A 144179-nucleotide genomic window follows, 5' to 3' on the forward strand; every position below is an offset into this window, starting at 1 on the left:
ATTTTGATGTTTGCTATATCCCGTAGATTTTTCTTATTTTATTTCGGAAAAATTACTTAATTGAATGTGTTTTAAAAAATATTTATCATTTTTAAACATACTTCTATTTTATTACCATTTTTAATAATTACTAACAATATTTTAATTAAATAAGACATTATATACACTTTTTTATCTCTCTCTTTCTCTTGGGCTTTTTCTTCATTTTTCTAGCTCTCTCTCTTTCTCTTCACTTATGGCTTCTTCATTATTTCCTTATTCCTTCATCTTTTTGTTTGTTTCAGACGAAATTCGTAGGTTTTAGGTGCACAATTGTAATGGAAGGTCAGAAATCTCCTAGAAGAAGCCTATGAATTCGAATTGTTGATTCAATCGGTGGTGGTGAAGTGAATGCCGGTCCTACTTTTAGTTTGCGAATTTCTGCAAATCAATCTCCAGAAGAAGCTGGTGATGAGGTTAATCAAAATTTTCAAGCAATGCATGTGAAGAAAAAGGGCGGTAGAAGTAAGAAAAAAATCACTGAGTTGAGTTCTAAATCTAAATCGAAAAGAAAACGAGTTGATGTTGCATCGACATCTAAGAAAGTAAGACCTACTGTTGCTCAGGAGAAGAATCCGAAAACTCAAAATCGATTCTGCAAAAATATGATTCTGCCGGAGAGTCTATATCCGGTATGTCATTCTACCAACATATTATTTAACTGATAGTATTTTCAATTTGTTTATGTGTATTTTCTTAGTTTGTTGTTGTTTCGAACTTGTGTGCTAGATGTTAAAGATTTTTTTTTTTGTATTTGATACTTTTATCATAGTCTAAATTTATTTGATCAAGTTTATTATATCAGTGATTGTTGAGAGTTTTGCCAGGAATTGTTAGATCTTTTGTATTGCAATTTGTTTATTTTTTTAAATAAATAAATATAAATGAATTAAACTTTGAACTAAAATGTATTACACATACATTAAAGTTGAATTAGAAGAGAAAATGAAATCTGTAGTTAATTGAATTTTTTTTTTCAGTGATCTGTACACCATAAAAATGAATTAAACTTTAAACTAAAAAGTTGAATTAGAAGAGAATTAGAGACGAATGAAACCTATAGCTAATGAAAAAAGTCTTCAGTGATCTGTACACCACAAAAATGAATTAAACTTTGAACTAAAATGTGTATTACACACACATTAAAGTTGAATTAGAAGAGAATTAGAGACATTGATCTGTAAAGAACAAAAGTAAATTTTTTTGTGTATTTTATACTTTTCATTATAGTCTATTTTATTTTAATTTGTGTATTATACTTATGTAGTCTTGATTGTGTAGGCATTTATTCCGCATTAAACAAATTCTAACTATCTTACATTTTTTAAATCAAGTTACTGTATCTTCCTACATTTTTCTGTGTACCAATTGCTATGTTTTCTATGTTATGATACAATCACTAAATTCTAACAAATATAAAGATGATTTCTGAATAAGCTCTGTCTTATCCTTGATTGATGAATGCTAATATTATCATTTGGTTGTTTGCTTGGTGAGATTTGTATGAAGCTGGATAGTAATTACCTGTTTCTCTGGCTGAATGTGCTTATTTTCTTGGTTAAAGGCAAATTTGTTCCTTATTATCATTTTTTTTTCATAAAAATGATTGGGTTGGATATTTTCGTTTTGGTAGATATATTAGTAGGTTAGATTAGAACCAGATTAGAGGCATGTCCGACAGAACTTTATAACATGTCTATACTTTTATTGAACTAATCAAGAAACAATATTCTAAACTTCAGTTAAGAGTGTAAAGAAGAAACCAAGGAAGAGTAAGAAAGATTTAGGGCCGATAGGCCAGTCTAGAATAGATTTCTAGCGATCTTCAAGTCAACAACCGAGGCGAAAATCTGCTCTTTTTCATAGTCATAGTTGGGTAGGGGGGGTGAATTGTTGAAAGATCTTTAAAGATGTATGATTCATTTTCGGCTAGAGGGGGCAAATTTTCTGACTCAAAACGTTGCTGGCATGATTTCATCAATTTTACCACACTACTTGAGTGTGATCAAGTTCTATGATAAGCGTCCTGAATTGAAGGAATCACCTAAATACAATGGAAAAAATGAGTTTGAACTCATTGAATCTAAGTTCATAACTGAAGGGATTCCTAGACAATTCATTGTAAGTTTAATTGTTGATCAAATAAATACTATCTTTTGTATTGGTCTTATTAAATTCAATAGTATTTTTGTAATGATTTTATATTTTAAATTTTGTATGAACTGTGGAATTTTTGTGGCTGTATTTGCGGAGTTAGTGAGCAATGACCAGGATATTGCAAATCAACAACTAAGTGCAGACAGTCTCCGAAAGAGGTTTGGAGCTCTACTATGGGAATATGCAGTGAAGAAGCAAAAGAGTAACCTTCAAAGTGAAGATGAAAGACCACATAAGTAAATAAATGTAGTTATATTAGTTAAAATGTCTATGAAAATTATGTTGTCTAAAAATAGTTTATAGCTGATGTATTAGTTATGCTTTGAAGATTGTTTTCAGTAGTATTTTTTTAAGATAATTTTTATTCATGTAAAATACACTTTTAATATAGTTTTTTGTTCATGTAAAATATATCTTTTTTTTATAATGCAATATATAGCTACGTTAATGTTAAGTGTTTCAGTAGTGTTATCAAACTGAAACCTGCATTATAAATTAAACTTGAATGAAAAATGAATTACATACATATTAAAGTTGAATTAGAAGAGAATTCGACGCGAATGAAAAGTGTAGCTAATGAAAAAGCCTTCAGTGATCTATAGAAACACAAAATTGAATTAAACTTGAATTAAAATTAATTACATACACACTAAAATTGAATTAGAAGAGAATTAGATATGAATGAAAAATATAGCTATTGAAAAAGCCTCCAGTAATCCATAGAACACAAAAATGAGTTAGACTTGAACTAAAAATAAATTACATACACACTAAAATTGAATTAGAAGAGAATTAGCTATTGAAAAAGCCTCAAGTATTCCAGGTGCTTTCATCTGGGAGGGGATTCAAGTGAAACTGGTATGCAATCTAATTCAAACCTTCAAATAATTAAACATTCAACCATTCAAATCTTTAAGTAATCACAGATCTCTACTCAGAAATCACAATATTCTTCAATTGATTCAAATCTGCATTCACCTAAATTTTTTTATTTTTCTGCAATAACCACAAAATACACATCACTTAATTCCAAAATTGGTGTATTAATATTGTAGAAAGTCGTGGTTGAGAAACTATGAAGGTAAGAATTGCCCTAATTTTGGAGAAAATTATGGGTGAGAAGATTGGAGAGAATATTGGTGTAAAAAATTTGGAGAGAAATAGAGAAAGAGAAAATAGCGGGTGAGAGTTTTAGAAGAGTAAGGACCGTACTTAATTTAATTAAAATAATTTGCTATATATGGTTAAAATAATTATGTTGCTCTATATGGTAAATATTTTTTGAATATTGTACATTTAGGTGATTTCCTCTTTTATTTCATAGGTTTAAATTTGTTCAGCCCAAACCGGCCCATCATATAATCTGTCATACCTGGCCCATTTAATTCTATGCAAATTGCGCTAGTTGAATGAGTTTGGATTAAAGGAAACTTACATAAATATATTATATTAAGAAAATATTTATCATTTATAGTAATAATATTTTTTTAATAGATACTTATAATACATTTATAATAGAACAATTTACATAAATAATATATTGTATAACTTTATTTACGAATTATAACATATCTTTTACTCTTACACAAATTAACATTACTTTTCTTACCACAAATAAATCAATCTCTTTATTTCTCTCTCTTTCCTTCTCTTTACTTCGTCAATTTTTCCTTCTCTCTCCTTTCTTCTTTCATCATTTTCTCTTTTCTTCACTCATTTTTTCTCTCTTTCCTTTTTAAATTTCATTTATTTTAATGTTTAAAGGTGTTTGGTGAAGATTAATGTTTTTTTTTGAAAATATTAGATTTTTTTTTGACATTATTAATAAAATTTTAAAAAAATATAAACTATATTTGTAATACATTTTAAATTTAATACATTATACATATTATAGGTATTTTTCAATGCAAACTGTAAATATATAACTCATATATTTTTAATACAATAATATATTTTAACTTTGTTAATAAGAGGGGGGAAAATAACAACTATAACACATGTGATTCAATAAATTATACATATAATAGTCGTGGTTCAACACATATGGTGAAACATATAACTAAAACATTTTTATATAATGAATTTCTAACACAATAAAAGAAATAAATATAAACGATAAATGTAATACATTTTGAATTCAATATATTAAATATATTATAGGCATATTTCAATGCACGTGGTGAATATATATCTAAAATATTTTTAATACAAATGTATTATAAGTATTATGAGTGAATTTCAAACATTCTAGTACTATTCAAATTAATTTACGTTGTTAAAAATGTATTATATTTGTTGAAATAACAACAATTGAATTCATAGCAATGTATAATATTGAATTGAATATATTATACATATTATAGGCATGTTTCAATGCACGTGGTTAATATATAACTAAAATATTTTTAATACAATAATATATTCCGTTAAAAAGAGAAAAAAATAAAAATAATTATAATAGATTTTGAATGTAATATATTATAGGCATGTTTTAATGCACGTGGTGAATATATAACTAAAATATTTTCAATACAATAATATATTCCATTAATAAGAGAAAAAAATAAAAAATAATTATAATAGATTTTGAATGCAATATATTATAGGCATGTTTCAATGCACGTGGTGAATATATAGTTAAAATATTTTTAATATAATAATATATTTTAGCACCATTAATAAGAGAAAAAATAAATAATAATTATAATACATTTTGGAATCAATATATAACACATGTTATAGGCATCTTTCAACGAATGTGGTGAATATATAATTAAAATATTTTTAATACAAATATATTACAAGTATTATATGTGAATTTCAAATGTTTTGGTATTATTTAAATTAGTTTTAAATTAGGATAATTAATTATTATTTTTTAAAAAGGAGAGAAAGAGAGAGAAAGAGAAAAGAAATTGAAAAAATAGATAGAAATAAAAAAGAGAAGAAGCACGCAGAAAAGAAAGAAAGAGTAGAAGCACGCAGAGAAAAAAAGAGAAGAAGCACGCAGGAGGGAGAGAGAGAGAGGGGTAATGGAGTGATTTTAGTTATTAATTAAGATAAATATGTTATAGACCGTAATAAAAAAAAGTACCCTAAAAAGGGTAATTATTGATCTAAAAAGTGTATTTATGTAAAAATTCTTTTATAATACAATTTTAATACATATTAGTGAGAATATTATAAAATTATACTAGCTTCAACAAAATAAGATACAAGAAATAACAGAGAAAGGAATAACAAAGGAAGAACAGAGAAGAAAAGGAGAGGAATTGCAGTATGTCTTCTCTACTTCATAATGGCAAATAATGGCCATATTTATAGTGATACAAAGGAAGGCAAGTTGAGCATCGTGCTGAAAAAAGTGGTGGGTCCACACAAAGAAATGGACGTCCACTACTTAATACTTCCCCTTGGATGTCCATGTGTAAAGAAAAATGTTAAAAAAATAAATATACATAGTTATCCTGAACATCCATAGATGTTGTGCCTCATTAAAACCTTAATAGGAAAAATCCAGTAGGAAAAAGCCTAGTGAGGGAAAAAGAGTACACACATTTGATAATACGTCTTGATTGCTGCCTCGTTAAAAACCTCACCAGGAAAACCTAGTGAGACAAAATCTTGGTTAAGAAAAAAAAGTGCAGCGCGTATTTTACTCCCCCTGATAAAAACTTCATTTGATATTTTGGAGACGACGCATTCCAACCTTATATCTTAATTTCTCAAAAGTTGATGTTGGTAATGCCTTTGTGAATAAATCTGCAAGATTATCACTCGAACGAACTTGTTGTACAATAATATCACTATTCTTCTGTAGATCATGTGTGAAGAATAATTTTGGTGAAATATGTTTCGTTCTGTCTCCTTTTATGAAGTCACCCTTCAATTGAGTTATGCACGCGGCATTGTCTTCGAATATAATTGTGGGTACTTTAATATCATTTTCCAGACCACATCTTTCTTTGATGAACTGTATCATCGATCTCAACCACACACATTCTCTACTTGCTTCATGAATTGCTATTATTTCAGCATGATTTGAAGAAGTAGCAACAATGGACTGCTTTGTAGATCGCCATGATATAGCAGTTCCTCCGTGTGTAAATAGATAGCCTGTCTGAGATCGAGCTTTATGTGGGTCTGCTAAATAACCTGCATCTGCATAACCAATAAGGTCTACGCAACCTTTGTTAGTATAAAACAAACTCATATCAATAGTACCCTTCAGGTATCGCAAAATATGTTTGATACCGTTCCAATGCCTTCGCGTTGGGGATGAACTATATCTTGCTAGCAAATTAACAGAAAATGTTATATCAGGCCTAATGGCGTTAGCAAGATACATAAGTGCACCAATAGCACTGAGATATGGTACTTCACGACCAAGAATTTCTTCATCCTCTTCTGGAGGTCGAAATTGATTTTTTTCCACTTCAAGTGATCGACCAACCATTAAAGTACTTAATGGATGTGCTTTGTCCATGTAAAATCTTTTTAAGATTTTCTCAGTGTAGGCAGATTGATGGACAAAGACCCCGTCTGCTAAATGTTCAATTTGCAGACCTACACAAAGTTTTGTCTTTCCAAGGTCTTTCATCTCAAATTCTTTATTTAGATATTCAATCGCCTTTTAAACCTCTTCAGGGGTTCCAATGAGATTTATGTCATCAACATAAACGGCGAGTATAATAAACTCTGATTCTATTTTTTTAATAAAAATACATGGACAAATGACATCATTTATGTAGCCTTCATTTATTAAGTACTCACTGAGGCGATTATACCACATACACCCTGATTGTTTTAGACCATATAATGATCTTTGTAATTTCACTGAGTACATCTCCCGAGATTTATTACATGCTTCAGGCAATTTTAATCCTTCTGAAATTTTCATGTAAATTTCATTATCAAGTGAACCATAAAGGTAAGCTATAACTACATCCATTAGGTGTATTTCAAGATTTCTATGTACAGCTAAACTGATGAGATATCAAAAAGTTATTCCATCCATAACCGGTGAATATGTTTCTTCATAGTTGACCCCGGATCTTTGAGAGAATCATTGTGCAACAAGGCGTGTCTTGTATCTTATAATTTCATTTCTCTCATTTCGTTTTCACACAAAAATCCATTTATAGCCAACTGGTTTTACACCTTCAGGGGTTCGGACTACTGGTCCAAAAACCTCACGTTTAGCAAATGAGTCTAATTCTGATTGAATTGCCTTTTGTCATTCTGGCCAATCACTTCTACGTCGACATTCTTCGACGGATTTAGGCTCAAGACTTTCACTATCTTGCATGAGGTTAAGTGCAACATTATATGCAAAAACATTATCAATCGTGATTTTTGATCGACCTAAATTTATCTCATCACCGGTAGAACTTATTGAAAGTTCTTCATTCACTTGAGTCGCGGGCTCACTGATTTCTTCAGGGATATCAGAAGTACTCAAATCTTGACCTTCTTCAGGAGGTTCTTGTGTAATATCATTTTTATTATTTCTCACACTTCTTTTTCTAGAATTTTTATCCTTTGATCCCAATGGTCTACCACGCTTCAAGCATGTTTGGGATTCAGAAGCTATGATACTAGTAGATGGTCCTTTTGGACATCAATTCGAATAGGCACATTCACTGCAGGGATATGTGACTTAGTTATCTTTTTTAAATCCGTAAATGCATTTGCATTTGATTTGCTAAATTTTGTATGTGGATGATCTTCTGGACCTCCTGCTTACATGTGCGGATACGTGGATCAAAATGAGATAGTGATAAAAATTTTCATGCAATTTTTTTGTCTTTTTTGGATTCCTTTTTCTCTCCCACTAATGGCGGGAAAAGTATTTCATCAAACTGATAAACTGCAAATCGAGCATTGAATAAGTCTCCAGTCAACTGTTCAAGGTATCGAATTATGGAGGGTGAGTCAAACCCAATATATATGCCCAACCTTCGTTGAGGGCCTATTTTTGTACGTTGTGGTGGTGCTACAGGCATGTATACCGCACAATCAAAAATTCATAAATGGGCTATATTTGGCTCATGACCAAATACTAATTATGACGGAGAGTATTTATTATAATGTGTCGGTCTGAGACGTACAAGTGCTGCTGCATGTAAGATAGCATGACCCCAAACAGTAATTGGCAGTTTGTTTTCATTAGTAGAGGTCTTGCTATCAATTGTAGGCGCTTTATAAATGACTCTGCAAGGCCATTTTGAGTATGAACATGAGCAACATGATGTTCAATTTTTATCCCAATTGATAAGCAATAATCATTAAAAGCTTGGAATGTAAATTCTCTAGCATTATCAAGGCGAATGGTCTTAATTAGATAATCTGGGAATTGCGCTCTCAATCTTATTATTTGTGCTAACAACTTCGCAAACGCTAGGTTACGGGATGATAATAAGCACACATGAGACCATCTAGATGATGCATCTATTAGGACCATAAAATATCTAAACAATCCACTAGGTGGATGAATAGGTCCACATATATCTCCATGTATACGCTTTAAAAAGCTAGGAGATTCGATGCCAACCTTCAGGATCGATGGTCTGGCAATTAATTTGCCTTGATAACAAGCAGCACATGAAAATTCATCATTTGTAAGAATCTTCTGGTTCTTTAACGGATGTCCAGTTGAATTTTCAAGAATTCGTCTCATCATTATTGATCCAGGATGACCCATTCGATCATGCCATATCACAAATTTATTTAGATCAGTAAACTTCTGGTTTACGATCATATGTGCTTCAATTGCACTGATTTTTGCATAATATAGGCCAGAGAATAAAGTTGGTAATTTTTCAAAATATATTTCTGGCCTGAGACACTCTTGATTATACCAAGATATTCAATATTCATTTCATTTAGTGTCTCAACATGATATCCATTTCTGCGGATATCTTTAAAATTTAACAAGTTTCTTGGGAATTTAGAAGAAAATAGTGCATCTTCTATAACAATTTTTGTCCCCTTAGGCAGAATTATAATAGCTCTTCCGGAGCCTTCAATCATTTTTGAATTACCAGATATTATAGTAACATTAGCTTTTCTTCTAAGCAAATTGGAAAAATATTTCTCGTCTTTAAAAATAGCATGAGTTGTTCCACTATCAATTACACAAATATCCTCTTGATTTATCATTGATCCAAACAAGATTTGAGGCATTTCCATATTTTTACTTTTTGTTACCTTCTAAAAATAGCTGGAGCCTCGTGTTGATAACGTGTTATAAAATTATACTAGCTTCAACAAAATAAGATACAAGAAATAACAGAGAAAGGAATAACAAAGGAAGAACAGAGGAGAAAAGGAGAGGAATTGAAGTATGTCTTCTCTACTTCATAATGGCAAATAATGGTCATATTTATAGTGATACAAAGGAAGGCAAGTTGAGCATCGTGCTGATAAAAGTGGTGGGTCCACACAAAGAAATGGACGTCCACTACTTAACAAAGAATAATTTGTAAAACTCATATGATACAAGTTTTATTCATTAATATATATTTATCACACACTTTAATACACATATAGTACATTGTGTCAATTTCTTACCAAACAAGTGTAATATATTTTAAAACACTTATAATACATTTATATTGCATGCATAATTCATTTTTAATACATGACAAATATAGCATAATATTGCTATGTATTGTTACAAATGATAATAAATAAAAAATATCATTAAAATTGATCATTATTTATTAAAAAGTGTTACCCTGAATTAAATTTGTCACTTTTATCTGCATCATATGACCTCGTAAATAGGGTCATTCGCACAAAAGTCGGTATAAATTTATATATCTTCAAATTACAATATAGCACTAAGTTTTGTTGCTTAATTTGTTGCTTAATTCCTATAAAACTTATACTGAGGCAAATAAACTGTTTAAGACATAACTTAGTTTCTATATTACTTTAATATAGTGAATTAAGAATTGAATGTGTTGTAAGTTGTGATCAACAATTTATCCGATGTAACTACTACTAATTAATTAAGCAAATATTTTCCCACAAGGTGACTTTTTTTTTTAATTAAGAACTAACATAAAGAAATGGTAAACTATCAAATTAAAGTTAACAAGTGATCAAGGACAAATATAGTAAGATCAATGAGATGAGAAATTTCAGGATTATGGTAATTTACAGATTAATAAGGTTTATATTACGAATAAGAATCTTTCAAGTTCTTGTTTTGCCTACTCAAATTATTTCCACACGTATATGTAAGACTATAAGATTTAATTATTTTTCTTCTTAAATTTCGTATCAAATCAAAATCAGATAAACAAAGGTCATAATGGTACTCATAAATTACCATTAGCTCCCCTAGCAAACACAGCTGCCGACCTACAGTACTGTTGACCTTGTTTTCCTCCAATGTCCATCCAAAATACTTTCTATGTATATCATCCTTTTTTTCCCATAACAAAAATCATTTTTTTCCTAGTATAAGTTAAATAGGCATAAAATATAAATATGATCGTTAACTTGAATTCAGCCGGTAACTATGACCTCTAACTTAATTAGTGTTTAAGAGGGCACTTTAATTATTCAAAACTTAAACATATAGACATATTCGTTGTACATGACAATTTTGTGTCCTACGTGGCTTGTTACGTGCGTTATAACACATGTGTCTACTTGTTCAACTTTATATAAGTTTAAGTGTCTATTTGTGCACACCCAAAATTGGAGGGCATAGACGTCGTCAAGTTAAATGGCATATTTATGTATTATGCCAATTAAATATCATCTTAAAATTTCGTCATCAAATTGTCTTCTTGTTTTTTTATTTTCATATTAATTTTCTGTGCCACATTGCCTTCTTCTCACTTTTTTTTTCTTTCTCAAAACACAATTTAGAGAAAACACACAGAGAATGGTGAATGCTCAAGTTTTTCTTTCCCTCTTTTCCTTATATTTCATCTTTCTAATATCAGGTGACTTTTATATTTTTGTCAGTATTTGTTTTACCTCTTATGTTTTTTGGTGTTATTTTGAATTTTTAGAATCCTTCATTTCAGAGAGTTACAAGTACTAAAAACCTTAAAAGTTTGGCATAATACATAAATATGACCCTTAACTTGGCTTTAACTGACAACTATGACCTTTAACTTTACTAGTGCACAAGTAGATACTTTAACTATCCAAAACTTGAACAAATAGATACGTTCGTCCTACATGGCATGGTACATGACAATTTTATGTCCTACGTGGCATCTTACGTGTATTGTGCCACGCAAGACATGTGTGTCTACTTATTCAATTTTATACAGGTTTAAGTGTCTACTTGTGCACACCCAAAGTTGAAGGATATAAACGTGAAATGAGGTCAAGTTAAATGACATATTTATATATTATACCTAAAAGTTTAAATCGATCAAGTTTAAATTTGAGCCGAGTATCTATTAGAAACAACCTCTCTATCCCAGAAAAAGGTAGGGTAAGGTTTGCGTACTTCTTACCCTCCCCAGACTCCACTTGTGGGATTACATAGGGTATACTATTGTACCTGCACCTGATAAACATTTTACTGTGATCTCAGTTATTATAACTTGAGATTATTATAGGAACCTAGAAACTTCAAATCACAGATTCACTCATGAAACATGATCATTTGTTTCTATTTACTCTGTTCTATGTAATTTCAGGATACAACAACAATAGTATAAATAGAAACAAATGATCATGATTCATGAGTGAATCTATGATTTGAAGTTTCTAGGTTCCTATAATAATCTCAAGTTATAATAACTGAGATCACAGTAAAATGTTTATCAGGTGCAAGCACATCCCAACTTGCTCTATCAGGATTCATGTTAAATCCCGGCCAGTCCGTTCCCGTTTCCGTTCCAACGGGCTAGTCGGGTTGTCTATGGGGTCGAACTTTTTGTTCCCAAGATTACTGTGGCTCCGGAACACTCGGTGGAGCTGCTCCACCAGCTACTCTGGCGGAGTTCTCTCTGAACGGTGCAGGACCAGTTGTGTTGTTGATATCAACGGGGCATGCCCAAATGAGCTGAAGAAAATGATGAATAACTATAGTAGTTCTAGTAATAGCGAATGTGTGGGATGTAAGAGCGCTTGTGAAGCGTTTAGGGATCCAAGATATTGTTGTAGTAGATCATACGCGACGCCTGATACATGTAAGCCAACGGATTACTCGTCATTCTTCAAGAGTGTGTGTCCGCGATCTTATAGCTATGCTTATGATGATGGCACCAGTACCTTCACTTGTGGTTCTGCAGATTATGTTATCGCCTTTTGCCCTGTTCCTTCTGCTAGGTATGTGGCAAACTTGCTTCCTCTGTTTTGCTTAACTTCTTATGCCTGGAGGCGGATACACAATTTTAAGTTTATAAGTTTTGAATTCACATCTCTTTTTACGTCTTATGTTTGCCATAGGTTATTTACATATTAAGTGAATTTCTTAACACAAATACAATATTTGAGTCAAAATCTATGTTTTTGCCAAATTCATAACATAGAGAATAAAGGGTCAAAAACATATCTAAAGTATCTCGGATTTTCGAGTTTCATACATGAACTGTCAGTTATTCACTTTTCCTATCTTGACGTTTAAGTGTGTTTTTGACACTTTTAACTCTAATGCATATTGAACTCAATAAAAGGTAACTTAGTTATACCCATGAGACAATTTAGGCCAAGTAGGTGTAGGAATGCAAAGGACATTATCTTGTGGCATCAGTTGATCAGCACAACAACAACAACAATAACCCAGTTAAATCTCACATCGTGGGGTCTGGGGAGGGTAAAGTGTACGCAGACCTGACTCCTATCAATGTAGGACGGCTGTTTCCGAAAGACCCTCTGCTCAATAGAAGCATAGGAAAAAGGTCAGACAAGAATATTAATAGTAGGAAAGTAGATAACAGAAGAGTTGCAAACAATAGTATAGTCAAAGCATCAAAAAACAGTAGATATCGTCAAATAATAGCATAAATACCATAAATAACATAAGATAACATAACATACATAACATAAATAACATAAATCAGAGTACAAGAAATCATAGTGCGTTAATACGCCTACGGATAAGGGGGGATAATGCCACTATGTACTAGCCTTCTACCCTGATATGTGTCCTCCACACCCTCCTATCTAAGGTCATGTCCTCGGTTAGTCGTAAATGCGCCATGTCCTGTCTGATCACCTCTCCCCAATATTTCTTCAGCCTACCCCTACCTCTTCTGAAACCATCCATGGCCAACCTCTCACATCTCCGCACTGGTGCCTCTGGGACTCTCCTCTTCACATGCCCAAACCATCTCAGTCGCGTTTCACGCATCTTGTCTTCCACCGGGGCCACTCCTACCTTGTCTCGAATAGCCTCATTTCTAATTCTGTCGCTCCTGGTATGCCCACACATCCATCTCAACATTCTCATCTCGGCAACTTTCATCTTTTGCACGTGTGAGACCTTAACTGGCCAACACTCCGCCCCATATAACATAGCTGGTCTAACCACCACTTTGTAGAACTTTCACTTAAGTCTTGGTGGCACCTTCTTGTCACATAACACACCGGAGGCGAGCCTCCACATTTGACTGATATTACACTTAGCTATAATGAATTTCGATGAAGTGTTTACATAATCTTCTGCTCAAATAAACTAGAAAATTCATGAACCGACCCCATCATCTCCATCTCGTGGAAACTGCTAAATCACCAGGCATCCAGGAGTCACAAGACCAACCTTTAAACTCCTATTCAATAAGTGAGTCTAGGGGTGTACATTGACCGAGTTGGTTCAGATTTTTTACAAACCAAACCAAACCATTTGTATCGGGTTATTAAATATATAAACCAAACCAAACCAATAAAAGTCGGGTTTTTCGATATTATTTTTTTTCGGATTGTTCGGGTTTTTTCGGGTTTTTTGGGTTTTTTCGAATTTTTCGGGTTTTTCATAGTATCTAATAAAAAGCACAGAGCGATGCTTCTTAAAAAGAGTTCTAGTACAAAATATCAACATATAAGCTGGAGGCACAACACTGTTTGAAGTTTTAACTTTATAATATAACTTTATAAGATGAGCTTTTTTTGTATATTATTTAGATGTACTTCTCAAGTCCAAATCTAAATGTAAGAAAGAAAACAAAAATTATGAAATTTTTTAAAAAAATATTTATAAATTACATTTTAATAAATATTTTTATGTATAATATAATTTAAAAGTATTATATCTATAATCGGGTCGGTTTGGGTTCGGTTTGACATTTTTTAGTTAAAACCAAACCAACCCTATAATGGTCGGGTTTTTTTTTCAAACACCAAACCAAGTCAAACCAAACCACTAGTCGGGTTTTTTTTCCGATTTGGTTTGATTTATCGGTTTGGTGCGGTTTATCGGTTTACCCTGTACAGCCCTAAGTGAGACGCATTAACTGTCCGCTCTCAACATTAAATTACTTTGATCATTCCTTGATAACTATCATTTGTCTTATAATTTTGGTTTAATGTTGTAGCCAGAAATCATTTGGAGTATCATATGCTGGTGCTGGCCACGGCTCGTTGGCTACGAGCCGCAGCTGTTTAACCAATAGGCCATTACCATTCTTGACAAGCTTGATAATCACTATTTTAGCAGCAGTTGCATTGATCTTGTACAAATGATTTCTGGGCTTTGGGTTTTCCTATCCCAGGACCTAACGGAGGATTTCTTACGTAAATGTACAGCCTAAATAAACAGTTTACTATATTCGGTATGATATTTGGGAGTAAATTTTTAGAATTACGGTATTCGGGTTTAGATTTGGTAGGAGACATTAGTATCATTTGATATTCGGTATGTACCAAATACCGAATTACATTAGTATCATTTGGTAATATCAGTAGGTCTACTACTCATTAGTACAAGTCCAAAGAAAAAGTTAAAGAATAAACATAAACAACCCAAATATACATATCTTTTAGCTGTGTCAATTGGCTTTTCTTAGTATTCTTACTTGTTGATCTTCTATTATATCATGTCTCCACATAGAAAAATAGAAATAATTGGAGCAATAGTATTAACTTTGTAATACAATTGGCTACAAGTTTAACATGGTATTACTGAATACCGTACCTAACCAAAGTTTGATTTACCAATTACCCCGAATTATCGAATCCAAAATTTGAAAATTCCGAATCCACCATTATCAGAACCCTCTAAACTTTTCCATTGTCCGTTTTTTAAATCGATATAGCATGTATAAAAGTGTAACCCCTCCCTCATTGAATAAAGGGGATTCGTAGGGCGAGCTCACTCACATACTCGATGGCAATGGCAAAGCCATGATTTTCCTTAAAGGGGGTTTAAGTAATGAATAAATAAATACATAAAGAAATCGAAAATGGTTTAACATCTACAATATATACATAAAAAATAATAATTATAATCATGTATAAACAATGTAATTTTTCATAAAAGGGGTTAAAATAAACCACTCGGCCCTACCTGGCTCCGCCCCTACTAGATAGGTGACTCGAAATTATAATGCTAGTTTCGTTCCCAGAGAGAGCATGAAACTATTACCATCTTAGTAAAGAACAGAGAAGTAATAAAAAAAAGTTAGTTCTTTGTTTCTTCCTTGGCCTATAATATATGATCAATGGCTTAATCAATCTACATGAATTCTTAATTAAAACCTTTTTATCTGAAAAAGAACATGCACTACAATTGAATCAGAAACTTTTCACTCAACGCGACCTCCTTATATAGTGAAAGTTATACGCTCAATTGATGTTGATGTGTATAATTAAAGGAGGATGCATAGTTTATGGGATTAACTTATCTACATAACGGGCACTTAAGAACACGAACAAAATAGAAACCCAAGTTCCACGAAATCATATCTCCTAACAAGACATTTATCAAGGATGCAGAAGCACTTTTGAATGAAGCTATTCAGGAACAAATGTTGATCACTTCTGCATATCAAAGGATAGCTATAATGTCTCTGAAGAGGGTTTGTCTTCCTGTCATGTAAAGGGGTATGCGGGATTTTTGGACAGTGCTTCACACTACTAAATATACGATGAAAAGGAATAGAAAAACAAAGACAAAAAAGCTACATCTGCAATGGCACTTGCCCAATTTTTTGCCTCCATTGGGATCTTAATGATTTTAAAAACCACTTCATTGACCACTAGGTCACACTCTTGGGTGCCTGCATACCTGATTTGACACTCTATCAAACAATTATTGACAGAAACATGTAGATATGCAAGTTTATATCTCACGTTTCTGTAGTAATAAGAGCAAAGATATAACTGCAGTAAAAAATGAAGCACGAAAAAGCAGATTATCTGGTAATGGAGTCAAATAGAATTGAAATGGCTTCCAGGATGAAAGAAAAGCAAAAAAAACAATGACTAATTGTATTAAGGTTTGACGGACAGACCCCATCTATCTCCATTTCCCAGTGAAATCATGAAACACTTGACAGAAAAACGAGCAAAGAGCAGTGAAAAACATATTTGGGAAGATAAGTTAACACGACCGTCAAAAGGTAAGTAAAAGAATGATTTAAGAACAGAAAAAAAAATCATGAAAAAAGTAAGCTCAAAGCAAAGAGAGCTCTTTGACAAGCTTGATCATTAGAAGTGGCATACTCTGCATAGATTGCCTGACCACAAATCTAGAAGCTTTTATTGCCTCAAGCCAACATGCAGATTTCTGGTTACTTGCTTGCATACTATGAAAGTAATGTTCATATAATTCTTTGAATGCTTGATGTTTGTAGCTGCTCATATAAAAAAACTGAAAAAAATGCCAAATTGCACATAAGATGGCATCTTTTTCCTTTTTTTTTTCTTTTTCGACGAGTCACTTAAGATAACATCTTCATTCAAATATCTGTAGATATGGGCAAAGAAATCACTTATAAAAGCTGAACAAATCATTACCCTAGAAGGAGCTTGAGGAACAACAAATATGCTTTGGAGAAAAAGGACACAGTCCAATATTTCCAAAGTGAGCCCGATTAGTCAGAGTACCTGAATATGTACATAAGCTGTATAAACATGAAACTAGCAAATGCTACAGAACAGGAGAAAAAAGCTTCGGCAAATCCATCCAATTAATTTAGGTTGCAACTCTCACCAATCAAGCAACAAATTTCAAGCACCGAGTATCATTGTGAATGGTCCGGCATTTGATTGAGCAGAAGCGCATCCCACACTGCACACATGTATAGGTAGAGGAGAAACCACAAACAGTGCAGAAATGACGGCGAGAACTTGAACTTGGAGGTCCCACTGCTGCTCTTAAATAGTTAGGCACATGTGGTGGCAAGGACTCTAGGTTTGCCTTCACAAGTAGAACGGTGAGAGATTAAGAGATTAATTTATGTCATTGAAGTAGAGGAAAAGAAAAAATCTATTAGCGTTGGAAATCTATACCTCATTCAAGAGCTCAAGGAATGATTTGGGGGCTCTCTTATTCTCAAGTGCCTTAGCTTGGCGAGTTTTCCGCTTTGTTCCTTTTGGGTACTTCTTATGAAATACTGGAATTAAAATAAATTGAAGTGAAGTGACAAGTCAGAAAAGTTAATAGTTATAATTGGAAGAGAAGGAAGGAGTAGGACCATAAAAATCTTCCTCCAAGGACTGGAAGAATAGGTTCAACAAAAGATGTTTGCTGAAGAGATGAAAAAGATACAAGGAGACAAGAATGATAAGATAAAGATGGCCAATAGAAAACTTTAATACCCTTCATTCTGGGCTATTATTTTCTGAATTAAACCTAAGAAATAGATCCTGAAAATGAAAATAATACAAGACGATTATATTCTTTTCATTTCTTCCTCCATCTCTTATTTTTGCGCATGGTCAGGTGGTCGTTAGCTTTTGTAAAGTGCTTAACAGTAATGGGTCTTTAGGTAGACAATTAAGCCCTTGGGCACAAGAAACAAACAAAGTCCCACAAATCGTTTGCTATTGTTCCACAGAAAAGGTTTGCTGGATAGACCACTACGCTTATGGACAAAAAGAGCATCAAGTCCCTCAAACATTAACTTTACTCCGTAGTCACTCTATAGGGAGTGATGCAGGCTCAACTTCAATGAACATGCAAATAGAGGTAAATTACAGCTAAGGGAAGCACTCCTTATTCTTCATACCATCCTTTATTGAGCAAACTAATCACCAAAGCATGTAAACGTATGATTTCCTGCAGAGTGTTGGTAAAAGATCTATTTTCCTATCTATTATTAAATGACAAAAGCTGCTATTCTCTCAGTCATATATTGCTTAAGTGGGAGGAATAGGAAGAACCCAAGGAACCAATCAAAACTATGCCTCACTTTTAGACTAATTGGGGTAGTTATACCAATATTTCATACCTATTCCACCCTATGCAGGCCCATTTTAATGGATGTAGCGCGTCACAGCTAATGAATTCAGTATTAAGAGGAGTCATCATACTTAGACTATTTTTACTCCAACCGTTAACTTATCATAGCCCTCCTCCTTTGTCGAAACTTCTGACCAACTATATTACAGGAAACTCACAACCGAAGAACAAATTCAACTCCAGACAAACTAAAACTTGTGGAAGCAGTAACACTATAAAATCCAGAATGCACAAGTCCATAATTCTTCATAACATTCTTTATTAAGCAAACTAATCACCAAATCCTGTAAATGTATGACATCCTGCAGAGTGTTGACGTCCCAACTAATGAATCCAGTATTAAGAGGAATTCGTCATACTTTGACTATTTTTACTCCAACCGTTAATCTATCACAACCCTCCTCCTTAATCGAAACTTCTGACCAACTATATCATGGGAAACTCACAACCGAAGAACAAATTCAACTCCGGACAAGCTAAAATTTATTGAAGCAGTAACATTTTCACATATTTAACACATTTCTGAACATACAAGGAGCAAAAAAAAAAAGAAAGAACCTTGATCTTCATCGTCAAGAGAAGCTTCATCATCATCATCAAGTAGTTGAGGTTCCACTACTGCATTATCACTTTCCAAAGCATCAAGCCGCGCCAGCATAGCCTACTCCGACAACGAAATTCCATGAATTAATTAAACTAGCAGGATATCCAAAATGCTAAACGCGAAAAATTAAAAAAAAAAATTGGAAGAAAATACCTGTGTTCTGTTATCAGAACTGGCAAGAGCAGCAGCCATTTTTGGAGCAATTTTACGAGTTCGCATAGACATTCGCCGCGCTGAATTCGACATTTCTTCATCCATTGCTTCAAAAGTGAGATTCAAAACTACGAAATTAGTAATTTTTTTCCTCTTATTATTACTTCTGATATTTTCTTCACTTTCCTGATTCGAATTCAAAAGTGAACAAGGAAGAAAAGAATGCGGCGACGAAGGCGAAAACGGTAGCAGGTGGACGGCCGGCGGGAGAATTAGGGATTACAAACACTTCGAATATTTCGAACTGAGTAGAACATTGAATTCTGTTAGAACCCCTAGAGTTTTCAGGAACTCGCTAAAGAACCTAAACTATGCAAAATTGTATTATTATCCCCTTAACTTTGTTTCATTGTCTTTTGAGGGAACAAGGGGGATGGGGCCTGAACCGGGCCGGGACAAACGGGAAGGAATAGGATCTGTCCCATCCCACTAAATTAATCGACCGTTTGGTTGGAAACAAGTTATCTCATGATTTATTATTCAGAGATTAGTTATCTTGGGATAAGTTATTTCATTATGTATATGAAATAACTTATTCCATCATAATGGTATAAATGAGGGATAAGTTATCCCAAACGTGACAACCAAATAAGACATCATAATTTTATCCCTAAACTATTTTTTTATTTCATGACTATTTTTTTTATTTCTCATACCAAACGATCCCTAAGAGGACGAGATGGGACGAGTCATGTCGGGTTGGGGGAAGGAGTAGGTAATGTCAAAACTTGAAGCTTGATACGTGCTTAAAATAATTAATCAGGTTTGATAGCAAATTAATTAGCAAATAGAGTATGAGAGAATTAGATGGATGAATTGTGAGAAAAGTGGAGGGGTATTTATGGTTTTAAAATAAGATTAAAATGTAATTTAATAAAGTTAGGGGTTAGTATAAAAGTTGAGGATAGGGGGGTGTTTTGGGGGAGGGAATTCTGAAAATAGCCTTAACAAAATTTCAAACATTTACATTGAGTTAATCTACATACATCTTACCCTCTTCAGCTCCACTAATGAGATTACACTGAATTTGTTATTGTTGTTGTAATTTCCAAAATTTTTCTTGTCTATAAATGTAATGAAAATTGCAATTCTTTGTTTAAAAGAACTATTAAAGTTAAAGATAAATTGATAACAATATCTCATGTTTTTCTTAATTAGATGGAAATAACATCTCTATCTTTCAAGGTAAGAGCAAGATCTACGTACACTTTATCCTCTCTAAACTACCTCAGAGGTAGAGGGGCTGTTTCAAATAAACCCTCAGTTCAAGAAAAGCAGTCCAAAGCAATATGTCCAAATATGAAAATCTTGATAAACTGTAATAATCAGTTACTTGTCCATAGTGGAATCAGTTCATATTTCATAGTATATAGGATCTGAGCTAGCCTAGACAAATTTATATTACAAAATAAGTATACTGGATACAGTAAACCTGCACTCTAAATCTTCATCGCGTAATTCTGACCAGTAAAGGATAGCAATGATCCATCTCATAATTGGGCCAAGAGTCACCACCCTCGACAAATCCCTGATGACGCCTCCAAACTTCTGTGTCATACATTTCATCCGTGCTGAAATGCAACCCGCTATCTTTAACTTCTCTGAGAAACTTGTCCAATGAGTCGCCTCTTCTGGGGCTGAAAAGTATGGCTTCGGAAGGACCTTCCTCTTTTAACAGTGATTTGATAGTTCGGACAAGTGCTCCATGGAACTCTTTGAAGAAAGTGCTGCAAAATAACAATTGAAATCAAAATACTGAGTATCTTTCATACAAAGAAAGGTAAGATCCGTATTGTGTTCTTGCATGTGTACATGAAAGGCTTATTTGATAAAGGTAAGAAATGAACTCCAACTAAACTCATCATAGGCAGATGCCAACGAGGGGTTTTCTTTGACCAAATAGCATATTACACTACCAAATTTGAGTACATTGTATCGTGGAAAAGGTTAGCGTTGCCAGCATAATCGTAATACAATTTTGTATAAATCATAGGGCTTATGTTCTCCAGGTTAATATTCATTAGCGATTGACGTGAAAACATTGCAGATATATGATGCACTCAAGTTATAACTTACAGCATTGCTCAATGTGATGGTAAGAAAAGTTGTAAGAAAAGAGACAACTACCAGTCACTTGCGATGATGACATCAAATATGTTGGAGATATCAGAGTTTTTTTCCTGACCCCAGTGCAGCATCAATGGCTTCACCTTTGTACCACCAAATGAACCAGAGTTGGCATTCACATTACGCTGTATATCTGAATGTTAAGTACATCTGAAGTACAGAGATATGTGAAGCAATCGAGTTATTGAACCACTAATTAAGTTTGGACACCTTGTTTGATAGGCACAAGTCATATTTTAAACTGATTGGGACAACAACAAAGCTTGGAGATTAATCACTGTTAGTGTAACTGGAAGCAAATAGAAGACTGACAACTCCTTCAGAAGTTACCACTAAATTTGATTCACTGCATGATCACCAATCTATGTCTTAGACTAGACAAAAGTACGTAGTACGAATTCAGGGTACTGCACAATTAATGGACAGATGAAAAAGACAAGGTCTTAGCAAATAGAATATTACGTTCTTCAACACACTACTGATGAATGACAAATGGCTTAATTACTAGGTTACCATTGGAGTTGACAAGCAAAAACAAGTGGCATGATCAGTAAAATGAAAAATGAACAAATACACAATTTTTCCACTTAGATCAAACACAAGTTTATTGCCTGAAATCTTGGACAAGCACACAGTAAAATTGCCAAACGATCCCTCCAGGCTCCAGCACAACTATGATTAGGCGGCATGGTTCAGCAATCACCAACCGTAGTGCTTATCCATCCTAACTGATACTGGTTGGTCCCAAGGACATAAAAAGAAAGGCCTCAACACAATGGATATCAATGAATCCAAAAAGTAATGAAAGAAAGAAGCGTAGAAGCAGAGTGCTTTTGTCCTTTTACCTTTTTGTACCAGTAGTTGACCAAAACCAGTGCAACAAATTACGGTTCTCATCTCCCGACTAAATCAAAAGGATACAATCAACAACTTGGGGATTTCCATCAGATATGAAAACTTCCCGTGCTTCCGTGGTCATTGCAACGATCAATCCAGCTAAGCCATAGCCAGATCCAAGCTCAATGACTCTTTTTTGCCTGGAAGAGTCAAAAATCAACTGAAATCAGTTGAAGGTACAACCACAAATATTATAATACAATGTGAAATATAACATTTGTTAACACCTGAAAATGCTTGCATGTGACAAGCAGTAGTGGGCAAGGACATCCTCTGACGGCCATTGACCTGCTCAACAAGAAAGTCTATAAATTAGAAGGACAAACTAGTAGCAATGAAACAAAACATGACATGGACCATTAAGGCTGACTAAACAATATGCACATTCTAGTATATAAATATTCCGTGAAGACCCATTTATTTACTCCAGAACTTTACTCCAGAACAGAAGAAACTAGTCTTTTAGACCGGAGTTAAAGAATCTTAATCTGTAAATGCTATTAGGTAGAGGCAATTCTTATCATCAAAAGGGACATTTAATATTCATGACTAAAGCTCACAGCATCAAAGTGCAGTCGAGAAAATACTTCATCGCTATGTAGAAGTATGTAAGTGATGAGCTTCTTAGTTTTCAGAAGTTCCATTCATGCAGTGCATCCACAAGATTTGCTTATTATCACAATGTTTGCTTTTGTCTTTTATCTTCTATAGTTGCAAATAACATCTATTTTTTGAGAAAAGGTTTATAATTTCAGTCTCATCATATTCAATTCAAAAACTAGCCAACCCCTATTTCCTTTTTCATCAATTCACTGGGGGATTCAAATGGATAAGCAATAAGAAATAGCATTTGCTACAATATGTAAGATCTTCAATCCGAACTTCTGGAAAGAATGTTATATTCAGAATGGCACCTAAAACAGCAGCCAACAGTTTGGGTTATATTACATAAGTTAACTCAACACTTAGTGAACTCAAACAACTAACTACAATAACAATTTTAGTCTATATTGTTTCTTCATTTCACATTTATATTCAGACTTCATCTGTTAAGGGAGAAAAGGTTTCTACATTGACAAAAACATGTTCACCTACAAAAAAAAGTTCCTCCTTACATTGTAATCCCTCAGTAAGTGCCTTTTTTATTCTCAACGTCTAAGATACCAGTCAGCATTTGGACTATGGATTACTTTACCTAAGCAGTGAGATTGACATTGCGAAGATTCACACAGGAAATAAATACCCATTAAACACTTGCTAAGAAAATAAGATGCAACAATTTCCATATTCACTTAGAAATTATTTTTCTGAAAATGGCGGTGTACAGGGCAACTTGTGCGCTCCTCGACTAATTCACGGGGTACCTACTAGCTCCCACCAACACAAGTACCTCGTAACTCTGCCCCCGAAGGTTTAGGCAGATGGGAAGAAATCACCAACTGTTTTTTCTCCTATTAGGGGTTTCAACGACCTACTGCCCATGAAGGCTTAGGCAGAACTCCAAAGTTTGCACCTACTTTATTGACCACTAGGCCACACCCTCAATGCAGCTCAGAAATTAACAACATTAAACTCAGCTGGTCTGTGAGTCTGATAGACAGACATCACCTTTTGAGGAATCAAGAAATAATCAGGTGAAGGGGGGTCAGGGGTAAGGATAAAGCAGCTTATTTTAGAGCAAAATCAGGACAAATTAGAGACTTTTTTTGGTAAGGACAAATTTACATACTTGTCCACGGAAGTAAAAAAGTGGAAGAATGCGAAAAATACTTACAAACAAGTCCAGTGTTGTCAATATCATATCTATTGCAGACCTCAAAGTCATTAAGATGTGTCATATCATTCACTCTCTGACTGCATTAAAGTTTAAACATTAGAGATCATCAGAGAACACCATCAACCAGTTCATTCTAACGAAAGAATTATTCCCCATATTCAATTGATTTCTACTATTAGGGCCAAAAGATGAAAAAACAAGCAATGCAGGGGAGAATTCACTACAAAAAAAAAAATAAGCATACTCCCTTCTTCCCAATTTGAATATACCAAGCAATGTAGAGACTTCATTGTTCTCAACCCACTTCATTAACCACTAGGCCACACCCTTGGGTGCACACAGACTTCTATAGTGTGACAACATGTGTGCGCATCTGTGTGATTCAAGTCAAGGTGATGGATGCCCACCCCCACCCACTACCCTCATAATACATCCACCCATAAGTGAAGTGAAGAAAGAGGAAAATGAACTTTACCTTACCATACTCAAAAAAGAAGAGGAAAATCAACTTAGCAATAATAGAAACTCACTGTAGAATAAGTTGGGTTGCATTAATAACTGGCAATGTATAGCTTAACGTAGCATTCCGTGAGCTATCCATCAGATTCACATTTTCTTCAACACAGTCTTTCATCACATGAAATGGTATCAAATTGAACCCGTGAGTTGCCTTTCTAGATATTCGCTGAATACCCATTTCAGATTTATCTTCTGAAACACAACAATTCAATCCAAATTATCAAACCCAGAAAACAAAGTTTCTTATGACCCATAAATTGAGCAAAAAGTTAAGTCTTTTTTTGTAACAGAAACACTTAACAATGCCTATATCTGCAAAAGATCTCAACCCCAAAAGGTAAAGTTTCTTATTTCTCAAAAATGGGGAAAAACAAAACAAAAAAGAGAAAAAAACAGTAGCTAAATTGGGAAGCTATATGCTATCAAAAATCTTTAATTCAGATGAAATTGTAACAAATTGAACTCATGGGTTGGTTTCCTTGATATTCGCTGAATACCCATTTCATATTTATCTTCTTAGACACAATAATTCAATCCATGTGATCAAAAATTTCAAAAAATTGATTATGTGGGCATGTGTGTGTTTACATATATGTTTGAATGTGGATGAAAAAAAAAAGATTCCTGTACCTGAATTGGATGAAGAGCGACGAATAAGGGCATGACGAAGGATTTTCCATCGAAGAGACGATGCATTTGTTGTTGATTTTGCTCTACTTGCCTCCATTTTTGCCTTTCTTGAGCTCGCTTTTCACATTTGTGTTAACAGGGAGAGTGTCTGAATCATGTATTTTGAGTACCAATACGACGTAGTTTAAGGTGTACCTACCACTCAACTGATTTAAACTTTAGTTTCGTTTAGAGAAAACTTAGACAATTTATTTTACCATATTATTTAAAATTTTCTATCATTTGAAAAAATTACAGAATTCACTATTCTTTTCTATTCTCTGATACATCAGTGTACGCGATGTATCGATCATATACATCATTTTACATGATGTATTGGGACATCAGATACATCATTTTACGCTATATATCCATCAGATACATTATTTACGTGATGTATCAAGAAGTCGGATACATCATTTACGTGATGTATCAGGACGTTGGATACATCACTTTACGTAATGATATATCACTTTACGTGATGCATGAGGATGTACGTGATGTATTTGGATTTCCACCAAAAAGAGGAATTTCAGGTAATTTTTAAAAGAGTAGGCATAGAGTGTAATTGAAAAGAATCACTATAAATTTAGGTAAAATTTACTTAATTTTGATGAAATGGTCTGGTGGACCCTTGTATTTGTATGAGTTTGTATTGTGTACCCTTCTACTTAGCTCTTTGTCATATATCACTCAACATTTTAAACACATTTTTTGACTTGGTATTATGCGTGTTGCACAAACACTTGCACGTTGACTAAATAAAAAAACTTTTAATTCACGTAGGAATGTTTTAGTCCACGTAGGGAATGACTAGTATGAACAAAGAAAAGTCATTTTTCATTGTTCATCTAGATACTTCTGTGATTTTCCCCCTTCTCCCTTTCTCCCCTTCTTCCACAAGCTCAGTTCCTCCGCCATTTTCCCCTACTCCCGCAAGCTCTGTTTAAGGGCATTTTATGTTTGATTTTCATTGTAAGTTTCTGAGTTTTTCAAGTTATTTGTTAGTTCGTATTTCTTTCTTTTTCTCCGTATGTATTTGTTTGATTTTAGTATCGATTGTCATTGGATTTTCTGAAAAATTTTGGGGATTTTACTTGGTTTGTGCCTAATGTTAGTGTATGCTTTCGTAATGGGTGTTATGACTTTGAGTGACTTCAATGGCATATTTCGTGAATTCAAGTAGATTCTAAGGTTTATTTGTAAAATCTCAATTTCAAATGAAATTAATATTTTTTTTCGTCAATTGTCTTGGGTATTGATTCTTTCACGATTAATTGGTGTCCTTGACGTCTTAAGTTCTGCATAGATTCCATAATAGCAACATCGAACTGTCATGGTAAAGACCAACAAAATACAATAAAATCAACAAACTGAAATCGCACAAAAAAAAGATGAGTACATCAAAGGAAAAAAATAAAGGAGAAGATCGAGAAGAAGCAAGAAAAAAAAGCTCAAATTTGTCCAAGAATGATGTTGAGTGCAAAGAAGGAACAAGATGGTCTTAAAGCTCAAAAAAGGAATGTTAATGCCATTTTTGAATGTCTCACGCTCTTGTTTTGTGTCTTTCACATGCTTCATGTGGACTTTTGCCACATAGGATGCGAAGTCAAAAAAATGTATTTAAAATGTTGAGTTTAGATGGATTAAGGGATCCAGATAACAAAAAGATAAGTAGAAGGGCTAACAATACAAATTCATACAAATACAAGGGTCCACCAGATTATTTTGCCTTTAATTTTTACTATATATATAGAAATTTTAGTAACTATTATAGCCAATATAGATTGTGATGGAATGACAAGTTTATCTTCATCTCGAACCAAAGGTTTGGGGTTCCGAATTCTAGGAATGGGGTCAATTTTAATAGGAAGGGTTTTACTTTTAAAGTCGAATCTACTGGATCCATATTGAATTAGTCGAGCCTCAAAACGAGTATAAAACAAGAAATGAAAAAGAAAATAGAAACAATATCACGTGTATGGAGATTCTTGAAGATGAGAGGTCGGGCAAACTCTCGAGTCTTGACAAATAAGAAGTTTGTCCGGCTCGAATGCATCTCACAACATTACAGGTAGTGAACCATCTATCTCACTGCGATCTGAACATTTCACCAAACCATCTAGGGATGTAGTCAATGTGAGTTGATGACTCGCGACTGATGAGAAGTTTGTCTAGTTTGACTGCATCTCACGACGTCGCGGACAGCGAGTCGCCCATGTCGCTGCTATATGAACACTTCACCGAACTATTCAATTAGTAGGAGCTATGGACGATGTGAACAAAGGGGAATATAGTCAACGTGAGCTGATGACTTGAGCTTAATAGGAATTCCTCATTAAAAATAACAATGGCAGTGATCTTACCCTCACCACTTACTAGTTACTAGTTACTACCATAATAAATGGAGTTTAAGTAGCATTCTATAAAAAGTTAGATTGCACTCATAAGTGTTAAAATTCAATATTTGATATATAATGCCAGCGAATACAAGTTAAATTGTTTGAAATTTGAGAGTGACAACAAGAATCCATGTCTCATTGGCAGTTTTCACAATGTTATATGTTAGAATATGTTAAAATATATTATACCTTTAATAATATATTTTGAATATATTTTAATTAATATTGTACTTTTGTATTTATAGCAAGCATATGTTAGAATATGTTAAAATATATTATGCCTTTAATAATATATTTTGAATATATTCTAATTAATATTGTACTTTTGTATTTATAGCAAGCATATATTTAGGTTCCTTAGTTTTAACTATTAGTATCAATCTTTATATTTAGCATATCTTGTAATTTGTATATATTGACCAAGTTTAATGAAATTAAGCAAGAAATTCACTTCCTTCATGGTATCAGACTAGTACGATCTCCAAATCCTAGCCTCATCTCTTCTTCTTCCTATCTCCTTTCATCTCGTCTTATGGCAGATTTGCCCAAATTTCATCCCTCTCTCACCGTCACTAATATTAAGTCTCTCATACCCGTAATATTAGACAATGAGCAAGGCTTGTATCATTCTTGGGATACTATGTTCATCAATCTTGCTAGGGTTTATGATCTTTACGATCATTTGGTTCCACCCACGGAAGTGTCGGCTCTGGCTGCCAACACTACGACCAAGTCGGCTGATCCGGCTCTTTGGAAGCGTTTGGACGCTGTTATATTGCAATGGATTTACACTACCATTGCTTCTGATCTTCTTCTAGCTATCCTCAAACGCAATGACACGGCAGAGGGCGCGTGGAACCGTCTTGAATCTCTTTTTCAAGACAACAAAGCCTCTCGAGCCACCCATCTCGAGGAGGACTTTACGAATGCTGTTTTCGACAGTTTTACCTCAATTGATAGTTATTGTAATTATTTACAATCTCTGGCGGACAAGTTGGCTGATGTTGATGCTCCGATAACTAATAGTCGCTTGGTTTTACGTCTTACCGATAGCGTATAGTGGTACGGTGAATTTTATACAAAATCAAGAGTCATTGCCCCCTTTAAAAGTTGTCATTCCAGGTTGAAAATGACTGAGCGTACCATAAAGGCTCGCCAAGCTCGTGAAAATGGTGTGTTCGAAAGTCGGGTCGACAGCGCTGCTATGGTTGCCGCACCTTCTTCCTCTTCTAATGACTCATCTGCTAGCAACAAAAAACAATAATAATAAAAACAGAAATAATTCGAAATCAAATGGCAAGAAAAAAGCAGCTCAACAAAGCCCAAGTGGACTTAGTCTAAGTCAGTCGCCACATCAGCAGCACTAGTGGAAGCCACGTCATCAAGGCCCACCACCACAGTAGCAGTCGAGGTGGCAGCCTAGTTGGGAAGGTTGGACAGTGCCTCCTTGCCCGTTTTCTTCATCCCAGTGGCAGCCAAGGCCCAATCCAAAGGCCCAACGCCCTTCAACCTCTGGGTCAGGCGTACTTGGGCCCAGACCTCAATCTTTTAATGCTCTTGCACCTACTGCTCCTAGCTACACACCCACCTATATTGAAACCGCTATGCATGCTCTTTCCTTTTCTCAACCCGATGAGAACTACTACATGGATACCGGTGCTACATCTCACATGACGGTGGATGCAGGTATTCTCTCTTTTTATTTTAATTCAAGCAATAAGCATCATAACATTGTTGTCGGTAGTGGTCATTTAATTCCAATTATTGGTCACGGTCGCACTATTTTCCCCCCACCATATCCATCATTTACCTTAAATAATGTGTTACATGCTCCAAAACTCATCAAAAATCTAGTCTCAGTTCGTAAGTTTACCACAGATAATATGATTTCTATATCATTTGACCCTTTTGGTTTCTCTGTTAATGACTTACAAATGGGGAACAGACTAATGAGATATGATAGCATCGGAGACTTATATCCATTTTTCTCCAACTCTCAAACCATTTCTTCTACCAATCAATCTGCTTTTACTGCTTTGCCTTCGAATATTTGGCATAATCGTTTAGGTCACCCTGGAGATAATATACTTAAGTCTCTTTATAGTAAAAAGTTTATTGATTGTAATAAGGCTTGTAAAATTTTTTGTTCTTCTTGTCCTCTTGGAAAACATTCTAAGCTACCTTTTTATGATTCGGTTTCATATACTTTTTTTTCGTTCGATATTATTCATAGTGATCTTTGGACTTCTCCCATTGTTAGTACTTTCGGCCATTGTTATTATGTTCTTTTTCTTGATGACTATAGTAAGTTTCTGTTAACATTTTCTATTGCCAAAAAATCTCAAGTCAAACACCTTTTCTTAGTTTTTCATGCTTTAGTCAAAACTCAATTTGACCGTAATATTAAGACGTTTCAGTGTGACAATGATACGGAATACATAAATGGAACTTTTACGAATTTTTTTGAGAAACAGGGCATGCTTTTCTGTCTTTCATGTCCTCATACATCTTCTCAAAATGGCAAGGCCGAAAGACACATAAAATCCATCAATAACATCATTCGAACTCTTCTTGCTCATGCATCCATGTCACTATCCTTTTGACATCATGCACTCTCTATAGCCACATATCTTCTCAACATCCTTCCTTCCAAGGTATTAAATAACCAATCACTCGCTCAAATCTTATATCAAAGTGATCCAGATTATTTGGGTTTGCGTGTTTTTGGTTGCTTATGTTTCCCATTATTTTCCTCATCTACTATTCATAAATTACAAGAAAGGTCCACTCCTTGTGCTTATTTAGGTTCGGCTCCTAATCATCATGGTTCAAAATGCTATGACATGTTGAGTGGTAAAATCATAATTTGTCGTCATGTTCGTTTTGTTGAAACTGAATTTCCATTCTCCAAACTTCACAAAATAAAACATTCGGATTATGATATTTTAGTGACACTATTAATTCTCATTTAATATATCATTTGTCACAAAATTCCAATCAACCTACATTGCAAACTAACCCACCTAATCAACCGGACCAACCTGTGCAACCCAAAATAAATTCTGCCTCTCTTCCTCAATTTGGGTCGCAATCTCACATGGGCCCAGATCACACCTCACCTCATGCTGCTTCTCCTACACCCAGCTATCTTGACCCCTCCTCACATCACTTCTAGGCCTACTAACCTCATTTCACACCGCATGACCACTCGTGCATCTATCGGCATTTTTAAATTCAACCCCAAATACTCTTTCAATTATCACACTACGATCACTACTGATATTTCTCATATCCCAAAAAATTCTATTAGTGTACTTCGTGATCATAATTGAAAAAGTGCAATGTTAGATGAATTTAATGCTTTAATTAAAAATAAGACTTGGGAATTAGTGTCTAGGCCACCTAATGTGAATGTTATTCGGTCTATGTGAATTTTTCGTCATAAACATAATTCTGACGGTTCTTTTGAGAGTTACAAAGCTCGTCTTGTTGGTAACGGAGATACACAACAGCAGGGCATTGATTGTGATGAAACGTTTAGCCGCGTGGTTAAACCGGCTACCATTAGAGCAGTTCTCAGCATTGCTCTCTCTAAATCTTGGCCCATTCATCAAATGGATGTCAAGAATGCTTTCTTACATGATCGTCTCAATGAAACAATTTATATGCATCAACCCATGGGTTTCCGTAGCAAACAATTTTCAGACTATGTTTGCCTTCTGAAAAAGTCTTTGTACCGGTTAAAAAAAACTCCTCGGGCTTGGTACCAAAGATTTGCTGATTTTGTGGCTATCATTGGGTTCTCTCATAGTAAGTCAGATCACTCTTTATTCGATTACAAGAATGGTTCTGCTATTGCTTATATTCTGTTATATATGGATGACATTATTCTTACAGCTTTTTCTGACCATCTTCGTAAGCATATTATGGCTCTCTTGTCTTCTGAATTTGCTATGAAAGATCTTGGTCATCTGAGTTTCTTCTTGGGTATTGCTGTCACCGGTAACACCCATGGTGTCTTCTTATCTCAGACACAATATGCTACAAAAATTATTGAATGTGTCGGAATGTCTAACTACAGTCCCTGTCCTACTCCTGTTGACACTAAGTCCAAACTTAGTGAAACCGCAGTTACTCCGTATGATGATCTGACTATGTATCGTAGTCTTGCAGGTGCTCTTTAGTATCTCACATTCACTCGGCCAGACATTTCATATGTCGTGCAGCAAGTCTGTCTTCATATGCACGCTCCGACTAATGAGCACATGCGTTCCCTCAAGCGTATTATACGCTATCTTCAGGGTACTTTAACCCACGATTTGCATATGTATAAATCCCTGGTTAATCGACTTATCTCTTATACAAATGCTGATTGGGGTGGGTGTCCTAACACCCGTCGTTCCACTTCTGGGTATTGTATTTTTCTTGGGGATAATCTGGTCTCTTGGTCTTCCAAATGCTGGATTCAAAACCTACTATTAGAGTTGCATTGTCCCATTCAAAAGGCTACCCTAGTTTATTGTGACAATGTGAGTGCGATATACTTATCCGGCAACCCAGTTCAACATCAACGCACTAAACACATTGAGATGGATATTCACTTCGTTCGTGAGAAAGTGGCTCGTGGTGAAGTACGTGTGCTTCATGTGCCGTCCTGTTATCAAATTGCTGATATTTTCACAAAAGGGCTTCCGCGCATTTTATTTAATGATTTTCGGGACAGTCTAAGCATATGAGAACCTCCCGCTTCGACTGAGGGGGTGTGTTAGAATATGTTAAAATATATTATGCCTTTAATAATATATTTTGAATATATTCTAATTAATATTGTACTTTTGTATTTATAGCAAGCATATGTTAGAATATGTTAAAATATATTATGCCTTTAATAATATATTTTGAATATATTCTAATTAATATTGTACTTTTGTATTTATAGCAAGCATATATTTAGGTTCCTTAGTTTTAACTATTAGTATCAATCTTTGTATTTAGCATATCTTGTAATTTGTATACATTGACCAAATTCAATGAAATTAAACAAGAAATTCACTTCCTTCGTTATACCAATCAAAGGGACAGTAAACTGGAAAAATCCATCAATCAGACAGTACAAATCCCCACAATAATGGATTTCAAAAAAATGCAAGGACTACTAATCTACATCCATTACAAAAAATATACACCAAAAGAATAATCAAACACCTCATATAAGTCCAGACACATCATTTCAATGATCACTTAAAAAACTGGGCATCCTTTAACCACAACCCCCTCAGCAGTCGGACATTTAGCCAATGGGCATCGATCTGCATCACTTCCCCACCAGTCAAGCCTAACATGCTCCATTCCCAAGCATAAATACAACAACACCCCCATGAATGCTAATCCAGCATCTAATGCCCCAGATAAAACATAATTGTGACGACTCCACAATTTCTGATAGTATCTATAAACAACAAATCCAGAAAGAAAAGCTATGATGATCCAGCTGTTGTAGTTGACAGAAGTAGCTGGTGGCATATTGATTATCCCAGCTAATAGCACAGGCACTGTAATTAACCTGATCCACTGCTGGCTAGGGAAAGTCTTGTGCGCCATCCAAACAATGACAGGAGCTAAAGCTCCAAATAAGAAGGACCAGTTAAGGGCAGAGTAATGGCCAAGATTTCCAAAAATCCTTTGTGGCCCAATCAAACCCCAGATGACTGAGGCATCATAAAATACGTGATCACCTGGGCAGGTCCACGGGCTTCCAGGAGGAAGCAAAGCCCTGTCACAAATATCTGGGACAGTGTCCATGAGCCACCATGCTGTTCCAAGATGCACTAAAGCTGATATCAACGTTCCAAGAACCTGATTAAAGAGTTCAAAGCACAAAGATTACATCTTGTAGGACTGTTCATTCAATCAGTCACCCAAGATAGTTTCACGTGCCAACATGTACGGATTTACAGATGAAGAAGGAAAAGAAAAGCCAACCTGAGCCATAAACATTGCTCTAGGAGGAATCTTCATGTAATGTCCAAGCTTCAAGTCTTGTAAAAAGGTTAATCCCTGCTTCATGCTGATATAGCCGTACACCTTGAAGCACATGTTAGCTACTGGATAACCGGGGTACAAGTACCCTATTATGTACTCAGTTATCACATTCAAACCAGGAGTCTGTGCAAAAAGACAATGGAAGGTTAGAACAACAAAGAATTTCATGTGGTGTTTGAATAGAAGATAGCTTGTATATCTTCATCTAAGATTGCATTATGCAAAATCTTGATGCTCTCATCTAGAGTATGCAAAATCCAAAACCAACTAGAATGCACAAGGTAGATACCAAGGTAATACTATGCAAGCTTTATTCCTTACGCAAGTACTAGTCTCAGCTTATGTATGGCAATATATCAGTATTCCTAATGGAATAAATCATTGGATAGGATTCGATCAACAAAAGCAATGGATGATTGCAAACAGTTATGAAACAGAATATAGCACATTACTTGGTTTGTGGTAGCAGTGATGACTCCAACCGGAAGGGTGAAAAAGAATGCAAGACCACATGCCAGCAAGACACCCCACCATGGTAATTGGAGCTGCATTTTGTAATATTCACATATAAACATGGTTGCAGCAATATTTACAAGAAGAATGCTTAAGAACCACCATTCAGGAACTTGCTTGTATTTTCTCATGAGCTTTGTGTGAATATCCATTTTCTTCTCTTGGAAAGCAGTCTTGCTCAGCTGCCAGAGATCTCTACATTTCAATATTCAATGAGTTGATATTTGCTGTCGTGTACACTAAAGCTAAAACTAGCTCAATACTCACATTAAGAACACAGAGAATATAACAATGCAAAGTTCCACTATCTTTTTTTTCCCCATTAGGAACACGGAAAAGCTTTTTCCTTCTTACTTCCCTCAACAAGATGAGAAGAGAAAGAAATTCATTTAGTAAAGAATTCAGGGAAATCCCTTTTTCTAATCACATAAAAAGCCCTACTACAAATTTCTGAGCATTGATGTGTTGAAAGCTATTTTTAGCAAGTTTTGTATTACTAGTGTATCCTAATAGCACTTAACTTTTTTTCCCCACCCATTACTTTTTCACTTCTTTCTGGTGACCACTTCACTTTTAATGTAACACCATACTGCAGCTAAGCTATCAGATCTACAGAAATGGGGAAACTTTTCATACTTAAACAATTTAGTCCATCAGCAGCAGCCTTTGAAAATCACGTGGTCTAACATCTATAGCTATCAACTCAACTTTTGCGTAGGACAAGATCTTTTGCCAGTAGAGGAAAGAGGCCCTGGTGAACCATTATAATTAGCTTGCAAATCACTTTTTGATTGGTATGTCGCTTACAAATTATTTTTAATCACAAACTGAAAAAGTGACCCTCTCTGATTCTTTCTGATTTTAATGTTTCAGCATAGAGATCACTATATCGACAAATACAATCTTTGGTAAAACCTGTAACTATTTCAGTTGTGAAGTTTATAATAACCTAGATACTAAGCTCTTCCTGAAAATTACAAAAAAAGGATCATTTTAATCTTTAGTGACAGTTTAGATGTGAAGCGAGTTGCACCAAAAGCACATTATAGCAGTGTAGGAATACAGAATTAGACACTCAGATATATAGAATAGAATATAGACAGAGATACAGACAAAGATGCACATAAATACGCATCCAACTTGCAAATATTTATCAATTGTCCAAGATTGCAACTTACCTTCCATGGAAGAGGAAGACATGAACAACTGTGGCACTGAGACAAGCAAAGCTGAATGCATAAGTCATTGAAAAGAAAGTGCTGAGATAGAGAGGGCCCTCATGATCATATGCATTGAAATCAATATGGAAATTTTGATCGATAATGGCTGAAATGTTGTATTTTTGACCATCTGATGTGAAGAGGCCATCTGAGAATATTGGAAAGGTTTTGGCTTTGTACACATTTGACCAGTACATAAAAGGTGTAACAACATACATTATGAGAAAATATCCAGCAGCAATGTTTGCAGTGGCAAACCATGGGCTAGCTAGTGGGCTTCCGAGATAGGAAGATATACTAGACCAATCGAGTCCAATGGCACCGATTCCAAGACCATGAAGCCCAGAACCCAACTGTTGGGCAAGGACAGAAGTTGGGAATATCCAACATAGCCATGAAAGGGAACTTAGCATCGGGAAAAGGTAACCTGGAAAGACATAGTAAGCAAAGCTACATAAAAAGGCAATGAGGAAGAACTGGTTTCGTGTCAATTCGTTCTTGGCTCTTTCTTCTTTTTCATGAAGGGCCCTGCCATTTAGAAATGAAAACCACAATAAGCATACTAATCATAACAACCACTAAACAGCATTTATGTGTTTACAGTTCTCTCCTAAATACGACATATTTCAACTATTGAACCTTAAAGATTTATTCAACTTCCTCCACCACCAGTAGATTGGAAGTTAGAATTGCATAGAGAGTAAATGGGAATATTGTTGATCCTCCTATAGTTGGAGGGGAAAAAACTCTCCGATGACCCTAATTCATACCAAAAAATACAACTCCTTGTCATCATCACAAATTATGAGGCAGGTTCGACCACTTGGATATAGTATCCTCCTAACTCCTAAGTGTAAAGGAGGTCATCAACCTAGGTCATGGGAATTCTTGATCGCTCACTGAGCCTGCTCAAGTAATTTAAGATGAAAGACTTGCAGATTACATAGTGACTCAATGCCTTTGCGATTACTTCCAACTCTGGTTTGATGGAAGTTATTCTTCATGAAAAATATTTTCTTTGGTTCGTGAATGAAACATATTTTTTATAAAAGAAAATGGAGTATATATTAAGATCAATAATAATATCAGCAAATCAGAAGCATGAACTTTCTTGAGTACTACATATTGATGCCTTTGGTTGGAGCAAGTAATTTTCACAACTGAAGGAAGTGCTTTTTTACCCTTTTGACCAGAAAAAGGATACATTTTTTAGTCGTCAAACACACTAAAATGTTCCCATGAAAAACATTTCTTTTACAAAAGCTTCCTCAGTATCAAATACACAAATGAAAGACACTATAAGGGGTCCATGGGTAGGATGCATAAGAATAGTGTGGTGGAATAGGATATATTCGAAATACTGAGATTAGTAATGCATGAATAAGTTATGCTGGTATTATTTTTATCCACTATTTGGGTAGTTCTTAAAAGATATCATCTGCATTCTTTAGTTTTGTTCCTTTCGGGGCCAATTGTGTCTTTATCCATGTTAATGTATGCATTAATAACCTTGGCATTCTTAATATCATGATTTGCTATGTATTAGTTATACATAGGATAATACCAAATATTGTGGGTAATCGGAAATTTCACTTAAGGGGTCGAAAAATAAAAATGTAAAAATAATGCAGTCTCTGGGAGTCAAACCTTGGACGTTGGGGTTCATTGTGAATGCCTCTAGACCACTAAGTTAACCTTTTTGCATAAAGTTCAATAAATTCGAAATCAATATATATGTATATAAACACAAAAAACCTACTTATTTTTTTCTTACTGAGGGAGTTGGCATGAACACCCTTCCAGACCCATAAATTAAAAAAAAAGAGAAGTATTGAAAACACACTAAAAATCGATGCAAATTATTAGTTTTATCATTGAGCTATTGACAGCTTTAAAAGCATATTTTACCTGACTAACTGAACTTAAATACACACGCAATCTTACAACATGAGTAAAATACACCCTTAAATTCCCACCAAGTTTATGGGTGTTTTCAACACTTCGCTCAGCTTTTTATTAAGAGTCTCATGCTACTACAAGAGTTTGAGACCACTTGCAATGTTATGTGTCAGAGCAGGTGTATATCTATTGTACGCAAACTTTATCAGTTACTCTAACGCTCCCCTTCAATATCAAACTAATAAATACATTATTTTCTCTTTCCCACAAAAGATGTGCGAAGGATAACACTACCTAGTTGTTCTGCCACGTGGCAGAAGCCCAGTTAATATCACAAAATATAGTGTGGTCCATTCGATAAGCTTTGAGTGGATCTTTACGTACCTGAAAAGAGAAACCTGCACAAGATTATGGGGCCACCACATAGCAGCGGGCTCCACCAAATACTTCCGAAAAAGCCCGGCCCATCCAAAGCCCAATACCTGTGTCGTCAGAACCACAATCAACGAAACCCAGAAAGTCAACCTCCTCTTATAGAAAACCTTGACCGCACTGACGATATGAATCGCGTACGGATTTCCGGCGCCGGAGTTCGCAAAAATCGTTATCAAGACATGCTCTTTTACATTGAACGGTCCCGGATTTAACGTGAATTCGAATTTTCTCCCTTTGAAGAACGCTCGATTTGGGATCGCCATAGCCATGAGGTGACCTAATGGAACCACCGCGATTTGAGCGGAGATTGAGCTGATCGAGAGAGGTTCACGGCGGAACCAGAAGAATTGGTTGAGAAATGAGAGGAGAATACAAGCTAGGGTTCCGAGTATCCACATTCGGAATGTAACGACCGGAAGGGATGAGTCGTCGGTGATCGGAACTGTAAGAGCCACTTGCTCGATCGGTGAATTTTCAGATTGCGAACTGCTTGAAACATCATCGCTATAGTTTGAAGATATCTCCTGCTGCTTTTGCTTATCAACTGCAACATTTCCATAGCCATAGCTTCAAAATTGTAGGTAAGTCTTGATATACTAAGCTCTCGCTATGTATCGGAAAAAAGTCAAACCACATGAATGCAACATTCATTAATGGATTCAACTGAACCATTCTCAAAAAAATATTGAAATCCACAATTTTAGGAGTGTAATAGATTCTTAACCATCAAACTTGAATCCTTTGAATCAATTCGGCAGAACTCACTAACTTTGATCAAAATTACATATTTGTGTTGAAGAAATTCACACAAAAACCAATAAATTACCTTTTCTATGATCCAAAAACTCATAAACTCAAAATTCTGGATCTATAAAGTGAAAGAGCAATGAGGAAACAGGAGAAATTGTGAATACTTACTAAAATTCTAGTTACAGGTTCGACAGAACTCTATAACTTTCTACAAAATCGCATATTTATTCAAAAAACCCAATAAGTTACCATTCTGGAATTCATAAACTCAAAATTCTGGATCTATGAAGTGTAAGAGCAATAAGGAAACAGGAGAAATTGTGAATACTTACTAAAATTCTAGTTACAAAATCGCATAATTATTCAAAAACCCAATAAGTTACCATTCTGGAATCCATAAACTCAAGATTCTGAATCTATTTCTATCTATACGAAGAAGTAATAGAATTTGTGAAAATGCTTACTAAGTGGAGTTGAGATTTCTCCATGTGTTTCTTCAGGGTCAATCATGTTTCTCCTTTTTTTCACACCGTATATTCTTCGTATTAGATTGAGCCGCTGAACGTTCCCAAACTATCAAATACGAGTTCAGTCTGTCGAATTCATGTTCTTAGTTCGTACAGAATCTGAGAATGGAATATATCTATACTGTAGAGTTGTTTGACGAGTCAGCAATGGCAGAATTTATTATGGATAATATATTTTTTATTTGTCAAATTGCAAATAAAGAATTAATAACCAAAGAAAATGAACGTAGGCTAAATGCTGGGGCATATACATTTTGGTGTTATTTAACATATATCTAACATGTTTAACACCCCCTTTCCCTTTTCTATTAATGACCATGGAATACGAGCCATACAATTGAGAAGAAATTATCTAGTGTTGTTGTATTTATTGAAATTTGAACGTAACACGAACACATACACACACCCTTCTCACCTCATTTCTGCGAACAATAGGGGGCAAAAAGAAGGGGGAAGGGTTAAATTGGTCCGAGTACATAGTTAAAATCGAGCCATTTTGATGACCACCATTAGTGAAATCAAACAAAAAATTATAGATGTATTAGCTTTTCTATGATAATTTGATTTGTGTGCATCTTAATTAATTTTATAAGATACTTATATTTTTTATCATTAATAAATAATAGGATGAGGTGGCTTTGTCTATCCGGGCTCAGATACAAGGGTATTCGAATGAGACCGAAAAATCGATCCGAACCGATTTAATAAATCGAAAACCAGCTCAGTTTGGTTTGGTTTGATTTTAAATTTTTAAAAACCAATAACATTTGGTTTGGTTTGGTGTTACCCATAAAGAAAACCGAACTAAACCGAACCGATAAATATGTACATATTTAAAATATTATATATATTTATATATGTTTATTAAACCTTATCTATTTTTTAACTTCTTCATAAATTAGGACCATTCCAAGAAAAAAGTCTAGTCCATGTTCCCCAAGCCCATTTATGTTTAAAGTAATAAAAACCCCTTACTGAATAATTAGCATAAATAATTTTTTCCCTCGTTAGATTTTTAGTTCCCTCTTATTTCCTCTCAAACCCTGTAGACCTCTATTCTGCTCTCAATCACTCACGATAACAATTGAGTGCAAGAATCTTTAATCCCTGTAAATCTGTAAATTTTTCTTTCTTTTACTTTTTTTGGTTACTTTTTGCATGTTCTCTATTCTTTGTTTGTGTGATTATTTTTGTGTCTTTGAAGTTTTACTTGAATGAATTGCTTCTCTAGTCTTTCATTTTGTGTGTGTTTTTTATTTTATTTCTCTGTTATTTTAGATTTTATCTAATGATTTTGAATTTCTCTATTTATTTAGATTTTCAGATACTTTTTTTCAGATGGAAACTACAACTATTCAAAAAGAGGTGGAGCCAGTGGAGGTAACCAACAAAGTATCTCCAACTACTTTGTTGGAACCTGAGCTTGACGGTGATAAAACTCGTGATATTACTCTCAATCATGCTAAAAAGCGGAAACAAACAACTATTTGCGACCCTGATCATAGCCTTGTGAGTAGTGACAGGAGAACATCCGGCGTTTGGAAACACTATACTGAATATCTTGATAAATGGGATAAGAAAAGGGCGAAATGTAACTACTGTACTAGTAACTTTGCTTCTGAAAGTACGAATGGGACCTCAACGCTATGGAGACATTTAAATGAGGTTTGTCCTAATTCCCCTCTTAGAATTATTGATAGAAATCAATCAAGAATCAAGATAGTTAAAAAAGGGAAACAAGCATATAGTACATGTACTGTAGAAAAGATTGTGATTAACGTCAATGAGATTAGGAGAGCCATTGTTGAGTTTGTCATTATTGACGAACAACCTTTTAAAGTTGTTGAAGGGGAAGGTTTTAGGAGATTAATGGCAGTTGTTTTGCCTAATTTTCAATTACCTTCTCGCTTGACTGTTGCTAGACAATGTTTGAAAATATATCAAGAAGAGAAAGAAAAGCTTAAAAAGCTTATTTATAATCAACGTGTATGTGTTACTAGTGATACGTGGACATCACTTCAAAATCTAACTTATATGATTGTCACTGCTCATTGGATCGATGATGAGTGAAATCTGAAAAAGAAAATTCTCAACTTTTTTCAAACATCAGATCATAAGGGTGCAACAATTGCTAAGGGGATTGAGGCGTGCTTATTTGATTGGGAAATTGATAACATATTCACGGTGATCTTAGATAATGCAACTGCTAATGATTCTGCAATTAAACACTTGAAGAGAAGAATTGAGAATTTGAAAGGATACATCTTAGGAAATGAGTTCTTACATGTTAGATGTAATGCTCATATTCTAAATTTGATCGTGAAAGAAGAACTCGGTGAACAAAATGAGTTTATTTCTCGGGTAAGAAATGCTATCAAATATGTTAAGTCCTCAGCTGGAAGGTTTGATTCCTTTAAGTCATTTGTCGAGAAGGTTAAGATTGACATTCATGGTCTTTTGACTTTAGATATTAAGACTGGGTGGAACTCCACATATATGATGTTAGATACAGCTGTAAAATTTGAAAGGGCATTTTCAAGAATGTATGATGATGATCACATGTACCTCAAGTATTGTTTAGAAACAAATAATGTGGGAGGGCATCCATCGATAGATGATTGGAAAAATATTAAAGTTTTCATTAAGTTCCTTGAGATTTTCTACCAAGTAACTTTAAAATTCTCAGGAACTTCATATGTTACTTCCAATTCTTTCTTTCATGAGATCTTTAATCTTCAAAAGATAATTTGCAAATATGTTCATAGTGAAGATTCTATTTTGAGTGGCATGGCTAAAAAAATGGAGCTTAAATTTAACAAATACTGGGTACTTTTGAAAGTATGAACAAGTTATTATTCATTGCTGTTGTTTTGGATCCTCGATACAAGTTGAAATATGTGGAATATCTGTTTAAAAACTCTTATGGTTGATTAGTGGGAGCCGAAAAATTGAAAAAGGTGATGGATACTTTGAGTCGCTTATATGATTACTACACGAGTTCTTTTTGTGGGATTCATATCGATAAAATTGGTGGTCGAACAAGCTTGAATGATGAAATTGATATCATGCATAGTGACGAGATGTGACAATCACAATGGGAGAAATATTTGGCAGATGAAGACAATACTGAAAGTAAATCAGAATTTGAGAAGTACTTGGTAGTTAATTTGGAAAAGACCAAAGAGTTAGATATTTTGGCTTGGTGGAAAGTTTCTTCGACTAGATATCCAATTATTTCTAGGATGGCAAGAGATGTTCTTTCTATTCCTATTTCTACTGTTGCTTCTGAATCAGCTTTTACCACCGGTGGTCGGATTCTTGACTCTTATCGAAGTTCTTTATCTCCAAAGACAGTAGAAGCTCATATTTGCACTCAACAATGGTTAAGATCAACTTCCAAAGAATGCAAGCTTGAAGATCTTTTAGAAAAAAATCAAAAACTTGAGATAGTTGAAAAAGGTAAATTTACACATTTAACTCTTTTGAATGTCTTTTATGTTTTGAAAAGTTTTAACGCCTACTTTGTTAAACTTTCTTCTTCTTTTTTTCAGAATATGCTGGCACAACCTTGAGCATTGATTAATTTGGATGTTGCAATTAAAATTCGTAGTGCAACTGTTTTGCTCTTTGGTAGTTAATTTTCAGGTTTTTGTTGCTGCTTCACCTGAAGTACTTTTGGATTATTCTATTGACTTATTTTTTGTATTTAATCACACTTTTATGCAAGCAATTAAGTGATTTTTCTCTGGTAACAGCTAGGTATATGGTTCTTTTGTGTTGAATGTTGATCATTTGGAGAACTATTTAAAGACTTTGTTATTTTTTTCAACTTGATTAATGAAAAAGTAATGTATATAATTAACCTTTTATGGGCTAGCCTTCGTAATTTTGTTGTTGTGGAGGTTGTACTACTATGCAGTAGTTGCTATTTTCCTCGTGGTGGAAATTTTATAATTTTTTTCGAAGCTATTTATGCATATGTTGCTGTGCTGATCCGTGCTTTCAGTTTTCTTTCAAATAGTTTCATCTTGGAGAAAGGTAAAGTAGCAAGTTTTCTATTGGCCATGGCTGGAATGCTTCAATTATTCATGCAATAGTGAAAAAAATGATGCTTCTTGAAGGATTTCTTTTTGTTCTAGTGGTTCCTCTTCTCTGATTCGGTATTGAACTTGGACAGTCAAAACAGGCTGTCAATTTTTTATTTTTGAAGTCATTTCCTTCGTGGATCGTAAGAGTTGAACAATCCACCAACTTATGAATTTATGTTACTGATATTTTGTCATTTTTAGAGCTTATCATTTTAGCTTATATACTTTAGAAGAACATCAAACATGTTCCATTCAGGACATATTCAAGTTTGTTATTATTCGAACCATATTTGCTTCTCTCTTATAGCTCTAGCTTAGACTTTAGATGATAACTTATTTAGCTTATATATTTTTCTTCTGTCCTCACTATCTCTGAACGAGTTCAAGTATTTTTGAAGATTAATGACAATTATTTTAAAATTTTATTGATTTGCAGTATGAAGGTAGTAAATAAGTTTGTCAATTTTTTTATTATAAAATATATTATTTAAACCCGTAAAAAATGAACCAAACCGATTAAATCGACAAAATCGATAAAATCGAAACTGATAGAATTTATACTATAATGATTTGGTTTGATTTAGTTTAAATATTAAAAAAAAATGTCTTAATTGATTTATTTTAGTTTTAGCCAAAAATCGAGTTAAATCGGACCATGAACACCCCTACTCAGATATATAAAAGAAATCATCTAGACTTTTTTTATTTTTGTTCAAAATTCAATCGAGACAAAAAAATATTAAATGATTCTTTTCATTTGTTCTATCTTGATAGACAGAGTTATCTGGTACATGTTGCTGGTTCAATGTGGGTCCGCCCCAATATATATATATATATATATATATATATATATATATTAATTAATTAATCCTTATAATATATTTTAGCAATCATGAATGTGATCTATTAATCAATAAATGACTTGAGAATTATGAGATTTTTTTTTGATAATCGTATTTTTTGGGCCAGTTTTTACGCACCTCAATTAATTATACAGAATATCTTCCGGGTACTTAAGCACCTATTGATCTTGTATCGTACTATGTATGTTTAGGGTTGTTCACAGTTTTGGTTAAAATCAAAACCAAATCAGAAATTTAATCAAATCGAATAAAAAACCGACATTTGGTTTGATTTGGTTTTAAATTTGAAAAATCAATAATATTTTATTTGGTTATGATTATAGTAAAAAATAACCGAATAAATAACCGAACCAAACCGATAATTATATACATAAAATTTATAATTATTTATATGTATAATATTAGCTTTTCATAAATAATTAAAGATATTTTATACCTTTTAATTATTAATTTAATTTTGATCTACTTATCTTTAAGGCTCATGTCTTAAAAGAATATGTCCAAGTTCAACAATCCAAGCCCAACTTTAAATTCTAATAAGTCGTAAGCACTGAGCAGCATATGTCCAAGTCCAACAATCCAAGCCCAACTTTTGATTATATTATGGATTCTCTAGTTAGTTTAGTTTAAATATGTAATTTCTTTATTTTAATTGACAAAGTTGTTTGTATTTTGAAACTTCTGTTTGACTTGTTCTTTTAAATCTAAACTGTGTTGCAAGTTTGGTCCACCTGATTTGCCATCAGCATGTCTTTCCCTCAATATGCAGCAACGTTCGCCCTTGTGGTTGTGAGAAAAAAAGAGATTAATAAGAAATTTGAAGAATGTAGGGAGAGAATATTTGAATTGTCCCGGCTAGTCATAAACCGAATAACCGAACCAAATCGAATCAAACCGACAATAACCAAACTGGTGGTTATTATTTTACTTGGTTTGGTTATGGTTTTAGACATTTAAAAACCGATTAAATTAATTTGGTTATGATTTTAATCAATAACCGACTCAAACCAAACTATGAACACCCCTATGTTTATATAGAAATTTGAAAGAATTCTATAAAATTAAACAAATAGCACCCAAATAATAAATAGTTGATTGGTAGTGATTGTTTGTAGTTGCTCAAAACTCATTATTGGATCTATTGTGTCTTGAGATCGATTCCCACTATGGCTATTTTTAAAATCTTAAAGACCAAAACTCTTCTCTTTACTTATTTATATCATTTAGACTTTCTTTTATTTTTCTCTCCCTATGCCGGTTGTTATTTTTTCTCTTTCTCAGTTGCTTTCGCTGTCCTTTTGCTAAAAAAAATTCTAAAAAAACTCTTAAATAAAATTAAAAAGTCCATTATCCAAAATAATATTTATTGTAGTTTTTTTTTTTTTGCTATTGTGTTTAAATATGATTGTCTTTTTAGACAAGTAATAAGATTGCTTACTTGTATTTTGTGATTGGAATATGAGGAAGCATTCACGATCTTAAAATTTTAAATCCACCACTATATATATATATATATATATATATATATATATATATATAAAATTATCATAAATTGATTTAAGATTATTATAAAAATTCATAAATTTCAAATCGTATGAATCTAACTCCAATAATAGGGTTAACACACAAGTATCCTCCTCAATTATAACCAAAATTGTTAGGACACACCTTAACTATACATGAGTTATATTACCCCCACTAAATTATTTTAAAGTGTAATAAACACACCCTTCAGTACTAAGGTGACACAAAGAGTGTGTTCACTCTCTTTGAGGCAAGTAAGAGACGAAAAAAGATATAAAATCTGACTAATTTGGACACATGTCCATTTTCAATTGAACATTTTCATTATTAATTAATACACATAAGTAGTTAACATTATAACTTAAGTTGATATCTTTTTAATTAAAATTTCTTTTTTTTCATTATGAAATAGAGCCCAATTTTATCCTTTTTAGAAATATAAATATTTTTTCACAACATACTTAAATTGTCGGTGATCTTTTTGCAGATATTTCATCAATTTGTATAATATTGAAAGAATTTGTTTTTCTTTTTTATTCAAACCCTTAACATGAAATTCGGAAAAAAAAAATTGCATATTAGAGATCTAGTTTAGGCAATATATGGTGAGCAGTTGAGCACAATTTAAATTAAATTCCCTTTTTAAAAAAAATAAATTTTAATTTTTTTTATTTTTTTTTTAGATCTGACGATTTTTTAATTTTTTTAGATCTGACGATTGTTTTTTTAGATCTGACAATGCGCTAACGTGGAGGCGAGTGTAAAGCACCTCCCTTCATGTGAGTGATTATATAGGTTTTAGGGTGTGTTTATTACATTTTAAAATAATTTATAAGGTAATAGGACTCATATATAATTAAGATGTGTCCTATCGATTTCAATTATAGTTGATGAGGGTTGGAAGTTTGAACTGTGCTAAATATGATTGAAAATAGATTTTGTGATTAACTTTTATATTGTGAGGGTCAAAATATATACAATAACATATCCAGTAAAATCTCACAAGGATAGAGGGTACGAAAGCCAAAAGTATTTACTCAAGTATAAATTTAAGCTATAAATCATATATATGGAATAATAAAAAATTCAAATTCTGCATGTCCATATTAATCAATGATTTTAAAAAAAAATGATAACTAACATATTATAATATGCATTCACACTGTAAAATACACCATTACGTCACTTATAAGTTATAAATAACTAAGGTAAAAGTTACCAATTTTATCAGATTACCAGTTATTAATCTTTATATATTTATAAAGATTAATTACTTTTACCTTAGTTATTTTATGTGGAATAAAATATTTATATATATATTTTTATCGAAACGTTATAATTTAATTCTTACCAATTTTATCAAGTAAGCATTAAATAACATTGATCCAGTAATATATATATATATATATATTTTACTCCACATAGATATTTAATTTACGAAAAAAGGTAAAAAAAATTGCTACTAATGTGAAATTCTATGGAAAGTAAATGTAACTAATTAAACTTCAAGATCTATCGAAGATACAAAGTATATCACTCGTATTATTTTGAGTAAAAATAAAATTTATCTGTAATTTATTTTAATTTATATCAATCTAATAAATACATAACACATATTTTCACATGCATTCTTATCGTTAAATCATAGTTAATTAATATATATTCTAACTTAATTATTTTGCTTACTCGTAATAAAATATATGCATTGGTGTAAATACCAAATGTACAAAGAAAAGTCAGGATCTGAACTTTATGGATTCTAGATTTTATTCTTTTTAGATTGTTGGGTTCTAAATTAATAAGAAAAAGTCACGGATATTTTTTCAATTCGACCAACTAGTTTATCAACATGATCGAAATATATACTTTATAAGTTGTGTATATCTATGTATAAAATATGTATAGTATATATATAATTAGTGTAAAGTATAAATAACTTATATATTTTGTAAATTAGTTCGCCGATATTTTTTATTGTACTTTTTTGTGTGTGGTTGTACCTCGTCGAAAAACTTTAAACTTCACAAAGACATTTATATATATGGAAAATGAATTTAACTAAGAAACTTGAAGATACAAAGTTATATCACTTCCCTTATTAATTAAAAACCCTAATTAAATGTTCCTTATTTAAATGCATATGCATTAATATTTATTCACAATTTTATTAAAGAATATTGCATGCGTTTCAAAGTTTTTTTTTCTCTACACAATATGTCTTCCACTTCAAGAAATAATTCCCTCAATTTGTTCAAAATCATCAAGAAAATCTCTAGTATTTTCTTGATTTCCTCATCAAATAATCCCTCCAAAAACAAAAAAAGTAGAAAAAAAATCCCTCCTACTAATTGTTACTCATCAACATTGAGTCTTTATGAATGTAATTGTCAATATCATGAAAAAGAAAGAAAAAAAGTTCAAAAAAGAAAAAATAATTTTTGCCAAGAAAAATTGCAATATGGTCAAGAATTTTGGAGAAATTATGATGAAGAAGAAGACGAAGCTACGTTTGAGGAAAGGCAAAGTTTGAAGCAAAGAACTGAGGAATTTATTAAGAGATTCTATGAGGACCAAACTTTACAAAGGCAATATTTAGAGTAGTGTTCGATCGATTAAGTATTAATCAATATTCTATTGATTGGTTTGAGGTTATCGATAAAAAAAATTGTTACTCAAGTGTTCCGAATCAAGTGTTTTTAAAGTAATTTAAGAAAAGATAGTTTGAGGAGTATAGAACTTTTGGCATTTTTTTCGTATGAAGACGGATTCAGAATTTTAAGTTTATTATTATTTTGTGGCTTGTTGAGTTCTAGATAGATTATTTATACATATTTAGTGGACTTGTTAACACAAATACAAAGTCCTAAGACAAAATTATTGAATTCTGTCGAACTCATAACTTCAATGGTAAATCCGTCCCTATTTAAGCATGATTGTTGATTATAAAATAGTAAAACTTGCATCAACATTCGATAAATTAATTATAGAATAAACATATTTCTGTTGGATTTGTATAATATTATTTTTCAACGAAGAATATTCAATTAAACTCCCTTCCCTCAACTTAGTTTTGCCCCTGTTTACGTTAAATACTTTGTTTAGATAATTAATGTAGTTTAGTTAATGGGTGACTTGCATCATTTTTAGCATTCATTTACCATTATTTTATACTTTTTTCGTTCCATATTAGTTGTCATATTTTGCTTTTCAAGAATTTAACTATGAAAATTTTGATCAATATTTTAAAATATATATTTTTATCAAATTAACATGAGAAAAGTAGCTACTTATAACGCACAGATTAGACCTAGAATCAATCGTTTGACCCTTTACTTATTGGCTTGACGTGCCAACTACCTTGATTTATCTCCGACTTTGATTTGTTACACTCTGAAGCTTTAACAAACCCTAAAGCCTCTTGCCGCTAAAAGAGCATTGCTTTACGTTTGATCTTAAGCTCGAAAGTATATTACCGCCTAAAACTCAACCAAAAGGGTGTTGCTTTACGTATGATCCTACGTACCCATCAAATACTATGCATTCTCCACTTCCGAATCTCGCGAGGAGAGAACATATTTTTTCTTCTAACTTCATCTATTCCTTTAGGGATTGTTTGGTTTAAATACAAGTTATGATGGAATTATTTTTTATTGATTGTTTGATTTGTTATATTCAAAATAATATACATTGCATCAATTTTAAGAACAAGTTATTTGTTTACAAAAATACCCTTAACTTTATTTAGTTTTTTATATTTTTTTTGCAAGTTTTAGTTATTCATTCTTGAAAATAAAATTTTCATCATATTTAGCTTAAATATTTTTGTGTGTGCATTCCCATGATGGTACCATGTGTATTTAAAAATAAAATCATCTTATTTAGCTTAAAAATAGAATTTTCATCTTAAATTTGTTAAAGTAAAAGATAATTTATTATTTATATCACTTCATTTAAGCACATATCACTCTTAAATTGTAAAATACTAAAAAATTTATTTTAGTTGATATATAAAATACAAGCTTTCAAGTGATTAAAAAAATATATAATTAAACATATGTAATTTAGTAGTAAACATAAATAAACATAATAATTAGTCAAATAAATCAATAAATAAAAATTATATTTGTATACTCTAATTTTTTAATCAAAAAATATAAAGAATTATCATAAAAATAAGGAGTAGTGAAGATTGTAAATGTTATTATACATGGTATTAAAAATAATGTGAATATACATGAATGTGAAAGTGATGAATAAAAAGGGTATAAAGGGATATTTTTGTCATTTTCTTTATTTTATCCCGGAATAAGTTATCCCGAAATTTCTATACCACTCAAGAGGAGGGATAACTTATCCGGTACTAATTATTAATCCTGAAATAAGTTATCCCAAACTTGTCATCAAACGACAAATTAAGTGACACTATAATTTAATCCCGAAATATTTGATGTTATCCTTCACACCAAACGACCCCTTATATATATATAGACACTAATTTCTATATGGTAAAATACAACTAATAATATACCCAGTATAATCGACAATTAAATCTAAAAAGTGTATACGCAAACCTTATCATACTTCGTAAGATATAACTGTTAATTTATTCTAGGCTATGACTTGGTTCAAACTGCTCGAACTACATTTACTTTCAAAACAAACAAAATCACTGCTAATTAGTTTCTTACCGATGGTTATTCTTCAAAATATAGTACACAATCAGTGGTTGATCCATCGAGTTCATTTGAAGCCAAGATTTTCGACGCAGAGCATAAATTTACATATAAAAATTCAATAAATTACTACAAATAGTAGATATGAATTCATCACTTTAAAAATATAATAGAATTAAATGCTAAAAAATGAGCCCTTCAAAATCTTGATGCAAATAAACAAATTTTTGTTCTACATCTCCGAGCTCAAATTCACAATGTTCCTATGAGGAAACGCCTATGATACTCGACTAGAACTCATGCCCTATAGAACATTAGCAACACAAAGAAAATATCAAAAAAATTGTGTAGATCCAATCCGAAGAAAAAGAAACAAAGAGAAACATTTTTCGAAACATCTGAGCTAAACATTTTTCGGAGTCTATTAACACGTTCACGCTTAAACTTTTGAAGAATAGAACATCTGTAATAGTAACTTCACCTCACTCCCAAGCATATTTGTACAAAATTCTGTACTCCAAACTTTTGGTGCCAAATAGATTTTCCTTTCCATCCATGGAAAAAAAAAAAAAGCTATTTCCATCAACAAAGTGTGTAAAACAGGTATAATCATATACATAGAAGTTTTTCGAGTAATCCAATTCCCTCGTGGTGTGACTTCAATTGCGCAAATCTAGATTAGTTGAACTTGAGGGTTTTGGACATCGAATACTTTCAATGAGTACTTCACCATCAGCACGATCTCGAATTCGAATTATTTTAGATAAATGGTTTATGCATAAACTAACATGAAGGAGTTTCCGCACAACTGAAAGGTAAAAGTAGAACACTAAATTTGCCAGCCAATTATGATGTTCGAGCTAGGATATGGATAGGGTTTAGAGAACAAACCTCTTTCGACTAAATGACCAATTTTGTGAACTTAGCAACAAAGAGTCCGCTTGTACAAGATGTCAAAGGATCAAATCGTAAGGTTTTCTGTATTCGGCCACTCTTGCATGGCCAATTTTTGGCAGCAGTAATCTCTAGCAATTCTGAAAATAAATAAGAAAACTGACTGCATCAATACAACAAAAAACAGGGGAGCTGATAGGCGAGAAGGCACCAGAGATGAGGAAAGCCTGTAGCAAGAAATATGAATCAACGTTGTATTTCACGCAATTCATATGAACTCTAAGGATGACTTACAATGCAGCTGAATAAAACCTGTCTTGTTTAAGGTTTTTGCTTAACTTTTACTTACATTAGACGGCTTCCGCCAACCCCCTCAAACCAGTTAACTTAGAAGTCCCCAGCCAGGTGATAAAAAGGGGCAGCCCGGTGACCGGACCACAAGGGACTATTGTATACAGTCTTACCCTGCATTTCTACAAAAGGCTGTTTATTTTTGAACCGAGTGTCTTTCGGAAACAGCCTCTCTATCTCCATGAGTTAGTGGTAAGGTCTGCGTACATCCTACACTCCCCAGACCCCACTTGTGGGATTCCACTGGGTATGTTGTTGTTGCTGATGTTTATTTCTGAACAGGTCAAGTATAACTTTCAAAACAGCAGCTGAAGTAACTTCACTATAGGTATATGCAATGGATAATGAACAACTTTAACTACGTATGTGAATATATCTAACACCCAGCTTGTGAAATCACAAGCACCTTAAGCTATCACTTTTTAGATTTATTATACAAGTAATATTTTACCTGCAGATATGTCCTCCGAAAGGAACCGCTCGACCACATCCTCGTTCTGAGCAAAGGTTAAACTATTTGGTACACACACAAAAGTAACGAAAAGGGTTTATGAGTATTTAATAGAATGGAAAGAAAAGAGGATCTGTAGCCATGGGATTACAAGCAGATGGACACCTGCAAGTGCTATAGACAAGGACTCCCCCAACTCTGAGCAATCTGAATCCATTAGTCAGAAGTTGCAGCTGCAAGAAACGGATAAATATTGAGAGTCAATGACATATGTAAAAGTAAACTTGAGAAAGGAGAAGAACCTTGAATGAGGAATGAAGCACCAAGCTAGAAAATTTCACTGAAACATGGAAATATAACTACACAGCGCTGAATTTAGAAAGATTCATCTATTCACGAAAGATGATTGTGAGGACACTAAAGCTGGAGCAAAAGAGAGACTATGACCATCCTCCAGAAGTAGCAAGTGTTACATGCAAAACTACAAAGCTGCAGAATCTTCCCTACCACATTTCCAAGAAACAAGCTCAGTTTTTTTGTGATGATAGAACCCAGTCACCAACTTCTCTTGAATTAAGAAAATTTACAGCTTAGGACTGAACCCTATTCTATAGCTTTTCCTAATTAAAGAGTACCTACTACCTAGCAGCCCACAATAAAATTATCCCCAAACTAAAGTTACAGTCAAAAGTGCTACTAAGACCTGGAACAAACATCAGAATTAATCGCAAAACTTGGACGTGACATACTAAATTCATTTTGATATACCTAATTGTGATTCTGGTTCTAAAAATATCGAAGAGCAATAAACTTTGAAATGTTTTTTTTCCTTATCACGCAACAATATGCATGCCAGATGAGATCTAGTGATCTGAGACATTGTTTTGGAATTTTTTGCATGGCCTTTTCATTAGAAAGTCACCAAATAACACAGAGGTTAGACCTAGAATCAATAGCATACTCACATCTTGTCATTATTAGCAGGCTCCAGCTTTTTGAGAGTTAAGAGACTATTCTTGAGAAAGATGCAATTATCTAAGCCTTGAGTATAGTATATATGTGATCCAAACAACCAGACATTTAACAAGAAATTAGAAAATCAGTAAATTCCACAAAGGGGTGAAAAGTTGCATCTGTACATTCTCATGTTTTTTTACAACAACATAACCATTGTATTCCCACAAATGGTTCTAAAGAGGGTGAGATGTACACAGACCTTACCATAACTTTGTGGGGGTAGAGAGGCTGTTTAACTTTGTGGGGGTAGAGAGGTTGTTTCTAATAGACCCTCGGCTCAAAAAAAAGTGTAATCAGAGCAAAATAGAAAGGACATAACCACCGCAAAAATAGCAAGATAAACAAAGCAAATGAAGTAACATGTATTAGTAAATAAAAACAGAAAAATAAGATACTATGCGATACTAGATAAGATTAGTAATTAAGGAGAAAATGAGACGAGACTACCCCCTGTCTCTCCCACGTAAAAAAACTTCAACACTCGGCTACCTACCACCCTTTTGTCCTAATCCTTGACCTCCACACCTTCCTATCTAGGGTCATGTCCTCAGTAAGTTGAAGGTGTGCCGTGAAATTCTTGATATGCCTATTAATCTGATATACTGTTATACTTCGTTTTTTTAATTTTCTGGTAACAGGGCAATTATCATTAAGGAGGTTAGACATAAATTATTATAAGCAGTTTCAAACTGCTATTCACCACAAAACAAGCATAATTATCCAAACTATACTAATTTTTACAAGCTATGAGCCAATCTCTCTTGTTAACCAGTAGCTGTGTCAGATGCAAAAATTGGTCAAGTGTTTTCAAGGCAAAATATATATGTAGGTTTGGGAAAACAAGCTAACTTCAGCACCTGAAGGACAGTCAGATCATCGGTTCTTTCTGCATCTAGCACACGGCGCTGGAAGGTTGTCCAGCCCCATTGCTCAAATTTCTGAACGTGCTTAATAGAACCATCATGGGTACATTCTGCATCCACAAGAACCTGACTTAAACTCAAACTAGTCAGTAATTATGTAGGAAAATATACAAAAATATCTTAAACCTGTTTAAACCGTTGAATAGGAACCAAAACAATAAGCTTGACTTGATGAGGATCAAGTTTTTAGAGAAAAAAATAAGCCTTCAAGTCGGAGCAAAAACAAATTAAGGTTAATAAAAAACATCTGGAGGTTCAGAACTTTGATGTACCTTGTCATAGCCGAGATGCAAAACCTTACTGATAGGCATCTTTTGATATAATTCATTTTTTCTCATCCCAACCACCCCAGATAACCGACCATAAAATATAAGCTCTGGTTCTTGAGCTGGTGAGAATAGCTTGGAGACACCTTTTTCTCTCGCTATAGCTTCCTTCTTCCTTTCTTTCCATGGTCTGCGGGACTTCCACTCCCTATATACTTCAGATTTTTCTCCGGCGGCAAATTCAGCTGCTAGATTAATAGAAAAACAAAATACCTTAAAAATAAGACTATGACCAAAAAGACTTAGCAAAAATCATTAAGAAACAAAGAAGCATCTGCAACCAAAGGTTATTGAATGATAAGATTTTTACCATTTTCATTTTGCAACGGAGAGCCTGAATGGACCCTGACAGGGAGAAGGGAAAAGCTGGTTCCATCAGCAACAAAAAGACGACAATGATCACCAAGACTATATTTCTGTAGCATGGTTCTACAGGCCGCTAAACGATGTTTTGCAATATCAACACCAGTAACAGAACCCGAACTGCCAAGAATGTCCAACATCATACAAAGTTTAGCACCTAAAAGAAGATATCAAATGAGTTACAAAATGGCTAAATGCTGTATCAGAAGTCTATACATGGCATTTGAAAGTTTAAGAGCTTCAGAAAAACATGTGGTTCTACAGATCAATTAAGGAGATCAAGGAAATCTTTAGTTTTCACACTTGAACAGAAATGCCTATGAATAATTCATATATATATATATATATATATATAGTAAATACTTCATCTATGGCCTTCTCCGGCCCTTGTGCAGCACTTATCCAAAAATAGATAAGATACATAACAGAAATTTTAGTTACTTTGATGTGTACACTATTATTTGTTCAATAAATAAGCTTCGTTCGCTCTGTAAAAGCTGCCTTACAAAGATATTTTAGTAAGTATATATGCACTTCGAGTGCAAAGCTTAAAAGATTTCTAGCTATTCGTTTTGGTTTAAATAGCATAAAATCCAAAATCATGGCTGCTTATAGTTATGCAGGTTTAATTCACTAAAAACATAGGTATGGATTTTATTTTCTTTTTTAATATCCTCATCTTTAAATTTACAATATTGTCTCTTGTGTGCAGCAGCTACTAAGAGGGATATGACATACTGATTGCTATTACTTTTTCCTACAGTTGATTTTTCATACAGATATTAACTTTTCCACTAATTATACTCGATAAAAAGATACTAACAATCAGACTCGTACTCATATTATAGAACAGGACTAACATTTTTAACTCCAAACAGATGGCCTGTATGTATAACTCGGATTATGAATATAATTAATGATTCTTTCAACTCCTTATATATTTTTAAAGGCATCCACTTATTCTCAAGCTTTCTTAATATCCAAAGCACGAGATCACTTCTTAACCACTCACAGCTTTCTCTTTGTCGCCTAGGCTATTATCGTAGTAAAAAATTTGAAGCACTAGGTTGTTATACTCTTGACAGATCCATAATAAGGTAGGTAAATCTTGCTAACACTGTGCCCTGAATCAAAATTCTTAGTACCATGTGCCAAAATCAACAGCCACAACAGACCATAACAGAAATTTACTTTTTCCATATTCAAGTAAGGAGTTACCAGGTGCAGCACAAAGATCAAGGACATGATCCCCAACTGAAATGCCCAAAGCTGTCACAGCAGCTCCGGATGCTGCATCAATTCCATACATCTGGATACAACAACAACAACAACAACAACAACCCAGTGAAATCCCACAACATGGGGTCTGGGGATACAAAGACAAAATAATTACTCAAAATCATCAACTATAATGGAATGGATCATATCTTATAATCAACCGCTAGACTAGGAGCCCGTTTGGATTGGCTTCAAGTTGGTCAAAACCAACTTAAAGCCCCTTTTCAGCTTTTGGACGTGTTTGCCTAATGCTAACTTTAAGCCAGAAAGTTCTTAAAGTCAGTCAAAAATGAAAAGTTAGGATTCCTAACTTTTTTTTTAAGTGCTTAAAGTCATTTTCTTTGACCATGAAAATTACTTTTATATCCCTTATATTTTAACTAAATTCCCAAACTACCCTTTTTATTCTTTTAACCCTAAAATTCACATAATTTTCCTCATTTAAGCACTTTTATCCAAACACTCAACTGCTTATTTATAAAAATAATTTTCAGCACTTTAAAGTTCTAAAAGCACTTCATACATAAAAGTTACTTTTTTTAAACCCATCCAAACGGGCTCTAGGTCTGTTCCAATATAAAGCTGATCACTACGGGGTAAATTTTGCTTAGACCACACTCTACTAACCACCAAGCCAACAGGTCAATTGCGGGGAATAGAAAAAAGATTAAAGATAGTGTTGGAGAGAGGGAAAGAGGTATATATTTGTAGGAGTCAAACTTCTATCTGGTCTAATCTTTAGACGATATCAAGGAAAAGAATGTAATGAAGACCATTTTTGACATGCTGGAAATTGAATAATAATCTCAAGACTCGTGAGTATCATATTCACCAAGAGACATGATTCAAAAGATTCCTCACCTTCCCTTCTTGGTATGCCTTCGAACTAGCAATTCGAACATCAGGTTGAAGATGATAGAAATTGGGCAACCAACAAACTTTTTCAAGCTTGCATCTAATATCACTTTCAATTTCTTCAAGCAAATCCTCATAACCGGGCTTTAACCTTCAAGAAGAAAAGAATGTGCAAGCATGAGTCTAAGGAAGACCTCTTACATCAATTTTAGGCACGTCCTTTAATATCCTACTAGTGTGACTGGTTAGCGGAAAATGTTGTTCTGGAAAAATTCTGTGAGAAAAATATCTTCCACCAACAGGAGAAAAATGAAATTCATTTATTCCTGGCCAGAAATCAGTTCCTTTACAAAAATCCGAACTATTCCTCTTGCTTTAATCAACAGTTAAACATTGTTGACAACTTTTATTTATATTACGAAAACACTATCATTGAACCATATACAACACTGTAGATTACAATAGACAACTTCCCTTATACACAACCAAACTGGAAAAAGATTAGTTCACATGGTAGAAATAGATTTTTAAAAAAATTATGGAGAAGAAAATCGAACGCAAAATGTTTTCCTCCAGACCAAATGCACACTAAGATTATTACTATTACATCACAACAGTTTCTTTCAGCAAGCTTGCTATACACCCGAAGGCAGTATGTTGCTACAAGTAAAAATATCTCTACTAAGTGTCAGTATACAAGTTAGGCAATGCTAACTAGAATTATGTGATTCTATAAAGAAGTACAGGAACAGGAGTATACACTTTCCAACTGAACTGAGATATATGTAACATAGCATAAAGTCCATCAATTATGGCTGATTATAACAGGTTTTGTAAGTTCCAACAATTCTAATTGGTTAACTTGAAAAAGAATAAGCTTCAAAATTATCACCACTCTAGCATCCAAGGACGTGTTGCAGAGGCCAATGAAGTTGAAATGGACCATGGGAGAGACTAGGGTTCAAATTCCAGCAGTGGAAAAAAGTGTTGGTAATTTCTTCCTATGTGTCTAAGCCTTGGTGGACATTATTATCTCGTATTTGTGTGCAAGCGGACCTGAGACTGCGGTTATTAAAAAAAAGTATCACCACTCTATTCTCCTTATTATCATGGGAAAAATCCATTATGTGATTTCTTATCATCTATTTAAGCATTGGTGAACATATTACCTGGTATTTGTACTAATAGAAAGTAGTAGGAACCTGATAAATTAGTCGAATGCACCCAAGTTGAACCAGATACCACTGTTATCTCAAAAATAAAAAAAATATTACCACCACGTGCCCTTATTGTCATGGGAAGCAAAAGGTGAATTCATACAATGAAGTAACTAACAGGATTTGCTACCTATTTAGTCATATTACATCTAATAGACATTTAGAAATGTTAATAAAGAAATTGAACTAATGCACTAGACATGCTTGCAAGTTGCAAAAAGTACCTTATATAACGAGGTATAGAATCGGTGGCAGTATAAATAGAAGGATCCAAGTCATGTTGATTCAGAAAATTAAGAAAAGCGTCTGGCAGAGGCAAACTTGAGGTTTCTTCCACATCCATCATCACAAAACTACAACAACAACAACAACCCAGTGAAATCCCATAATAAAAAAAAAGAAAAAAGAAAGACAACAACTTTTATCAAGTCAAGAAAGTGAAACCTACTAATCTGTTGAAAAAACTCTTCAAACAAAAGATCCTACTCTGCAGTCTGCTGAATTCTTTTTCACTGTAACCAAATTCTATAAACGGGTACACTTACATTCTGGACTTTGAGTTTATAAGTTCTAAATTCTAGAAAATACAACTTACTAATTCTGAAAAAATTATTTATACATATTAAGTAGATTTTTGTTCTCAAAAATGATTTTCTTAAGCTGAGAGTCTATCGGAAAAAGCCTTTCTACCCACAAAGATAGGGGTAAGGTAAGCGTACACCCACCCTCCTCAGACCCAACAATAACAACACATCCAGTGTAGACCCAACAATAACAATACATCCAGTGTAGACCCAACAACAACATACCCAATATAATCCCACAAAGTGAAATCCGAAAAGTGTAGAGTGTACGCAGACCTTACCTCATAGAAACTTAGCTCAAAACAAAAAAAAAATCCAAAAAGCATACTGAGCAATAACTACAACAAAATAATACCAGTAATACCGAGTATGTTGTTGTTGTTTGTTTGTTGTTATATTAAGTAGATTTTTGTTCTCAAAGACGATTTTCTTGAGATGACGAACTATCGGAAAAAGCCTTTCGATCCACAAAGATATGCATACACCTGCCATCCCCAGACCCAACAACAACAACAATATACCCAATGTAAACCCAACAACAACAATATACCGAGTAAAGTTCCACAAAGTGGTATCCTGTGAGAGTGTAGAGTGTACGCAGACCTTACCTCATAGACACTTAGCTCCAAAAAAAAAAACAATCCAAAAAGCATACTGAGCAATAACTACAACAAAATAATACCAGTAATACCAGGTATGTTGTTGTTGTTTGTTTGTTGTTATATTAAGTAGATTTTTGTTCTCAGAGACGATTTTCTTGAGATGAGGAGCTATCCGAAAAAAGCCTTTCTACTCACAAAGATATGTATACACCCACCCTCCCCAGACCCAACAATAACATACCCAGTGTAAACCCAACAACAATAATATACACAGTAAAGTCCCACAAAGTAAGATCTGAAGAGTGTAGACTATACACAAGACGCTACTCCATAACACAGCTCAACCAAAAAAAAAAAAAAACAGTCCAGAGCAATCCAAAGAGCATACTGAGCAGTAACTACAACAAAATAATGCCGGGTATGTTGTTGTTTGTATGTTGTTAAATTAAGTTGGTTATTAACACAAATACATAATTTTGGCCAAAATCTATCTGGTTCTACCAAACTAGTTAACTGATACTCTAGCTCCGCCTCCGGCCGCCACACTAACAAAAGGAAAAATAAAAAAAAAAGTTCATCGGAATACCTGAAGAGAAAATCTTTGATGTAATATGCTGAAAGATTGTTGTTTATGTACTCAAAAAAATTGTAGAAATTGAATCATAGGGAGAAAAAAAAAAGGGGTAATTTTATTTTATTGATAGCTCAATTTTACAATGAACAAAAGAGACTTTATAAATCGAACTACAAATACTTTTCCATAATCTCCATGAAAACTCCCAAATTCACAAAAATTGGCGGCCATAACAACAATGGAGGAGAAGGAGCAAGCAATCTGTTGGGCTCGGGTCGCATTCCAACGAAAATGACAATTTTACCCTACTATTCGAAATAGAATAATTTTGCACTTCGTTATAATCATTAATTTTTGCTAACAAAAAGAGACAAATATCAAATGTAAGGTTGCTTAACGATGGATTCAATTCGATTTATATATTATGAATTTATTTTATTAGTTAATAATTTATGAACATATTAAATTAATAAAATATTTGTTATCGATGATCTTTAAGAATTCGATTTTTCCTTCCCTTCTTGATTTTATTTTGTTAATATGCATTATCTTCAACAATTGTATCTTTCTAAGCCAAATTAACTATTTTCCACTTTTAAATTAAGATATGTTACCACAAAAAATAACTAATGTAAAACAACTACTTTTTAGCGTCAATTTGGATTAAACTCCTTTCTTTAATTTTACTTTAACTTTATTTAACACTGTTTCATGAAATATAGTGCTACTAAATGGATGATACATATTAGTATGATAATTTGTTTGATTATAACAACTTATTTTGGTGTATTATAGTGTGAGTTTGTGAAACTAACATAGCTTTAAGAAATAAGGATTGAGATTTTTTATTCTAATGTCACTTTGTATAATCACGGATACACGAGTAAATTTAGTAGAATTTAATGAATTATCGATTTAATCGTTATAAACTCAAAGAATCGGTAACCAAATCAATATATGAAAAGAATTGTAAAATCTTGACTCTGCTTTATTCATTCCCCAAGAGAGAATATATATGTGATACAATATTGAAATAAGGAAATTAAATATTTCCTTACTATGCTACCAAATATATAAAGAATTATATGGTAATTATTTTCCTATAAATATGCTACCAAATATATAAAGAATTATATGCTAATTATTTCCCTATAAATATGCTACCAAATATTATATTGCAATACCCCCCTCAAGTTGGAGCATGGGATTCAAAAATGCCCAACTTGGAAAGCAAAAAGTCAAACTGAGTTTTGCCGAGAGCTTTGGTAAAAATTTCTGACAATTGTGAAGATGTTGAAACGTGCGACAGAGAGATCAAACCTTCATTGATTGCATCACGAACAAAGTGACAATCTACCTCAATGTGCTTTGTTCGTTCATGGAAGATCGAATTTTTTGTAATGTGCAAAGCGGACTGACTATCACAAAACAATTTGATCGCCTTGGGATGTTGTATACCTAAACTCAACAACAGTCCTTTCAGCCACTTCAACTTACAAGTGACCACAGTCATGGACCTATATTCAGCTTCTGCAGAAGATCTAGAAACTGTGTGCTGCTTATTTGTCTTGCAAGAGATGGGAGATTGCCCTAGAAATACTAGCCAACCTATCAACAAACGACGAGTAAGCGGAAAAGCCGCCCAATCAGAATCATACTATCCTTGCAAGGTCAACTCACTGTCAGCACGTAACAAAATACCCTGTCCTAGGGTGCCTTTCAAATAACGGACCACTTGTAAGGCCGCTTCCCAATGTTCAATTCGGGGTTCTTGCAGGAATTGAGATAAAATATAAACAGAGTATGTCAAATTCGGTCGAGTGACCCCCAAATAAATCAAACGATCGACTAATCTATGGTAGACCTCCGAATCTGACAACAAATTTCCATTTGCAAGACCAAGTTTATGATTTTGCTCAATAGGGAACCACTTGGCTTTGCACCTAACAACCCTGCTTTAGAGACAATATCAAGAGTATACTTGCTTGACACAAAAACAACCCTGATGAACTACGAGTTACTTCAATACCCAAAAAATATTTGAGAGACCCAAGGTTTTTCATTTTGAAACAATCACTCAAATAGGCTTTGAAAGTTGCAAATGCAGCGAAATCATTCCCAGAAACAATAAGACCATCAACATAAACCAAGATATTAATCTGAATATTCTCTCTAGTAAATGTAAAAAGAGAATAATCAGAATAAGATTGTAGGAAACCGCACCCTTTCAAAGCAGTCACAAATTTTGTAAACCAACAACTAGGGGTTTGTTTCAACCCATACAGCGATTTGCGCAAACGACACACCAACGTAGGATCTGGACTTTCAAATCCGGGAGGGAGCTTCATACACACCTACTCATCAAGGTCACATGTAAAAAGGCATTATGAACATTTATTTGGTGAAGTTCCCAATTTTTGGATGCTGCAATGGCTAAAAATGCTTGAACAGTAGTCATCTTGGCGATTGGAGCAAAAGTTTCATTGTAGTCAATCCCTGCTTGTTGATGATTTCCCAACACAACCAAGCGTGATTTGAGCCGTTCCACATCTTCATTTGACAAAAACTTGGTCTTGTACACCCATTGATTACCAAGTATTTTCTTACCTGGAGGAAGATGTTTTAAAGTCCATGTACCATTGTGTTTCAATGCACGTGTCTCTTCTTTCATTGAATATCTCCAACATTCGTGTTTCATGGATTCTTTGAAGGTCTTAGGATCCTTATCCAAAATAATAGTTGTAAGAAACTTATGATAATTTACAGAGAAATTGTCACAATTAATATAGTATGCCAAAGTATAAGGAGTACCTAAGGATTGATTGTTAACCAGAGTAGTAGGAGATGGACTATTAGCAAAAATTGAGTATGTCACATTATCACGAAGCAAAACAGAGAGAAATTTCTCTCAAAAATCACGCCCCAAGCCACCTTCCACATCCGTGGCTGGAGTATGGTGTTGCTGCCCCCTCCCTTCGCTGCCAGCGGGCGCTAGATTCGCAGCGGGCTAGCCAGTGGCCGGTGGCTGCAGCCTGGCTGCCAGTAGGCGCTGGTTGGATTGTTGCTTGCGGCTGCTGCCCGGCAGTCTCCGAACTATCAACTTCGCCCCTTAAGTCATCTCCGTACACCATAAAATTATCATCGATTTTAGCACCCACATCAAAAAAATTAGACGAAATATGAACATCATCCGGACAAGCAAAAGGAAACACATCCTCCACAAACTTCACATCACGAGAGACAAAAAATTCCTTCGTATCAAAATCAAACAACCGCCGCCCCTTCTTACCAAACGAATATCCCACAAATAAACACTTTCTGCTTCGACTGGCAAATTTGTCACTCTGAGTTTTTTGATTATGAGCAAAGCACAAACACCCAAAAGTACGAATAGAATAAAAAAAATGAGGTTTATTGAATAAAATTTCGAAAGGTGTTTTATTTTGTAAATTGGGTATGGGGGTACGATTTATGAGATGAGATGCAGCAAAAACACATTTACCTCAGAAAAAATAGACAAATTAGTCTGAAATTTTAGAGCCCTCACAATATTCAACACATGCTTATGCTTTCTCTCTACTCTCTCATTCTGTTGCGGAGTACCCACACAAGAGGTTTGAAACAGGATACTAGTGGCGAAAAAATAATCGATCAAACAATTAAATTCGGTATCATTATCACATTGTACAACTTTAATTATTTGATTAAATTATCGATCAACCATAGCAACAAAAGTCATAAATATCTGAAACACTTCCATTTTATCAACCAACAAGTAGATCCAAATAGCTCAGAAAAAATCATCAACAATTGTTAAAAAATAACGAGCTCCACACGATGAAACATGTGGATATGGACCCTACAAATCACAATGTATTTTCTCAAATATTCTAGACGCTTTATTATCACTTAAAGGAAATTTGTCTCTAGGATGCTTAGCACGGAAACACACTTCACAATCATTTGCTAAACTACTCTTATCACTACTAACATGAGGAAACAACTTAACTACTCTCTCGGAAGGATGCTCCAATTGTCAATGCCACAATTCCAATGTTGACGCTGCCATGACAGTAGACACATGTTGCACCACATTCGGTTTACTAAAATAGTATAGTCCGTCCCTCCTAACTCTCGTTCCAATCAGCTCCTTCAGTGGGTCCTGAATAGCACACATATAAGAATTAAAAGAGACAATAATGCGTAAATTATCAATAAGTTGGGGAACAAAGAGTAAGTTGCAACGTAAATAAGTCACATAAAGGACATGATGTAAGGTGATTTTATCTGACAGTCGAACGGAACCTTCCAAAGAAGCAAGCACCTTTTCACCATTATGCAAACCAACAGGACAATCAACAGTATGAACATCAAACAACCAAGATTTCTCACCGGTAACATGATGAGGAGCACCGGTGTCAATAATCCAAGAAGAAACGTCAAACTTACCATTCAAGTGATTTTTTGGAATTATAGCATTATCAAAAAATCCCGTAATAGTCTTCCATTGATCGGAAGTAAAGTGCTGACTCATGGCAGCAGTATTTGATGGTGGTGGAGGAGGTACGTTGTCACCAACCATGAAAATTTACGATGAAGAATTTTTTTTTGGCTCAGATACCATGAAAAGAACTGTACAATCTTGACTCTGCTTTATTCATTCCCCAAGAGAGAATATATATGTGATACAATATTAAAATAAGGAAACTAAATATCTCCTTAATATGCTATCAAATATATAAAGAATTATATGATAATTATTTTCCTACAAATATGCTACCACATATATAAAGAATTATATGATAATTATTTCCCTATAAATATGCTACCAAATATTATACTGCAATAATATACAAAATTATCTTAGAGTGATTAAATAAAATAGTAATATAAGTAAATCAATAACATTTTTTGTTTGATTTATCATTCAAAATTGAATTCTGCAAATCCTGATCAAACGAAAAGAAAAAGCATAGAGTATATTAAATCAAAGTCCATAGTAACTACGAAATAGTCGATTGATCTCTAGACTAAGTATTTTTGAAATTATAAATTTGAGATTATAATCTTTAGACTACTAAAAAATAAGATCAAGCTTGATATTTAGAATAGAGTAGAATATGGAGATTGAATTTATACTTTGTTTTCTTATAGATATAAATTTATACTTTTAATCAAATAAAATATAAAAATAATTTTAAGTTTATTCTATATATATCACTTTATGCCATGAACCAAAAATCCCTCAAAGAATTGCAAAAGGAACGGGTTTCTACCACTCGAAGTGATTATAATTTGCTTAATATTTAAACTACAAATATTTATTGGCAACATTAAAATTGGTTATTAGTTCGTTCGAATTGACTTATTTTAGATATTTTAAAATTAAAATAGCTTTTAAAGATTCTCAAGTGCTTGAATAAGATTAAAAAGTGCTTTTAAGCACTTATTTTTAAGTCAAGATAATAAAATAAGTCATAAACCATAAAAGGGGCAGATTCAAGATTTTTGTTTTATGAGCTCAATTTTAAATTTTTTTAGTATTGAACTCGTTATATTCTTATAGTTATGGGTTCATATCTATTATTTATTAATTGATATGAATTTTTGTGTATAAAATTATATTCATGTCAAAAGTATTAAATTAACCCGTTATCTTTGAACGGCATCCGGCCCTAAACATAACTTAGGAGTTATAAGCTTGACTATTGTTATTTTGTGGTGGCCTTTAATTTTTGTCCCTCAAATTCATGGTCTTTAATTTTGCCACTGCTTCTTATTTAATGAAAAATTATGGTCAAGATATCCTTAACTATAACCTAATTTTTCAAGATAAAGTTTAGAGGATTTTTGCCTTGTCCGACATAAATTGTGTAATATCTAATTCGTAAAGTATAAGTGTATTAAACTTTTGTCTTTCCGATAAATTTTTTGAAGGAATTAGTTATGCCTCTTTAGGTATAACTTTGTGGGTTGTAGAACCCATGGACGGATCTACATGGAGGTCAGGGATTCACCCAAACCCCTTTCGTCGAATAATTACACTGTATATATATAGGATCAAATTCTATTTCTGTTAGTATATATATTAGAATGAACTTCTTTTGACACAAACAACAAGCTTAGTTAGTGGTTAAGGGGTTCAACAATCGCCTCACCAGGCAACAACTTTTTCCTCCTTTTTTTTTTCCCTTGAAAAATCCAATAGCAAAGTTGATATGGGCTCAACATTTGGGCTCAAAAACTCAATCCAATGAAAAATATTTGGGCTCAATGTGGAGCTTTGTTGTTTTTTTTCATTATTTTTATTTTTATGTCATTTCTCTTTTCCAATTTTCATTTGTTTAAATTTATTAGGTACATTATTTTCATTTTTGTATTTTATTCTTCTTATATTTATTGCTCATTTTATTTACGTAATTCTCTTTTTATATATTAATTCAAAGAAACTCTTTAAAAATATATGAATTATTCTTAACATGAAATTGAGATAGAAAAAATATTTTTTAAGGTAAGGTAAATTAAATTTGATAGAACAAAGAAATTTAAAAGGCATGAATATTCATGATATCGCTTTCTTATTTTTTTCAGAGAGATGTAAACTAAACCTATTTGATTTTTTTATCGCTTGTCTTTTATTTTTTACATGAAAAAACTTGTAAATTGAATAAATGAACTAAAAATCGGCAATGCCATTTATTTAGCTTTTTAATATGCGTTATAATATTAGCAACTCAATCCCTACACATTTTTAAAGAATCTTGAGAATTTTCAAAGTAACATATACTTGTACGAACACTAATTTTAAAAAATAAAAATAAAGTAGAACACTACAATATAAAAGGAAAAAAATCATAACTTTTTTAAAAAAAGACTCAATGGATCAAGGTAAAAGTAAGAAGAAACGCTATATGTGACTTGACAAAACAAGTTAAATTTAGCAGGTTAAGGTTAATTTTCTTCCTCGTTTTGCTTTATTTTTGGACTTACTTCTTTAAATATTGAGCCTCCTTTACAAAAATTCTAGCTCCGCCACTGATAGAACCGAACTTCTGACTCTATAGGTATTAGTTCGGTAGGAATAACTGTAGGCTATGAATTTCTTAAGCATAATGTGTTGAAGCTAAACTTATACAAGGCATGACATAAGGCATAACTTGTGCCTTCCAAATTTTTTTATGCCAATTATATTTTCAATCACTTTTTTATACTTAAACTGAAGGACCAAAAATTAAAAATCATCAATTTAAGAGTTACAAATTAATCACTTTCTCAAAATAAGGGGCATTTGTGCCAACGACCCATTAAAATTCGACTTTTATCCTCTACTACAATTCTCGACCTACAACCCGACTCCCAATCTTGATCCCATTCTCCACTCCAATCCAAAACCCAACTCCCAACTCAAGCTCCAGCTATTAATTCAAAACCTAACTCTTAATCCCGACTCCAAACTCCGACTTGAATTTGGAATTCAATATTGTCTCAAAATATAGGAGTTGGTGGAGGTAGACATATAGGAGTGGGTAAATTGTGTGAGCTACCTTTGATAAACGATGCAGGAGTACTTATTACGATCTTTGTTGGTGTATTAGGTGTGTTCTTATTGATCTAAAAAATATTTTTTCCAAATTTTTTCTTCTTCCATTTATACTTATATATAAAAAAAAGTGTATTTATCCAATTAAAATATAAAAGATCCAACTTCTTTAAATATAAATTAAATAAAGGAAAAGTTACATAAATACACAACTAATTTTACCATATTCTCTAAAATTTTCTACCACTTGAAAAAATTACAAAAATCCTTAATCTCTCATATTCTCAAATACATCACTTTATGTGATGTATCAGTCGGTTATATCACTTTACGTGATATATCGGAACATCAAATACATCACTTTATGCAATGTAACAATCATATACATCACTTTACTCGATGTATCGATCAGATATATCACTTTACGCGATGTATCAAGACATTTTGGAATGTATATACCACCAAATTTAAAATTATAATTTTAAAAAAAGTACAAATAGAATGTAATTAAGTATTAACATTATAAGATTTGTGTAATCTTTCCTTAAATAAATGAATTTTATTTTTTTAAAATATGAGCTCAAATGGACATGTGTTACTACTCTATATCATGCTATTTTCCATGAAATGTGTAAATAACCAACAATGCCCTACAAGAACAAATATTCCTTCTCACTTCCCAGTAATCTTCTTCAGTCATTACTATATAACCAGATAGAAATTACTTGTTCACCAAGTAAACCTGAATTCCTTTGATGCTTAAACCAACTGATTCTGCAGAAGTTTAATCTTCTGAATTAGTTAACAATGGTGGAGGAGGTCAGATTCTTCTCCCTTTTTTGTTGTTGTGAATACTCAGTTCAATCTGTAAAATCGGTTATGCAAATTAGAGTTTTTCGTTTTCTATTTAACAATCTTCTTATCTGTTTTTCGTAACTGTTTTCTGTCAGGCTATAATGATCTGTATTGATAATTCTGAGTGGATGCGTAATGGTGATTACCCGGACGACCGGTTTGATGCACAATGTTGGGCTTTTATTTCGATTTGTGGTGCTAAACACCTGGTTGGTAGTGTTTTGGCTATTACTGATTGTTTTTGAGTTATACAAAACTGTTGTTATCAGTGTTTATCAATGGAGTAAGGTGAACGTTAGAAAAAGACCAAGTGTAGCGTAGGGTTTGAAGCTCAATCTGACGCTGTTAGTTACCTCGTTTCATTTTTGGTGTTAAAATTCAGGTAGCTTAGTTTATTCAACTTTTGAATTGCTTTATTGACGGCGTTTTTGGTCATTATTGATTGTCTTTGAGTTATACAAATTGCTATGTGTTAATGTTATCAAAGGCGAAAAGTGAACCTTAGAAAAAGACCAAGTGTAGTGTAGCTTTTGAAGCTCAATCTGATGTTAGTTTTATTTTGTGGTGCTAAAACCCAGGTTGGTAGTGTTTTGGCCATTACCGATTATTTTCGACTTATACAAACTGCTATGTGTTAGTCTTATCAATGAGAAAAAGTGAACCTTAGAAAAAATACTTAGTGTAGGGTTTGAAGCTCAATCTGATGCTGTTAGTTTCATTTGTGGCGCGAACACCCAGGTAGTTTATTCAACCTTTGAATAGCTTGATTTTGGCGATAATTGATCGTCTTCGAGTTATACAAATTGCTATGTGTTAGTGTTATCAATGGCGAAAAGTGAACCTTAGAAAAAGACCAAGTATAGTGCCTAGTTTGAAGCTCAATCTGATGCTGTTAGTTTCATTTGTGGTGCTTAAACCTAGGTAGTTTATTCAATATTTGAATAGCTTTGTTAAAGTGTGTGACCATCTCATCTAAAAACTTAAGCTGTTAGAAAGAACACACTTTTATTATTTAATTGTATTCTCAACACACACCTCACGTGATGGTCTGATTCTTTTTCATGGGCCAAGCACATGAAAATTCTTTTTTGATTTGGTTGGCGGTGAGATTTGATCTCAGGACCTCTGCCTGCTCTGATACCATGTTAAAGTGGTGATCATCTCATCTAAAAGTTTAAGCTGTTAGAGAAGACAACAACAACAACAACATACCCAGTGAAATCCCACAAGTGGGGTCTAGGGAGGGTAAGATGTACGCAAATCTTACCACTACCTCATGGAGATAGAGAGCCTGTTAGAGAGAGCACACTTTTATTATTTAATTATATTCTCAACAAGCTTGTTGACGGTTTTTTGGCCATAATTGATTGTCTTCGAGTTATACAAATTGCTATGTATTAGTGTTATCAAAACGAGAAGTGAACCTTAAAAAAAGGACCAAGTATAGTGTAGAGTTTAATGAGACAAAGGGCAAATGTAGAAATTACAAAAAAGTATATATGTAATTCAAGAACAACAACGATAAGATATTGTTTCCGATAGATCCTAATTCAAGAACAATAACTAGAAATACATACAACAATTAATTTGTGAAAATGAACTGACTAAAAAGTGTATCAGTTTTGTCTCGCTGTCCTGTGAGGCAGCGTGTTGGGACTTGGGTAGATAGTATTAGCATCAGTGGGGAATTTATAGTGTAAATTTTGGGGGGCATAAACCCATGACTTTCCATAAAACTAGGTAATTTATGTTATATATTTTCTAAAATTGGTATAATATTATCTGTTGGTACCCATGCTATAAGAATGCCAAATGGTGTAGTTGGTTGAAGGTTGAGTATTTTACCTAGAGGACTAGAGATCAACTCCCACTTAATACATTTTTTTACTTTTTTTTTTTGTGGTTCACCATGTTCCAGAAATCTTGAATTTGCCACTGATTAGCATTATTCTCGTAGTTTCGTGTTGTCCAATTACTATCAATACCTGTTGTTTCTTGTGCTTCGTTTATCGCATTATTCTGCTTTGTATGGTATGTTACGCTTTCTCTATTATTTTATTTGCCTTGTTTTACCTCTGTATTGTCTGTTTTAAACTACCTTGTTATGTGTTTTGAGCTTGGTAATTTGGAAACAAGCTCTCTATCTCCATGAGGTAGGGGTAAGGTCTGTATACACTCTACCCTATCCAGACCCGACCTGTGGGAATACACTGGGTATGTTGTTGTTGTTGAGTTGACAAAAGTACTACTAACTGCAATAGTTACTGGTTAGTGATATACTTTTCAAGAGGGAGCCCATGGGTAATGAGACACCCGCCATAGGTGCTTTGATGCTTTAATCTCAACATGTTTTGCATCTTAGCTTCTGGGCTTAAGTGCGCCTCAAATGAGCTTTTGACAACACTGTTGTGAATATAGTTGAAGATTTTCCTAAAAATATATACTTATACGAAGTTTGTGAACTATCACTAAGTGGTGGGTGCAGTGGTCCTCCACACCTACTGATCACGTGTTTTACTCTTCTTAGGATTTCTGTGAATAGCTGACTCAATGGCGTTACAGTGTATTTCAGCAATGTCTTACCTTTTAGTAAGCACCGAGTCTATACTCTTGACTGTTCCATTGTGTCATGATTTGGTTAATCTATTTGCAGTCAAACCCTGAGAATACAGTTGGAGCATTGACCATGGCTGGCAAAGGAGTTCGTGTATTAGTCACTCCGACCAGTGACTTTGGAGAACAGTTATCTTGCATTCGCGGTAAGCTTCTCTGCATGGCTATGCTTTTATTCTTAGTAATTTATTACTATGTAGACGCCATTAAAATCACTTCTATAGGTTTTGCAGCTTGCTATCTTGACATTAGATTTAATGGAATCTAGGTTTACTAGAACTTTTTGAGATTATGATGCCTAGAACAAGTGTGGAAGATTAGTGATTGGTTTAGAGTAATGACTCTATGTGGTTCTAGTGCCACTTCTGTAGGATCTTGACAAAGGTTTATCCAAATTTTACTAGATAGTACTCTAGATTTGCTTTTCTAGATAGTACTCTCGATTTGTTGGTGGTCACTTGCGTGTGCCTAAAGACACTTGTTTCTTCCTGTCCAGGCTATTCCTTCTTTACCATTTGTGCAATTACATTTTTGTCCTCCGTTGGAAGATTTACATAAGAGGGTTACCAACTAAGTTGCTCGGACTCGGGTGCGGGTGTTTGAGACGGATGCGAATCCGAGAGTCGGATTCGGCAAAATCTAAATTTTAAGATTTGAGGATACGAACCCGAGTATGGATACGGGTGCGGTGATTCGGCTAAAAATATTCAATATTATAAAAATATAGTTATAAAGATAAAGATATTCTTCCCCTCAGAAAAGAAAAAGAAAGTCATTCAAGACCTTTCACCAACTCTTCTTAAAGATCATTGCTACTGTCTATCATAAGTCGGAACACAATCGCTTGAATATTTAACATCTCTCTGTTTGGCTTGAAACATGAAGGAACGAATATTGACCAATAGGAAAAGTATCTTGGTCAAAGTATCTAATGTGGGTTGACCGAATCCCACACGTATCCCGCATCTGCACCCGTCTGATATATCAGATGTGGATTGTCCATGGACTCTTGGTCAAAGTATCTGATGTGGATTGACCGAATCCCACACGTATCCCACACCCTCACCCGCACCCGTCTCGTGTCGACACGGGTGCGGCAACAAAAATGAAGAGTCCTCGCAACTTAGTTTACCAATCTTCCTGATATCACCACGTCATTTGTGACGAAACCTATTTATACCCTTCATAATTTTTTATAAATTAAAAGGGGCAACGAGGTGCACTAAGCTCCCGTTATGTGCAGGGTTAGGGGAAGGGCCCGACCACAAGGATCTATTGTATGTAGCCTTACCTTGCATTTCTGCCAGAGGCTGTTTCCAAGGATTGAACCCGTGACCTCCTGGTTACATGGCAGCAACTTTACCAGTTACTCCAAGGCTTCCCTTCATAAATTTTTAAAAATTATCCAAACAATTTGCAGCTATGTGCTATATGTAAAAAGAGAGAGAATGAAAATGTGTCTTTTGCTTAATAATATGTAATAAAAGATAACCTGTTCCTACACTGTGTCTGATGACATTTTTAGTCCCTTATTTGGCAAAGGCAGAGGCGGAAGCTTTTATATGCCATCCAAATGAAAGAAACAAAACAAAACAGAATGAGAAGGCTGACTTTCTTAGGATGAAACGATGGGTGTAGGATAAAGACCTGCAGGTATGTGATATCTGTAATAACACATTAGTACTACAAACTGGTAGAGGGAAAGAGCGGTAATGAATAAGAGCCCAAAGTTTGAACTGGAAGGACTGGTAATGCCTAAAGGATTGGGAAAAAAGTTGAGGATTTCTTTGTGAACTTCTGCATAGAAAGTCAGTAAGATCCTCAATTTGGGTTTCCTCAATTATTAACTATTCATTTATATGTTGTATTGATGTACTTGCAATCACAATAGAACAGCCAATGCCTCCCTAGTACTTGAATTTTATTCAACTGAAGAAGATGGCTGTGGAAAGATAATCTCAAAGCTAGTGTAGATGCAGTGCTTGTCCCTCGAAGCAAAGGTAAAGACCAAGACATTGAAGATTTTGAATCTGAACGCACTTTCCTCGGGTCGAACGGCTGTCGATCCTGGCCTGATGAGAAAAGCGTTTCCACAGCCAGTGTTTACTTTTTTTTCTTTTTAGTAGGGGGAAGAGAAAATGGGGGAAGGACTTACAAGTGGAGAATCGAATACTCACCAACAAGGTGAAAATTCAGGTTGCCAACCAACTGAGCTACTAAGATTCTCCTAAAGCTAGTGTATACTTGACTATAATGTCTATATGATACTCACATCCTTGTCATCTTCAGATGTTTTTTTAACTATACATTGTCTAATAATCTCCTTTTAATAGTTCCATTTCAATTTCTTATGTGATTGGCCTTTTTCTTACCTTTTCAGGATTAAATATTGGTGGTGAGATGAATTTGGCTGCTGGACTCCAGGTGGCACAGATGGCTCTGAAGCATCGGCAAAACAAAACGCAGCAGCAGAGGATCATTCTTTTTGCTGGCAGGTGATGACTTTTTCCTGAGTAGTCATTGCTGCCTCAACTGTTGATTTTTTTGTCTCTGTATTGACGTTTACTATTTGTTCAGCCCTGTTAAACAAGACAAGAGGGTCTTGGAGATGATTGGAAGAAAGTTGAAGAAGCATAGCGTAGCTCTAGATGTTGTTGATTTTGGTCAAGAAGATGCGAAGAAGGCTGAGAAGCTTGAGGCATTAGTTGCTGCAGTTAACAACAATGATAACAGTCACATCATTCATATTCCTCCTGGGGCTAGAAAACTTTCTGATGTGCTAATGAGGTTGTTAGCAATATTTTACCATCTTTCACTTTAAACCAGATAACCTTCATAACATATCATGTTGTTCATCTGAAATTGGCAGTAGTCCTATCTTTACCGCAGATGTTAAGTCTAGAGATAGATATGCTGCAGTTACTGCTGGTGCAGGGCCTGGCTATGATTTTGGTGTTGATCCTAACTTGGATCCTGAGCTTGCTCTGGCACTTCGAGTTTCAATGGAGGAGGAAAGGGCTAGACAAGCAGCAGCAGCAAAGAAGGCTGCACAAGAAGCTGCAAAACAAGAAAAAGGAGAAATGCAGTCAACTTCCCAGGACGTTACAATGACTGAAAATGTCAGTGCCCGAAGGTCTGAAACTGAAAACAAGGCAGCTGATCTACTGGTTGGTATCTCACTATTTTAGAAATTTCTGAGGACCTTTTGAGTTATTTGAAAAATTGTAGATTAAAAGAAGAAACTGGTATTCTTTCGAATGTTAATTTTTTGTTTGCCATTTTAATTTTTGGTGACTGGGGGTTCCATTTGTATTTTGTTGGCACATGACATATGTATGTTAAATGATAGGCCCTTTACGGGCAATCATTAAGGCTTGTCTCCAATGTTGCTCGGCCTATTGGAGCTTGGGACTATATGGAGATTTGAGTATCTAGTAGGGATTTTACACACGACCAAGTATGTCAGGAAGACCAAGCCTTATGTGTGAGGCGTTAAGTTCCACATTGTCCTGGTGCCTATTGATTGCCCAAGTTTGGGAAGGTTGCAACTTGCATGTATATACACTGTTTCTCTTTTTCCTTTTTTTGAGGGGGTGGGGGAAGGAGAATAGGAGGGATTGTACTTGTTAGCCAATTATTGATCATGAACAAATTGATTTGTGGGATTTCTTGAATTCTTTATTTTGTTGAGCTTAAAAGAGAAACATGTCCAGTGAGGATTCATATGTTCGACCTCAACTTGTTTGGGATTGAGACAGAGTAGTAGTAGTTGATGTTACTTGAATCCTTTATTTTCTCGAGTGTGAAGAATATATGAACATTGCCCAAAAGGCGGTAGTATAAAGAGACAATTATCCATATCCTTATTGCAATGTGGGAATCTGACATTTCTCCTCCACACGCCTAGGGCATTTGGATCATTGACAATATAAGATGGGCCCAACATTGGGTAAACCAAGTATAGAGATGAGTGTTGCTCTGAAACCATGTGAAGAAAGGGGGATCTTGGGCCTAACTCCACCCCAAAAGTTAGCTCACGAAGTGAGGATTGCCCAATGACATATAAGGAGACAATAGCCAGTACCCTCAACCATTGACTGTTAACATGGAGCATACTTATATGTAACTATGATGTCGTCTAAAATTTTATTTTATCTTCTCATACCTAGCAGAGAAACTTGTAGAGATAGAAATTTCAAGAAAATGAGTTAAAGCTTGTAGGTTTTATAGTGTTTGGCCTTTTATTACTCCCCAATTAAAGTAACTTCTGAACAATAAATTGATCCCTTACAGGATAATGATCTTGCCCTGTTACAACAAGCACTTGCAATGTCGAGGGATGATTCTTCCTCCGACATTGCTACAAGAGGCACAGACATGTCAGAAGCAGATTTTGAAGATCAGGAGTTGCTACTAGGTTGGTTATTATATTGGCATGCCAAATTCTTTTGTTGGCTTATATCATTAGTTCATAGACTTACTTGTCTAAGTTTTTGAAACTGGTAACATCAAGTTCTTTTTACTTGCCTTTTCAATTGATTTCTAGTAGATGGTGAATTTTACCAACTTCTGTTACATACATTCTATAATATGTGCCTGTCTCTCACTTGAGGAGGTTCTGGTAATTGCCCTCTCATTTTCTAAATAGTTTGCACTTTGCATAATGTATTTGAAATAAGAAGATTATCAGAGTTTAAATGTAATATATTTTTGAAGAACTGTCTTTTTACCATACTTTGCCATCCTGTATATCATCCAAATGATCTTTAAATGACAAAAGGTGTAAATACAAGTCATTGTTAATTACCTCTTAGATGACCTTGGTTAGTGCTATCAAAACTTTAATTGCTACAAATGGCTGTAACTGTGCAGAATTCTTCTTACACTATCAGCTATTTGTGCAAAGGTGCTAAGTTATGCTTTTCTGATATGTTCTGTTGCTACTTATGCTTGCAGCTCTTCAATTGTCCGTACAGAACAATTCAAAAGATGAGACAGATGTCACTAAATTGTTGGCAGACCAATCATTCGTGTCATCAATTTTGGCTTCAGTAAGTTTTCTATGCTGAGTAAAAGATGACGCTCCTATTAGTATGATCATAAAGTATCTTTTTATCCTAGGGGTATCAAACTTCATATCTCCTTTGATTTTCATTTCATGGTATGTTTGCTACCCAGCTTCCAGGTGTTGATCCGAATGACCCTTCAATTGAAGGTTTACTTGCTTCTATGCAAAGCCAGTCTGAGTCGGTGAGTTAATTTGGCTGATAAGATTATATTAAAAAGCATGTTAATGTTTTGTTGTAGTGCCATGTCTATTTCTAATCTGTGTCTTTTACATGTTATGTGGTCAATTTGTTGTAGATTTCTAACAATGTATCAGCATTGTTTAGTGGTGACTTTAAGTTAAATGTTAGTTCTTTCAGATGTCAAAACAGACACGCTCCTTGAATTTCAGAAATATAGTCTAGAGCTTGAAAGTTAATCTAAGAACTGTGGCACCAGACATATGCACGCACACCTACTGCGTTGTGTATTAATGTGTATCTAAAAGGGAATTCAAGGGTCTTTTTTTTGTGCAGACTAGTTGGCTGAAAGTGATGATGTATATAACTCTCTTTTGGGTCAGGGGGAACACCTTTTGTTTTACTAGATACTTTGAGCATTTCAATTTTTACACCTTGCTAATGATCCAAAAAAATGAAGATGAAAGAATCGAAGAAATACTTTTAGACTAAGCTGAGATCATTCTTGAAGTAACGATGTTTTATAGACCCTTAGGGCCGAATCATTCCGAAAGAAACGGAAGGCAAGAAGGAGAGGTGACCAATGAGGTGGAAGGCAACAAAAGGAATATGGAGTTTGTATTCTTCCTAGTTTCAGCTATCTAAATTACCTTGCGTGTGAATGATGCTATACTGATTTATGTGCCTTCTTTTTTGTGTCATATTCCTTAATCCAATAGGTACTTAGCTTCTTCTATTGTCACACACTTTAATGTGAATCTCATGTTTTCTTTGGGTTTGTGTGGACGTAACGAGACACATCATTGTATATTTTTTGTTTTATGAGCATTCCATCTCACTTGTGTCTATTTTCATCATAGCAGAATGATGAGAACAAGGAACAACAAGAGGACAAGAAGTGATGATATGCCCAAATCTTATTGTTCTCATAATTGTGCTTATATCATAGGGATGTGACTATTTTTCTTTGTAGGCCAACAAATTCAGTTGGTAGTCAAGAAATGATGCAGATTGATGAAATTTGATTCTGGGAGTGGGGTTTATAGTGCCTTTTTTGTAAAAAAATAATAATCAAACTAGTACTTGTTACCCTTGACCTTGCTTCTCAATGTGAAATATAGTTGTACTGAGAAAATGTCAAATGTCCAACCTGTGTTTACTATTGCATGGGGTGATTTGAGTTTGGCTTTCTACTTGATGTCTTGTTTTTTTTGGTTTACCAGAGTTGTACATATTGATGGCGTTTTTAGTAATCTTATAAGTTGGTAAAACTGACGTTTACGTACTTTTGGCTTATTTATGCGTTGGTAAATACAAAATGCCTAAAAGCCAAGTGCTTGTAAGCTAAGCACAATGTCAATTTATGGTGGTTGGTTTATTTCATAAACAAAAACTTTTTACTCACCCTGTTTTAATTTAACCAAAAAAAGAACATTTGGCCCATGCAGGTCTCGAACCTGCGACCTTCGCGTTATTAGCACGACGCTCTAACCAACTGAGCTAATGGGCCTCATGTCTTTTAAGCAATGCTAATCTATCAAATAATATAATTTGAAGCTTTTATTGAACTCCAATGTATACCCAATGAGATAAACCGATGGAGTATTGAGCATAGATGTTAATACGATATGATACAACTTCAGATTATTGAGGATATGATCTTAAATATGATGATATGGATGTCGTGGATTAGAGTAGTAGGTAGTTCAACTTTGATCCACTTTTCGGTGGATTTAGGTTTGATGGGAGCCTGGAAGCATTATTTTAGTCGTAGTATTAGCGTTATACATGCACTGCTTTTTCTTATTAATTGATATATTCTCTTTACTATCTGTAATCTCTTTTTCGTAAATACTTTAATTTGTTGCACTTGAAATGAAAATATAGGTGTTGGGTAGATATAGGATTGCTTTCTTTCCTCATAAGATTGTTTTCGTGTATTGATAAACATTCCCTAGCATATGGCGGTATTTGTTTGGATTTTTGCCAAGCTTGATTGGCAACAGCAAGTAGTGCATATATCAGTGAACTTTACTCTTCTCTCTATATTCTATCTTTTTCAGACTCCACTTATGAGATTTCAGTGAACATGATGTTGTTGTTGCTTCGTTTGGCTAAGGAAAGTAAGCATGACTCGAAACATGAAACCAACACTATAAATTATTTCGAGTTTCTTAATTGTTTTAATAAGAACAATCTAAACGTGTCACTTTCATAATGAAATATCGTAAAAAAAAATTATACTAAATCCCAAAACTCAATAAACTAAAAGCCTTTTCCTTAGCATAGTCTATATCCATAGTTGATGCAACTCTGTACCAACGCCTCACAAATACTTTCACTTTTCCTTAATTTTCATATTGATAGGTTTTTTATATTAATTTCTTTCTCGTAAAACCACTAAACTAGCTAATCATATTACGTTGTAGATTTTCTACTTTTTGGTATATTGCTTCTTTATAGGATATTTTTCCTTTATTAATAAAATTATGGGAAAATTATGCGAACAGACAAATATATACTAGTTAATTAGCTAACATTACTATAGTTTAAATTAATTATGGCTCGCGGAAATTCGGAATATATAATTGCATTTACACAAACTATTTATATTGTCTATAATAGTACACAAACTATTTATATTGTCAATATATAAAAATTAGATTCTTCCGATTTTGTACTAAATAAAAATATAATGTACCGTGTATCTTCATAGACATGTCATTTCAGACACCTATTAGTTCGATGTGAAAGGGATGAATACAAAAATTAATTTTCTAATGATCAAACAAATTTTTACTCTGACTGAAGTTGAATTGTCAATATATAAAATTTAAATTCTATCGATTTTGTACTAAACAAGAATATAATGTATAGTGTATCTTCACAGACAGATCATTTCAGACACCTATTAGTTCGATGCGAATGAGACGAATCAGAAAAATTAATTTTTGAATGATCAAACAAGTTTTTACTCTGATTGATATTGACTGACTCGATAGTTAACTGTAATCCTTTTTACGCTCGTCACATATCTAATCAAATAGTCTATTTCCCATTTATTTTCACTAATATAAAACATGAGCTAAAGTTATTGACAACCCAGCAAATTACCCTACATCCATATAACCATAAATAGACCAAGGTGTGCATAGAGAGAGACAATTCCAACAGAGAACAACACTGCATATTTAATGATAGCTATATCTTGTTATTGAGTTAGGTTTCAATTATCGGAGTAATTGAGTTCTGTCGAATTCATTATCAACATGCTAGCTTCGTTTCTGATCGGATTGTCAATTTAATGTAGCTAGAAGCTATATATTTGGGGAGGGAGCACTTCCCTTTTAATAAATTTTAAGATTTTTTAATAAATTTTAAGAGGTACATATTTAAATTAATCAAATATTTCAAATTGAATATTAAATATCAGATGAAATTAAGAAGAAAAAAAAACTTCCCACAAATATGATTTTTTATGAAATGAAGTTAGGAACCCACATTTTGGTGGATACAAAATTTTCATCGACGTGTACAAAGAATTATATAATTCGACACTAATGATTAAATGACTTAACGAAGTAAGAATGTAGATAATCATAACTAAATAAGAAAAATATATGTATAAATATATATCATATATTTATGGTTTAATATAAATATTCGATGCATGTATTTCGTTATTGCAATTAACAAATTTTCTTTTTTTAGTTGTGGTTATTGCAACACGTATAAAAGCAATGAATTTTTGAATAATTTTTGTTTCGTTAGGACATGATATTCACTTGGAGACAGGCTCTACCATATCAAAATCCAGAAAGAAAAAAAAAACAATAAAAAAAGTTATTTACTCGATCACAAATATTTCTTAAATGCCTCTAATAAAGAGGTAATTAGTCAAAAAAAAAAAAAAAATTAGAAATCCTTGGGAAAACTCGCAGTAGTTATCCTTCAAGTGCGCACTGAATCAATCCACTTCTATGCAATAGCTCACAAATCATATAAAATGTGTAAATCGTATTAAACAAGTTCGATGTGACAAGCTCGATTAAGAAGACATTGACTGGGAAAATAGATTACGGGCCTCCCTTATAATATGATCAGGTGCACCAACCCAACCACCCTTAAAAATTATAACAATCAATTTCATTTTACATTTTATCATCCATTTTCAAAGCTTTATCGCCCTATTAATTTAAATTTAGCAGGATAAATTCATTAAAGGAATAAAAATATTTCTTTGTGTGATTTTTTTTAAAACTCAAATTCTAAGACTTTTATTAAAGATAAAATAAAATATCACACTCCAATATAGTACTGTAAATAAATTTCATAATGATATCAGTGCAATGATTTGGAAATTTTCAAGCACATCATATGATAATTATATCGACATTTTCATGATTTAAAAATAACTAAACTCCCTTTTGGTAGATTTTAAAGTTAAAATTTGAAATTTTGAGTTTTGAAGTTGTATTTAGATATGTATTTTGTTTTTTTAAAATAAAAGTTTTGTAAGTGAAAATTTCAAAGTTTCATTAAGAACTTGTAAATATTTGAAGATCAAAATTTATCTGGTTAAATTTCATGTTCAAACAGATATTTGAAGGCAAATTTTAAAAATTACTATTAAAGCTATGGCTAAACGCTAGCTAAATTTTACATTTTTTTCTTCAAAACTTGGGAGTACGTAAGAAAAGTAAAAATGAAGAATCGAATTCTCGCCAATAAAATAAAAATTCAGATAACTAATTAACTGAGCTATTAAAATTTTTGAGCTAAATTTTACATTTTTTTCTTCAAAACTTGGGAGTACGTAAGAAAAGTAAAAATGAAGAATCGAATTCTCGCCAATAAAATAAAAATTCAGATAACTAATTAACTGTGCTATTAAAATTTTTGAGCTAAATTTTACATTTTTTTTCTTCAAAACTTGGGAGTACGTAAGAAAAGTAAAAATGAAGAATCGAATTCTCGACAATAAAATAAAAATTCAGATAACTAATTAACTGAGCTATTAAAATTTTTGAGCTAAATTTTACATTTTTTTCTTCAAAACTTGGGAGTACGTAAGAAAAGTAAAAATGAAGAATCAAATTCTCGCCAATAAAATGAAAATTCAGATAACTAATTAATTGAGCTATTAAAATTTTTGAGCTAAATTTTACATTTTTTTCTTCAAAACTTGGGAGTACGTAAGAAAAGTAAAAATAAAGAATCGAATTCTCGCCAATAAAATGAAAATTCAGATAACTAATTAACTGAGTTACTAAAATTTTTGAGCTAAATTTTACATGTCCCCACGGATGAACAGAATCTTGTCTACTTTTTGGAGACAAATGCCAATTAATGTCAATTTGCCACTAAGATATGTTTTTTTCCCATTCTTAGCAGTCAATTTGTCATATTTTATTGTTATTACTCACACAATTAGGGATACAATGAGAGGATTGTAATTGACCAATTGACCCCATCAAAATTCTTTGGGACCCATTTGACCACAATTTTTTTTTAAAAATTATTTTAAATAATTTTTCACTTTATTTTAAAATCAAATAACAATAGTATGAAATATAAAATGAGAAAACTTTACTTAAAGATAATCTGATCTTGTCATACCTTTAATAATGAGCAATGGCCAATTAACAAATGCAATATTATACCAATTGAAGGTGTTACAAAGAAATAAAATCAAATCTATGATCACATGAAATGAAAGTCATTTGTAAATTCATTTAAGGGGGAAGATTATTGTTTTTCATACCGAAAATTCGAACTTGAAATCTCTAATTAAAAATATATATTTTTTATTCATCCCGTCATGACATTTCATGGTATTTATAAATATCTATTGTCTCTTAGAAGCAACGGTTGGTAAGATTTTCTTTAATTCACTTGACACTTTCATGTGAAGATACAATTTATTGCATGCAATCCTGAAATATCACACGTTCAACCAGTTTGAATTCATTTTAATTTATGTGATAATATTAATTTTTTTTTGATTCATTCAAAAAAGAATTAGACTTTTAATTTTATCCTTAATGAGAAATTTTTATAGTAACATAAATATTAGTAAGTATATAACAAAATATATGTCCTAAGAGTGTCTATGTAATATGAATCTAGAAAAGTACTATGAAAACGAAGTGGGGTGAGGCATGGAGGGTCGGATTGGTCACAAGATGAGAGTGGAGATGAAATAATGAGCTTCAAATTAAATATCACTTGAAAAACTTATTTTTCCTCATTTGAGAAGTTATTTTTCTATATTTGACTAATCAAATATGAAAAATTAGTTAGACTACCATTATGTATGTATTACAACACACCAAAAGTTATCTAGACTAACTATCCGTTGTTCCATTTTACTATTCGAACTATTACTATCTATGTATACAACACACCTCGAAACTATCTTGACAACTATCTTTTGTTTCCTTTTACTATCTGAATTATCATCATTTATGTATTAAAATACACCTCGAAGTTGTCCAGACTAACTATTTGTTGTTCCCTTTTTTGCATGAACTATCATCATCTATGTCTTATAACACACCTCGAAGTTGTCTAGATCAACTATCCACTGTTTTTCTTTTCTATCTGAACTATTAACATCTATGTATTATAACACACATCGAAGTTATCTAGACTAACTATCCATTGTTCCCTTTTTTTACTTAAATTTATACTTGAACTATTGTCATCTATGTATGAAAACACACCCCGAAGTTGTCTAGTTGTTTTCTCTTTCTACCTCAACTATCACCATGTACTAACACCTTGTTTGGATGGTTGTTATCCATTGTATTGTTAGTTTAAATATAATGTTTGTTTTGATTGTTACTTAAGTTTTATTGTATCATATCGTTTAAATTCATCGTTAGAAAACGATAAAAATTCTTATTTTGTGTAAAGATCAATTCGATGTGATCGCATCGTTACTTTAATATTTTTTTCTCATTTTATCTTTATTTATTATTTAATAATTCTATTTTAGACTTTATCCTATATTTCTATTATAGCTCTATCATATATCCTACTTTTCTCATATGTTTATTATCATTTAAATTATTAACATGTGACATTATATAGTGACATATATATATTATATTCATTAAAATATTATAGTAGATACAATATAACACAACACAAAATAATATAGTACGATACATTATAAATCAGTACATAACAACTATCTAAATAGAGTATATGTAAGTTCAAATAGAAAAAAGAATAACAACTAGTTAAAATGTAACAAATGTATTTTTAGCTATTATCTCATAGAAAATGAAATTTCTACCCCCTATAAAGACAATCATATGTTGCGAGAAAAGCGTGAACGCCAATCATAAGCAAATACTAAAAGAGTAGAGAAGCTCTTCTTCTTCGTTGGCTGACAGACAAAGAGAGTTTTTTTTTTTTTGCCCGCAGGGAACGATTCAACAGCAGTATTTTCCGGCAAGAAAAAAGGTAGCCACAATAATTTATAAACAGCTTAATGGGTTTTCCTTTCCTTTCTCTTTACCACTAATTTTTTTCTCTTTCTCTAGATCTAAATTTACACACACACACACACCCATTTTCCCATTTTCCCATTTTCCCCAAAAATTCCATTCTCCCCTTTTTGATTTCACCATTTTTTTTCCAATTCTGTGTTTGGGTTTTCCTCTAAAAAATCAAACTTTTTGTGGGTTTTTGCCATTTTTGCAGATGGGTCATTGAAAGGAACTGAAATCCAAGAAACATCACATTGTTACGTTTTTGTTTGTTTTATTGATCAGGTCTTCTCAAGAAGATCTGATAAGAAGTGGGTCATCGTTTATTTTACCCCAAACAAGAAAAGAACAGTTATGAGTGCTTCCAGGTTTATCAAGTGTGTTACAGTGGGTGATGGTGCTGTTGGAAAGACTTGCCTTTTGATTTCTTACACAAGCAATACTTTCCCTACGGTTTGTTCATCAACCCCTTTTGCTTCATCTTGTTAAATTTTTCGTTTTGAAGGGTGTGTTTGGTAATGAGGGGAAATGGTTTTTTTTGTTCTTTCTCCTGTTTGTTTAGCTTGATTTGCTGAAAATATTGAAGAAAAAGATGTCATTTTGTTGATAAACTCTTATACATTGTTGTCAATCAAGACTCTTTTTGTGTACCTTTTGTAATCAGCGACCGAAATAGGATTTTCACCAAGTGCATTCGACATTACTTTATATAGGGAAAAAAAAGTTGACAATTTTCAGGTCAAGGGATTCAGATGAACCCCCTTTGCCTCCCTAGCTCCGCCCCTGCTTGTAATTGCTGTATGTCTCCTGCTTTTACATCAAACCTGGAAAATGATTTCCAAAGTGCAACCTCTGGCAGTCAAAGCTATAGGGAGACATGCTTCGGTCTTTCCATTGATAGAAGCAGTAGGTATATAACTCATGCGGCTAGTAGGCGATCGGAGGATGTAAGCCCTGGTGGCAGTGGTACTTTGGCGAATCAAACATTTTCCTTTTAAAACACACCTTATTTTCTCTTCCTTTGTTTTTCTTTCTATTCTCTTCTTTTCAGCCGTAAATGTAGTACTGTGGTGGCAATAATGTGTAAATACCTCTGTCAATGTGGAGGATTTGAGAGTGGGACAGGGAAGGACATTGTATAATTATTTCACCCTCTTGCCTCTTTTCCGTGCTAATTCATTTTTGATGTATGCTTAATATGATTCTTTTCAGGACTTGCTCATGAATATATATATATATTGATAACAATCACGTAAAAAAGTGCATTTCTTTTTAGCCCGTTGAAAAGAAGTTACGGGCGTCTCAGCCTTTTTGCTTAGGCATGTCAACAGGTTCCTGTTGTGTATTTTGATTTGTTTGCTTATTGAAGGTCTATCTGTACTACAATATCTTGTTGTAGGCTTGTGTTGATCTTTTGGACAAATTTCCTTGTTTACGTGATCTTTTTGTATGTTGTTTTTATCCTTTGAAAAAGTTTCTTGGATCACATGATTTTTTTGTATTTCCATCTTCGGTCCTCGATTGATGATGGGCTTCCCTTTACCCTTCTCCACTTAAAATCCACACGTGTTTGCTTAACATCTGTCTGGAGCTAACGTGACCCGCCCTGTTTCAATCTTTTGGCTAAATTGCCAGGCTTACAACTTTACATTATCTGTTGCTTTAATATATTGTTGCACGCTAAATTGCAGCTTTTTCGATATTTTTACACAAATAATTCTTGGTTCACACGTTTGTTTGTTTTTTGTGCTAAATTTAGAAGCATATTGAATCATGTCTTTAGCAAATTCATCATGTGGTCCTCTTAAATCAAGTTGTGTAATTAGTCTTAAAGGTAACGAAGAGAAGACATTGAATTTACTTCAATATGAACTTGGTGATATTTATATCCGACTGTCTGGTGTTTGCTCTTTGTCTCACTTACATCTTTGGTGGTTTTGAGGAAAAACTTTTACTCACTTCACATGCACTGAATCTTTGGTGTTTGCTCAAATTACCATGCTTCCTAGAATTTTTTTATATTCTGAGAAGGATTCCTTTCATCTTTCCCAAACTTAACATCAATTACTGCTTATCAAAAAAAAAAAGAATTTAACATCACTTGCTTTTCTCTTTTCATGTAATTGTTTGACAGGATTATGTGCCCACTGTGTTCGACAATTTCAGTGCAAATGTGGTTGTCAATGGAGCCACTGTCAACCTAGGGTTGTGGGATACTGCTGGTAATTATTTATTGCTCAACATTTATTGTTTAAATCTTCTGGTAACTGTGACATGTTAATGTATTCCAATGCATATATTACCTATAATAATGCCAACTATATGCTGTCCAAATTGTTATGAGTCTGACTTCGTTAAATGTATAACAGGACAGGAGGACTACAATAGGTTAAGACCTCTGAGTTACCGTGGGGCCGATGTTTTCATTTTGGCATTCTCTCTCATTAGTAAAGCCAGCTATGAGAATGTCTCCAAGAAGGTGAGTGTTTAATTATGTATTTCTCTTCATTTAGTATTCCTTCTATTTGTTGTCGGTGCATTAAAAATTTACTATTTTTATTTGATTGTTTTCAGTGGATTCCTGAGTTGAAGCACTATGCTCCTGGTGTCCCAATAGTTCTTGTTGGAACAAAACTTGGTGAGGCTTTCATTTAAACACAATTTAATCTGCAGTTTGTTTCATTGATCTGCATGAGGCGATGATCAATAGTGTCTGCAATCTTCTTATTTATTTAATACTTATAAATTCTCTATGATTAAAAGAAGATACGCCAGTGGCCCAGTGCTAAATGACATTGGTATTATAAGGCTACCGTAGCACAGATAGCCTAACTTGATAGTGCTTAGGTTGTCACTGGTAGAAGGTGTAAAGATCTCTTCTTTTCACGAAATAGAAGGAACTTTGTCCTAGTTAAGAAGATAGATTTTACGGAGCTGCTGAAGAGCTAATGAACAGAACGGTGGGCCATCTGGGCATTGAAGTTGTGGAATGATTGGTGGCTGGTAAATGTGTGTTTGTTCGCACCTTTATTTCTTTTCTCGTTAGTGCCTCTTTGGTGTTGAAAGAATGGATTTTCTTTGTAGGTACCTATACAAGGATGCGCTAGTATAATTAGAATTAATTTCTTTTGAATGTGAAAAGCGTTGTTATCAACCTTGTGTTAGTAACTATGCCTTTACTCATTATAACATGTGAAATCATGCTACAATACAGTTTCTCCTTACATTCTGTATCGCATCTTTTGCTGCTAACGTCAATCAGTGTGTTTATTCAGCTGTTTAATATGTTTACTATTGTCGGTTTCCAATTATCAAGGCCTAACTAGCCTACTTTACATCCTGTATTGTACTCAGATCTTCGGGATGATAAGCAATTTTTCATAGACCATCCTGGTGCTGTGCCAATTACTACTGCTCAGGTAAGGATAACTAGCACTCTTCCAGTTTTTGCTTGTATCTGAGGAACAATGCTTTTTTTTTTTTGAGTACTTTTGTCCATTTTCATTTGATATCTCTTATTTAACCCTTAAGGGTGAGGAGCTAAGGAAAACGATTGGTGCACCATCTTACGTTGAATGTAGTTCAAAAACACAACAGGTATGTTTCCCCTACAGCATCTATATTTCTTGCACCATTTATCTTTTCACGTACCTTTTATTGAAGCATTTGGTTGAATGTGTCCTTGTTGCAGAATGTGAAAGCAGTCTTTGATGCTGCCATTAAGGTCGTCCTCCAACCTCCCAAGACGAAGAAAAAAAAGGGGAAATCTCAAAAGGCCTGCTCGATATTGTGATCAACTGTAGGTCCAATGATATGGCTCATCACAATTCCCGTTGTAACATCCCCCCCTTATATCCCTTTGTCTCAGAGGAAGTAGGAGGTCCTCGTCTGTCTTATTCGGAACTACTAACGATCTCTCAAAAGTGTCAGGTGGCCTGGTTTTCTGTATAATTGTGGTTCACCTTGTAGGCCACTCTAGTGTGCCCTTTGTTTTGATTTGGTTTATGTATTAACAACTGAATGATCCCCAGTTAGGAAAACAAATTCTTTTTGTAATTTTGGGCTTCTTTTATGTTTTCTTGTTTTGCATCTCATTTTAACCTTTTAGTTACTTTGAAATGTTCTTTCAAATGAATTTGTTTAACTCAACTTGAGCCGAGAGTGTTTCGGAAACAATTTCTCTACCTCCACGAGGTAGTGTATCCTCTCCAGATCTTAGTGTGGGATTTTACTGCTGTGTTGTTGTTTGTTTAGCTCAACTTTTGCTTCAAAATTGAAGAATGTGAGTGGTAGTTCACTTTTTTTTTCATTTTGTTAAAAGATTTTTATCCTTCACCGTTTCTTTTACTTTGATTATCTCTAATATTTTTATTGAGACTATTTTTCTTTTTTTAATATATTCTTCATAGTTTTTTACTCTTGCATTTTTTCAACCCATATTTTAAAAAAGTTAAGGTTTATTAGAAATAACCTCCCTGCCTTACATAGATGGTGTAAGGTCTATATACACCCCAACCTCACTTGTGAGAGACGGTGGTATTAGGGTTACTTTGTGCACATTTGACTATTTATTGAGTACATGTTACCTTCTACCAACACAAATAACAAGTAACTCTACACATTTTAAGTGTAGGTATACGAAAAATAATAATTTAATATTCTATTTTCATTATACTTGAGAGTTTTTTCAATTCATTAATCACCACGTCATATTCGTTTGTGAATATACAACTAAACTCACACTTATTTATAAATACTAAAATACTCATTAAATATTTATAAACACTCATTTATTTAAGGTTAATTTAAAAATTCATAAATTTAGTTTTTGTCTTTTCTAACTTGGCCTGATTATGACGCAACTCTACTGCCTTTTCTTTGTGTTTCCATTAAATTGTCTATTTTATCTTTTTTAAGGAAATTGGAATATTCTCTTAATTAAGTTGAAAGTAGATAGATATATTCCCATTCAATAGAGGTGATCCACTCCTTGGTTTTTTTCCCCTCATAATAATAATAATAATAATTATTATTATTATTATTATTAATATTCTATAGTTGTTTCTGATTTTTTTTTTCTTCCAAAATTTAAATTATTTTTTTAAAAAAAGGGAATGTCATCTTTATAAACATGGCACAAAGTGGCAAACTTGATTGCCACTCATTGGTTACTATATTAGATTCTCCATTGCCTAAGGTTCATTGTATTCAAATATATATTTATATTTAAAATTTATTTAAATATAATTTTCATTTAGTTAAAAACATAGAATAATATTTCATCAATAATATTAAAATTAATTATGTTTCAATGTTTTTCATTTGAGGCCTTAATTTATTTCAAATATTTTTTTATTTTATTTGAATTTCTGAAAATGGAGTTGTCTTTGGACATATGTTTTACAATACGTGGAATAATACTCATATTTGAATGTAGTATTATTTTAAAAGTGAATTAGAAAATAAGTCTTAAGTTGTTTTTCAAATTTAAAACACAAGTTCAAATTAAAATTTGAATTTTCACAATCAAACACTAATTTTCAAATAAAATAAATCTATTCTGAAATAATGTGAATCGTATTTTCTAGAGCCTAATTTCCCTGTTAATAAAATGAACACGCAGTTGTTGCAATCAAATTTCCTTGTCCTTTGAATTTTTGGATAAATATTACCGTTAAAAAATAGTAATAAATAGTTGTCAAATACTCAATCCATTTTATTATTTGTAAATTTCTTTTATGTTTTATCTTAACATTAATAACTTATTTTCTCTATTATTCTTTAAGACTTAAAATTATATATCAATTAGTAAGAATATTCTAGTGAAACACTCATATTAATCACTTATTTCCTTTTCTTAGTAAGTAAATTAATTCTCTATATATACAAGTGCCTTGGGAAGCAGCCGGCGGTTGTCACCTTGCTTCTCAGGGCTATTTTGGTCATTCCATGTTATTTTTTTTATTTTAATTTATTTATCTTATTATTTTTTTTGAAATTTATGATATATTTTAAAACCATGTAAAAGTATTATAAATTACAATAATTAGCAGCTTAAAATATTTAAAAGACATAAAAATTTCGGTTGATTCTCCAAAATTCTATCAATACCAGATAAATTGAGATAGAGGAAGTAACACATATTATTTGAAATGTCGTAAAAAGTACTATAAGTCAGAATATAAACAACTTAAAAATTTAAAAGACATAAAAATTTAAATGTTTCTCGAAATTCTATTAATGTCACATAAATTGGGACAAAAAGAGTAACATATATTATTCAAAAATTACATAAAAAATGCTATAAATAACAATAATTAATAATTTAAAATACATACAAAATAATTGATTGACCTTCAAAATTTATCACTATCACATAAATTGGAATAGAGGAAGTAATATAAATTATTTGAAAATGACATAAAAAATATTATAAATCACAATAATTAATACCTTAAAATTTTAGAAGACATATATAAATTTTGGTCAACTCTTGAATTTTATCAGTACAACATAAATTAGGACAGAGGAAGTAACATATATTATTTAAAAATTACGTAAAAAGAACTATAAATCACAATTGACAACTTAAAATATCTAAAAATCATATTAAGAATTTGATTGACTCTCCAAGTTTTATTTGTGTCACATAATTTAGGGTTAAAGCTATTATATTAGGTAATAATTCGAACGAACTCATTAACTTCTGCTTAGATCTTGTATTGTATTAGAAAAACTATTAAATAAGTGTAAGTATTTAATTTTGAACTCAATAATTAAAATAAACTACAAATTCAATTGATAAATTTAAAATTCATAAACTTTAAATCATACCTCCGCCTCTGTCTACATTAAGATCTCCAGTCCCCACGTAACTTATGTTTAGTTTAAATTAGCCTCAACTCTACACCATTCACAAAACAAGATTTAAGCATCCAACTAAGAAATTAGTGTCATAAGAATATCATTCTAATAAGATAGGAAATACCATGAACATATACATTAAGAATATTCTTTACAATAAGATGAAATTATATGACACACAAATGAAAGAACTAGAAATTGCTGCAAAGTTTAATTTTATTCTTTTCAAATATATATATATATATATATATGACAAAAGCTAGGGTGTGTTCGATACGGAGGAAAATATTCAATTTTTTCATGTTCGATTGATTAAAATTTTAAAAAATATTTTCTCTACAAAAAGAAGTTTCTTAATCACTAGGAAAATAACTTTTCTATAAGTATACAAAAGAAGTTCTACAAGAGACATTTCACATTAATTGTGTCATTTTGGCCTTCAACACACCGTATTTTTACCTTCATCCCCGTAGCCCTCATATCCACCACCTCACATCCCCCCACCCCTACTCTCAACTCCAAGGGTGGAGCCAACATGATGTTAGGGGGTTCATTCGAATCCCCTTCGATAAAAAATTACATTATTTATACATGATTAAAATTATTTTTTATGTGTATATAATAGATGTCGAACCCCTTCGGCTTTCATGTATTTACTTCTTCATATTTTGAACTCCCTTATTGAAAATCTTGGCTCCGCCACTGGTCACCTCGCATAGTTTTTATCAAGATTTTATAAAAATATTTTACGACAATACTTTTGCTTCGAAAATGAATTAAAAATCACTTAGTTTTTCTTAAAAGTATTTTTCAAGAAAATATTTTCTACTGAACACATTGAGAGAATATTATTATATTTTCTTTTCTTTTTGTTTCTTCACAAGTTTGATAAATCATCAATCGTCCCTTTTTAAAGTGCATGTTTTATTTATTTTATTTTATTTTATTTTATTTTTTAGGAATTGCCTTTTGCCGTAGAATCTATACCAATGAATAATTATTAATTGAAAAAGAAATGATTCTCTTCTTCTCCTTATTTTTTTGCATATATATATTTGCATCCTTTCTTGAAATCTTTCATCAACTTGATATTTCTCTCTATAAAAACTTCTAAATTATTAATCTAAAAAAAAACTATTTTATTTCAATCCAAGAAGTGAGTAGGATTTATGGCATCAAGGAGAATTCACAAGGAACTAAGGGAGTTGCAAAGAGACCCTCCAACTTCATGTAGTGCAGGTAAAAAAAAATGTAAATTTTTTGTATATTTTATTTTCCGTCATCCTTCAGAGGATTAGAGATTGTGGTGAAATGATAAAAAAAAAAATTACATCCTTGATCATATGTTTCGAGTTTGAACCCTTGATATGGAGTCGACTGTAATTCCGTATAAAGCGTTCATCCCCTAAAGTGAAGCTTCTTAATTTAACTAATGTAAAATTGAATTAGTTAAGTTTCAAAACGAATACTTGATATTGGTAAAATAGGGAAGGGACAAGTTAACTAAGGTGTCCTTTGGTGAATCAAAGACACAGTCTAGAAGTTTCACTTTTCTAAATTCAAAATTCACGATATAGTATTATAAAATTAAAAACTCACGATACTTTTCTAATTAAATTCAAAATTCATGATCTAGTGTTATAAAATTCAAAACTCACGATAATATTCTAAAATTTTCAATTATTTAAGTTCGAAATCCACGATATGTTTTCGCATAATAAATGACTATAACAAATTTTCAAATACAAATTATTTTTCAATATTTTTATTTTTATTTTTCAGGTCCTCTGGCTCAGGATATGTTTCATTGGCAAGCAACCATTATTGGGCCAAATGACAGCCCTTATGCAGGTGGTGTTTTTCAAGTGGGCATCCATTTCCCCCCTGATTACCCTTTCAAACCACCCAAGGTATGATTTTTTTATTTTATTTTTTAAAAAAGGGGTCTGATATACTCTTTAACTTTTTTATTTAGAGTTGATATATCATTCGTTATAAAAGTGAATCACATATATCTCTACCATTACAAAAATGGTTCGCATATACTCTTATCATTACAAAAGTGGCTCACATATAACATTTTATCTAACAAAAGCGAAAAAATTAATTTTTTTGATTTTTAATTTAAAAAAAATTCATGTAGGAGTATATATATATATGATTCTTTTCACACATGATTTTTTTTTTTTACTTCTTTGACTATCATTATTTGAGTTTTTTATTCGTGTTTTATTTTTTTCTTTCATTCTTTAGTGTAAGAATATGAGGGGGAAAAGTGTGAATAAAACCAAAGAAAAAAGTAAGGAAATTTTTTTTAAAACTAATGATTTTTCAGATATATCACAATTTATTTTTTGTATCTATAAAAATAATTGGGGCATATATGATAAATTTTACAAGAAGTGAAAAAATAAATTTAACCATCAAAATAATAAATTCAAACTAGCCGTTGAATCAAAAGCAACGTGTGAGAAGTTTACAATATACCCCTACATGATTATTTTTTTTTAATAAAAAATTTAAAAACTAAATTTAAAATTGATTTTTCACTTTCGTTAGAGAAAAAGATTATATGTTAGCCATTTGTGTAACAACAGGGGTATATATGAGTAACTTTTATAACGAGGGATATATCAGCTCTAAATGACAAAGTTAAGGGGCATATCAAACCCTTTTCCTTTCTATTTTATTTTTTGCAAAAAAATTTACACTATACATCAAGCTCAACAAACCCCATAATAAAAATATTATCCTCATTTTTATTACTTATATATTTAACTAGTATAATAATCTAATTATACAGTAACATTTATACGCTTCTTATACATCGAGTATACACTGACAATGAATAAAGTTGTTAGGTGGATAAAAGAATCTTAACCAACTGGCTGAAAATGCTAAGATCCCCATTTTTTTAAAGCCAAATCAAGGTTTCATTTCAGATTTTTATATGACTGAAAACACGACATATATTTGTTTGATAAACTATTGTCACTTAATCATATGATTAATTATTAAGTATTTCCACCTCAATTTAGTATACAATTACACTAAATTAATATAAACAATATTTTGTATAAATATCGAATATGAATAAGTATTATCACCCGACACTCCTCTACTAGAAATAAAAAGGAAATAGGAATAATTGGGAAAATATCAAAGAAATGATTATAACTAACATATTCATAATATTGGCAGGTGGCTTTCAAGACCAAAGTATTCCATCCAAATATAAACAATAATGGAAATATTTGTTTGGACATTCTTAAGGATCAATGGAGTCCTGCCCTCACCATATCCAAGGTACTAATTATATATAATTATAATGGAAAAATTTGCTTCATGATTTTTGTCACATGGTACCAAATTAATATGGCACATTTACGACTTTTGGCCATGTAAATAAATCATTTCACTGGCACATTATTATTGTATGAAATTCTTAGCCCAACTTAATTAAGGAGTCGGTTCAGAAAGCTGAATTAAGAATTCTCTTTTGTAATCATCAATTTAATTATTGTTTGTGATTCAGGATTCTATATTACCATCAATCAATTTTCGTTCACGTTTATTTATCCTTTTCTTATAATAATAGATATATTTAATTGTATGACTTAAATTTCTCGAAAAAAATGATTATTATTTTTTTGCAGGTTTTGCTATCCATATGTTCACTACTAACAGATCCAAATCCAGATGATCCATTGGTACCAGAAATTGCACATATGTACAAGACTGATAGGCACAAGTATGAATCAGTGGCTCGTAATTGGACCCAAAAGTATGCTATGAACTGATTTGTTGTATCCATGTGGAATTAGTCGAGGTGCGGAGAAGCTGACCTGGACATCACGTTTTTTTAAAATATATAAAAAGCTCATGCTGCTTTTTATAACTTATAACCATGACTTCATCCTCCCAAACCATATAATAAGTGCTTAAAACTAGTAAAAAAGAGTAATGTGTCACAATTGAGATATCTATTTGGGTTAAATAAAATGTGTTCTTTTTCTTTCGTTTTCGTACTAAACAATATAAGCTGTTCTGAATGAAATTTTCTTCTTTATGTTTGTATATCCATTTTGGAGCCGCAACTAATTCAAATTCGCGTAAAAAAAAATCTTTGATTAGGGTGACCGTGTTCTTTTCTTTCTTGGCGTACTGATTTGAATAAAAACACTTTTTTGAATGATTCAAGTTTCAGTTGTTTAGCCATAAACCAAAAGATCACAGATTCGAGTTGTGAAAACTACATCTTACAGAAATAAAAGGTAAGATTGCGTAAAACAAACTCTTATAATCCAACCCTTCCCTGAAACCGACCCTTTTCTGAATCTCGCACATAACAAAAGCTTAATGCACCAAACGGGAATTAAATCTTCAACCTCTTTTCCAAGTAAATTCGTGCTCAACACGAACAAATTTCAATACTCTCACACAACTTTTAACTTGAACCACCTTTCTATTAACTATACAAGTGTGGAACATGTTGGACATTTTGATTCAAGGAGATGCATTAACATCAACAGAAATGGAAAAAAGAAAATCAAATGTCATTAGCCATCATGTTGGAAAACAACATTAGATCTATGACATGTAAATATGCAACTCCAAACAAACTTATTCAGCAATTATTCATAATCACAAGTTTGATCTGCATCATATAGACTCAAATTTACACACATTTTTACGCGAGAGCATTGTTACAACAATCAAAATCTAAAGTATAACCCATCACAGAGTGATTAGAATATACAGATATTTGCAGCTTCTTCCGCTAGCCTGCTGAAAAACGCAGAATCTCGACTAACAGGCAAATAATGAAACTAAAAAGAACTTGTATTGGGGGGAAAAAATTATCTGCTTCTGTAACATCAAGAATGTCAATTCCTTGCGAGAATGTCTTTTTTCTTTCATTAAGACTTGATGGATTCATATTTCTCACCAACCGCACCACCTTTATCCTTTTGGAACTGGATATAGCGCAATGTGCTTGAGAGCAAAGCATCTGCAGCAGGATCGGCTGTTTTATTTTCACTTTGCATTTCTGTTGTTATTAGCTCGATTAGGCTCTGGATGGATGCAACAGTGATCTGTGTGACCCCCTTCTCATAGAAATATAAATACCTGATATCATACAAATGATGAAGTGTATCTATCGTCAATGACCAGCAAAACAGAGACCATATCCAAGAAAGGGAAAAACAAGGATGTATAGTGTTGTTTTACTTGTTTAGAATTTCTATAAAGAGCAAGACCGATCCACTGCTGCCTCGCGTTGCATTTGACATTTGTTGAGCAGCATTTGCAATCCTTAAGGCTCGTTTTAAGCAAAGCAAAACCCTGGATCAATGAAAAAGGAACAACCATGTTAAAAAGAGTAGGGAAGTGACAGAAAAAACTTGAAATCAAGGAGCGGAACTCAAGGGATAAAACCCAGTGGCTCAGGGAAGACCATAAACACATAAACCACATCTCGTGCAGATATAAACCCAGGCAAATAAATGCTCATAATAAGAGTGGCACACTAAGTTGCAGGCCACCAAATGTAAATTTCATCCCTCATATGCATGGCATAATTACTAACCTCTCTCCATCCTTGCTGCTGTCCTGGTCATCAACCCAGAAAAGATGTGAACAAGAGTAGACAGCTTTGCACTGATCAGGCTTCTTCAGGAGTTTTGCTGAGTACTAGAGGATATTAAGAAAAGAGGGGGGAAACGGTTACAGTCAGTCAAAGAATGACGAGGCTGAAAGCAGGATCAAGAAAAAAAGAGGTAGTAAAAAAGTTACCCCTGTAGCCTTGTGTGTTAATGTGTCCCTGTTCTCAACACCAAAGATGTGCATTCTCTGAAGAGTCCCTATTATTAATTGTATTGCAGTCACCTGTGCTTTGGAGTCCTATCAAAACATTCAAGTAGAATTAGACAAATCGAGCAATGCATGAAATGTATAAATCAATGCAGATATATTGAAATTCCAGGAAGTTTAGAAAATAGAGATCATAAAGTAAAGATAGGATAAGTAAATACTACCGAAATTTCTTCTTCGTATAGTATATAAGCTTGGGTGAAGAATTCGTAGGCAACAGGCTCTAGGTCAGAGTCATTGGCAGCCTGAGCAACATAACTACAAGTAAGTAAACCCATACTTTTCTAATAAGGTCCACTATCTTACACAAGTCTTAAGGATAAATTCATGTACCTCAGCACACTCCAGGTACAACTTTAGTGCTAGTTCAGGTACCGGAACACTTGAGAGAGCCTCAATTATCTGAAACAAGGTGTATGCAATTCATAAGTAATACGAATTTCCTCAGCACAATCTTAGGTGTCACGGGATTATTGCAAATAAAGGAAGAGAAGCTAGAGCTAAAAAAGGATACAAGAGAAGCAAATCTGATCTTTTATTTTTCTTTTCACCAAAAATTCAAAATGGTGGTCGTCTTATCTTATGAGATTGAAATGCAATTCATAGCATACAACACCATTCATCTATATTACCTGATTTAAAATCTGAAAAATTTTCTTAGGTATAGCAGATGCCTCTTCATCTGGAGCATTTTCATCTTGGTTTTGCAGTCGCCTTACCAACTAAAAAAGGAGGAAAATTGCAACATCAGTAGGTAAAGAAAACAGTCAGTTGTGTAAAAAGTAAAACTCGCTCTCTCTCTCTCTTTTCTTCCGAAAACTGGGAAGGGGTTGGTTTCCATTTTCTGTAATTTACTCCTTTGAACAAGCAGTTGCATCAGAAAAGGATCATCTTAAAATGCATATACAATAACTCGTCACTTGATTCATTTCTTTCGAAGAAGACACAGCATGAAGCATATAACTCTCCACCCATTTTGTAGTCATTGAGTTGTGAACTCAAACCTTAAGAGAATTAAAAATGAGAGGAGGGACAGTAAAGGGAAGTCTCTTTGGTCCTCCTGTCATAATATGCTTCTTCACAGCGCAAATTATCTGCAAATAAAAGAATTGGTAAACCATATCAAATCTGACTGGATTGACGCATTTTACTTTGCACAAACAAACATACAAAAGAAAAATAAGAACATCACACTCTGCCACTTTCAAGATGAATGAAAATTTCATTAATGGATTTACTACCACAACATACCAAGTGTAATCCCACAAGTGGGGTATGGAGAGGGTAGGATGCATGCAAACCTTACCTCTACCTTTGTGTTTGAATTTAATCTAAAATGGTAAAGCTTATCTGATCTACTTGTCTTAGAATTTTAATTGCTCAGCGGCAAGTCTATCATGTCATAACCATCGCCATCGCTACAGCTACCGCTTCATAGATTAAATGACATCATCTCAATACTATTTTGATTACTACCAGTCTCTGGTCAATCCATGCTGATGCAGACCAGAAGGACTAGAGCTGTTGGATCTTGCTCAATCCTGCTATAACTCATATTTCTCTAATTAACTAAAAAGGGCAAGGATAAAACATAGATTTCCAAGAGACCATCTCCCCACCCAACTGCTCCCAAGTTTCCCACTTAAAAGCAGATTTGGGTAAAGTCAAGTGTGTTAAATCAAGAACAAACAGTAAATGCCTTTAGTACGGATGCTTTATTTTGTCTCCACTTAGAACACAATAGGCAACGCAATGCGAAGAGCATGCGAAGAGCTTTACTTGGAGAAATATAAGGAACATATATCACACATGTAAACTCTGAGAAAGACCCACATGAATATTCGACCATAATGGGCATTCAAGAATCAGTATGGAATTTTAATGAATTTGAAAGAAATTGTATTGAAACAACCTATATGGAACTTTTGACGCATCTATTTGTGTAAAAAGGTCCAGGATATGTAACTGCTCAAGATATAATCTATTCATCTTGCAACCTTACATAGAAACCGTTGGTAATACACAATAGATAGCTACTTCAATGGAACCAATCGATTTTTGTATTCTATTACATTTAGAGCAAAATCGCGGATATCTTATAAAAACATCACATAACCTTCAAGATGGAAGTTACCCTATAGATGTTGTGTCATGCATGTTTGAAATGCGAATTATAATATTCCTACGTATAAGAATAGGAATGAAAAATAAGAGATGCTTTTTCTCGAAATACGGACAAATGGAAATGGAGACAGAGTAAAACATTCATAATAAAGGTGTTTATTGTAGGTTCTTAATTCAACACACTTCCATTGTTCCTGGCTTCCTGCTGCCATTAACTCCTTCCTATAGCGGTTCCATTCGCTTTTAATCTGTTGTAATCTTAGAATCTTAGGGGTCGTTTAATTTGAAGACAAGTTATCCTAGTACTATTTCTTAGTGAACGTTTGGTGTGTTGTATTAAAAATAATATGCATAACATAATTTCTAAGAATAAGTTGTTTGTTTACAAAAATACCCTCCATAAGTGTAAAGGATGTGAAAAGTGATGTATAAAAGGGTTTGAGGGAGTATTTTTGTCGTTTTAACTATTTTATCGGGAGATAAGTTATCCCGAGATTATTATTCCATAATCCACCCAGAGGCAGGGATAACTTGTCCCAATACTAATTATTAATCCAGGAATAAGTTATCCCAAACTTTGTAACCAAATAAGGGATTAAGGGGTACAAACAATTTATCCCAGGATTATCTTTCTTTATCCATCACACCAAACGTGTCCTTAGTTCTTCTCCCTCTATCTTCATTGTTACATTATTTCTCTACCCCTTGGTGCAGATCTAGTTCTAGATCTGACCATATATATTGAAAATATAGCTTATTTTGCTATGATCTTGTTGGTAGCAGAGTTGTTGCTTAAATCTACTATAAATAAGAAATTATTTCAAAGGGCTTCCGAACTACCACACCACTTGTTGTGACGACCTCCATTTGGATAGATATCTAGATATCAAACTTTTACTTTGTTGCAGGATGGTGTAGAGTTGAATATCAGAATGTTGGGAGCAGATGTTGTTATATCTAGATAGGAAGGAGTGGAGGTCGTGGATTAGGGTAGAAGGATTAGGGGATGGAGGATGTCTTGCCTTGGAAGGTTTAGGCTTGTTAGTGTCTATCATAGTACCAGTCGCCCTTGTAGTTCTTGTCATAGGTTGTTATTGTGTATGATTATCATTGTTTTACTATTGTTTGCGTTTTTTCGTGTAGACTTTGCACTGTTTTTCTTATTAATGACTATGTTTTCTTCATTATTTTCCTTTCATTTTACTTGGGTTTGATGCACTTGAGCCGGAGGTCTTTCGAAAACCTCTCTATCTCCACGAGGTAGTGGTAAGGTTTGCGTACAGTATACCCTCCCAGACCCGCTACATAGTGAGATTTCACTGGGTTTGTTGGTCTCTCCAATCCTGTTCTCAAATACCTAAGTGCATTTTGGCATTGTTAGAATAGGAATAGGTATATAAAATTCTACTTAAAATAGGAATATTAATAGGAATAGTAAAGAGTATCTTACTTGGTAAAGGATTGTATTGTAGTGTCTATAAATAGGATCTTTGTGTAATAATGTAGGTACACAATTTAACAATATTTTACTCATATATCTCTCACATGGTATCAGAACCTCCATGATCTTGATAGAGAATCAAAGAGTTTTAGTTGTCAGCGAGTGGCTATTACCCATATATATCGCTCGTCTATATTAACAAAAGTAGGACCAATGATATATGCATGAACCCCATATTCAGTGGAAGAAAAGTTAGGCAGGCAGGTCACCATGCGTCAATTTTCGGTGACTTTTTAGGGTTGTTTTGTGTCAACCCCATATCCATCGATGTTTGTGTAGCACCGTGTCATCTTTTCGGTGACTATTTTTGTATATTTAATTTTTGTAGCACCGTGCCATCTTTCTGGTGACTAATTTTTAATATTTAATTTGTGTAGTACCGTGCCATTTTTTTGGTGACTACTTTTCTCATATCTGATTTGCGTACCACCGTGCATCTCTCTGAACTACATCTCATATTTAATTTGTGTAGTACCATGAATTTTTTCGAACTACTTTCTCATATCTAAGTTGCATAGCACCGCGTTTTTTTTTGGTGTCTCCTCAAATTTGATTTGTGTGGTTTCATGCGTCTTTTTGGTGACTCCTCAAATCTGATTTGTGTAGGATCGTGCCATCATTCCGACCCCATCCATATAATTACCTTTCTTAGTAGGATCGTGCCATCATTCCAACCCTACCCATATATTCTTTCTCAATAGGGTCGTGTCATCATTCCGACCCTAACCATATATTGCTCAGATTGTGACCACTTCCAGCCATCAAATCTAATAATCCGGTGCATGAACATGTTCTAGCCAGTTTTAAGGTGACTTTCTTATTTAAGATCTACTCATCTCTTGATTCCAAGACGATCCATATATTTCATACCAATTTTGAGCACTTTTCGGCGACCACTGCACTGTGAAGAAGTCTACATTGAGCAACAACCTAGTTTTATTGCTCAAGGGGAGTTTAATAGCCTTGAATGCCGATTGTGTAAGTCATTCGATGGTCTGAAATAGTCTTCTCAAGCTTGGTTTGAGAAGTTCAACACTGCAATTCAGAAATTTATCACTCGGTGTTTTATCGACATTATGCATCAAATTTGGTATTTCATTAGAAGACCAAGCACATTGAGATTGACTGTCAACTTTGTGAAGTCAAGTGATCAACTTACAGATATCTCACCAAGCCCCTCATCGGTTCTCGTATCAATTACATTTGTAACAAGCTAGGTACATATGACTTGTATGTACTAGCTTGAGGGGGAGTATTAGAATAGGAATAGGTATATGGAATCCTACTTAGAATAGAAATAGGAATATGAATAGTAATAGGAATCGAAATAGTAAATAATATCCCACTTGGTAAAGGATTGTATTGTAGTGTCTATAAATAGGTCTTTGTGTAATAATGTAGGTACACAATTCAATAATATATTTCTTAGCGGCATTCTTATGAATAGAATTCAGATGGAAACTTATTCCTCTCATACTACAAAAAAGAAAACGATCAACAAAAGAAACCATGAAAAGAAAAACCAACAAAATGCAAAGCTATCTCTTTATGGCTCATGCTTCATCATTATGTCATATGTGTTCTCTTACTCTCAAGTCTATCACATCAACTATCAGAAGGCTTCAATGGAACATATTGAACCCATCACTTGCAACTTAGGTCAAGAGTCATCTCATCCAATATCAATCTCACTCCAGGCTAAGAAGGAAGGTAAGTGTTTGCTGTTGTAAGGATGCTTAATTAGCTAATATAATTATGACAAGTAAATAACTCTCTCTCTCTCTCTCTCTCCCCCTCCCTCCCCCCCTCTCTCTCTCTCTCCGTGGGAGCGAGAGAAAGAGAGATACAAAAATGGCTATTTATCCCAACCACATTGTCCTGGCTATACTTTGTATGATGTCCCTAGAAAGCATCAGCCATTGTCCCGAAAAGGATCTAATTTTTTGCCATTTATAAATTAATGTTTAATGATATGGAAAGTGGAAAGATGTATGAGATCAACTTTTACACCATTTTGTCCCAAAAGAAATTAAACGAAGGTTTCTCAATCAATGTTATGCCAATCAAACCATGAGATTCAATTTTTTAAGAGAGTAGTAACTAACAGTACAAGAAAAACAATTTTAGGCATCTTTTTGGTACTGATCAACAACTACACCTCAGTCCCAAACAAGTTGGGACATCTATATGGATCATCATTGATCATGTTTCTCTATTTAAATTCAGTTCAGGCCAACATTATACACACAGAAAAGGCATTACAAAATCTCCATATTTTCTTTTTATTTTTTACTTTTGATGAAGTAAAAATCTCCATATTTTTTCATAGCATAAAAATCTGATATAGGGCTACAAGATTCCCAAGAAAGCACAACACCTGAAATAAATGTACTAACATGATTAAAACATATTCCAAACTAATTGGTATCACTCCTATAGATCTTTTTCTTCCCTTGTGCCCCATGTTTCACTAAGTTTGCCTGGATTCCAAGAAATTGAAAGTCTTTCGAGACATCTTTTTTCGATGTAATTTTAAGTTTACCTCGTCCTTTTTTAACACCTTCACTCACCATGGTCTCACAACAATAAATCAGTGCATCCGGGGGTCAATGGAATATATGATCAAACCATCTCAAGCAACCTTCTATCATGAGGTACTTACACCTTTTGTGGAATGTCATCATTTTTTACTTTCTAATCTTTTATGACCACACCCGACACATCCATCATTGCATCTGCATCTCTATGACACTCATCTTGTGGATGTGTTAGACTTCAATGGTCAAATATTCTCACATAAAACAATGATGGTCACCCCCATATAAAATTGATGGTCTTATAACTGTTCTATTGAACGTACTTATCAGAACACAAAATGCCTAGGCATCTTCGTGGTACTAATCGAAACAAAAAATATTCTAGGTATCTCTGTTGTGTGGTCTCATTAATCAGATAATGGTTGTTGAGGTAACTGACCAAAGGAAAAATGAAATTGAGTACATGCTCCACAAAAATATGACAAAATTGACTTAAGTTGATAAATGTGACCAAATTCAACCCCAAAATATAAGTTGCACATGATACAACACACTTTTCCAGCAATAAGTAGAGAGGCTATCCATGGAAGGAATATGCCTTGTTACCTTCAGCATCTCCTCAGGGTCGTCATTGTGAAGCATTTGAATAAGCCGTGAAACAGAGTTCTGCTCTTCCTTGAAATCTTCTTCGTCAAACTAAAATGGAGGACAAAGAAACTTAGGTCTAATGATTTGAGCAAATAAAGTTTCAAAAAACGAGCCACTAAGAACACAGTGGAAAGAAGGTCGAAGGATATGAGGAAACTAATCAGAGAAGCAGAGAAGTCTTTGATCACCTCATCATGAAGATTCTCATCCAAATCTCTGATAAGTCCTTTCATTAATTCAAAAAGAGCCTCTACCTGTCAGACCAACAATTTCAAGTAATAAAGAAACTATTTTATTACAAAAAAATTGAGAACAAAAATCAAAAGGAACCTAACCTTTTCAGCTGTTGAGATGCAAGTTTTATTTTTCAGAATAGTTTGAACTAAAACATTAGCCATCTCTTTGCTAGTTGCATCATCAAGGTGCTCCATAACATGAGGATAATTTGAAAGCTTTAATGCAGTATCAATATCCTTATACTTCTCCAGTGGAGCACTTAGAAGGGCCACAATCTGTTTTGTTGCTTTACTGTCTTTGAGCTTTCCTTTACCAGAAAGCTTCTTAACACATGCACCCTGAAGCGATAAATAGAGTGATCATTAGCACCTTATAGGTACCATATGCACAAGGCAGGCCAAAAAATTATTTAAATTCCTGCAGCCTTTAGGCTTTTAATCAACCTTATATTGTTTTTGCTTTTTTATTCTTTTCTTTTTCTGCGGTTAAACTATGTTAAATTTAGATAAAAGAAAAAGGGAAAAAATAAGAATTGACCTACCAAAATCTGATCCACATAATCAAGGCGATCAGGGTGGACATGAAGAGTAAAAGTCAAAAGAGACGAATATAAAGTCACAACTCCAGCTATAGGCATGTCTTCTTGGGCTTCTATCACCTGCAACAAGACAGAGATGAGCATCTTATCTGAACTACTTGAAAAGTCAAAAGGACACCATTGACATTGGAAGACAAACAGTGTGTATGATTCCTCAAGTCACAAAACAGGAAATAAGTCGTAAGAATGTCATGGAAGGCTCGGTGTCCCCTTCTTACTAGTGAGAAGCGCATAAGTTTGGGGGGGCAAAAGCAGGAATAAAATCATAATCATCTGTCGCTCTGTGCATGCATAAATCACAACAATACCACCCTAAAGTTGTGAGAAAGGTTCAGTCTCCGTGACTTAACTTTCCACTGACATCCACAAATTTTTGGTCAACTTCTATTTGTCTTACTGATTTTTGAATGAGTCAGAATTGGTTAAAGAGTTTTGAAAGTTCTTCGAGTTCTTCTTAATCTCCACATGCTGGAGGTAGATAATCCAGGCCTGGGAGAGTTCTATTTTAGAACATTCCACACCTTCATAAGAATGAATTGCATTTTACTCGAGGGTAGCACGCATTTACCTTCCCTATGGCACTATTTAGTTTTGCAAAAGCTTCCACTTGAAAAAACTCAGGTAACACCTGCAGTTAGAAATGATTTAGAAACTACATATAAAAGTTTGATTCCAGAAAAGCTATTATATGTGTGTTACTTACATCTGTACTTAAAGCAGCATAGTTCGAGAGCCTTTCCATTAGACGAGCAAGCACCATTTTGATATCAACAGATGGCTGAAGAAGAAAATGACATGGGAAATAGTGCTCGGAAGTTAAAATTCTAATCGAAGTTAAGCATTAAATGGCAGTTATCTAGAACGATCACAGAGACTGTTCAAACAACTGACACAAATTGACATCACCAGAGTGAATTTATCAACGGTGACAGAATTTCTAAGATCTTATGAAAGGCCAATGATAAAGATACCGAACTTCAGTATGCCTTTTTAAAAACAAACTCCAGTACCTAATAAGGTGGATTATCAGCCTAACATCCAACGCCGTAAACAAACTAGACTCTTCATAAGTCATCAAACCAAATCTTACGCCTGAGAGACAATGATATATATTACACTGTTGCATAGAGTAAACAAATCTCAAACTCCTGGCATTTTACCAGGCATGACATTTTTCCTTCTATGCTTAACTGTTCTATTTCACTAGAAGCTTGTTTTACGAACCAACAATAAAACACACCTGAAGCTGGGGACAAGCACCCAATAAGGTTTCAAGAGTTTGTAAGTGATATTCATCAGGGAAGACTTGAATTATGCAATCCATCAAATATCCCTGAGCAATCTCATCTTTACAGTTGACAACCTAAACACAATCATGAGGTACACATTTTGAGACCAAAAGAAATGGTTCACATTTTGGCTTTAAGCGAACTGCAAAAGTTATCACATGGATGGTAAAGTGCTAGACAAATCACCTGCTCTAAAATTCTTGGAAGCACCGTCTCTTTGTACATCTCAAGGTCGATACCCTCAATTTGACTGAGAACATGCAGGTTCTTCCCGACCTACCAAAAGGAAAAGCTTCGCATGAGTGTACATTTCCATGGCTTACTTGATTGCTAGTAAACATGATGAAGTAACAGCTCATACGAGATCACGAAGCTCGCTCCTTTCTTTTTCGCATTTCTCCTTTTCCCGAGCAGGTCCCTGCAGATGAGAAAGCCCGATGCTAGCCTCAACTCATGATCAGCAAAGAGAATGAATCATTCACAAGCATTAAAACACCTGCATGACCACAAATTATGCCCTCATGATTTACATTTACCTTCATGACATGCAAGCATTGTGGTACTATGCATGTCAAGGCATGAGAGCATGTTATAGCATCCACAGATGTTTCAACCAACCTGATGTTGCATTCTAACCCAGAGTTTGTTCATTTCCGTGAAATTTTGGAGTACAAACTCCACAGCATCCACGACCGTGTCAGCATCGCTGTGGAAGGGAAAAAGATATTAGTGCATCCAACAAAAAAGTTCATCTTACAGGTGAAATTACATATAAAAGAAGCTTCAACGAAGGTAAGATAGTCTATTTTCTTTTTCTCATTTTTCTTTCCTCAGTGTTAAGACCATACTACGTTCACGGAGTTGAGAAAACCCTCAATTAATCAATTTGGCAGTAAGACAAGTAGACAACCATAAAAAAAATTACATGAACAACACAATCTACTACTACAGCACTTATTCAAAAATTCAAAATAGCACACAGATACACTGCTGGTCATGCCAATCAGTTTGAGTCAAGTCAGTTCGTGCATTCAGGTTGACACTTCATCGTAGTATTTTTTTTTCTTACGCACTTGTATTTAGCAGCTAGAAGATTGTTAAGGAAACCCATCAAACTTGGAGACTGACACATAACTCTTGTAACTAAATTGCTGGTAAAACACCATGGAGCTGAGTGGCACCCTTACCCTTCATACTCAGAACCTATATCAGGCAATTTATCCTTGCTGACTTGGGAAAGGTAACTCCTCAGAAAGAGTCCACGTAAAGGATGTTGTATACCACGGCACATTTCAACCAGATCTTTAAGGATATCCTTGGCGGGAGCCTCCTTGGATTTGATGTACACAGACCCCACTGTGCAAAGTAGATACCTGGGGAACAAAAGTAGGGGTATGAACTTTAGAAATCCTGATGAGCAAATAATAGAGAATTCAAACTTAGGACAATCTTGAAAGCAGTCAGATAATAAATGGAGCATCTTTTTGGCATAGGTCAAACAACTAAAGAACAAAGGAATCAACGAAATGAAGTGCGATTATTACCACTCCACCGTCCTTATTTTTATCCTGATCTTGAATAAAAGTAGAGAGTAATATAGTACTATAGTAGTGGAAGTCTTGGCACCAATATATAACATCTCAGCATCCCTGAGTACCTACATGTCTTTAGCTATCCTACTAACTTCCTGAACTCCGCTCCAACTACCCATCCTAAACTGATCTGAGCATAATTTCCATTTACCCTTTCCTGTATGCTACAGAAATCACCAGTTCTCTAGATATATAATTCCTTTTAACTACCAAAAATAGCAGTGCTTCCCAAAAAGTTCCAGAAACTAACAGGGAAATTTACCAGTTTCAATAAACTATAATGCAAGTTCTAGCATTAATTCCCATTAACCAAACTGCTAAAGCAACAAAATTTGCATTCATATGAGTCGTAAAGGTACATCCAACCAAGGCTAAAGAAAGGTTGAGAGAATATGTCTGTGAGAAGCAGTGTTATCAAAAGCCAAAAGCACAAAAAAACTCCAAGTCGTTGGGGTTTTAAGCGCAAATAAAGTGTGGACTTTAATGAAAAAAGGTGCAAATGGAGAAAAAAAACCAAATATGTATGTGTAGTCCAAGATTAATAATAATAAGCATGAATAACAAATATATGGATAAAGCAATTGAAAAAAAATATTGATAAAAGTGAAATATCAATTCTTTAGTATCGCGCCATCAAGATTGCACTTGTTGGCAAGGAAAAGTATGCTTAAAGCCTTAATGACGACACTGAAGCACCCATAAAGCGAGGAAAAGTGCTCAACATGTTTTGCACCTCGCGTCAGGGCTTAAGCGCGCCTTTAACAATACTAGTAAATAATTCAGCGAAAAACAATAAGATTAGCATGGAAACAGTAACTTAAAAGCAATACCAAATGCAACTGGTCCAAATACTTCACTCTATGTAAGGGTAAAGTTCAACAAAATTCATCTATGTTACACTGGTTGTCTTTCTACCTAATTTTGTGGATTATCCATCCAAGATAAATATAAGTTAAATATTTTCTCACTAAACCCGTTTTCTGATTTTCTCTACTGTTTTGCCTGTGCTCTCTAGTGTAGATTTCCTAATGTTCTCACCCAGGAAGTATAACATTTATTCTTTCTGGCTGTTCAGACATCATTTTTTATATTTCATTATAGTCTTTAATCTCATTACTTTCCTATAAAAAAAATCTTCCTGACAATTTAAGCCCAAAGTGAGTCTCTCTGGAAACATACAAAATAGTTACATACTGCAAATCTTTATGCCAATACGCAAACATGAAATTAATTGCTGAAGAACTTCATGGTAAAGCTTTCAGAAAACGGAGCTAAAGAGGAAGATGCAGTTATCATCACAACAACTTACAGTCTAGGCAAAATGTTGCCAGCGTGCTGCACGAGTTCATACAACTCAACAATTGAGCAACCCCGTTTCGTCTCCTCCTTGAAGAAAATTTCTAGCTTTCTCAGTTCATCGAATGCCCGCATATCTAACAAAGCAATGAGCATTTAAAAGTTTACGAATAATCGAATAAAATAACAGCTACAACACTGTCCTACTTGTTGGGGAACAATGAAAAATTACAATAATAATATAATTATTTATTCAGCAAAATAGTAGTATTGAAAATTAGATAGAAATTCCTACTATAATATTAAGTAATTCATAAATAATATTTGAGTCAAGCTGGGAACAGTCCTAAGAAATTATTTCAGTAGTTTAAAATGTTTCCCCGGGATTAAACAAGCCTTCAAGGTCCAGGAATCAACAAAATTAATTAACACCAACAAGTTAAATTAAGAGAATAAAAGATAATTAAAATAAACATCAAATAAAGTAAGCAAAAGAAAAGGAAGAGGGGAACGTGAGAGAGTAGGAAAGAAGGCTTAATGTTTGTTTTTCTAAACAGTTCAAGGGAAGGAGATGCCTATTTGATAGGCCAATGAGAAGGCTATCCATATGAAAAGTGTCATGGACACTTGGCTTGGCTTCAGGTAAGAAGTCATTACATGACAAGTGTCTATTCTTGCCTTGTATATCATTTCTCCAAGTAATGCCATAAATATGGCTTCTCAAATACACTCCTTATTGGCTTTTCAAATACATTTTTAAATATATCAAATTAGGTTTATAACTTATCCATAACTCATAAGGAGTTTTGCCATTTCTTTTATGAGGAATTCTATTTTGTAAGTGACATACAGATAATATCGCTTCACCCATAAATTATCAGGAGCATTTGCCTTTCAGCTATTCCATTAGACTCAGGTGAATAAGACGGGATTACTTCAGGAATGATTCGTTCTTTTCCACAAAAAGCATTTAAAGATATATATTCTTCACCTCTACTGGATCTTATTCTCTTAATTTCTACTAAGTTGATTTTCAACCTCAGTCTTATAAGAAATAAAAGTATTAAATGCATCATCTTTATTTCGAAATAAAAGCATTAAATGCATCATCTTTATTTCTAAGTAAAATACAACTTAGTAAATCTAGAAAAATCATCAATAAAAGTCACATAATATTTTTTACCACCTCTAGTCATAGTATGTTTCAAGTCACCCAAATAAGTGTGAATCAAAGATAATAATTTAGTTTTCCTATTTACTGAAAAATATGACTTTTTAATAATTTTAGCTTCAACACATATTTCACATTTATCAAAATTATTTGAGCCTAAATCAGATATTAAACCAAGAGACCACATGTTTTTTATTTATGAGACATTAACATGTCCTAATCTAGCATGCCATAAAGAAATAGACACAACCATATAAGTAAAAGTAGCCGCACTTTTAATGATATCATTATAAATATTAAGGACAAAGAAGCCATGGTTGCAAAATTCCTTGCCCACAAAAATATTATTTTTGGTCAATATGACCTCATTTTCTTCAAAGGTAACCTTCACTCCAACTTTTCCTTTTCCAAGAACTTGAGTTGTCCTGACTCAAGGTAATCAATTTCCTCTCCTTTCTCAACGCGAGTGTATGACACAAAATCATTTTTGTTTACACAAATGTGCCTCGTAGAACCAGAGTCTATCACCAAGTTTCTCACATTGGTCTCAATAGTTATTTCTGAAATGACCGCAACAATTATATCATCCGTTTCAGCCAAATCTATTTTTAGCTTAGCGGGGATTGTCATTTCTTCCAATATTTTTTTCCATTGAGGAACATTTTTATTAAGGTTTTATGATTAGCCTTGGGCTTGTAACCATGCCTATTTACATACCTGTAATTTTCAACACCATAAACATCTGATAGGATGACTGGAATGGCAGTAGCCAGAATAACACCAGTATCAATATCATCAATAGTTTCAGGACATATATTATTTGTCATAGTTTCTTAGATTATTGGGGAACAATGAAAAATCACAATAATATAATTGCAATCAAGCACATCATTCTTTAAAACAAGAAATCTATATGCAACATTATGTCTAGCATATCCCATAAGCATGCAATGAGCAATTTTAGAACCTAATTTTCTCTTTTTAGGTTCAGGCAATACAACTTTAGCAAGGCCAATTTGATTGTCAATAGAGATAGAAACCCAACCTATGTGATTGAGATCTCATGAATTAGGTTCATATGGGTAAGAACAAGTCACTATTGACACTATGCACTAACTAAGAGTGTTTGAACGGCTACTGTGAATACACTTATATGAGAAGTGGAGTGAGGCCGCTCCTATGAGATTTTAGCCTAGTCTCTGCTCTCATGAATAACCAGGCACGCGCATGGCCTATTAACGCAAAACTGCATCGACCAACAAAATTACGGAGGTCAAAATGTGATTGATAAAGTCTCTGACTTGCAACAAGAATTATTGGTTCATAGAAATATTCTATTTCACCAGTAATTATGTATGTTAAATTTTTTTTTGATAAAGTTAACATTTTATAGACAGCAATACACCAAAGGTGTACGTTAAATTTTATCGATCTAGGTTTGGTTCATAGTCCAAAAGACACCAAACCTATTGCATTTTATCTATACAAATTCAGCAAGTTATAATCCTTTTCCTATAAATTCTTTTGAAATATGTGGGAGATTGTAACTAAAATATTTATTTCAAAGAATTATTTAAAATGTATTTAAAAAGCCAATAAGGAGTGTATTTAAGAAGCCATATTGGCATTACTTTGGAGAAGTGGTATACTTTGCAAGAATAGACACTTGTCATGTAATGGCTTCTTACATGAAGCCAAGTGGCCATGACACTTGTCATATGGATAGCCTTCTCGTTGACCTGTAAAACAGGCATCTCCTCCTCTTGAACTGATCAGAAAAACAAACATTATGCCTTCTTCCCACTCTCTCTTTCATGTTCCCCTCTTCCTTTTCTTTTGCTTATTATATTAAATATTTATTTTAATTATCTTTTATTCTGCTGGGATTAATTAATTTTGTTGATTATTGTATCCTATATTTAATTAGAGAAGGCTGGTTTAATCCTGAAAAAACATTTCACACTATTTGTGAATTACTTAAAATATTATAGTAGTAATTTTTATCTAATTTTCAGTACTACTATATATTTTGCTAAATAAATAATTATATTATTATTGTGATTTTTCATTGTTCCCCAACTCTACTGAGGTTAAGGAGCTTCAAATCAAATGTTGAAATTCAAAATTTTCAACAATGTCACCAATGTGCATTTAAAGTTAATTAGAAAGGTAAACAACAACGCAATTCTAATAGTGAGTTTCAGGAGCAGGAATTAAGATCAGATCAGTGAAAAAGTACACACATAGCTCGTAGTATTTGTGAGGTGAGAGCCTTGAAGTTCGGAGCTCCGACAGCATCTGAGCTGAGTATTTGAGTGCATCTTTCAGATTATTGGAATCCTACAATTCATCCAAAAATACAACAATTAGGTGCCTGGAAGCCAAAATTATACATACCTATTGAAAAAATTGAGGGGTTTGAGAAAATACAAGAGCGCGATGCATGTGAAAGGCGTTCTGTTGAAGACCGGCGATTCCAGCAGCTAGAAATTTCTCTTCATCTTCGACTCCGTTAGGGATCATAGTGTTTTCCGATCGATTTCTCGGTGAATTCGCAAAGTCGGCGAGCTTTCTGGGTTTTTGTGTTTTTTTGGAATTTTGACTTCAGTTTTGTAAAATTACTTCATTGCAAACTGCCAGTCAGACCCATGGATCGGGTCGGGTCAAAACCCAAAATTCTCTTTTGATTTTTCTAAATATTTGAAAGCATAAAACTTTATTTAAAAAATATTACGGACTAACAAATGTAAAATTTAAATAAAATAGTGTTAACAAATATTAAATTATATGTTGGTTGATAGTAATGATTTTTAAAATATTTTTGAGCCGGTAGTTGCTAACTCGTATATCTCAAAGAAGGAGAACCACTTGGTTACCTTTCGTAGCACGATAGCTAAGACTCAGATAGATTACTTACCCCTTGAGAAAGGTGATAAAGGCCCTTGTAAAGATTGCAAGGTCATTCCGAGTGAGAGTCTTACTACCCAGCACAAGCTATTATTAATGGACTTGGAGATTAAGAGGGATAAGAGGAAGAAGACCTTATATGACCTACCGAGGATCAAATGAGAGGCTTGACCTCTGCCATTTCTCGGAGAATGGGAGAGAAGTGGATTAGTATAAGGACTTGGAGTAGTAGCGGAGATGTGAGCAACATGTGGGATAAGACAGCTAATTGTATTAGAGAAGTGGCTACAGAGGTGCTAGGGGTGTCGAGGGGTAATTGTGTTGGTCATCAAAGAGATTTGTGGTGGAATGGAGAAGTACAAGGCAAAGTGGAAGCAAAAAAGATAGCATATATGAAATTAGTGGAGTGTGCGAACGAGGAAGAAAAGCAAACGCTTAAGGAAGTCTATAAGACAACGAAGACAGAAGCGAAATTAGCAATTACAACTGCTAAGACGACAGCTTTTGAGCCCTTGTATGTCGAATTAGGAGATAAAGGTGGGGATAAGAAATTGTATATGCTCGCGAAAGCAAGAGAGGGGAAGGCTCGCAACTTGGATCAAGGATGAGGAAGGCAACGTATTGGTGGAAGAGACCTTTATTAAGCAAAGATGGCAAGCATACTTCCACAAACTCTTAAACGAGGAAGGGGACAGAGACATTGTGTTAGTGAATTGGTAAATTCTGAAAGCCTTCAAGACTTTAGGTATTGTAGGTGCTTTAGGGTTGAGGAGGTTAGATGTGTTATTAGTAGGATGAGCAAGGGAAAGACTACTAGTCTTGATGAGATTTCAAGAGAATTCTGGAAAATCGTAGACAAAGAAGGTGTGGAGTAGTTGAGTGAGTTGTTTAATGCTATTTTTAAGACATCAAAAATGCCCGAGGAATGGAAGTGAAGTACAATGGTTCCATTGTACATGAAGAAGAGTGATATACAGAATTGTAACAATTACAGGGTATCAAATTGTTAAGCCACACTATGAAGGTTTGAGAGATAGAGGTGAGATGAGGGTAAGGAAATAGAGGTGGAGATAAGGGTGAGGAAAGGGTTGGTCATTTCTGTGAATAAATTTGGATTCATGTCGGAGCGTTCGACTACTGAAGCCATCTATCTTGTGCGGAGACTAGTGGAGAAGTATAGGAAAAGAAAGAGGGATCTTCATCTAGTGTTCATTGACCTCGAAAAGGACTACGACAAAGTACCGAGGGATGTCCTCTAAAGGTGTTTGGAGGCTAAAGGTGTCCCGATGGTGTATATTAGGGCGATAAAGGACATGTATGATGGAGCAAAGACTCGGCTTAGGACGGTAGGAAGAGACTCAAAGCCTTTTCCATTTGAGATGGGGCTACATCAGGGATCAATTCTTAGTTCTTTCTTATTTGTTTTGGTGATGGATAAGTTGACGTGGTCTATTCAAGATGAGGTTCCTTGGTGTACGTTATTTGTGGATGACATTGTATTGGTTGATGAAACAAGAGACGGAGTTAATGCTAGGTTGAAAGTTTGGAGACAGACTTTGGAATCCAAAGGGTTCAAACTGAGTAGGACCAAAATGGAGTATTTGGAGTGCAAATTCAATGTGGAGTTGATGAATTGAACGTAGAAGTGAGACTTGCCACACAAACTATTCCCAAGAGTGAAAGTTTTAAATATCTTGGGTCCGTACTCCAGGGTAGTGGGGATATTGACAATGATGTCATACATCGCATTGGGGCAGCATGTATGAAATGATATGTGTGATAAGAAGGTACCACGTAAACTTAAAGGTAAGTTTTATAGAATAGTGGTTAGACGGTAAGTTTTACAGAGTAGTGGTTAGACCGGCCTTATTGTATAAGGTGGAGTGCAGGCCTATCAAGAAATCTCATGTTCAAAATATGCATGTTATAGATATGAGGATGTTGAGATAGATGTGTGGGCATATTAGGAGCGACAAGATAAGGAATGAAGTTATCCGAAAAAAGGTAGGAGTGTCCTCTGTGGCAGACAAGATGAGAGAAATGAGATTCGGATGGTTTGGACATATACAAAGGAGGTATGCTGATACACTAGTGAGGAAACGCGAGAGGCTGGTTTTAGGGGGTACCCGAAGAGGTAAAGGTAGGCCGAAGAAGTATCGGAGAAAGGTGATTAGACAGAACATGGTGCACCTTCATATTACCGACGACATGACTCTAGATAGGAAGAAGTGGAGGTCGCGTTTTAGGGCAGAAGGCTAGTAGGAGTGGAGTATTGTCTTTGAGTGCATAGGTTTTGGCTCGTTAGTGTCTATCATAGTACTAGTCATACCTTTGTAGTTCTTGCCAAATGTTGTGTATTGTATTTAGATTATCTCATATTTCGTTGTTATTATTGCTTCCTTCTTATAGACTTTACACTGCTATCCTTATTATGGACTATGTTTTTCACTATTTTCTACTTTATTTACGTTGGTTTGAAGCACTTGAGTCGAGGGTCTTTCGGAAATAACCTATCTACCGCCTCGAGGTAGTGGTAAGGTATGCGTACACTCTACTCTCCCCAAACCCAACTTAGTAGAATTATACTGAGTATGTTGTTGTTGATTGATAATAATGATGGCTTAGGTGATAGTCATGGGCACTAGGTTGGTGGTTGGTGTTCCGTTGATGATAATGGTTTTGCATAGTAGTGAATGGTTATAGCAGCTAGCAACACTAATTAATTAAAGATGATAAAAGTGTTAGATGATAGTGATAGCTTGACTAATAATGGTGATTAATGAATAATGATACAGCGACGCTGATTGTCAATAGTGCTTGATGGTGCATTCATTGTTGTAATAATGGTATTAATGGTGATAATTACAAACAATCAATGAATTCATTAAAAATACATTTGATTAAAAAAACTCATTTGTAACATTTGAGTTTATCTATCAGAAAACCTCTCTCTACATCTACAAAGGTAAGAAGGGATAAGGCTACATACACCATATCCTTCTTAGACCTCATTGGTTATGTTGCTGTAACTCATTGAGTACTCCAATACTCCAATAGAGTTGAAAGATATCAATAGACAAATAAAAAAAGCATCCTTTATGAGAAACCCAAAAGTCTATTTCAATATGTAATATGCTCCACAAATGTGGAATACCCTCTATTCAAATACCTTTTTCAGCTTCAAATATAAAAAAGGCTCAGATTTTCATTTTTCTTATAAATTTCCTGTAGTGCAGTAACAAATAGTGAGACAAGCAACAAACAACTCCCAAACCCCAATAAATAGAACTTATAGAACTATACACAAGCCCAGTCTCCATATATTATTCGCAAAAACCATCAAATCTATCTAAACCTAGTAATCTTCAACCACCTCCAACGAGTGCCCCAGGGTAATATTACAAAATTTGCACCCTGTCCATTTTGCTACCAAAGACGAAAACGAGATAGTTTTCTACTATACATATATCAGAAGACGAGAACACCCCGAAATCAACGGAGTTTATTCTGAGCAACAGCCTGGCACAATTCATCCTCATAGAATAGAACTCTATTAGAACCCAAGGACTTGCATAGGGGCTTTGGTATAACAGAAGGAACCAGGCATCTTTTAGGAAATGTAGACTCTTGGAAAAGAACAGCTGCAATTTGCCTCATCTCTGGGAACTTGAGACGGGGTGAGGGGCGTGGACCATGTTTTGGAGCCTTAGGAGTGTGAGGAGTGTTGATCCATGCGCCTTTCCCGTTCTCTTTGCTGCAAGTGACAGGCATATGAGAAATTCAACAGATATATGTCTACTAGCCATCAAGATGGGATATGGGGATGAGATGAAATATTACCTAACAAATGGCCAGTGATCAATGGGGACAGGAGTCATGGTTCTTAACAACTCCTGCCGCATTCTATCCGGAGTAGTATAATTAAAATGGAAAAGTCTTGCCTGAATTACCTATTGAATTTGAACCATTGATTAGATTCCAATACATTACCCATTTTTAAAAAGAGATGAACACAGAAAGAGAGAGAGAGACACTCACTGCCTTCCTGATCTTTTGAGAGACATGGAAAACTGCTTTAAGTTGGTCGTGGTGTAAATGGCACAGTAGTTTGACCTCAATCAGAAAGTAAAAATCTATCAGTTATTCAGCTCAGATAATTAAAAGGAGCAAAACAAAAAACATAAAAAAAAATAGTTCCCTAAATCACACCACCACGCGCAACATTCACTGGGTAGCACTAAAACCCATGCCCTGCAGATCTTGGATTCAACATTTCAGTGAATGCAGCGAATGTAAAGAAAAACACACATATCAGCAATATTTCAAGTTTCACAACACCCACTAGTCTTTGAAATATATATCATACCATTCTGAGATAAGCTACTTTCAGCTGATAACCCAGTCCTTCCAACTTAATCTGTTCTAATATTTCCCTTCTTTTATCGTTCCTTTCTTTTTTTATAAGCACTTTTTGCTTTAAGTTTTCTTAAATTTGGGTAACTTACAAATCTAACCTTAAAGTAAGCAGGTCTTCTACATTTTTTTTAACACCAACTGGTCTTCTACATGATGCTAACCAGGGAGACAATAGGTGGGCCAAACGGAGTGAAAGAAAAGGTGACTGGATACTAAAATACAAGCATAAGATACTGTTATGGAAGAATGTCATTCATTAACCCACTGAGGAAATTGAAAACAGATCTAGCTTGTATGATGTTGTGGATGAGACGCATTTTATAGCTTCAATTCAAAAGGTTTTCCAAACAAAATTAGTGAAATCAATACTATAAATGTTAAATACTATATTTTTCCAAATATCAAAACAATTCAAAGGTTAAAATAAAATGACATAAGAACAATTTGAGATTGTTAACCACCATGTTTCTCATATTTTGTTAATGTCCACAGTTCAAAACATGCAAGTAGGAAAATGATGTTAATCAGAACATTTGATGCAAGAGTATAGCATATGATCAACAATTAAATGAAAGCAAAAGATATGGAACTCTCCATACCAGTAAATCCATTGGAAGAGACTCGAGTCTTGACTCTGATGTGCACTCAAATGCACCAGGTGTCTTTGGTGTCATTTGCAAATTATTCTGCTTAGATACATCAATGGGTGTATTCACAGAACCATAACAAAACTTCACGGGTGATAAAAATATGGGACTTTCATCAACAACATTATTTTGAAGGCCAGCTTGATCGTTCGTTTCATCTGAAGTTATTACAGCCACCCTTTTCTTCCCAAGATCCGTACAAGATTTTGCAGCTGCTACCTTAGTGTAACGTAGCTGTGCCAAAGCACCTGGTTTCAAATATTTTCCCTTTGTACTCCTTGAACGCCTTTTCTGTTTCGGGGTCTTGGATTGACCATCTTTGGGTGACACTTTACCCATATTATTCTGATTTATTTTCTAGTTTCCAATCAATTTAATCAATTCAGCACCTAACTTCTCAAAGTCTCAACTTTACTTTGGTTATTTATCAAATCAAGACCAAATCTAACTCAGATTACCCTTCAACATTGACCTGAAAAGTTAAAAAGATCCAAGAAATACCCATCAAAACAGGAAAGATTCCAACTTTTAACAAACAAACTAACAACACAAAACATCAAAATCAGAAACCACAACAAATAGATTTCATACTTAACTGCTTGAGATTTACAACAACGGTATACGGGTGAAATAGAACATCCAATCCAAAAACAGACAAGTATAACAAAAAATTCACAGCTAAACCCAATAGAACATCCAATAACTTAAGCACAAAGCAATTCGCAGATGCCACAAACTTACACATGGAACTTCAAAAAATCGTCCACACTAACGTGTTCAAATCTCAAACTAATTAGCATAAATTCTATGTTGCTATAACTCTCCAAAAATGAAGCCGCATCCATGTCAGATACTTCAAAAATACACTAATTTTGAAAGATCCAACACCACCATTTTTGAATAGTCTGAAGAACATAGAGAATAATAGCTATACACAAAACCTAAAAAAAAAATTGTAACTCAATCCCAAACTAGTTAAAAATCAACTATTTGAATCTTCTACCGTTCAACAAAAGGGCAAAAATCAAAATCAAAACCAAAACATTCATGAGAAAAAACGAAAAAAATTGAACTCAACTTAGACAAAAAACTATACACAGAAACAATAAAAACTGTTCCTCAGTACTGAACTAGTTAAGATCAACTATATGAATCTTCTACTGTTCCACAATACTACAACAACATACCAAGTATAATCGCACAAAATGAGGTCTGGGGAGAGCACAGTGCACGCAGACCTTACCTATACCTCTAACTGTTTTCGATAGATTCTAGATTCAAGGACTGTTGCATGATACATAAATACCAAAAAAAAAAAAAGCAAATCAGAACCTCCATGAACAAAAACAATAAGAAAAAAAAATAAAAATTCGTTAAAAAATAAGAACATAAATCCAAAACAAAATTGAACAAAAAAGATAAAGAGAAGAAAAATTACGAACCTGAAATGAAGCGAAAATTTGGCCCGATGAGCAGAGAGAAGCGAAAACCCTAGCAAAAGGGAGAGAGGAAAGAGGAGGGAAGTGAGAAGAGGGAATTTCCACTATCTAGGGTTTTGGTTTAAAAAATAATAATTTGAATTTCTTGTAAATGCCCGCCAAAATTTTCAACAATTTTTTACCATATATATAATGATATATTTAGTACTTTAAGTCCTTGGAATAACAATAAATTATAAATAAAGCGAAAACTATTTGAAATATATGGTCAAACAAAATAATAATATCATATTCAGAATAATTTCATTAGTGGATCTGAGAAATATATAATGTACGTTGATCTTACTATCTATCTTTGCGTGGTAGAGAAACTATTTTCGATAAATCCTCGGGTGAAAAACAAAAGTTGAGTCGCAAGCAGAGTTGTTCAAAATCGAACTAAAACGGATAATCCGAACCGTAAAAAATATTATTAGTTTATTGATTATGGACTATTGATTTAGATGTTGTTGGTACTGGTTTTAATTTTTTTATTATTGGATTATACCCGTTCTTAATAGTTTGAGGTTTTTTCTTAATGAATTAACTGATAACCCGATAGTAAATTAAATAATTATATTTATAACATTTGGTGTATTAAATCCTTGTCTTAGAGTTTAGTTTTATACTTCAATTTCAAGTTATCCAAACTCTCGATTATTCTACAATGTGACAGTGTTTGTTATTTAGTAAGATGCAATCTGTCAACTCGTGTGCATGGTTCATTTGGTTTGTCACATTGATTCTAAGTAATTTTCAGTGACTTTTTTATGTCAAATCTTAACGATTAAATCAATAAACCAAACTAATAAATCAATAACTGATAAGTCAATATTTTAACGATTCTATAATAATTTAACATGTCTACAAATCGATAACCGATAAGTCGAACCGATAAACTTCAAAAATCGAATCGAACCGACCGATACGTACTCCTAGAAAAAAGTATGATAGTAAAATAACAATAGACAAAGCAAATGAAATAATAGATAGTATTTAGCAGTGAGGAATAAAAAACTTTGCGGTTGTTGATTAATACTCCCTCTATTTCAAAAAGAATATTCTACTTTTCCTTTTTGTCTGTTTCAAAAAAAATGGCACATTTCTTTTTTTGGCAAATTTTAATTTCAACTTTTCACGTTGCATGTTTAAAGTCAAAAGATTAAGAGCCCGTATGGATTGGATTGTAAGTTACTTATAAGCTGTTTTCACTTTTTTTAGTTAGACTTATTTTAAACAGCTTATAAGTCAAAAAAGTAAGTTGGGCTACACCTTCTTATTTTTTTTAACTTATAAGTTACTTAAAATAAGTCAATCCAAACAGACACTAAAGGGTATTTTGGTGCATTTGACATAACTTTAATTTAGGATCACATGATTGAAAAATCTTCTTTATTTTCTTAAACTCGATGTCAAGTTAAATTAGTTCATTCTTTTTGAAACGGAGGAAGTAATTCTAAGGATAGTCCCCTCCTTCTTCAACACGATGTATCGATTAACCTTCTACCATAATTCTCAAGCTTTATACTTTTATATCCAGGAACATATTCTCAATAAACTGAAATTGTATCATGTCCTATGCTAATCCCCTCCCATCAAATCTTTTTCACTCTACATCCACCTCATGTAACTCCTGCGATAACTATCTTTTCACACACACCTACTACGCACATTCATCTATTCAACTCGTGCGCTTTTTGTCTGGACAACTCAATACAACGATATTTGTCCGACCACCACCCTGCACAACTTACATTTAAGTTTTGATGATATATTCTTATCAAACAATACCCCAAATACAAGTCTCCATTTCATCCACCATTTTCTAATTCGATGCGTGACATCATCATCCACCCTACTTCAATACGATACGTGACATTATCATTAATTTCACCATCTTCTTAAATTATAAATTAACCCAAAATACGTGAAACTCTCTCTCTTTAAATTATAATAAAACGCTTACTAAATATCGCATTCTTCTTATATAAAGGAATAAGAACTCATATTTTAATTAATTAAACGTTAAATGTGTTAATTCCTATCTCATAAGGAATATGATCATAATTCATCAACAATTAAGGGACCAAAGTAAATTATTCTAAATTAAAAAAAAAAAAAAAAAACTGATGAAACTGGGGCCCACGATGTGGATTTGGGAAGTGGGCCTGGTTCACGTGGGGTATGGAAATAGATAAAACTTGACGTGGCGAGTTCTTATTGGATATTCTGACAGTATTTTAAGGGCTCAAGGAATCCGATGTTGTGGGTATTTTCCTACGGCGTTGATGGCGGCAAATTTGGATTCTAATTAGATTTTTTATTTTTATTTTTTTTAAAAAAATATATAAATATTGTCTATCTTTTTAAAAAATTATTTTGGGAGGGAAAATTGATTTGACAATTATTTTTATTTTTAAAAATTAATTACGGAAGAAAATATAAGAAAAAAATATTCGTATTACTTTTTGGGTTTTCCTCTGTATTTGATATTTATATTGATGTTCATGTTACACCTTTTATAGGAAATAATTAATTCACTATTTTAGTATAACTACGGATTAAAATAATTTATTCTAAGATTACTGTCTTTATCTCACTAATCAACCAATGTAGTTTGTGGTCATTATTAGCTACATTATTATACATGTAATGAATTTCGTTAATCATATATGATACTTTTGAACAAATATATTGATAAGAAAATATTTTCACGTTCATTATCCCCTATCAATCATCATTGAACAAAATATGCTGATAAGAAATTTTTTAAAAACATGTGAAATAACTTTTAAAATGTTGGAAAAATAAAAGAGAATTTGATTGGCTTAAAATGATTTTAGAATTCTTTTAATTGGATCCTATGTAAATATGAAAGGATCCTATGTGAATATTAACAGGATTAAATAAATAGTGTTGTACAACTTCTTTTTCCTTGGATTCTCTTTTATTTTTAACATTTTTTTTTGCTTTATATCCGACACATTTATAGTAACTACTGTGAGGCTCGACTAATTCAATTTCGCGAAAGATAATTCCACGTTGAAAATAAAGTGCTCTGTATCAAAAATAACTTTCTTATTAGTTATGCGGGAAAAGTTTAGGAGCCTATATTTAGGTTGTTTTTTTTTATCCCAAAAGGCCTTTGCAACAAATTTTAATTAAATGAAAAATAAATCAATCACAAATAAAATTTGAAGAAACAAGAATATTTTATTGATAAATAGTCCGGGTATAATTATGTTCCTCCCTTAATTCTTCTCTAATAAGATTTCTTCATGATTCGAGGGTAGTATTTCTCGAACTAGAATGATTTGGATTTGATTATCATCGTGATTCAAGAGTCATTAGTGGCGTATTTCCCGAATTAGAATGATTTAGATTTGATCTTCATCGTGATTCAAGAGCAGTTAATGGCGTATTTTTCGAACTAGTTAGGATGATTTGAATTTGATCTCCGTGAAAGAATTTGTGGATCTTGTTGAAATATTTGATTATCAAGAAGAGTTTGGTATATTTTGATCTCTTTATGAATATTTCGTGAATTTATGAATTTTTTGAGATCTCTTTTCAAAAAAATATAATAATACACTTTATATAGGCATGAATTAGCGTATAAGATAGAATAGCCTCCAAAAAATCCTAACTGAAATAGAACTCGTCTTATAGAGTCCTATAAAATTTGAATGTCTACGCCAATTTCAGTTAATTATTATAATATAATATTCATGGAAACATGACAAACTATTTCCAAGAAATTGATTTCATTCACACAAAAGATGATAGTCCAACGCTCCATCACACTTATTATCCTTGCTACATTATTTGGGAGTACATGAATAAATTGTCCTAGCTACATTATTCAAGAGTACATAAATAAATTGTCAAATATAATTCATGATCCTTTAAATGGAAGAATTTGTCCTTTCTATTTCAAATTTCATAAGCCCAAGTCATTTACTTTGTTCTGTTGTCATAGTTAAAGAAGAATGTAAGGAAAGAATTGAAAGAATCAACTTTGGAGAGAAGGATATTTGTATGATTTTTTGTAGTATTATGTAGGATTGTAAAGAAAAAAGATAAGAAGGTTCAAATATTCAAATAGCTACTAAACCTGTTTTAAAGCCTAGAGTCATATATTTGTCAAATTATGTGATATGTCATAATACAATCAAATAAATGAGTCAATAAAATCGTGTCATGCTTTAAGTAAACATAATGTGTTAAGTCAAATCAAACAACCAACAAAGTTGTGTTAAGTATGTGGATGATATATTTTGACCAATCAAAATTAGAGTTTGTCACCTAACATATGTAAATAGTAAGTTCAAACCCATCAATCAAATAACACTACTATAACAATGCCTACATTTATAAATAGAAATTTTCAATATACTTGTAATGATTTCAAAGGTCATTTTTGGAAATTTTTATAAGCAGATCATTTTATCTCTTTCGGTAGTTTTTTTGAGTCATATTTGATTGATATCTGATGTCGTTTTCGTGATTTTTCTTGAAAATTTGAGATTTTTGGTAAACGATGAGTTTTAGAGGTTTAAAATGACTCAAAAATGGTATTTGAGGTCATTCGGAATTTCGGTTCTCAAAATGAAATTTCGTCGATTCCTTCAGGTCCAAAATATTAGAATTGGTATAGGAAAGTTGACAGAATCATATTCGAGGTTGTATCATGGATTTGAGGTGTGGAGTTGAAAATATTTGAGTTTGTGGCCATAGGTTTGACTTTGGTCAACTTTTGGAGTTACGATGCTCGAAATGGAATTTCAATGACTCCGTTGGATTCGGAAGATGATTTTTGGTCTAGAAGAAGTGTTTGTTGAATTTTTAGAGGCCCCGATCCCGTTCTGATATTTTGGAGGTCTAAGTTGGTTTAGTTGCGATTTCTCGAATTTCAGATCAAGGAGACATCGAATTTGAATTCTGATGGTTCTATTGAGTCCGGAACGTTGATTTTAGCATGGTAGCATGTAGAGTTTGTATGCTTGGGGGAGGCGAATTCTTGAGGAGTTTTCGAGGAAAATTAGTTGGGTAAGTTCGTTTATCATGATTTCATCGATTTCCATTATTTATTTATTGATTTTAGCTTGGATTTGAGAATTTCAAATGAGGAATTTAGGGGTTTTCAATAACATGAGAGTTTTGATAAATTGATGATTATGAGCTCGTTTTAAGTTCGAATTCACTTTCGTTTTCACTAGTAGATCCCAAAAATTTTGAGGATGTTGTTCATGTAAAAAAAATGGAATTTTCTGCTTGTTTTTGGAATCGGATTTTTCAGGCATTTCAAGTTAGTTTCGGCCCGATTTTCAAAAATATAATTTGGGTGTCGTTGTTCCGTATTTTATTGGGGATTCATATTTGCATAGATTGTGGTGATACAGAGTACATTAAAAAAAACTCACGTGGATTGATCGATCACGTATTGGCTAAGGCAAGTGGACTCTTAAAACTCCGTGAATCATTTAGAATCTCGAATATCTCATTGATTATGTGTTGGGGCATAATGGGGATGAGGTTACGAGTTGAATTGTGATATGAACTAATCTAATTTAATCGACAGGGTTAATGAAAGAGGATGTGTGTTATTGTTGAGAATTGAATATTACATACCGTGATCTAGATATCTATGTGTATTTGATGAACTACTTGATAGTCTGATTTTGATTGCGGTTTATTTGAATTTATTAATCCTCATTACTTCTGTAAGCATGTTGTTTGCATTAGTTCTGAAGCACTGTAATGAGAGATATATGATTATGAAACTGAGGTTATTTTCGGTCAGAGATACTATATTACCGAGGTCATTTTTGTCGAGAGATTGATAGGCTGAGGTCATTTTCGATGGGATTATATTGTCGAGGTCAATTCTGACGGGATTATATTGCTGAGGTCATTTTCGGCGGGATTATATTGCTGAGGTCATTTTCGGCGGGATTATATTGCTGAGGTCATTTCCGGCGGGGTTATATTGTCGAAGTCATTTCTGATGAGGTTGTGAGATGGAAGTCATTTTTGGTTAGAGATTATGAGACCGAAGTAATTTTTGGTGAGAGATTATTATGCTGAGGTCTTTACCGGTGATTGCACACATGCATGATCATTGAGTGTGCATATACATGTTTTGCATATTTGTGTGTGACAGAGTTGATGGTTATATGTGACTTGTGATTACTGGTACGTTATATCTTATGATATTGAGTTGTAATCTGAACCCTATTGAATTGTTAGGCTGGCTTATTTTATGTACATGTTGTAGTTACGGAGGTTTGGTTGGGCTGAAAAGGAGTTCACGTATCCTATTAGATTTACTTAGTTTTGCTAGTTAGCTTGCTGGGTACCGTATTATTTGGTACTCACCCTTGCATCTACACTTGTGTAGGTTTTGAGTCTGGACTTTGATCACAGTCTCTTCTAATCATTCGAGGCTTCCAGGAGTTTAAGAGAGGTAGCTATTGATATCCAACGGACTCTTAGATTTTCCTATACTTTTATGCTTTACTCTATTTGGGAATTGAAAACACATTGAGTCTTGTAATTCATTTAAGTTTTGTTTTTCTTTAGCGGCCTGTATATGTGACAATTAATCTTTGAGAGTATTTAAGTTGAAAGACTTTCGCTTTTGTTTATTACTTGCTTATTTAGACTGTTTCTGCTTTATTTTCAGTAAATGTTGGGTTTTAAAATGACTTATCAGGTGAAAAAGGACAGGTATCATCACTCCCGGATTCGGATTGTAACAATACTAGAAAGCACTTAAATTAAGAATAAGAAGTAACAAGAGAGATTGTGAATAAAAGAAGATAATTTTCTCTACAAACAAGTTCAAGCGTTCAAGCAATCATATTCAAGATCAGGAACGAAGACAAATCAGACACCAAATTATTCACAATCAAGTTACTTGTTTGTAGAATCTAAATTCATTATTCATGGCAACTATCCAAGCGACTGTGACAAGAATATTCAAATTCAAATTTAAGACGAAAATTCAATACCAAGCTATTCAAGTCCTTTAATCTTAAAAATATCAAGTTAATCAAAGTTTATTATAAATATTTGACGATCTAATATTTTCTCTTTAATATTGAAAAATATATGACCAACATTAAAAGATACTCCAACGGTGTTTGGAAGGAAAATTTTCAAAGCTATATTTGCACAAATGTTGAAAACATGGGTAAAATCTAAACATTTGTTTGCACAGATTGTCCTTAAAAATAGACCGTTTTTTAATTTTCGTCCTCGGTATCTAAGTGTTTAATTTTTCTCTCATGCTCATTTAATGAAAAATTTTGGATCAAAGTATCTTTATAAATTGAGACCTAATTCACTTGGCATAAGTTTAGAATTTTTCATCTTTTTGAAATTGAATTTTTGCCTCGCTCGACACAAGCTTTGTTGGAATTAAGTTATGTAGCATAAGATGTGTAGTATTTTTCAGAATTTATTGAAGTATTCGAAAATTGGAGTTGTGCTTTTTTGGGCATTTGTTTTTTAAATCTTTTTTAGAGAAAACAAAAATTGATAGCTAATATGGGATGGTAAAGTATATGTGTGGTCTATTTTTCTTTTTTCTTTTATGCATATAAAAATTTGTGGGACATTTATGATATGGAAATATAAATTCATGCTCCATGAAAATTTGTTTGTTAGTTTGTTATTAGAGGCATATGTTGCGACCCGCCACTTGATCATGAAGAAGGGAGAAGAACCTAGAGTCTTGGAGAGGTTAGTGGAAGACTCTAGATTCTTGTAGAAACTTGTAGAGAAGTCTGTGGCAGTTCAAATAAAAAATCCGAGAGTTCTTGCAACAGCAGTGCGCCGCGGTCGTCGCCACATTAGGTGGGGGAGAATGTTACGACCCGCCACTTGATCATGAAGAAGGAAGCTCATTATACCTTACAGCATAACTTGTGAGATATTATGACGCAAAAATATAAACTTATGTTCCGTGAACAAGTTGTTTGTTAGTTCGGTGTCAAAAGTATTTTTCGTTTATTTTTTCTGGAAGCATTACACAAATTTCATAGTGTTGATAGCTAATTACATCTTATCCCTACTCTTTTCTAAATTACAAAAAATTCTTAAATTTGGTGGAATCCGAATACAACCTAAAACATCACAAAAAGTGATGTATCCGATCGATACATCACGTAAAGTAATGTATCCGAGAATAGGAGGGAGTATGGATTTTTGTAATTTTTTCAAATGGTAGAGAATTTTAGAGAATATGGTAAAATAAGTTGTGTATTTAGGTAATTTTTCCTTTTTATGTAGGTATTATACATATCTCATAGTGTTAAAAACTAATTAAATCACATCCCTACTCTTTTCTAAATTACAAACATCCCTTAAATTTGGTGGAATCTGAATACTTCCCAAAAATGTCATGATACATCTCATCTCAGTTCCGGATACATCCCTCGACGTCCCGATACATCACGTTTCCGTTTCAGATATATCACTCAACCTCCTGATACATCACGTAAAAGATGTATCTGACCTATACATCGAGTAAAGTGATGTATCCTACCGTACAACGCATAAATTGATATATCCGAGAATATAAAATAGTATGATTTTTTGTAATTTTTTAAAATGAAGTAAAATAAATTGTGTATTTAGGTAATTTTTCCAAAAATTAAAGACCAGCCTAACAAAATATGCACATTTGTGCGAGAATGGCCCAAATCTACATGGTGGCCCAAGAAAGGAATGTTTGTGTACGTTAAGGCCCGAGTAGAATGCTTGGTAACATAACGATTTAAAAGCCCAATGACAACTTTTTCCACTTCTCCCTGTAATTGCCCAATACTAGTAGGGAAATTTACATAAATGTACTACATTAAAAAAAATATTTACTATTTATAGCAATAATATTTTTTTTCACTGAACACTTATAATACAATTTTAATACATATTGGCGAGAATAATTTATAAAACTCATATAATACAAGTTTTATTCATAGATAATATATTTACCACATACTTTAATACACTTATAATACATTGTGTCAATTTCTTACCAAACAAGTATAATTTATTTTAAAACACTTATAATACATTTATAATGCATGCATAATTCACTTTTAATATATAGTAGATATATCATAATATTGCTATAAATGGTAATAAATAAAAAATATCGCTAAAATCAACAATTATTTATTAAAAGATGTTTTTCCTAGTAATTTTTCCATACTAGTATGGGCATCAAATTAAAGCCCAATGATAACTTTATCAATGTATGTAGAAGTGTCAAATGAGTGGGTTGACTCATTTAAACCCACTAACTTTGAGAATGTCAAAATTGGTTGATTTGATATTTAACAAAGGAAAAAGAATATTTAAGCTATGAAAAAGTAAAATATTTATTCTTAAATGTTTTATTATTTTTATATCTTTTTTAATTTTGAAATGGCATGCATCTATTTTTATTCATGCGCTGACATCGAGGCTCACCTTTTTTTTTCTCTGTGATATCATCACAATATATTACAACATATGAATATACTTTGATGATATCAAAGAGTAACAGATCAATGTCTTCATTGAAGGATTATTTCTTCCTCATTGATATCATCAATGTATAAATATACTTTGGTGGTATCAAAGAGTAATTGAGCAGTGATTTCATTAAAGGTCTATTTCAGTTCTTCGATGGAATTACTCAATCATCCGTGATATCATTACGATATATCTATATACTGTCATGATATCATTGAGGTGTGTTTCAATTCTTCAATATTTTAATTCTAAAACAGTTTTAAAAAGAGTCATAATTTATCTACAATTTTTTTATAAATTTGCAAAAAGAGATTAAAAAATTATAAAATATATATTTTCTATTAATTTAGAGTTTAATAAATAAGATTGTGACTTTAATAGTTTTATCTTAATTGTTTCTTATCTATTTCTTATAAAAAAAGATGTTATATCCTTTTTGTTACCGATAGGGTATCAATATACTGACAGAGTATCACAAATGATTAAGCTCAGACTTGTATGATATCAAAATGGTATAAATATACTGACGGAGTGTTACAATGGTTTAATTCATATTAGTAACGATGACATCATGTGTGAAATACGAAAGGATAAAGTGGAGTAAGGGGGTAAGTAGTTTGGGTCGCTCGTCCATTAAGCCTAAATAAATTGGATTGAGTTCAATTTTGGTAAATGGTTTCACAATTTGAGTTCATTTTGTCTAGTTTTCCCTTTAATAAATAGGCGGATCATGGGCTCGCTTGAATGTCATTTGGATTGAAGCGAGTTGAGTTGAAATAAGATAAAAACTGAATCATAACCCAACCTGCCAGTTCTTGCTAAGTTTTAATTCAAAGTTTATTTATTTATTATTTTTTATAATTTGTTAGAGTATCTAATAAATTTTTCCTTCGTTATTATGACTGTACACAAAATATATAAAATAAAAAATAACTTTTTAAAAATATTTACGCAAAATTTCTCACAAATCCATTTGGATTGCATATCGGTCCAATTTTAAAATGAGTCGAATTAAGTGAATTAAAATAAACCCAATGAATAAAACATAAACGAATTAAATGAATCGCGATTTTATAGGTTTATTTTAACAACCCTAAATGTGTGTAAGCTCAATTCGAAGGCTTTCATGGGCATTGGATACCCTAAATGCAAGGCAATTTGGGGTACTTCAAGGAATTGGACAAACTATGGACCATCCATTTTCATTCAATAGCACCCGTCTCTGACCAAAATGCATATATGTTTGATAGATAGGAGTTTTTTTTTCTTTTGTATAATCGTAAAGTGTGGGTCAATTTGACATATCTCGATTAATTTTAAAGCTAATTATTATCTACGACTAATATAAGTAAAAAATATTATTTTAAAAGTATTATATATATCTTGTCCTCGGTACGTAATCAAAATCATTCCCCCCCTCCCCCCCACAAGTTTGTTTTAAAAATCAACCCCCCCTCCCGTCCGGCCCAACTTTCAACAATAATCATCTCCCCCGTTTATCTTATGAAATGTCTATTTTGCCCTTGATTTCTTTCTTCCATCACCTATTTATACAAATAAAAATAACAGGTAATTTAATAGCTTTTAAATATATTTAAAAAATAATATAAAAATATTAATAAAAATAAAGCTATATCCTATATATAAAAAAAGATTATTTATTTGTATTGTAAGTAATTTTTTATTTTTTTATTTTTAAAAATATTTCATTATTGACAAACAAAAATCGTTTATCAGATATTTAAGAATAAGAGAGAATTGAAACATGCATTTATATACATATACATATTAAATGCATGAAATATTAAAATAATAATCATAAATAATAACATAAATTTTAATGACAAACTGATAAAAAAATTATTCTACTTATACTTTTAATGTTCTTAAATAAAAATCTATAAATACTTAGATTAAGAAAGATAAATTGTATACATTAAAGTTTTGATTATTATTAAAATATTTACTTTTTACTTTACTCATTTATTTCATTATAGAACGTCAATATTATTCTATATCTAGTTTTGTGTTTTGAGAAAACAACACCACGACGTTCAATATTATTCTATATCTAGTTTTGTGTTTTGAGAAAACAACAACACGACGCCCAATACAGTCATACAAAATAGAAAAATAAAAATATATACAAATGTTATTCATATTTTTATGAGATAAAAAGATTATTTTCGTAAAAATATATAAACACTAAACAATTTAACATAAACTCACAAAGAAAATCACAGCACTGATCTAAAAGGACCAACAAAATTATTGAGTTTTTTAATTTCAGTTGGCAATATATCAACTATAATAAATTGGCACGATTAGTGGACAGCTATATTTCTATCTTTTTGGCTTTCTCTTGTCTGGATTAATAAAGCATAGTTTTTTATTTGTTTTTTTTTTTTTAGTTTCGTGTGTTTTGGTGTTTGATATTTGTATAGGGACGATCTCATTTCACCTTCTGTAAGAAGATCTCAAATATCGTAAAAAAAAAATAGGACTGTGTATTGATTAGTTCAGTTTTGAAATTTATTGGTTTGATTTATCGGTTATCGATTTATAAATATGCTAAATCGTTATAGAATCATTAAGATTTTGGCTTATTGGTTATTGATTGTTATCGTTCGGTTATCGGTTTAACCGTTAAGATCTGACACAATTTTTTATTTATTGAAAATTATTTAGAAACGAGATGACAAACCAAATGAACAATGCACATGAGTAGACAAATGACATATTTTGCTCAAAAGTAAACATTGTCACATTGTAGAATAATTGAGAATTTGCGATAGTCTAAAACAAAATTATGAAACTGAACTCGAAGTCCATGACTTTATATACCAAATGGCATAAATATCTCTCTATATATATATACATAATAGAAGAGGTAAAAATGCGTACGTGTCAGTGCCACAATTAATCCCTAATTTTAACATTTAAAATATCAATTAATTAAATAAATAAAAATCTGTATTGCAAAATAATGCCAAATGTCAGCATCTTATCAATTTTTTTTTAGTTTCAAAATTTTAAAATCAATTAAATATATGTATTTTAAAATTAACGTGCAGACTAACTGCCCCACAAATCTCACCTCACTTGCAAATTATCCTCTTCCCCAATTTCTCAGCACACACATGCACATAATTTATATATTTTTACACAAGATGGAACAAATGAATTCCTATATAATTTTCTTCATGATCTTTCAGTTTTTGTTCACAAATCTTCCTTTTATCTTTTATATTAATATACAAATCAACAAAAAAAATAGAAATAATACTACATAAAAATTAGAGGTATCATTTCTTTTTAAGTATTCAGTTTTTTACGATTTTTTCTATATTCAGATTGTTGTCTATCTCTCTTTTCAGTTTCAATTTGATCACCTTTGCTTTTTCTTTTTGACTTTTCTGTATGAACTTATTTTGTTATATATAACAAAGGAGAACCAATCATGTCCGAAAGACACTAAGAGCCCGTTTGGATGGGCTTAAAAAAAGTAACTTTTATGTATAAAGTGCTTTTAGAACTTTGAAGTGCTGAAAGTTATTTTTATAAATAAGCAGTTGAGTGTTTGGATAAAAGTCCTTATGATGTGAATTTTAGGGTTAAAAGAATAAAAAAAGGTAGTTTGAGAATTTAGTTAAAATATAAAGGATATAAAAGTAATTTCCATGGTCAAAGAAAATCACTTTAAGCACTTTGGAAAAAAAAGTTAGGAATCCTAACTTTTCATTTCTGACTGACTTTAAGAACTTTATGACTTAAAGTCAGCATTAGGCAAACACGTCCAAAAGCTAAAAAGGGGCTTTAAATTGGTTTATCCAAACGGGCTCTAAAGAAGAAAATTAATGAAAAAGAAAATTTGAGGTTGGAGACATATCGGGAAAATTATTTTTAAAAAATTCTTTAGCAACCTAACATATTAATATTAATAATATTAATAAATAAAAAAGTTTTTTAAATTTTCAAATGTATAGGTACTCATTTTCTCCATTTCTCACTCTTCTTTTTATAGTATTTTATTTTCTTATAAATAAATAATTTTAATAAAGCATAAAGTTTATTATTTTTTATGTTTCCTGATATTGTTTTTATAGTAAAAATAGTAGGAGTTTTCATAACAACTTTTTAAGCTATCTTTTCACTTTTTCGAAATTGTAGGACTTTTTAAATTTAAATATATTTTTTAAAATTGAATTACTATTTTAATCAAACACCAAGATTAAAAAAAATCATTTCGTAATATTAGGAGTTTTCATAACAACTTTTTAATTGCTATCATTTCAGTTTTTGGTAATTGTAGGACTTTTCAAATTTAAAGATACATTTTAAAATTGAATTACTATTTTAATCAAACATCAAGATTTTAAAAAATTATTTCATAATATTAGGAGTTTTCATAACAACTTTTTAATTGCTATCATTTCAGTTTTTGGTAATTGTAGGACTTTTCAAATTTAAAGATACATTTTAAAATTGAATTACTATTTTAATCAAACATCAAGATTTAAAAAAATCATTTCGTAATAGTAGGAGTTTTCATAACAACTTTTTACTGCTATCTTTTCACTTTTTCGTAATTGTAGGACTTTTTAAATTTAAAGATGCATTTTAAAATTGAATTACTATTTTAATCAAACACCAAGATTAAAAAAAAAAAAAATTAATTATGAGATAAAGATTATTCTTTTGATAATTCTTCGCTGACAGTGCCACAAAAAGTTATTATTAAAATTAAAAATTAATTAAAAATTTTCATTTAAAATTAATTTGGACATTATCTGCCCCTGCTAAACTACACATTTGAAAATAATAATATATATATATATATATAATAGAAGAGGTTAAAACGCCTACATGTCAGCACCACAAAAAAATAAAATTTATGAATTATTAAAATTAATTTAAAAAGCTAAAAATAAATATAAAATTGCAAAAACTAGAAAAAAATTAATAAAATATTAAAATTAATTACCACATGGCAGTACCACGAACTTAACTTTTCAGTTTTAAAAAAAAATATTTTGAAAGAAAAACAAACTAACCAAAAACAACTGCACACTATCTGCACAATACGTTGGATGGGGAAGTGTTTTCAGTATATTTCCCCCCCTCTTTTTTCTACTAAAAGAGATTTATTCTTTTTTATCTTTTTAAGAAATTAAAAAAAGAGGATAAAATAAGAAAAATACCCCAAAAAATTAATCACCCACAAAATTTTCTCATTCCTCATTTCCTTTATCACATAATTCCTTCCCAGAAATTATCCACATAACTATACAAGATATAAACGAAATGGGATAAAAAAAAATAACGAGTAAATTAAATATTTGCATGCTCACGATTTATTAGCAGTTAACAAATTAGAGGAAACCTTCATATAGAAATTATGATTAACATATATTTTTGCTTTGTTTATGATTTTTATTCGACAATATTTATTACCAAATTGCTATATTAGATGCGGTAAAGAATATTACATAGGGGTTTAATCTCTGTCCAAACATTACAGATATTGTCTTTCAAACACAGACAAATAAAGAATTTAGTGACTCTTTGCAGATTTTGGGTACTTTTTATGCCTTTCTATATTACTCATGACGCTATTTTTTACATATTCCTTTAAATTTGAATGCACTATCTCCAATTGTATGCCATTAGTTAGCCACAACACTTTTAAATTGACTATAAATTATAGATAGACTACATATGTCAGGTATAAAATTATAATTAAAGTGTTGTAAAAAGACATTTATTTTGAAATGAATTAAAAATAAAATACGAAAAACAAATTGAAACAAGGGATTAATTAAGAAGAAGAAAAGGTAAATTTGCATTATTTACTTTATGAAAGCGTTCTATTTTTAATATTATTTACTATCTCAGAAGCAACATTGTGCAAATAAGTGATTATTTTTGTGTTATGTTATTTAGATAGTTTGTTCACTATATCAATTCATATCTCTTATTTTTTGTGCATAGTTTCAATCTTAGCACAAGGTAAAAAAGAAATAAAAAAGAGAATAAGAGTAATATTGGATATGGCAAAAATGTGACATTTGCTAATTTACTAAAGTTTATGAAGGTGAAGACTAAACAATTACAAGCCTATATGTGTATAATTTTTTTTTAAATGTATATAAAATAAGAATTTGAACCATTTTTAATTTTCATTATATATTATAGCGATGATAATTGTTGCTTAACTTTAGTGTATTTGGGCCTATAGGAAGAGTATTAAATAATGACTTGTGAAATTTATAAGAATGACTCTTGGCACAAAATACTATCTATTGATATAATGAATTCATATAAGTTGTTTTTATTTTTTTCTGTTTGCTTATAATAGAATGCTATATTTAATGGGACATGATGTTATTCTTGCACTCTAGCTTCTTGGAGAAAAATATACGTAGAAAAATTAGTTTTTTTTTATATTTATATTTAGCTTTATATATAATAGAAATAATATTAAATACATGTGAATTAAGCTTATATATTGATTTATCTTTATTAATAATCTATTATAACATGTCAAAAGCTAAATGCTAACATTTTCTCATATAAACTTTACAATATCATTTTATATTAAGTTGAATTTTTGAAATTATCAATAAATTATTTACGATTATGTTTATCAATTGACCGCACAATGCGAGGGTACGTATACTAGTAACTATTTAACTTACTATCAATAATCCGATAATATAAAAAATCAAAATCTTTATCGAAACCGCTAACCAATAATTTTTTTCAGTTCTAATTAATGGTTTCAATTCGCTCTTGAACTAACCCTAAAGAAAAGTCCATATTAATTAATTTAAATTTCTATCGTGTAAGATTCATTTAAAGAGAAAATGCTCTCTTATATTTTTTTTATACCCAACAATTGAATTCAAAAATTTTGATTAAAAGGACAGAGAAATTCGATCTCACCACAACTCCACGACCTTTCATGAACGTAGGTTTTGAAGTATAAATAGTAATAATCTATGTATAAAATTTTATTTATTGAAATAAAATACTGAAAACCAAGTATCATATTACTAATTTTGATATAACATATATAATTCGAGAATCAGATTTGATTAACGATATTAAATCCTATTCATATTCGATTATATTTCTTCTATCTCAATTTATGTGGCATTGTTGAAAATTCGAGATACGTATTTTTAAATTTTAATTGTGAATTTGAATATAAAAACTTTGATTAATAACATAAAAAAAAATCATCTTTAATATTTAAATAGCATATAGAAAAATTCTAATTAAAAATAATTTAATTATCTCTTAAAATTGTAATCATATCGCATAAATTGAGATAAAAATAATAATGAAATAAGAATACAAATATAAATATAATATTGTATTAACATTAGTGAGAAAAGGACCAAGTGCTAAAAGTAGACAAAAAGAGATGGGACACATGTGCCTCTTCTATCCCACTCTACATAGTGTTGTGACCATTATTATGACAATTGCACAATTATTTTTTTTCAATGATTATGATGTTTGAGTTAATTTTCATATATTTCAATCAATTTTACAATATATTTGTCAATTTTTTTTATTAATAATAAGTACTATATAACTTTGTTCATCAAAATAAAAGGATGAGAAAAAATTATCAAATATTTTTATTTCTGTAGAAATTTGACGACACTTGCACAATATAAATTGGATGTTTTTTTATTAAAAAAAAAAAAGGAGAAGCTTGACCCTCCTTATTTGTTTTTTAGTTGTTTACTTAAATTATGACACCATATTTTTATTTTTTTTGATACACAATATTGCTTTTTTATGACCCTACAAACCTTACCCTTCCATATCCAACAGGATAATATGGCAAGAAATTTGCTACCTCAAATTGATTTTATATTCATGATACATTTTATCGTCTTTTCAAAGAAGGCAAAAATATAAAATTTGAGATTAAATTTTTAAGATATATTCGTTCATTGTGGATAATTTTTTACACGTTCAATCTTTTAAAGAAAGCTAGTTAATACATGTGGCATTTTGACAATGGCTCAATCCCCCCTCCCCCCAAAAAAACATATATCCACTCGCCTCTTTACACGTGTTCTTCAGCCGATAATTATTTTTTTTAAAAAAAATCTTAATTATAATTTAAAATATTGACTATATAAAAAGTTATTCATAGTGAATGGACGAATGAATATGTCACATGAATTTTTGTGATTTTATGCGACCACAATAAAGGGAACCAATTAATAATAATAATAATAATAATAACAACAACAATAGCAATAGTAATAACATGAATTGTGATAATCTCCAGATATTTGCATCTCCAAATTGAAAAGTTAATAAATATATGATACATTTTTATGCATATCTTTTTTCTTTTTTATCATACTTAATTAATTATTATTTATTTTTATTTTATTAAATCACTTATTTGGGATGATACACTTGATGCCAATTAATATTTTTTTTAAATATCGAATGCGCGTAAATTTTTATCGGCCTACACCTATCCTATAAAAGCAATAAATTAAATCAAGAAGCACATTCATTGGCTGCAAAATGATTAGTACTACGACTTAGCTGTTCTTGTAATTACTACTACAATTAAAAGTCAAATCCCTTTTTAATTTACCCATCCCCAATACCTAATTGCCTATACACTTTACAGCTCATACATAAGCTTATAGTTTTGGGTTTGTTTTTGAAAATAATTTATGTAGGAATTAGTAAAAATTACTAGTAATGTAAATTATAATGCAAAAATTATTCATTAGGCATGATATATATATATATATGTTCTTTTTAGTTTGGCTTCATACAATAATTATATCCTCTAATTTTGAGTGTGCACAAATAAATATTTAAATTTGTATAAATTAAATAAATAGACACGTATATTTTATATATTAATTCGCGTGAGATACTCAAAATGATTTATATTATGTATGTAGGACACATATTATGCCACATAGGACATAATGTGTCTTCATGTTGAATTTCATATAAATTTAAGTGTCTACTTGTGCATACCAAAAATTGAAAGGTATAAATGTCAGTTGAGACCAAGTTAAATAACATAATATGTAAACATGTCTTTTCACTTGGCCTCAACTCACATTCATGCTCTCTAATTTTAGGTGTGCACAAATAAATACTTAAACTTGCATATAATTGAACAAATAGATATATGCATAGTACTTGATGTTCTATATGTCAATTCTAGTTCTGTGTGCATCACGTAGAACACATGTGTGTTTTCCTCAACTCTATACAATTTTAAGTGGCTATTTTTATACTATGTTTGGATGTTTGTTACGTAATATTTCACAAGTATTGTATTGTATTGTATTGTATCATACCATATTATTTTAATGAATACAACATTTTGAATGATTGTATTATTTTTCGTCGTTACATAATAATTTAAATGATAAACCTACAAGAAAAATAGAGTACGCGGTAGAGCACTATGAAAATGTAGAGTGAATAATAAAATAGTATTATTAAATAAATAAACAATAAGAGAGAAAATGAGAAGAACATATTAAGGTAACAACGTGATCACACAAATCGATGGTTACACAAAAGTAAAATTTTTATCGTTACCTATATTAGATTTAAATGATACAACACAATAATCAAAATAAATATTATATTTGAACTAAGAATACAATGGATAACAATCATCCATACAAAGTGACATAGAGTAAATTCCTTAGATAGTCACCCATATTTGAGAATTTGTCTTATAATATCACTTTTTTTAGGACACAATATCATCCAATTATTTATATTTTCCTCGAAATATACTTCTCTCTGTTAATGGGATGATATGTCATGTTATTATTTTTTTTAAGAAATTTTTTTTTTACAATACAATAAAAGTTTGTTTAATGTCTCTATGAGCAACTTGTTTTAGCATTTACCCCACTCTTGAATTTTATAAAAGACAATAAATTAAAATTAAAATTAATTAAATATTTATTATTTATTTGTCAATATTTTTAAAAATTAATTATAAAAGTTATTGTCTTATTTACTTGAATACATTAAATTAATATTATTAGTACACAACTTTTTTGTTATGATATCAAAATATATTTGTATATATATAGCTAGTGATAAGTTACACTTTTAGTTTTACAATGTATTCCGTTGAACTATTATCAAGGAAATTTTTTTATTTTTGATTATTTTACCTTGGACAAAATCCAATACGGAGTACTTCATTTGTTTCAGTTTATTTGTTCTAATTTTTTTTAGTCTATTTAAAAAAACATCTCATTTTTCTTTTTAGCAATTTTTTAATTTCAATTTTTCGTATGACATGTTTAAAATATAAAATTAAAAGATATTTTCGTATATTTGACATATGTTTAATTTAAAATCACAAAATTCATTTTTTTAAAATTTTGTGCCAAACTAAAATAGGATAAATAAATTAAAATGGAGAGAGTAATCAATAAATTACTATAAAATACAAATATGGACATAAAGATTTAACGCATGATTAATTAATAAATTACTATAAAATACAAAGAATGAAAAAGTATTGGTAGATTTGGAAGAATAAGAAAGAAAAAAATGGAGGAGATTTGGAATTTTTGAGGCGAATTAAAATTTAGTCGAGATACAACGTGAATATCGGAAATAGAAGGAAAACCAACAGAAAAAAAATAATAATAAAAAAGTAAAGACCGATTTTGCTTTACTGTCATTCTGACATTGTAGTGTTGTTTCCACTCAAATCCAAATTGTGGACTCTGTGTGTGTAATGCAGCAAGCCGGAGCTCCCATATACAAATGACACCGAAGCCGGTGACCCCTCTCTCTCTCTCTCTCACTCTCTCACACGCATACTTTCTCTCTCTTGTGATTTGGGGTCACTGCGAATTAGGAATCCTGAAGTTGTTTCCCTCAAATCAATGCCTCTTTAAGGTTGTAATTTCACAGAAATCTATGTCTTTTGCTCGCAATTTTATGTTTGTTGCACGTAATTTTTAGCTCCGGCGGATTTTTCTGTGTACCATTTTCCAAAGACTCATCTGGGTTTCTATTTTCCTGCAAAAAAAAAAAACTTTCTTCCCTCAAATCAATGCTACTAAGGCTGTAATTTCACAGAAATTCAAGCTCTTTTGCTCGCACTTTTAAGCAGGTTTTTAAAAAGTTCCGATGGATTTTTCTGTGCACCATTTTCTAAAGACTCATCTGGGTTTAACTTTTCTGCCAAAAAAAAAACTACATATGGACGTATAGATATTCAGAAGTTGTTTCCCTCAAATCAATGCTTGTAAGGTTGTGATTTCACAAGAATCCATGTCCTCTTGCTCTGAATTTTACGTTTCTTTCGCGTAATTTTTTACCTCCGGCGGATTTTTCTGTGCAACATTTTTCGAAGGACTCATCTGGGTTTCGGTTTTCTTGCTCGAAAAAGCTACATTTTGTTAGAAAGAGTCATATGGGTTTCTATTTTCCTGCCTCAAGAAGCTACATTTGCTTAAATATTTGTATGAACACTTTGGAATAACAGTATTCCCAATATTATTTTTATACATAATAGTTGTTTTTAATATGAATCTATATTCAAATTACAGAAATCCAAGTTCTATTTCTCTCAATTTTACGTAATTTTTAGCTCCGACAGATTTTTCTGTGCACCATTTTCGAAAATATCAAATGGGTTTCTATTTTCTTGCTAAAAAAGCTACATTTGCTTAGATATTTGTGTGTTTACATTTCGAATGCACAGTGTTCCCACTACTCTTTCTGTATAGTTGATTTCTGAAAAAGACAATATACTAATAGTATAGAATTGACATATATTATTTGTAAAAATAATACTTGTATTTTTTTTTTTTTTTGAAAAAATATATTACTAGTGTTCCCGTTAATTCAGGTACTATTGTTGGAATTTTAATGATTTATGTTGAATGCTGTTTCTTGCTAATCTATTTTGTTGTTGGAATAAAGTGACAGTCAAACAATATCTTTTGCTTTATTGTTTTGCTTCCTTTCGCCTTTATCAATTGGTCGAAATGGAAAATGAGAGGTTTGATGGAGTATGGACTGTCTTTGAAAGCTGGTTGACTCATTTGAACTTTATTGCAGATGTTCAGGATCTTTGAAAATCCGTAATTGCAAGATCTGGTGCTAAGTTGACTATGTGGGGAGCTGTTGAGAGGACATTGCAGGCGGATCATCTACTTCTCGCCCATTTTTTGTATGATGGTAGTGTGTGGATCAGTTGAACTTACATTGACTAATTCATTGGATTGCCTGCTGCATTCGACAAGCATAGGAAAATTCAGAGATCAACTTGTCCAAGAAAAGGAAAGGATCAAGCTGATAAAATAATTTGACTAGTTTAATTTAGAATTTTATTATGTTCATTCTCTTGATAGGGTGTTGACGGAATAGTCTGCGATTGAGAATGGCTACGTGGGAACACTTTGGGGAAATTGCAAATGTCGCCCAGCTTGCTGGTCTCGATGCAGTGAAGCTAATTGGGTTGATTGTTAAAGCTGCAAATACAGCTCGGATGCACAAGAAGAATTGCAGGCAGTTTGCACAGCATCTCAAGTTAATCGGTAATTTATTGGAGCAGCTTAGAATTACAGAACTCAAGAAGTATCCTGAAACCTGCGAGCCATTGGAATATCTTGAAGATGCATTAAGGAGGTCTTACGTTTTGGTCAACAGCTGCCAGGATCGGAGCTATTTTTATCTTTTGGCTATGGGATGGAACATTGTCTACCAGTTCCGGAAGGCTCAGAATGAGATTGACCAATATTTGAAGATCATTCCTCTTATCACGCTTGTGGATAATGCTCGAGTCAGGGTACTGAAACTTTGCTCTCTTTATCTATAGCATCAGGGATTCAGATTTACATGTCTTTATAATCTATTTATTTCATTCATAATCCATTCACACACCTATGTAGTTGTTCTTACTTTTATATTAGTTTTATTAGGTAGTCATCAATTCATGATATGAAATTGGAATTATTTGTTCGGTATTTTGCATCATTTGGTGTTGTTTTTATACCCAAAGTTATTCTATCAAAAGCAAAAAGCTCTAAGGTCCGTTGGGGCTTTAAGTGCAAATAAAGCATGAACTTTGATGAAAAAAGGCGCAAGGGAGAAAAAAATACAAATATATATGTTTAGTCCAAGACCAATAATTTATAAGCATGAATGACAAATATATGAACAAAGAAATTGAAAAATAATTATGATAAAGTAAACTATCAATTGTTTAGTGTCGTCCCTTCAAAAGAGGTTCATTGGAAAGGAAAATTATGTCTTAGAAGCTTGATGACGTCACTGAAGTGCACATTAGGCGAGGCGAAGCGCTCAACACGTTTTGGGCCTCGCTTCAGGGGTTAAGCACGCTTTAAGCGCACGTTTGATAACACAGAATATGAGGCTTTTCTTTCCTGCTAATCTTGCACATATATCCTATCATAAGATCTCACCTGGATTGTTGGTTAACTGCTATTCAAATCCTTGTATTCTGACGCTAAGTAGATTCTTTTTCGTAAAAGAATGTGTGGAAGAACAAATTTCCTTGCTGTATGCTGTAACATGTGTAAAAGATGTGAATGTATTAGCATCATGAAGCCAAATACCAACACCAACAACAGTGTCAGGAAATCCAAGAATATATTCTTACATTAGCTTACCTCTCAAAGTGCGTGCAATCAACAAGGACAAAAATTAGTGCATGAAAGTTTCTTAAACATTTTGGTTCCTGCAAAATAGATGGCTCTGATAACTTGTTTAAGAGGTGCGTCATGTGTGAGTAATGTGGACTAGTTCAAGGTACCAGATGATGGACAAAACCATAGAGACATTAGTATCAAGCAGTTTCTCCTAAGGAACAAGGTAACTCCCGTGAAGCACAACAGTCTAGAGTTGCAGTTCATTGTAATCTGCTGTCACGTAATTTTTTGGTATCTTCAACCTCTCTATTCCACTAAGTTACACACTATTATTCTCTTGTTTCCACTTTACAGGTTATGAACTAAAGTCAAGGACTAGGACGTTATAAACTAATTATTTATTGGTTCTTATTTTAAGAACAAAATAACTTTAAGTTAGCCAGCCAAACACTCTTAAAAACTGAAAACAACTTATAAGTAACTTATAAGCCAATCCAAACGGGCTCTAACTTTTATGAACTAACTATCTGTTATACAGCATTCTAACAGTCATTGATTACCATAGTAATGAAAAATTAGTTCATTAAAAGAACGTCTATCTGGATAACTAATCTCTTCCAACATCCTAGGGCTTGGCCTAATGGTCTAGGTTAATGAAGTGTGTGCAAACCTTGGGAACCAAGGTTCAATAAATATAGGGTTATTTCTTCCCATCAGCCTAAGCTTTGGTTGACAGTTACTCAGTACAAGTACTGGTGGAGGTAGAAGGTATCCGGTGGAATAGTTGAGGTGCGTGCAAGTTGGGCCCGACACCACTGTCATTAGAAAAGCGCTCTCTCCTAATAAATTATCTCTTCCAAGACCAAGAATTAGAGAGCAGACCCTGTAGCATTCTTAAATAGTGAAGCAGTTTTGTGTCTGTTGCAATGATCAAGGGACAGTATTGTCTTATTTCTTGCTGTACATCACTTTAGAAACAATGTTTGTGTTCACCTTCCAAGGTAACAGTTTCTTACCAAGTTTTAGCATGAGAGAAATTGTATTTGGAAGAAAGATGCATCATTACAATAAGAGTAATCTGCTCACAGTTATCAAGTATGTGTCTAGCTTGGTTTGCCCATTACTGCTCAGAATTGGAAGGAGTAACCTGCTCTCTGACTTAATTATTTAGACATGTACAATTGGTGTGTCGTCGGTATCTATTTCTACCTTCAAAGTTTATAAATCTTTGTGTTTCATATTTTGGCAGGAGAGATTTGAAATCATTGAGAAGGACCAGCGTGAATACACTTTGGAGGCTGAAGACATGAAGGTGCAAGAAGTCATTTTAAAACGAGATCCCTCTAAACATGATACAATAGTGTTAAAGAAGACCCTTTCCCGTTCCTACCCAAGCATGCCTATCACTGAGGCAATTCAGAAGGAGAATGAAAAGCTTCAGCTAGAACTGCAGCGTTCACAAGCTAATTTAGATGTAAATCAGTGTGAATTCATTCAGCACCTTCTCGATGTCACAGAGGTAGTTGCAGCTGAGTCTCTTTCCGAGAAGAGTTCACCCACCCAGCCTACCAAAAAGTTGGAGCATAGTCACTCAGATGTCAATAGTGACAAGGAACACAATGATAGAAGTTGTACCAAGAGTGATGAGAAACAGTCAACTTCAAGGTAGATGTTATAATAGTAGTTATCTTCTCATAAAATGTGGAAGGAGTCATAACACTGATGAGAGTTTAGTGCCTATAGTGATTCCACTCAACCATATTCATTTTTATGTATATTTATCTGCAGAAACACTTCTTCAGTTTCATCGCAACGTGAACTGCTGTCTTCAAAGGGTTCACATCGATATGAGGAGTGGCATACAGATCTGTTGGGCTGCTGTTCAGAACCTCTCCTATGTACATTTAACTACATCTTTGCCTTACTATTCTTTTTCTGACATTAGCTATTCTTTTTATGACATTACTTTGTTTCATCTGTTCTTTCTTTTTTCTTTCCAATTCTGCTGAAAGGAAAGATACACAGCTTCTTTAATGGATACTTGTTGGTAAATATTCATACTTGAAGTTGTGAAATGTCCAGAAATGCACATTTTGTGCATACAACTTCATTTCTAGTGTTCATGCACTTCTTTAACTGTTTAGCTCTGTACAATTTTTGGTGTAAACATGTAGTCTTAAATAGCTCAGAAGCAATCAGCACAGCTATAGATTGGTTGTAACCTAGTAGATTTAGGTTCCAATGTAATTAAAAAATTTTTAGTGGGGAACTACATTTTTTGATGTTGTATACCTGTGGATATAT

General features: G+C 32.9%; 11 protein-coding genes, 1 non-coding gene and 1 pseudogene across 27 annotated transcripts in view; 6 read left to right on the plus strand and 7 right to left on the minus strand.

Annotated features, from left to right (window-relative positions):
- Positions 1 to 12035: 12035 nt before the first annotated feature.
- LOC129894884 (uncharacterized) lies at positions 12036 to 14912 on the plus strand (annotated as a pseudogene).
- A 1660-nt stretch (positions 14913 to 16572) lies between these two features.
- Positions 16573 to 19702, minus strand: LOC129895211 (SWR1 complex subunit 6). Of its 2 annotated transcripts, XM_055970893.1 has the most exons (5): positions 19335 to 19702; positions 19136 to 19238; positions 17626 to 17729; positions 17327 to 17533; positions 16573 to 17220 (listed from the first exon to the last, which is right to left on the minus strand). In XM_055970893.1, exons 1-4 carry the CDS (start codon positions 19437 to 19439, stop codon positions 17330 to 17332), a joined length of 516 nt encoding a protein of 171 aa, XP_055826868.1. In that variant the 5' UTR covers positions 19440 to 19702; the 3' UTR covers positions 16573 to 17220; positions 17327 to 17329. The 2 variants fall into 2 exon arrangements, with proteins under 2 accessions (XP_055826868.1, XP_055826867.1); XM_055970892.1 differs by having other exon boundaries at positions 16573 to 17533.
- A 982-nt stretch (positions 19703 to 20684) lies between these two features.
- LOC129895874 (calmodulin-lysine N-methyltransferase) lies at positions 20685 to 25521 on the minus strand. 2 transcript variants are annotated; one of them, XM_055971653.1, is made up of 7 exons: positions 25345 to 25521; positions 24726 to 24903; positions 24193 to 24272; positions 22646 to 22706; positions 22443 to 22558; positions 21522 to 21654; positions 20685 to 21121 (listed from the first exon to the last, which is right to left on the minus strand). In XM_055971653.1, the coding sequence occupies exons 1-7, from the start codon at positions 25439 to 25441 to the stop codon at positions 20842 to 20844; spliced, it is 945 nt and encodes a 314-aa protein (XP_055827628.1). In that variant the 5' UTR covers positions 25442 to 25521; the 3' UTR covers positions 20685 to 20841. The 2 variants fall into 2 exon arrangements, with proteins under 2 accessions (XP_055827628.1, XP_055827626.1); XM_055971651.1 differs by having other exon boundaries at positions 24726 to 24906; positions 25345 to 25520.
- A 2796-nt stretch (positions 25522 to 28317) lies between these two features.
- On the plus strand, positions 28318 to 28845 carry LOC129894885 (uncharacterized). Its single transcript, XM_055970492.1, has one exon. It carries the CDS (start codon positions 28318 to 28320, stop codon positions 28843 to 28845), a length of 528 nt encoding a protein of 175 aa, XP_055826467.1.
- A 4155-nt stretch (positions 28846 to 33000) lies between these two features.
- Positions 33001 to 39492, minus strand: LOC129895048 (oligopeptide transporter 7-like). Its single transcript, XM_055970680.1, has 6 exons — positions 39109 to 39492; positions 37844 to 38438; positions 35519 to 36088; positions 34280 to 34535; positions 33768 to 33950; positions 33001 to 33641 (listed from the first exon to the last, which is right to left on the minus strand). The coding sequence occupies exons 1-6, from the start codon at positions 39152 to 39154 to the stop codon at positions 33027 to 33029; spliced, it is 2265 nt and encodes a 754-aa protein (XP_055826655.1). The 5' UTR covers positions 39155 to 39492; the 3' UTR covers positions 33001 to 33026.
- Positions 39493 to 50509: 11017 nt separating this feature from the next.
- On the minus strand, positions 50510 to 60076 carry LOC129895102 (uncharacterized). Of its 4 annotated transcripts, none has more exons than XM_055970746.1 (11): positions 59767 to 60075; positions 58219 to 58347; positions 56784 to 56928; positions 55863 to 55953; positions 54592 to 54801; positions 54228 to 54469; positions 53890 to 54021; positions 52181 to 52248; positions 52016 to 52077; positions 51211 to 51353; positions 50510 to 50623 (listed from the first exon to the last, which is right to left on the minus strand). In XM_055970746.1, the coding sequence occupies exons 2-10, from the start codon at positions 58338 to 58340 to the stop codon at positions 51220 to 51222; spliced, it is 1206 nt and encodes a 401-aa protein (XP_055826721.1). In that variant the 5' UTR covers positions 58341 to 58347; positions 59767 to 60075; the 3' UTR covers positions 50510 to 50623; positions 51211 to 51219. The 4 variants fall into 4 exon arrangements, with proteins under 4 accessions (XP_055826721.1, XP_055826720.1, XP_055826722.1 ...); XM_055970745.1 differs by having other exon boundaries at positions 50510 to 51127; positions 59767 to 60074; XM_055970747.1 differs by having other exon boundaries at positions 50510 to 51353; positions 54228 to 54466; positions 59767 to 60076.
- A 7864-nt stretch (positions 60077 to 67940) lies between these two features.
- LOC129896423 (26S proteasome non-ATPase regulatory subunit 4 homolog) lies at positions 67941 to 77227 on the plus strand. Of its 4 annotated transcripts, none has more exons than XM_055972319.1 (10): positions 67941 to 68113; positions 68245 to 68358; positions 70803 to 70908; positions 73143 to 73257; positions 73340 to 73549; positions 73632 to 73929; positions 75056 to 75179; positions 75719 to 75813; positions 75941 to 76012; positions 76869 to 77227. In XM_055972319.1, exons 1-10 carry the CDS (start codon positions 68102 to 68104, stop codon positions 76908 to 76910), a joined length of 1188 nt encoding a protein of 395 aa, XP_055828294.1. In that variant the 5' UTR covers positions 67941 to 68101; the 3' UTR covers positions 76911 to 77227. The 4 variants fall into 4 exon arrangements, with proteins under 4 accessions (XP_055828294.1, XP_055828295.1, XP_055828297.1 ...); XM_055972320.1 differs by having other exon boundaries at positions 76872 to 77227; XM_055972322.1 differs by having other exon boundaries at positions 75941 to 76007; positions 76870 to 77227.
- Positions 77228 to 77444: 217 nt separating this feature from the next.
- TRNAI-AAU (transfer RNA isoleucine (anticodon AAU)) lies at positions 77445 to 77518 on the minus strand. The gene has a single exon. It is a non-coding gene; the product is annotated as a tRNA-Ile (tRNA).
- Positions 77519 to 83347: 5829 nt separating this feature from the next.
- Positions 83348 to 87563, plus strand: LOC129895655 (rac-like GTP-binding protein RHO1). Of its 2 annotated transcripts, none has more exons than XM_055971385.1 (8): positions 83348 to 83481; positions 83722 to 83960; positions 85642 to 85729; positions 85877 to 85986; positions 86082 to 86145; positions 86862 to 86926; positions 87039 to 87104; positions 87199 to 87563. In XM_055971385.1, the coding sequence occupies exons 2-8, from the start codon at positions 83862 to 83864 to the stop codon at positions 87298 to 87300; spliced, it is 594 nt and encodes a 197-aa protein (XP_055827360.1). In that variant the 5' UTR covers positions 83348 to 83481; positions 83722 to 83861; the 3' UTR covers positions 87301 to 87563. The 2 variants fall into 2 exon arrangements, with proteins under 2 accessions (XP_055827360.1, XP_055827361.1); XM_055971386.1 differs by having other exon boundaries at positions 83793 to 83960.
- Positions 87564 to 91451: 3888 nt separating this feature from the next.
- LOC129896070 (ubiquitin-conjugating enzyme E2 5A-like) lies at positions 91452 to 94478 on the plus strand. The gene is made up of 4 exons (XM_055971887.1): positions 91452 to 91610; positions 92154 to 92281; positions 93573 to 93677; positions 94028 to 94478. The coding sequence occupies exons 1-4, from the start codon at positions 91541 to 91543 to the stop codon at positions 94169 to 94171; spliced, it is 447 nt and encodes a 148-aa protein (XP_055827862.1). The 5' UTR covers positions 91452 to 91540; the 3' UTR covers positions 94172 to 94478.
- A 431-nt stretch (positions 94479 to 94909) lies between these two features.
- Positions 94910 to 111837, minus strand: LOC129894404 (vacuolar protein sorting-associated protein 35A-like). The gene is made up of 22 exons (XM_055970083.1): positions 111669 to 111837; positions 111482 to 111578; positions 108081 to 108204; positions 106367 to 106552; positions 105798 to 105885; positions 105541 to 105597; positions 105366 to 105455; positions 105131 to 105253; positions 104594 to 104668; positions 104459 to 104518; positions 103834 to 103950; positions 103391 to 103630; positions 103244 to 103309; positions 103014 to 103103; positions 97250 to 97339; positions 96878 to 96967; positions 96579 to 96647; positions 96410 to 96490; positions 96168 to 96275; positions 95962 to 96065; positions 95604 to 95717; positions 94910 to 95501 (listed from the first exon to the last, which is right to left on the minus strand). The coding sequence occupies exons 1-22, from the start codon at positions 111759 to 111761 to the stop codon at positions 95291 to 95293; spliced, it is 2373 nt and encodes a 790-aa protein (XP_055826058.1). The 5' UTR covers positions 111762 to 111837; the 3' UTR covers positions 94910 to 95290.
- A 3557-nt stretch (positions 111838 to 115394) lies between these two features.
- On the minus strand, positions 115395 to 118793 carry LOC129896741 (F-box protein At4g35930). Its single transcript, XM_055972706.1, has 5 exons — positions 118651 to 118793; positions 117161 to 117680; positions 116184 to 116258; positions 115986 to 116095; positions 115395 to 115899 (listed from the first exon to the last, which is right to left on the minus strand). The coding sequence occupies exons 2-5, from the start codon at positions 117545 to 117547 to the stop codon at positions 115638 to 115640; spliced, it is 834 nt and encodes a 277-aa protein (XP_055828681.1). The 5' UTR covers positions 117548 to 117680; positions 118651 to 118793; the 3' UTR covers positions 115395 to 115637.
- A 20025-nt stretch (positions 118794 to 138818) lies between these two features.
- LOC129894985 (protein MID1-COMPLEMENTING ACTIVITY 1) overlaps positions 138819 to 144179 on the plus strand; it is a 13414-nt gene continuing 8053 nt past the window's right edge. For 2 of the 7 annotated variants that reach the window (XM_055970592.1, XM_055970591.1), the window contains exons 1-4: positions 138829 to 139152; positions 140323 to 141052; positions 143125 to 143540; positions 143664 to 143773. In XM_055970592.1, the coding sequence (XP_055826567.1) occupies positions 140645 to 141052; positions 143125 to 143540; positions 143664 to 143773 (934 nt within the window). In that variant the 5' untranslated portion in view covers positions 138829 to 139152; positions 140323 to 140644. Of the gene's footprint in view, positions 139153 to 140322; positions 141053 to 143124; positions 143541 to 143663; positions 143774 to 144179 lie in introns of all 7 variants that reach the window. The other 5 variants (XM_055970593.1, XM_055970595.1, XM_055970589.1 and 2 more) reach the window with 5 other exon arrangements.

The sequence above is a fragment of the Solanum dulcamara genome, chromosome 7, assembly GCF_947179165.1.
Source record: "Solanum dulcamara chromosome 7, daSolDulc1.2, whole genome shotgun sequence".
NCBI classification, from domain to species: Eukaryota; Viridiplantae; Streptophyta; class Magnoliopsida; order Solanales; family Solanaceae; genus Solanum; species Solanum dulcamara.

What these genes read in the sequence shown, in the direction of transcription:
- LOC129896741 (XM_055972706.1), bottom strand. Translation starts at nt 117,547, where the DNA reads ATGGGTAAAGTGTCACCCAAAGATGGTCAATCCAAGACCCCGAAACAG. An exon ending in CTCTTCCAATGGATTTACTG is followed by an intron (nt 116,259 to 117,160) that starts GTATGGAGAGTT and finishes TTTCTGATTGAG; the next exon opens with GTCAAACTACTGTGCCATTT. An exon ending in CTCAAAAGATCAGGAAGGCA is followed by an intron (nt 116,096 to 116,183) that starts GTGAGTGTCTCT and finishes CAAATTCAATAG; the next exon opens with GTAATTCAGGCAAGACTTTT.
- LOC129895211 (XM_055970893.1), bottom strand. Translation starts at nt 19,439, where the DNA reads ATGGATGAAGAAATGTCGAATTCAGCGCGGCGAATGTCTATGCGAACT. An exon ending in GTTCTGATAACAGAACACAG is followed by an intron (nt 19,239 to 19,334) that starts GTATTTTCTTCC and finishes TTGTCGGAGTAG; the next exon opens with GCTATGCTGGCGCGGCTTGA. An exon ending in TCTTGACGATGAAGATCAAG is followed by an intron (nt 17,730 to 19,135) that starts GTTCTTTCTTTT and finishes TTTTAATTCCAG; the next exon opens with TATTTCATAAGAAGTACCCA.
- LOC129894404 (XM_055970083.1), bottom strand. Translation starts at nt 111,761, where the DNA reads ATGATCCCTAACGGAGTCGAAGATGAAGAGAAATTTCTAGCTGCTGGA. An exon ending in GGAGCGAGCTTCGTGATCTC is followed by an intron (nt 105,456 to 105,540) that starts GTATGAGCTGTT and finishes TCCTTTTGGTAG; the next exon opens with GTCGGGAAGAACCTGCATGT. An exon ending in ATTATGTGGATCAGATTTTG is followed by an intron (nt 103,631 to 103,833) that starts GTAGGTCAATTC and finishes TTATCGCTTCAG; the next exon opens with GGTGCATGTGTTAAGAAGCT.
- LOC129895655 (XM_055971385.1), top strand. Translation starts at nt 83,862, where the DNA reads ATGAGTGCTTCCAGGTTTATCAAGTGTGTTACAGTGGGTGATGGTGCT. An exon ending in AGGGTTGTGGGATACTGCTG is followed by an intron (nt 85,730 to 85,876) that starts GTAATTATTTAT and finishes AATGTATAACAG; the next exon opens with GACAGGAGGACTACAATAGG. An exon ending in ATGAGAATGTCTCCAAGAAG is followed by an intron (nt 85,987 to 86,081) that starts GTGAGTGTTTAA and finishes GATTGTTTTCAG; the next exon opens with TGGATTCCTGAGTTGAAGCA.
- LOC129896423 (XM_055972319.1), top strand. An exon ending in ATCATTCTTTTTGCTGGCAG is followed by an intron (nt 73,258 to 73,339) that starts GTGATGACTTTT and finishes CTATTTGTTCAG; the next exon opens with CCCTGTTAAACAAGACAAGA. An exon ending in AGATCAGGAGTTGCTACTAG is followed by an intron (nt 75,180 to 75,718) that starts GTTGGTTATTAT and finishes TTATGCTTGCAG; the next exon opens with CTCTTCAATTGTCCGTACAG.
- LOC129895874 (XM_055971651.1), bottom strand. Translation starts at nt 25,441, where the DNA reads ATGGAGGCAAGTAGAGCAAAATCAACAACAAATGCATCGTCTCTTCGA. An exon ending in TGACAACACTGGACTTGTTT is followed by an intron (nt 22,707 to 24,192) that starts GTAAGTATTTTT and finishes CTTGTTGAGCAG; the next exon opens with GTCAATGGCCGTCAGAGGAT. An exon ending in TCACATGCAAGCATTTTCAG is followed by an intron (nt 22,559 to 22,645) that starts GTGTTAACAAAT and finishes TGACTCTTCCAG; the next exon opens with GCAAAAAAGAGTCATTGAGC.
- LOC129895102 (XM_055970746.1), bottom strand. Translation starts at nt 58,340, where the DNA reads ATGATGGATGTGGAAGAAACCTCAAGTTTGCCTCTGCCAGACGCTTTT. An exon ending in TCCGTTGCAAAATGAAAATG is followed by an intron (nt 54,470 to 54,591) that starts GTAAAAATCTTA and finishes CTATTAATCTAG; the next exon opens with CAGCTGAATTTGCCGCCGGA. An exon ending in TGCATCTCGGCTATGACAAG is followed by an intron (nt 54,022 to 54,227) that starts GTACATCAAAGT and finishes AGTTTAAGTCAG; the next exon opens with GTTCTTGTGGATGCAGAATG.
- LOC129895048 (XM_055970680.1), bottom strand. Translation starts at nt 39,154, where the DNA reads ATGATTGACCCTGAAGAAACACATGGAGAAATCTCAACTCCACTTA. An exon ending in GTGCAGGTTTCTCTTTTCAG is followed by an intron (nt 36,089 to 37,843) that starts GTACGTAAAGAT and finishes TCTAAATGGCAG; the next exon opens with GGCCCTTCATGAAAAAGAAG. An exon ending in GAGCAATGTTTATGGCTCAG is followed by an intron (nt 33,642 to 33,767) that starts GTTGGCTTTTCT and finishes CTCTTTAATCAG; the next exon opens with GTTCTTGGAACGTTGATATC.
- LOC129896070 (XM_055971887.1), top strand. Translation starts at nt 91,541, where the DNA reads ATGGCATCAAGGAGAATTCACAAGGAACTAAGGGAGTTGCAAAGAGAC. An exon ending in ACCCTTTCAAACCACCCAAG is followed by an intron (nt 92,282 to 93,572) that starts GTATGATTTTTT and finishes TAATATTGGCAG; the next exon opens with GTGGCTTTCAAGACCAAAGT. An exon ending in CTGCCCTCACCATATCCAAG is followed by an intron (nt 93,678 to 94,027) that starts GTACTAATTATA and finishes ATTTTTTTGCAG; the next exon opens with GTTTTGCTATCCATATGTTC.
- LOC129894885 (XM_055970492.1), top strand. Translation starts at nt 28,318, where the DNA reads ATGGCAGATTTGCCCAAATTTCATCCCTCTCTCACCGTCACTAATATT.